The sequence below is a fragment of the Schistocerca americana genome, chromosome X (genome assembly GCF_021461395.2).
Source record: "Schistocerca americana isolate TAMUIC-IGC-003095 chromosome X, iqSchAmer2.1, whole genome shotgun sequence".
NCBI lineage: Eukaryota > Metazoa > Arthropoda > Insecta > Orthoptera > Acrididae > Schistocerca > Schistocerca americana.
In genome coordinates, this window is record NC_060130.1 from 287,099,362 (window position 1) to 287,243,540 (window position 144,179).

A 144,179-nucleotide genomic window follows, 5' to 3' on the forward strand; every position below is an offset into this window, starting at 1 on the left:
GAGTACACCCTGAAGTGTTTTGCAGTGACAGCGCCAACAGTGGTGTGGTTGGGGTTGGGGGGCGTAGGCGGAAGATTGTGAGATGGATGACAGACAAATGTGATCGATGTGGTCGACTATGATGTTTACTAGCCAGGATGGATCCACGCTGTGAAGAGGAGCAGTAGGAGGCAAGAAATAAATCGAGTGCTCGATCGAAATCATGACGTCGGTGCAACTTCGCCAGCTGAGCTGGTGACGACGAACCTCTCCGGACGTCCAGTGGAAGCAGGGTGGAACACTACTCTGTATATCAAAGCTATGTCATTCCCTTCACAAAATCTTAAAATTCTGCTGATGTGAAATGAGAGACTTTATCCACCCCAATGGTATTTCGGATCCCTTCAATTCAGAAGATGTGGAATAAGGCCTGGATGATTTTTGGTGATGACGCTGAGTGCATGCGTGAAACGTATGGGGAAACTACTGCCGGTATCTATCATGTTCAACCATGTGTCACCCAGAAAGAACCCTCCGAAATATAGATGAAAGCAAGACTATAGGGATGTCATATCAGGCCAAGGGAAATACTGAAGGGATGGTGTTGCCTGTTTGCTTTGAGATGTCGTGTATGCTGCAAACATGTGTTCAACACTATGGGATCAGAAGTATACGGACACACGCAAAAAACATAAAAACATATGTGGGGAATTTTGCTACCACGTACTGCCAGGAACTCCATATCAGCTACCTCAGTAGTCATTAGACATCGTGATAGAGCAGAATGGGGAGCCCCGAGGAACTCACAGACTTCGGACGTGGTCATGTGATCGGTTGCCACTTGTGTCATACGTCTGTACGCGAGATTTCCACACTCTTAAACATCCCTACGTCCACTGTTTCCGATGTGATAGTGAAGTGAAACCGTGAAGGGACACGTACAGCACAAAAGCGTACAGGGCGACCTCGTCTGTTGACTGGCAGAGACCGCCGACTGTTGAAGAGCCTCGTTATGTGTAATAGGTAGACATCTATCCAGACCATCACACAGGAATTCCATACTGCATCAGGATCCACTGCAAGTACAGGGTTATTACAAATGATTGAAGCGATTTCGCAGCTCTACAATAACTTTATTATTTGAGATATTTTCACAATGCTTTGCACACACATACAAAAACTCAAAATGTTTTTTTAGGCATTCACAAATGTTCGATATGTGCCCCTTTAGTGATTCGCCAGACATCAAGCCGATAATCAAGTTCCTCCCACACTCGGCGCAGCATGTCCCCATCAATGAGTTCGAAAGCATCGTTGATGTGAGCTCGCAGTTCTGGCACGTTTCTTGGTAGAGGAGGCTTAAACACTGAATCTTTCACATAACCCCATAGAAAGAAATCGCATGGGGTTAAGTCGGGAGAGCGTGGAGGCCATGACATGAATTGCTGATCATGATCTCCACCACGACCGATCCATCGGTTTTCCAGTCTCCTGTTTAAGAAATGTCGAACATCATGATGGAAGTGCGGTGGAGCACCATCCTGTTGAAAGATGAAGTCGGCGCTGTCGGTCTCCAGTTGTGGCATGAGCCAGTTTTCCTGCATGTCCGGATACACGTGTCCTGTAACGTTTTTTTCGCAGAAGAAAAAGGGGCCATAAACTTTAAACCATGAGATTGCACAAAACACGTTAACTTTTGGTGAATTGCGAATTTGCTGCACGAATGCGTGAGGATTCTCTACCACCCAGATTCGCACATTGTGTCTGTTCCCTTCACCATTAAGAAACAATGTTGCTTCATCACTGAAAACAAGTTTCGCACTGAACGCATCCTCTTACATGAGCAGTTGCAACCGCGCCGAAAATTCAAAGCGTTTGACTTTGTCATCGGGTGTGAGGGCTTGTAGCAATTGTAAACGGTAAGGCTTCTGCTTTAGCCTTTTCCGTAAGATTTTCCAGACCGTCGGTTGTGGTACGTTTAGCTCCCTGCTTGCTTTATTCGTCGACTTCCGCAGGCTACGGGTGAAACTTGCCCGCACGCGTTCAACCATTTCTTCGCTCACTGCAGGCCGACCCGTTGATTTCCCCTTACAGAGGCATGAAGCTTTAAACTGCGCATACCATCGCCGAATGGAGTTAGCAGTTGGTGGATCTTTGTTGAACTTCGTGCTGAAGTGTCGTTGCACTGTTATGACTGACTGATGTGAGTGCATATCAAGCACGACATAGGCTTTCTCGGCTCCTCTCGAGCGCTCTGGCTGCAGAAGCCTGAAGTGCGGCTTCAGCCGAACAAAACTTTATGAGTTTTTCTACGTATCTGTAGTGTGTCGTGAGCATATGTCAGTGAATGGAGCTACAGTGAATTTATGAAATCGCTCCAATCATTTGTAATTGCCCTGTACTATTGCAGTTAGGCGGGAGGTGAGATAACATGGATTTTATGGTCGAGCGGTGGCTCATAAGCCACACATCACACCGGTAAATGCCAAACGACGCCTCGCTTGCTGTAAGGATCGTAAACATTGGACAACTGGACAGTGGAAAAACGTTGAGTAGAGTGACGAATCACAGTACATAATGTAGCGATCCGATGGCAGGGTGTGGGTATGGCGATGCCTGGTGAACATCATCTGCCTGCGTGTGTAGTGCCAACAGTAAGATTCGAAGGCGGTGGTGTTATGGTGTGGTCGTGTTTTTCATGGAGGGGACTAGCTCCCCTTGTTGTTTTGTGTGGCACTATCACAGCACAGGCCTACATTAATGTTTGAAGCTCATTCTTGCCTCCCACTGTTGAAGAGCAATTCGGAGATGGCGATTGCATCTTTCAACACCATCGAGCACCTGTGCATAATGCACGGCCTGTGGCGGAGCGGTTACACGACATCCCTATAATGGACTGCACAGAGTCCTGACCTGAATCCTGTAGAACACCTCTGGAATCGCGCGACCGCTATGGTCGCAGATACGAATCCTGCCTTGGGCATGGATGTGTGTGATGTCCTTAGGTTAGTTAGGTTTAAGTAGTTCTAAGTTCTAGGGGACTGATGAACTCAGGATCTCAGACCCTTTTTTTGATGTTTTGGAATGCCAACTTCGAGTCAGGCCTCACCGATCAACATCGATACCTCTCCCCAGTGCAGCATTCCCTGAAGAATGGGCTACCATTCCCCAAGAAACCTTCCAGTACCTGACTGATCTTATGCCTGCGAGAGTGGAAGCTGTGATCATGGCTAAGATTGGGCCAACACCATACTGAATTCCAGCATTACCAATGGAGGTCGCCACGAACTTGTAAGCTATTTTCAGCCTGGTGTACGAATACTTTTGATCACATAGTGTATGTATTTATCGATGCTCCTCCGGAAGACATGTTGATGAGCCATCCGTTTGGTTACGACCATTCTCCAATGACCTTTGTGAAATCATGTCAAGATGCGGTGTTAGAGTGCTTGTGGAATGACCATGCAATATTGGCTGTATCTCCTTAGATCAAGAGGATCCTACTAATGTGGGTACCTCATGTCAGCGGCACCAACAGGCCCGAACATATGTATGTTGAAGTGTGTTGCAATATGCTGGCGAACCACTCTTCATCAAATGCATGACGTATGCATCAGTATGAAAGCAGATTTCAGAAGCTACTTTTGACTTTTAAAAGCTCGTATTATGGAAGAATGGGGAAGGAAATCGGCCGTGCGCTTTCAAAGGAACCTTCCCGGAATTCACCTGAAACGATTTAGGGAAATCACGGAAAAACTAAATCAGAATGGCCGGACGGGGGTTTTAAGTGTCGTCCTCCGGAATAGATGCTCAGTGGTATGGTAACAGATATCATGTGAGGAATGAATTTTTTGTAATTGTTCAATTGACTTAACAGGGATTTTAGTTGTCTGGCTTAGCTTGAGGCCAGTAGCTTTTTGTAATGCCACGAAATGATGCGAAGTGGGGCATATACTGATGCTTTGATAACACGTCCCAGATATTCCATTTGCAGGATGAAGAAATAGCATTTGTCCTTATTGGATTTCAGATGCCAAAATAATTTGACATCCTCCCAATTTCCTGTGTCAGACGTTCCAAATAGTGTTGGAGCACAGGCGGTTCACCGGCGATGCCGAAGGGCAGGTGATTATACCGAAGAAGAGCAAATTGTGTGTTAATGACCAGGGTGCTTTTGTAGACTTAGTCCAACGGGAGCTGCAAGTAAACGTCCTCTAGGTTCATTTTTGCAAAATATTTTCTTCCAGGAACATATGCCACTATATTTTCCACTTTAGGAATAGAATATAAGTCGATGATGGATTGGGAATTGATAACTGACTTAAAATCCCCACATATCCTCAATGATCCATTCGGATTTTCAGTGATCTCAGTAGGCGTAGCACGCTGATTGTTTGTAACAGGTGTCCGAATTCCTTCTTCCTGTAGGCACTGGAGCTAGAAAAGAAGGTTTTCTCTCAGAGAAAAACGAACATTCCGTGCATTAAAAACCTGGGCATCGCCGAAGACAGTAAAGGGATGTGTGTCTGGAAGTCAGTGACGCCGGATTATGGATGAGAGAAAATCGTGTCTTATTTTCAATAAAGATTCTGCAGAGAAGAATTTTGTACGACTAGTTGGATGTAATTCGTTGCATCGGCGACTTCTAAATCAAGGGTAATGAACAGAACCAAGTCAAAAATATTCGTGGCCCCTCTCAAGGCCATCATTAGCATACAGGCTGATAGGTACGCTGCTTGGTATTGAACCTGAGCACAGAACTGACCCTTTTCTGGCCGAACGGTTCTAGGCGCTACAGTCTGGAATCGCGTGACCACTACGGTCGCAGGTTCGAATCCTGCCTCGTGCATGGATGTGTGTTGTGTCCTTAGATTAGTTAGATTTAAGTAGTTCTAAGTTCTAGGGGACCGATGACCTCAGAAGTTAATTCCCATAGTGCTCAGAGCTATTTGAACCATTTTTTGACCCTTTTCCTCGATGTTGTCGTTACTGTAGATTTTCAACTGCTCGGAAAAAGTTGTAGTGTAGGAGAGGCCATGAGGTGATAAGTCACCCAATCGACAATAGTGATGACGATCATTATCAAATTTTAAAGACCTGGGATGGCGTTGTAGGCCATTTCCATTGTTAATATCCTATCGAAAATGGGGAGGATGGCCTGGATATGGAGGACATGTAGTCACCGCCGCATGAACGAGAATTCCTGGAGTCCAGTTTGGCTCAATCGACATGGGCAAAGGTAAATCTCAGGCTTGACTCCATTTTATTCCGCAGGCTGTGAATTTTCCGTACGACATTAACTCTATTGAAACTGATGTGTTTAAAAATAACTTCTGAATGAGGGAAATTTCTGGGAGTTCAGTCCATCTGCGCTGTCTGTTCTTGAGGAGGATTTGGCCAAAGAAGCATGTCAGTTTTAGGTATGGGGCTGAATCTGGGTCTGGAGACGTGGGCGGGCGCCAAACATCTCGATGGGTCCTGAAGAGCTGCCAAGGACTTCATGGACTGTCGAAAGCCCGGATGAGAGTCAGATATGTAGTTGAAGGGGTCAATGAGCCTGAAGAGGTCGTTCTAGAGTCCTTCATCTGCAGAGTGAACCAAGATTGCATTCCCAACCAGTAATTCCACGTAAGACTGTTTGCACTGAGGATTAGAAGATTGGAAACGTCAGTACCTAGAAAGGTCCATGAGACTTTTGGCGTAGACCATCTGTGGTGCATCACTGTTGCGCTGGAGAGCTATTAGTCCCGACATAGCATAATTCTTTCGATAAAATGGGTCAAATGGCTCTGAGCACTATGGGACTTAACTTCTGAGGTCATCAGTCCCCTAGAACTTAGAACTACTTAAACCTAACTAACTTAATACATCACACACATCCTTGCCCGAGGCAGGATTAGAACCTGCGACCGTAGCGGTCACGAGGTTCCAGACTGTAGCGCCTAGAACCGCTCGGCCACACTGGCCGGCGACACTGGGGACAGTGAAAAACAGTGGGGTGTACCACACTTGCCGATTGTGTCCCCACGTTACAGGAGCTTTTCTCCCTGCGCGTGAACAGGTGCGACGGCAGTAAGGTGCTCGTACGAGTTCATAATTTTTTGATGAAGAGGGCTGAATGATATGTAGAAGTAGCCACATTGAGGACGTCGTGTAGTGACAACAGATGGAGAGCTATATAGGACTGAATGGTCCATATGTCAACACGTCTTTGTTCGCTGACAAACTTTTATAAGACTTTTATAGTTTCACCAGTACCACCTCCTGTGAAAACATAGAGCACATTCTCCAACACCCTGCATGTTTTATCACTATCGGGGTTTAAAAAAATAGTCAACAGTCATTGTTGAGCAGAATGGCTAACCAGATCAGACTGTTTGAGTCGCCGTTGAGGAAAACATACTATCTTCACTCCAGTGTATTCTGGAGAATCTGATTAGTTAAACTTTCCTGATGTAGCGATGCACCCGTGGTCCCGATCACCTATCCAGATATTCCACAAAATTATTAAAGACGAGTGGTTTGACATGTGTGGGAAAGACTCTGCAAACCACCTACATAGAATACCGGAGACAGTACGTTCGCCTATGCCCCATGCTTTGCATGTGGTTGGTCGGTATCTTGTTCGTAACAGTGCTTCTACAACCTTTTATTGATGCTCTGTCTTCCTGCATATAACCCGCGAGAACGGACAATTTTTATTCCACATCCCTATATGTATTTGATCTAATACATGCAAGTTGGAGCTTCGCGTCATAAAGAAACCACAAAGTCAGTGAACACACATAACTTTTTAATGTTAATAATTTGTGTATTACTGTACATAATCAGTTGTTTACAGTTTACTGTAGACATTAGTAGCATGCGTATTTCTTGGTGTTGCTATTTTCATTGAAGTTAGTGTCAACCACGAGGGACACGGCATCAGCTTCTGTTTTTCGTACGGAACTCTGTCGCCGTGTCTGGCTCTAGTACATCAGGATTTCATGCGACACATTCACGGAAATAACCGTTGCGTAGCACTGGCAAGAAAGTTCTGAACATACAGTGGTTGGACAAAAATATGGAAACAGCCGGAAAATAGCATGCTAGAACACAGACATATGCAGATGCTAGCCAAGCCTGGAGTTAGCGACGTTTTGTTTGACCACGAACGGCTCCTGTTAAGTCTACACAGTATGAGGTCGGAAAACTGTTCTGCGTAGTCGTGCGTCCATTATGTCGGAGCTAAGTGAATTCGATAATGGGCAAATTCTTGGTGCTCGAATGGTGGCTGCTTCCATAACAAAGGTAGCAGAACTGTAGGATTTTCAAGAGGCGCCGTAACGAAGATTTATACCGCATACAGGGAGAGGAGAAACATACACTATGTGATGAAAAGTATCCGGACTACTGGCTGAAAATGACTTACAAATTCGTGGCGCCCTCCATCGGTAATGCTGGAATTCAATATGGCGTTGGCCCACCCTTAGCCTTCATGACAGCTTCCACTGTCGTAGGCATACGTTCAGTGCTAGAAGGTTTCTTGGGGGATAGCAGACGATTCTTCACGGAGTGCTGCACTAAGGAGCGATATCAACGTCGATCGGTGAGACGTGGCACGAAATCGGCGTTCCAAACCATCCCTAAGGGTGTTCTACAGGACTCAGGTCAGGACTCTATGCAGGCCAGTCCATTACAGGGATGTTATTGTCGTGTAACCACTGCGTCCACTGGGTCACAGACCGTGCATTGTGTTGAAAGATGCAGTCGCCATCCCCGAGTTGCTCTTCAACAGTGGGAAGTAAGATGGTACTTAAAACATCAATGTAGGCCTGTACTGTGATAGTGGCTAGCAAAACAACAAGGGGTGCTAGCCCCCTCCATGAAAAACACGACCACACCATAACACCACCGCTTTCGAATTTTACTGTCGGCACTACACACGCTGGCAGATGATGTTCACCGGGCATCGCCGTACTCGCACGCTGCCGCCGGATCGCTACATTATGTACCGTGATTCGTTACTCAATGTTTTTCCACTGTTCAGTTGTCCAATGTTTACGCTCCTTACACCAAGCGAGGCGTCGTTTGGCATTTACGGACGTGATGTGTGGCTTATGAGCAACCGGTCGACCATAAAATCCATGTTTTCTCACCTCCCGCCTAACTGCCATAGCAGATGCAGTGAATTCTGATGCAGTGTGGAATTCCTGTGTGATGGTCTCGACAGATGTCTGCCTTTTACGCATTACGAGCCTCTTCAACAGTTGGCGGTCTCTGTTAGTCAACAGATGAGTCGGCCTGTACGCTTTTGTGCTGTACGTGTCCCATCACGTGTCCACTTCACTATCGCATCGGAAACAGTGGACGTAGGGATGTTTAGGAATGTGGAAGTCTCGCGTACAGACGTATGATACAATGACACCCAATCACCTGACCACGTTCAAAGTCCGCGAGTGCCGTGGAGCACCCCATTCTTCTCTCTCACGATGTCTAATGACTACTGAGGTCGTTGATATGGAGTACCTGGCAGTAGGAGGCAGCACAATGCACCTAATATGAAAAATGTATGTTTTTGGGGGTGTCCGGGTACTTTTGGTCACATAGTGTACCATTCGCTAAACTACAACGTGGACGAAAGTGCGTGGTGAGTCATCGTGGCCAACAGCCGTTAAATAGGACTGTGTTGAAAAATAAAAGAACGACAGCTGCAAAAATCACTACAGAATTGAATGTCGCACTCGCAAATGCTGTAGAAAAAAATAAAAAAACAAAAAATATCGAAGGGATCTCCAGAAGCAGCTAATTGTAGGGAGAGTTGGAATTAAAAAAAAAAGAACATTCATTGGTGGTACAAATTCCCGTAACGAGGAAGCATCGTGTCGAAGCCATATAACCCGGAATAAGGACAGTGGAAGGAAGTAATTTGGTCGGGTGTGTATTGTATGACACTGTTTCCATCTTCTGGTCGAGTATGCGTCCCTACATTGAATCATGGTGTGGGTTCGGTTGTGATTGGGCAACCATAACGTGTATCGTATTCCACTGGCCGCATGGTCTGCAAGGTCGTATTATTGCTAAGGAGTGTGAGACCGTTTTGGATGATAAGGTCCATCCAGTTGTACGATGTTTGTTCCCCATCGGTGACGCTGTGTTCCAAGAGGACAGGGCCTCCGTTCACACAGCTCGCATCGTCCAGGACTGGTTTTGTGAGCATGAGGATGAATTTGTCATATTTCCCCTGACCACCACAGTCACCAGATCCCAATATTATTGAGCTCTTGTCGTCTGTTTTGGAGCGAAGGGTGAATCACCTCCATCTTCTTTACTTGAACTTGCCATTAAGTTATAGGAAGCGTGATACAAGATTTCGTGGAAAACTGTACAGGACCCATATTTGTTTATACTGATATGACTGGAAGCTGTTTCGATTGCCAACGGTTTTCCTACGTCGTATTAGGCATGGTAATGTGTAATGTTTGTAGTGTCTCCATATTTTTATCCATCCTCTGTATTTAATTAAAAATGACTTTCCGTTGCTTGTCGTTTGTGCTGAACGACGCACCAGCCGAAAATTACGCCACACTTAAAGTGCTTCGCCAATACTGGAAATACTGGGTACGTTGTCTGTCGGAGAGTGAGTGATAAATTGTTGAGCAACTGATAGTAGAATAGATTGTTGAAACGTATACAGATTTTTTAATAGCCGGCCGTTGTGGCCGAGCGGTTCTAGGCGCTTCAGTCTGGAACCGCGCGTCCGCTACGGTCTCAGGTTCGAATCCTGCCTCGGGCATGGATGTGTGTGATGTCCTTAGGTTAGTTAGGTTTAAGTAGTTCTAAGTTCTAGGGGGACTGATGACCTCAGATGTTGAGTCCCATAGTGCTCAGAGCCATTTTTTAATAATTTCTTCTAAGTACGTTGTTAAAAATATGGCTCCTCAGAAGAAAACCAACACATTTCTCCTCAGCAGAATTCGAACAAGTTAGTTGTATTTAAAGCGAGGCTCTCTGCCCTCCTGATGCCATCAGTGTGTGAAGTTGTTGGCTAAACTGTATAATCAGTTACCAGTACAGTAACCACAGTAATATACTCATTTAAGGTAGGACCCGTAGTATGGAGTTACGCTTCCATTTTCCATGTTCTTTGAAGACAAATTAGATCACATTACGAACAGCTAGTTGTGGTATTACGCAATAGGTGACGTTCACATGTTAGGATAATATGGTTGTTACATGAGGTACAGCTAAAGCCAACATCTACCTCAACAATATGGTAGGAAGTAATTGCAGGATGGGAAAGGCATTTGTTGCAGGAGAGTTTTCTATACCTGACCAACATTCGATATTCTGGTCACACATACACGAAAATTACAAGGGCAGGGTAAAATATTTTTACCTGTTGCAGAGACAGTTTCGATGTGAGTGACCTTTTGTTTTTTGGTAGATGTTGCGCACTTAACCTAATTCTTAACCTAATTCTAGTGTCAATTTGATCTACTGTGTTGTTGGACACTTTTAAAGACGTCGTGTTTGTGGTGGTTGTGAAACGGTTTTGAGTCTTCTCATTTACAGCGGTTAAAATTGAAACATAGCTCTACACTTTTTGCAGTAAAGCAACACAACCATCATTTAATACTGCAACCACGTATGAGAACAGTGACAAAGATCAAAATATGAATGAGCAACGCCATACTAAAGTCGGAATAAATGGAACAGAATCCATACAGTTTAACTTTAAGGGTTCCCTACACCGAAGTACCAAGAACAGTTTGATGACCACCACACTAAATAAAATCGCCCTTTTTTTGTAATATGGCTGGTAGCGTGTAATGAGGTGTCAAAAACTAAATGGGATATATTTTTAAGTTTTTTTATTTATTAATGGGACCCGAAGATTAAGGAATTTCCCGGCGCCAGATACATGATATATTTCAGTTTGTAATGGGCACAAAATCCTTTCGCAAATAATAGACATACCAAATGACACACACACACACACACACACACACACACACACGCACAGAGGAGTGCGTGCCTGCACACAAACACACACACATTCGAATCATATGATAGAGTTCTTAGCCGAACTCCACGAAATTCGGAAGTAAACAGACGCAAATGTTCGCTAAGCGATACAGCTTTTCCTGCAGCCGTACTTGCGGGCACAACCTCTTTATCCGAGCTGTATTAAAGATGTCCACGTTGGAACTAAGCATTCCTCTAGCAAGTCTGAGGAAAATATTCCTTTTCAGAAATGTATGATATCACGTCTTACAGTGTCGAAACGCTACTTGATAGTCGATTACTGAATCCACAGCTTCGCCGTTCTAGCGCCACCGGCGTTTCTTTCGCTAAGGAAAAAAGACGGCCGGCCGGAGTGGCCGTGCGGTTCTAGGCGCTACAGCCTGGAGCCGAGCGACTGCTACGGTCGCAGGTTCGAATCCTGCCTCGGGCATGGATGTGTGTGATGTCCTTAGGCTAGTTAGGTTTAATTAGTTCTAAGTTCTAGGCGACTGATGACCTCGCATAGTGCTCAGAGCCATTTGAACCATTTGAAAAAAGACGTTATTTTGTGTCACCTTGTTATTTCAGATGAGATACAGGTGCAGCACTTCACTCTAGAAACGAAGTTAGCAATCAGAGCAACTGAAGAGAGCCAGTTACCCAGCAGCAGAACGCCGAAGTTGATTTCATAATGGCCACCGTTTTCTGGTATACAAATAAACCATCTAAGTTCTTTAGACTAACTGGATGAAAATTATTTGAGAAATCATCTGTGATTCTAAAAGGAATAGGTCGGATTTAATCAGGGCAATTCATATTAAGTCAATGTATGTTTGAAAATAATGGGGGATTAGAAACAAAAATTTTTAGATATCCCGATTAAGCGCCTATCATGTACCTAAAAAATGTGCGCTTGGAAAACGTATTGGGGCCAAATTAAGGTATGAGGCATCCGGAGGTCATACTAAGCAAACTGACAATAAACTACACTTCGTCCATATATAAACGCATTTTTAAAGTAAAATCGACACTTGGGGTTGGATAGCGTGTGTCTTGTTTGTAGGAACGGCTTAGGGGTGCTGGAGCCGTTGGGTGAACGCTGCATATTGATTGAGCAGGAATCCGCGCTAGGCGTTAACAGCTCTCGTGTCTGGCGGGCACGACGCCACGGCGACCTGGCACACACCGTCGCCCACCCTCGCATACCTCTCACCACACAAAGGAGACAGTAGGGCTTTCATTGGGTGGGGGAGCGGAACCGACTAGCAGTCCGTGACTGGAATCTAAACTTGCTCTGTAATTCACGTGAACCAAATTCCATATGTGGTGTAACTGTTTCGCGTGCCCCTGTGTATCAACAGCTTCTGATTTAAGTGGCAAATTACTTCGAATAACATGGCACAAATCATTTTAAGCGTTAAAGAAAACATCAACGCCATGAAATGAAACTCAGTTATACAGCTATTAAAAAATGCAGGAAACCTGTTAGATTAACAGAGTTTGGTGCAGAGAGAGCCGGAAAGTTACGCTCAGCATAAATGAGATTAATTTTATGTGCGTAAACAAACGAAATGATTCAACGCCGTTTGGCTGCATGGTCTAGGATCATGCACTGACCTCAGTCAGATTGACACACATCAGAACGTACATAAGGAAGTGTGTGTTACTCACGAAGGATAAGAGAGTCTAGTTTGACCAGTTCCTGACCACTGATAAGTCACTAACTGTTCATCTTCTTACTTGCTTATGGAACACTAAGATAATCCATATATCAAGATATATAGTTAGTGATATATCAGGGGCCTGGAAGTGGTCCAGTTGTTCTTCTTATGTAAATACTCTGGTCACTTTTCACTTCCCATTACGTAAACAAACTGATCACGTAGCTAAGGCCGTTATATAAACAAAAAGACCACCAGATGCTTTTAGCCTTATGCAGACCAAACTGCACACTTCTTTTCTTAAGTTTATGTGAGTGTAAGTTATGATTGTTATGTAAACAAACTGGACACATAAGCTCTTAATTAATGTTTACATAAGTCTTATTTATGACCATATGCTCAAAGCCTAATGTTAATGATCACAACTTATGACCCGAACTTGCCTCCATTCCCTCTCCCCGCCGCTACTCTTCTAAGTTGAGTCGGTGATGTATTAATGATGTATTGGGCTGAATTATCTTAATATAATTTATGGCCCAAAAATTACGTCATGATGGCCCAAAAGCTTTGGAATTGCAGTGTATGTGAGGAAAGAAAAGGGGTGTTGTAGTACTGCCTGAATTACTATAACTAAACGATGTAATGGCAGCTCAAACATCTTGACATTTACACTCCAATGTATGTCCACAGTCCTTTGTTATTTACAGCTTTAGGTCAATCTCTTACAGTTTTTGGCCAATTTGTTAAAATTTTTGGTCGATTTTCTCCCATAACTTCAAATATCCCTTTGAAATGTTTTCAAGATCGCAAGAGTTTCATGTTGACGGCTGTTAGCCCATAGATATGGATATAAAGCAAGATTTTGCTAGGACGTTTAACAAAACGGAGATTTGTGACTATCTAACGTTGAACCACGACTTCTGTGTGCAAGAAGATTACCAGCGGAGTAGTAATGTTGTTGTGAACCACGATAACGCTATTTAATGTGGATGAGCTCCAACTGTAGAGGAAAGGTATATAAGAAATTTATATATTAAATCACAATCCCAAGAATGAACGAAGTTATACAGTTAGTAATCATGTTATCAGATTTTTTATGTTCCTTGCTGCTCGTCTAATAGGAACTTCTACACCTTCCTTGGCTAAGGGACATGGTTTGAAGCTACGAATTATAGCTATAAAATGGACTGTTCGTATATGATCCTGTGAAGGACAGTCTAAATGTATTAAATGCTTGCGATCCGAATGTGCCATTAAGCAGGAGAAACATATTTTTCGCAACCCAGAACATTATTCGCAACAATACAGTCAATACTATGAGTACAGCTTGTCAGCCTGGGACCCTTACATGGTTTAGGTAATAGAAGAGCCAACGAACAGTGGGACGCATGAGATGTACAGTCACAACGGGGTGATAAACAGGCTGTAGTGGCGGTCGCTACAAGAGAGGCATTGCTTATCACAGAAAGTTTTGCTGTTGACATCCCAAGGAGTATGTTGCGGGCAATATATTGCTTCCTCCCGTACACTTCCCTCGAAATGATCACAATAAGAAATAAAATTAGAGTTAATACATGGTTTATACCAACAATCATTCTTTACACGCGAAACGAGCATGTTCGTGGCTTAAATGTCAGACGTACTCACTACCACACACCGCAAGGTGATATTCGGGTGTTACGCATCTGTCATCTGTATTTCTATATAGACACTAGAATTCTCTTTTTATTTTATTTTCGCCTTTATCCCGTATTTACGTGGGGTCGGCATGATTATTATCGCACCTGGCATTGTTAAAGTTAGAGCTTGGCCGGATACCATTCCTGTCGCCACTCCATTACCCTACCAGGACGGAATTTGTACACCCCAAATGTTTGCGTGCAGCGTTATCTATGTGAGCCGTGAAAATGAGGCGGGAATGGGAACGAGCCCGATATTGATTTAGTCTTCATAATAGCTCCAGAAAGATTTCCACTTTTCATTATTTGTCTTTCTCAATCTGGAAATATTTTTACATCTACATTAAGCAGAATTTTACTAAATACTAAGTTGCTCAGTCATTCATTCAAGGGATATTACTGATATAAAGTGATATTCATAAATGACTTTTGAGGCATACAGTAAAAAATATTACAAAGGCCAAGAAAGATTGTCTCAGCCTGACAGAGGGAAAGAGTTTATTTTTTATACAAAATGGTACTGATTTTAAATTTACTCCCGTTCAGGGCAATTTGCAGAGTCTAATGTTCATTCAGTGAGTTCATTTCTTCCCTTAGATGTGTTTCTAGAAGTTCGGCTAAATAAGTATCAGCAACTGCGGTATCTGCTACACTGGATTCGAGACGTTTCCCAGCCACAAATGGTTTTAGCTGTTAGATTGTGGCTTTATATGTGGAAGTCAAAAGGTATCTTATCTGTTAAGTAGTGTGGGTGTTTGTACTCAAGATTTCTCAGTTTTAATGGACACAGTGCATTCGTAGCTGCATGAATTGCTTAGTAAAGAAAATAACTTCCTTTTCTGGAGTAGTCTAGGCTCCAATTATTCGTATTTTGTTGGAACTGCATTCACAGCAACAAGCCAGTGGCCATAAAGAGTTTATGCTATTTTTAAAAAGGTAAGGAATGCTTTTAAATTTGCTTTCACGTTGCTATGAACCCAGCATTCACCAAATGGTGCACCTCTCCGGTGCATAGCTTTCTCATAGTTAACTCGCATGGGTAAATGTACTGTGCTCGCTGATGTCTTATATGTAATTCGCCCTTCTTTGCTGCACGCCGAATACCATCTTTCTTCTGGTTTTCACAGTCTGTGCATTGGTTGGGGGGAGAACTCGTTCTCCTTTTTCCTTTCTTCCCCATTTCTCTTCATTTCAGAGTATGTTGTCAGTTTCAAATCTTGGTTTATCAGTTTTATATAATGAAATTTAGGTCGTTTCTTCGAAGGAATTTTTCATTGTGCTGATTTCACAATGAAGGGACATTGTCTCAACTCATCAGTCTCTGCGTTCCTTGATAGTGTTTCACAAAGATCTTTACTCTCCTATGTTGTTGAAGTTTTTTCTAATGAAGAAGTCATTGTGAACACACGATCGTTATGAAGCCCTATCAAGGAATACCTACAATATCCTAAGGACTCTTCTCCGACATCATACTTCAGAAGCATCTCATTTTTTTACGTTCTGTTTCTCCTATCTCTATCAGACCAACATATGGCAATGCTCCCAACAGTTTTTTTTTTTTTTACGTACTGTTTTCTAACGTTTATATTAATACTTATGGACGTTAGTATCTTCTACGTCTTGTAGAATGTTGTTATAGTTTTAGCAATATAGCATTACACCTTCTGGTCTGATTCACCATCCTCTGTTATTCCAGTACCCATGTTCTTAAAGCTGGTGACTTGCATCTGATTCTCCCAATTAAGAAGCAGAGTTGATGCAATTGAGACTTTACTAGATAAAAGTATTTCGGTTTCCTTCTTATTTATTATCATATTAATTTTTTGAAATTCCTTGATCATGCCTTCCATGGTTTTTGGGCTCTGCTTTAAGATTCGGCTGAAACTATTATGTCGTCTGCAAAAATCCACATATGATTACACCTTCCATAAATGTACCTTTATATTCGTTTATCACATGCTCAGTGTGTACGAGCATTTTGAAGAGCAATGGAGAAATGCTCTCCGGACACCTGTATTTACTCTTGCAAATTTTGCGCGAGTGCTCTTCATTTTGACAATTGCTGTCTGATTCCTGTAAAGCTGCTATATGGTTTTTCTGTCTCAGTTATACAAGTTAATCCTCATTAAAATTTGCACCATTTTAGACCATTTTACGTTGCCGAAAGCCATTCCCAAATTAATAACGCTTGCAAACAGTGACTTATTAATTTTGAGCTTATTTTTCATACGGAATTCTTGAGCTAATTATTTCTTCTGTAGTTCCTCTATTTTTCTTCGAATCCATATTGATCTGCAGCGAGGTTTTGATTAATGTTCTGCTGCTTATGACCTTTTTCGGTATCTTGGATGCATCAGCTAAGACACGTAGTGTGCAATAGTCTTCGCGCTTGTTTGATGTGGTTTTCTTAGGCGTTATTCAAAGGAGTCGTTCTGCAATCAGCTCCAAAAGCGGGTACTCTAAATTTTCTCGGTAATGTTTCGCGAAAAGATCATCTTCTTCCTTTCTGCGTTTCCCAAGTGACTTCACGACGTATCTCCACAATACTTGCGTGTTGATCGACCCTAACGGTAACAAATGTAGCAGCACGCCTCTGAATTGCTTCAGTATCTACATTGAATCCTACCTGCTGCGGATCCTAAACACGCAGCAATACTCAAGAATGGTTTGCACTAATGTTCTATAAGCGGGAAACTTAATAGATGAGCTTTACTTACCAAAAACTCTCCCGATGAAACGAAGTCGACCATTCGCCTTCCCCATCAGTTTCATTCATTGAGACTTCACATTGTTCCCATGTAAGTATGCAGTACTACGAGACAGTAGTTACATTGTATTGAGACATGAAACTTGGAATGCACTCACAAGGCCGTAGTAAATGTTTGGTCTATTTTGAATTTTTAATTATATTTTAGACTTGCTATGTTCTGTCATATTGTGAATGATATAAGACTGACATAAAATTAACAGCTAATACTGTCAGTTAGATTTTAATTGTGCATAATATTTGTCAGTATAAGGTTTTGAAATCGTAGAGAAATAACAATTAATTGAGAAGAAGCCCTCTTAATATCGTGCCCATGATTGCCACAATATCGAGAAACAACGTTTCAGTTTAGCGAGAATTACACTCTGTCGTAGATTCTACTCGATTCCCAGAAAAGCGCACACACAACGATAGAGTTAGTAATGACATTTGGAACTAGCAATGTTTTTTCTTTGATTTTTGTATATTAATATGCTACTTGTGCTAACGATAGAATCATTATCGAACTGACACATATTATAAGTAAAATTTGAGAAGTCAAGCAACTTTCAGAAAAGTGCACGTAGGTTCAAGAAATGAGATAAATTCGAGACTGGTAACTACAGAGGAATATTGTTAATACGGACATATGTAACATATTCCCAAAAATACTGCTGAACAAAGTGTAAAAGAAACTAAATCTAAAAGTTAATAAGTATCTAGGAGGCTTCAGAAACGGCAGATTATACGCAAAGCAAATCACTAATTTGAAAGAGATAGTCGCGTATTCAAAACAGAGAAGCAAGAATTTGTGCTCACATTCGTAAACTTCAAGAAAACCTATGATTCAATGAATAGACGAACACTGTTCCAAATTTTGAGGAAATGAATTTAGATAGAAAATCCAGTGACGTGATTAGGCAGACCTTAACAGAGGGAAGCTTTCACAGTTCTTGAAGCTCAGACCGGAGTCATTGAGACGGAGTCTTCCGGTTGCTCTTCAATTGTGTCCTTGATGATATGATCAGGAAATGGCGACAAGAAATGGAAAGAGTGGGTGAAATATCACTGGGATGCAAGTATAAAAGGAATACAGGTAGTTTGTCTGGTATTCACAGACAAACATTGTGGCATTGTCGGAAACATGAGAAGAGCCATCTAATCAAACCACCCAACTACAGAGACAAGCGGCTAAAGAAGGTTTACGAAACTACGTGGAGAAGACACGTCAAGTAATCTCCTAGATGGATGACACTGGGAGAAGGAAAATTCAGAAGTTAGAGAGATTTAAATATCCAGGAAAATGGATAGAAACTGATCTGACAGGAAACGAAGCTATAGGAGCACGAATAAAACAGATGAACACGCCACTCACATTGCCTATGCACATCTGCAAGCATCTTTCAATAAATGCGAAATTCAGATTTACCAAGCGGTGACCAGCCCTGAAGCCTAGTGCCTAGTGCGAAGTCTGACATTCGTAAGAACAGGATCTTAAACAGGATAGAACTTGTGGAAGGAAGGAATCTTATGAGGATATTGGGACTTCAAGAGCAGCAGAAAGTCAGTATAGAACACGCGTGAACAAAGAACTCTATGCCCAGATAGAGAAACTATCGGACATAGTCCGGGAAAAGGAGGACCATCGTCTTAGGAACCATAGTTATAATTGACGACAGGTGGTTGACACATCGTACAATACAGTTTTTTTCTGAACAAAAGGACTGAAGGAAGCTAGATCCAAGACGTATAACGGGAATTGAAAGAAATGGAAGCGCAGGAAACAGAGATTTACAATAAGCTGACTTTCAAATAAACACTTCAGTAACCAGAAGTTTTCAAGGCAGAATCAGGCCCAGGGCAAAATCATCACTGACAGATGTGCGAAGAATGTTGTAAAGTATGGGAAGTTAAAATATTGGAGAAGGATGAAAAACAAAAGTGAGAAAACATCATACGACTTAACGTGGTCCTCAGACGGCCAAAACGAAAAGGAGGAGAAATATTATTTACTTATTGAAGTCCATTAAATATTTATATCCCTCGTTTGCTTCTTGATTCTTTAACTAAATGACTGCATATACTTAAAAATGCAAGGTAGATAGCTACGTTTCTTCAAAATTACCCATCTAACGTATTTTTTCTCTTTTTCAGGTAAGTGTTCTGCGAGAAGCAAGCCAGTCTGCCACGCGTAAGTACCATTCCATGGATATTGCGCAGCACGAAACATCATTACCATGCGCTTCAGTACTCGATCTGCAAAGTTCACAACGGTATCTTACTCATTTCGCTGTTATAAAGACTAAGAGTTTCATTTCATTTATAATGGAGACAGTAACACACATTTTCTGAATATGCAGAACTGCAATCTCTATTTTAACTACGTCAGACCATTGTGAAGACTAACGAAGAATAGGGTGTTATAAAACGTGGATCATTTCTCAAAGTATTGCATATATGAAATGAAAATTAAGAGTTGTAATTATTTCTTCGGTTAATTTCGCAGTTAGACCACAAGCCTGCTCTTTGATATTAAAATTTAAGCCGTCTCATATTTAATAATATACCACGCCCGCTGCAAGGCTTAGCAGGCATCTATGATAGAAACTGGCCTCCTTGTCACTTATTTAACAGCCAGTGAGTGGTATTACTTCCGAACAGTGATTTACGCGCGAAATCATACTAGAAATAGCTGAAATCTAAAACATAGGTCGACGACTGTTCCAATTTTACACAACGTAAGATTTGACAAAGAAGTTGATTTTTATGAGTGGAATCAGCAGTATAACATCTTTTGAATATAACGGATTTAAAAATTAAAGACAGAGTAACGCATTGAGAAAGCTCCATGATTTATGATAAACGACAGTAGTACGAATCATATGTTTGAGCTTTCGTGTTTGTTATTGAATGCATTTTGAAATACTTTGTTCAAACTTATGTACAAGAACACTGATTTCATTTGGAGGCCACTGCTATAGTTCGTATTAGTGATGGTTACACGAGCTGCCAACCATAAGGTTTGTAAATAGTTCCCCATAATTAAAAAAATCGGTTGACTGATAATGAAACGTGGAAGTTCATTGCTCAAAATGATTTCCAATATCCGTTCAGGTAATTCTTAACGGAAACGTGTCTTCGTACGAAGATTAAAGATCCCGTATAAGAGCAGAGTCCATACGTGCTTCTAGTGGCTGGATATCTTTTTGAGAAAGCAGCCGTCACACTGCGTTCCGATTATAGTCGGTGGCTGAAAAAGGACTTGAGCCAGCGCCGTCGAGAATGCTTGTACCGGATACAGCCCATCGCTCAACTGGGTCCGGACACGCTTACCCAGTGCAGTACAGGACACTCAGCGCTTTGAATGAGTCATTCCCTGTCCCATGCCCTTCTTAGAGACAGAGGATATTGAAGAAGTCACATTCTTCGCAGGTAGATCAATTGGCCAGTAAAAATACTTTCACTTACACTACACAGCAACATTTAACGAACTTAATTGTTCTGCAAGTTTCACGGCGGCAGGAATGGCAGCACCATAATGCTAAGAAAAGTTGATTCCAAAATGCATTTTTTTTTGTGTGTAGAGTATACTCATATTGGCCTGATGAAATTCCCAAATTTTTAAGTTTTTGTACTTTTTTCGTAACAGTTTATTGACAAAGAAACTTCATTCTTTACTGTGTCACACATTTTCCAGGTTGCATCTGCATTAACAGAAATGTAATATAGAAACTAGCATTTCAATATTGAGCAACTGCTTCATTTAGGTATACGATTATACTTACCACAATATTTTCGTATCTCAATTATAAAGGGTTAAAGCAGTTCGCTCTGTTTTTTTCGAAGAATGAAATTTACTGTCTGAGCAAATAATTATTACTGCTTGCAACAGTTCATCATGAAAAACCCATTGACGCATGAACTTGAAAATCTCTACACATTGAAATATCTCAGGTTTCGAGATCAATTGTTATTTGGAATTACTAGCAAAATGTGATGAGTGGAAACTAGGACAAAAAACGGAACCGAGAATGTGTATGACTACGAAGACAGTGACTTAAAATCTCCTTTGATACTGACAGCATCTTCATACCACAATGGATAACATATATGTCTTTCTAGTCTGACTAACTGATGTTTTACACCACTGTACAGGTAGAAAATTTCCTTGGATTACATTAATCTTATCCTTGACTAGCAAAACTGGTCTGAACATAATAACCCTGCAACTACGACGAAGCGTAGATTGGAGCGCGAAGCTATAATTGCATTTTCCAGGTCGCTAAAGGTTGGCATGCAGAGCACGCGAAGCAGCCGCGCGATGAGATGAGTTCTCGTGCGTCGCAGCGCGTGTCAGCTGTTCAGGATCCATGTTCTCCCTTAGTTAAAATACCAATGCTACCCTGTTAAAAGAACAGCTACGTCAACATCTATACGAATGTTTTTTACTAACACTGAAATCCAGTTTCAGTCACAGGAACTGGTGGATTTTAAAACTGAACACTAAATACTCCCGACTATAAAGGCATTGTGCATCATCGCGTTCAAGTAAGGATGGAGGCTAACTGAAATAAGACGTTAGTTATTCATCAAAGAAAAGGGAACAAACTGGTAAACATCAGAAATTGACCAGAAATTGATGACTAATCAAATAAAACTGGACAGAAATTATATATATATATATATATATATATATATATATATATATATATATATATAAAATGATAATTTGCGAAACACCCGCTTCAGGACATAACAATTTCTTTAATTGTTTTTTCAATGTTTGTAAATAATGATAGTCACATAACTTCTCTCAAGGTGAACAGACATCGAATATTTATAAATTTCTTTATTAAGTTGCACAAATCAAAAAAAGTGTATCATTATTGTATCTTGGCCCTAGAGTATGATTTGAAGGGAAGTTTTTCTAATTTTAGAGCTTTTTCCCCTTCCAGTTTTTTTCTGTTCTAAGCATTGTTGTATTTTCCTTTCATACTAAGATTGAGTGGATGTTAATGTGTTGCAAGAAAACGGAAAAAACAATGGAAGAGACTCTCAGTAGCGTAACCGATGAAATTCGAAACTCTTGTGACGGGAAAAAATCTTTTATTTTGCTGACTTTATGTTTTTCTGTAACCTTTGACAGAAGTAAAATTACACACGCTTGGTGTCAGTTTGACGAGATTACACGGAGTAAACGCGTAGATAGTAAAATAATTATGTGCCTGTGGCAAATAACAAATCAATGAGCTAAAAATGTGGTTTTTAAATTATTTTGAGAGTTTTTTATCCGCACCAAATCGAGTGTTGATACTCAAATTCGGCTGTGCAAAACACTGAAGATGTCTTGCATGGCTAGTTGGGTTTAGTAAATAATACTGTCATATTTTGTTATATTGAGTTGTCAGTGTCACTGACTGGGTAACAATTCATACAGTGTATTAAGTTTGCAATATGATTAATACGAGCCGTAAATTATATTGTGAGACTTGAGCAACAAGCGACTGGTGATAGAATCCTGGTAAGACTTGTCAAACTTATCGAAAATAAAAGTAATTCATGTATGCGTTTACGAGAAAATGAATATTCTACAATGGAGACGCGAATTGTTATGCGATGGAAGTCCTTCCTGGCCACTGTAACAATGTGAGCTGTGTGGAAGAAATAGTAATGTTTAATCAGTTGTGTCGTAGAGGCAACTACATAAACTTCGATAACGTCATCAGTTGCCTTATAGGACACAGGAATCAAAAACATGTTTCACAGCTTTGCATGTTAATCATATTATTAACTAAATGATTAAATTAATTGATGATGTTAACCACGTTCAGTGATAAATAAGTGACTCATGTTTTCAAGATGGTGCTCAGTGCAGTGCGATCATTGTGTTAAGTAACTACTTTGTGTAGTTGTTCGTCAGAAGGAAAGGTACATGCTTTGAGAAGCGATAGTATTAGTGATTCTGAACAAAAAACTTCATGTGGACATATGCAATATTGCGAATGGTTTCCGAGATAGAACCTGTTTAATATCACTTTTGTTCGTTTTTCTTTAATAACTCTAAAACCGCACATTCCAACGAAATTAACACAATTACAGTAAATTAAATTTGCAACAAAAAAGTCCTGTTTATTTTTTGTCTGGGACTAACAGTTTGCGCGAAGAGATCACGAGGATATTGGAAACCTCGCGGGACGCGCGTGCGCTGTAGCTTAAGTACCTTTTGTAGGCCAGTTGAGGCACTTTTCCGACTTGATAGACTACAAGCGTTCTGTATCAAAATGTTCGTCTCAACTTCCTCTATACTACTGTGGTACGTTGTAATGAATGACAATGAATAACATAGAAAATAAATAGAAATGTACATTAAAAGTGTTCTATCTCCGAAACCATTCACAATAGGGCACATATCCATATCAAGTTTTTTGTTCAGAATCACTAATGCTATCACCTGTCAAAACACGTACCTTTCCTCCTGACTCACCCTGTATATGTACAAGGTTTGTCCAGAAAGTAAGTTCCGATCAGTCGCGAAATGAAAACAACATTGAAAATCAGAAATGTTTTATTTGCGACAGTTGGCTCCACCTTCCAGCTACTTCTCTACACAGTCGCCGCTCCAGCTTGGACATCTGTTGCACCGTTACACCAACTTTCCAGTACCCTTGTCATAGAAGGCAGCCGCCTGTGCTTCCCGCCAATTCTCTACGCTCATCTTTGGCTCGTTGTCTGTACGAAAATGTTGTCTTCATAGCCAGTAGTTAATGTGAGCAGAGATGAAACTCAGAGGGAGCCAATTATCGGCTGAAATGCGGGTGATCTAACAGTTCACATCAAAAACGCTGCAGGATCATTTTCATTGCCCCTGCAGATTGAAACCGAGAATTGTCACCAAGAAGGAACCGTATGACAGTTCTGTAATGTGAGCTGCACAACATCAGGCGAAATCTCTCACCAGGATCTCATACTTGGCGGGAGACACTATTTTCTAAGCAACTTTATGTGCTCACCATGCGCTCAGAAATGAAAAAAGCGAAGTGATGCAACCGACGGGGATACCAGAGACACTGTTGAACACATATGTTCAAAGCTTTATTAGATTTTCACAGTGGTTTCCACTGTTACTCTCCGAATATCCCTCGTAAAACAGGGTGAAAAACCTAATACATAGTAACCTAAATATTTCAGTTTTTCATACTGAATCTTCCGCTGTTTTTTACAACTGTAACGGAAGTTTCAGTAATGAACACTTTACATAAAAGCTTTGAATGTCCCATTAACATAAATTTATGGTAATATTTTAAAATCTTTTAATTGTAAATAAACGAGATTTTAGTCAAACAATAAAACGCGAAGGGGTGAATGTATTGTTACATAATATGCAGTCGAAATTATTTTATTTTTACATTTTGTTATGAGAATTTCATGTAGTCTACAGTTAATTTTTCAGTCTACAGTGGAGTGTTATAAAAATTCTCGAAATGGACTTTTGTTTTCTGTGCATTTGTCATACTGACTGAGCTATCTGGACTCTACATAGTTTTAAAGAAATTCGATAGTTCATGAAAGAGAGCTAGAATTATACAACATATGTTAAAAAAATAGCGAAACTATACGAAAATAAATAGGGAAATATACACTTCCGTACTGAATCTGCCGAGGGTCGCCAAAACATCCTTCTCACATTTTTTTCACTATGAGCATTAACGTATTCAACATCACTGTACTCATTTTTGTAACTCCTATCGAACTGGATTAAATTTTTTTTTTTTTTTTGTTCCAACTGCCAACTTCCTCTGACAAAATTTTATCTAAGAAACGTGCTATCACGCCAAGGAGATAATTACCTTTTCAATTGTTATGTTCGAGTGACATTTATATGCAAGATGTGATCAAACGCAGTTATTGAGTAAACGCTACTTATCCAGCTGGGATGGACTAATTAATTGTGAATGTTTTGTAGGAAGCAGAGCGCTAGGAAAGAAATTTGCAAACTGGAAAGATCGGCATTCCGGCAACTAACTGCTAACATGAGTGCAGCAAATGGGACATAACAAATTCCTGGAGATACCCAAGTTTTAGATACGTCACAGAGTGGTATCTACACTACGAAATAATATTTACAACTGATTAACTGTGGGACAGCACAGGGTCTGATAATAATCGCAAATCCATGATTTCATGACGGACAAAGTAAAAGCAGCAGAAGCTATTCAACATCATATGCGTACAAGTTAGTAAGAATAAATTTTATGGGGGCTGAAAAGCGTAGTGGCACTATGAAGGAGAAGCACACACATGCCAGTCCCTTCAGCAGGAAATAACAGTCGCTTTTCTGAACGCATAATGAGAGAAAAGAAAGATAAACACGTGCGTACCCAGAGTCAAAGGACTTAAGAGTGTTACCACACGAAAAGGAAGAAGTAGTTGTGGGATACCTGGAATCCAACGAATTATGTACGTACGTAGGAGAATCAGTATACAGACATATACTGGTACGTGACCTAAAATAGAGCGCGATTTCTCACAGCCTGTTTCGTGTTTCTAGCGTCCATAGCGCTTTTCGTTGCTTTGCATAATCAGCTATGAACATTCACAAACCACTAATGCAGCCATATTACGTCATAATTTACGTTCTTTGGTGTCCCGTAGGGAGAATATATTCAACTGAAAGGAAAGGTAAAGTTTATGGCGCAACCCTGTAACCGTTCTATTGACCTCCCTGGGATACTAGGAACGGGAGTATGATAGATCCATCTCCCCGGTCGCTTTTACTCCCCGGAAGCGCCCCCAGCACTCATTTTATGGCAGGCGGAGTGAACCTGGGGCCGTCCTGGAGAGACGAGTAAAAACGCGCAGCTCTATCTGGGATTGAACACAGGAGCCCCAGGATCCAAGCCTGGCCCTCTATTAGCTACACTACCGCGGACGGTACGTTATACTGAAAATGGCAAGAAATTAGTACGGCCAACCAAAGATTATTAGATGACTATCTCAAGTTATTAAATAGTAACAAAGCGCAGTACATACGGTTTACAACATGGAACTTACTTTAAAAGGTTGAAATGGCTCTGAGCACTTTGGGACTTAACATCTGAGGTCACCAGTCCCCTAGAACTTAGAACTACTTAAACCTAACAAACCTAAGGACATCACACACACATCCATGCCCGAGGCAGGATTCGAACCTGCGACCGTAGCGGTCGCGGGGTTCCAGACTGAACGGCCCAGAACCGCTCGGCCACTCGGGCCGGCGAACTTACTTTAAAGTGATGTATCATTATCCTAAGATGGTCAAAACAGCAGCTGAATGTGTAGATTCCAAATCATTAGGGCGGAGAATAGATGAAAGCTTTTCTTACAGAATCGCATTCAGAATATCGTCAGGAATTCACTGTTACTTTGTTCGCTGTAGAACTGATCTGCACAGTTACTATTAATGAAATTCTGAAGCTTATTTCCTTTGTTGACATCCCCTCGATTACGTCGTATGATATATTTTTGGTCAAGGCAATGAAATTAAAAAGGGTATGCATGTCATAGTAAATTGCGATTGAAACGATCTGCAGGCTGTTGGACAGGTGTCCTGGAATATATATATATATAAAATGAGTGCGCATTATACTGAAAAATAGGTTGCACTTGGACATCAGGCTCACAGTCATTTTACAGAACGGTGTTAGTATAATGCGTGTTGCATTTTCATTAAAATTCCAGCATATCCCAACAATGTGTTCAATAAACATCTGACTTCTACGTTGAAGTGATGCATTGTCCGACAATGTAACCGCACAAGGATATTCTTGAGGTACCGTAGAAATATCCCAACGGCTTCACGATCAACTAAATTCAACTATGGTCCTAAACTTCGTGAGCATCTACTTGTTTACGTGTTGGTGGTCCTTCAAATGTAACACAGCAGCTATTCCACATGACATGTTTTCGACAAGTTGTTGGTAGGTTACCAGAGGTATGTGGCGCCAAATGTGAAAGAGGACATCGAAAAGTTTCCGTTTGATGGCGTTGCTGCTGTGTATGTGCAGCATAGCTTGACTCCTATGCGGGTATACAAGTACCAACATGTAGGCAAGGGATCAGTGTGGAATTCGAGTCTTTCTGACGTTCGCGTAGTAGATGCAGAAACGGGAACTATGGTGACGTTATTACCAAATAGGTCCAAACAAGATCAACGTCCTGCTATTCGTTTCTTGCCTACCGAAGGACAAACACAGGTAGACATCCATTTGAGAATAAGGAGTGTGTATGAGACAACACGTCTGTCAAAAACCACCGCTCTGGAATGCTGCGCCAAATTCCGTACAGGTCGTGGTTCGACGCAAGACGCTGCTCGATCTGGGAAGGCTGACTCATCCATTACGGACCAGTGGAAGGCACAAGAGCACCCGTCGTATAGTCCTGATCCCCATGCGGTTATCACGCCTTCGGTCTCTTTAAAAAAGGCCTTGAAAGATCGACGACCCCAGTAGGACGAGGATGTGCAGCAGGCAGTTACGGACTTCTTTAACGCAGCAGGTCATAGTGTTTTACCAAACGCTTATCTTCAACCTGTTGCGTCGGTAGGATGATCGTATCAGTGCTCACGGTGATTTTACGTGATTGGCATACCCGATTCTGAACTGTTCGGTCGTCGAACGGAAAATTCTTGATCACACCTTATAAATGCACAATCGCCGCAATTTCCGTAATTACAGGCAATGGGTTATGACCACAGAGCTGGCGCCCGGTAGGTCCCAGTGTTTTCCATCGGATTCGCATAAGGCGAATTTTCTGGTGAAGACATTATACCTCTCAAACCGCTACATCAAGAGTTTAGTCTTGTGACACGGAAGATTATGAGTCATGAGCCGTCACCGTCAGGGAATGCATCAAGCACTGAGGGATGCACGTGGTGTGTAATAAAGTTCACATAATCCGGAGTTGCCATGGTGCCCATTGAAGCCCATTTGACGACCATCGAACTGGCGTTACAAGAAACATGATTAATCCAACTAGGAGACACAGTTTCACCTGATCCACGGTCCCGTCTTGATGGTTCCGCGCTCAGTGGAATTGTAGTTGATAGCGTCGGTGAATCAATATGGAACAAGTGAGCACTCGTGTTCCGTGGAGCCTCGTGCCCGACAGTGTGCGCTGAACAAAGTCCTCTGAAATACTTGTGCCTGCTGCAGCACTGGACTCTGCCTTCAGATGTTCCATAAGTCGCCGTCTATCCTGCCTTACAGAATCGTTCAAACGTTATGTGATGAGGCGAGGACGTCCAACACCTTATCGCCTGCTTGTGGTTTCACCGTCTTTCTACTACCTTGCATAGATATTCATGTCTGTAGGACGCCAACAGCTGACCAGATTTGCAGTTTCCGAGCTGCTCGCTCTCAGACGCGGGGCATAACAACCTTCCCGTTGTCAGAGTCCCTTACGCAGATGGATTTGTCTCATTTGCGCTCCTTGCCATCACCAGAATGATGTCCGTCTGCTTAGCTGGGTGGTAACGTGCTTGTCTCCCATGCCCTGGGATTGGGTTCCATTCCCGGCCGGGTCGGAGATTTTCTCCACTCGTGGACTGGGTGTTGTGTTGTCCACCTCCTCATTCCATCCTCATCATCGGCCGCAAGTCGCCCAATGTGGCGCCGAATGAAACGAGACTTGCCCTTGGCGGCCGAACTCGAATGGCACATCCCAGCCAACAATAGCAGCAGCAGCACTCCGTCTTCAGGCCACAAGTGGCCCACCGGGACCATCCGACCGCCTTGTCGTCCTGAGTTGAGGATGCGAATAGGAGGGGCGTGTGGTCAGCACACCGCTCTCCCGGTCGTTATGATGGTTTTCTTTGACCGGAGCCGCTACTATTCGGTCGAGTAGCTCCTCAATTGGCATCAAGAGGCTGAGTGCACCCCGAAAAATGGCAACAGCGCATGGAGGCTGGATGGTCACCCATCCAAGTGCCGGCCACGCCCGACAGCGCTTAACTTCAGTGATCTCACGGGAACCGGTGTATCCACTGCGGCAAGGCCGTTGCCCCAGCCAACAATGCCATACGATTATTTAATTTTTGTTTTCCAAAATGATAACCAGTTCGTGTCTACTCCGCTTATGTACTTTCCTTACCGTGTCATTTGCCAGTAACGCCGTCAGGCGGCATTCAATCTCGTGTCAGGCAGTCGCCATCAAGTTTTAGCTTATAAGTGCACATTTTATGTAGAAGGAGTAGATGTACAAGAAAACCACGTAATCCGTAAGATCCGATACTTCACACTGGATGTAGCCGTAGGATTGAAAATAGCACTCGTAAAAATTTTAATATAGAACGGCTAGTGTTACCGGAAGTAGCAAATAACCCACTATCAATGCCAGAGACAGTTGTGAAATCCTTAGAGAAGTTACACGTAGAGTAAAGGGATAAGAAAGTCAACGACAAATGGTCAGACGTACGAGCAGCTGTGGTAAGGGCAAGAGCAACAGAAATATTAAATGAAATGTCACTAGCAAAGAATAAATAGATGAAGCATGCTAGTAGACTGTGAAACGTAGATCCACTCTATTTCGGGTGTGAAGCCGCATAAATTCTGCTTCTTCTTCTAATGTTTCAGCTGCATATCCTTCAGCCGTACGAGCAGCTGTGGTAAGGGCAAGAGCAACAACAGAAATATTAGAAGAAATGTCACTGACAAAGAAAGACTGACGCTGCAGCCCTCGTCCCGATCTTTCAGTCTCGCGGAACGCGCCAGTGCGCATGCGGCCACAGATACATAAGCGCCATAGACACTGATTGGCGACAAAGAAGTTCAATATGCGTGAATTAGATCTGTGGCTGCACGATCGATTTACAGTGGGTTGCGGATGAATCATTGCGAGCTGCACTCTAGCGACATCTTTGTAAAGCTATTACCGAAAGCGCCGGATTCCATGACTTATCCAAACTGGAGGTTCCACTTTTAGAATCGGTCTCACTTATTGGCAAAAGTTTTGATAAAGGGATTTCAACTTTATTGAAATATGTTATGACCTCGGCATACTCTTTATTTAATACCGAATTTTTTGAATAGACAGACGGTGTCGACATGGGTAGTCCCTTGTCGCCCTTTATGGAGAACTTCGACGAAAATGCGGTGGAATGTGCTACTTTAAAGCCCTTAATATTTTGGAGACATGTTGACTATACGTTTGTAGTGTGGCCCATGGTGAAGACAAATTATAAGACCTTTGCACCACCTGAATTCCATCCATGGACAAATCCAGTTTACAGTGGAGGCAAAGAACAGGAGAGATGCCTTCCATTTTTTGATGTTTGATTCTGCATAAAGATTATGGCATCTTGGGACATGCAGTATATCGGAATACTACGAATAGGTACATGGAACGTAAAAGCATTGTACGCTGTAGGACAGACAAAGATACTTGATGAAGAACTAACAGAGTACAAGATGGATATTACAGCCGTGCAGGAGATAAGATGGCCTGGACAAGGTACACATAGAGGAAAAAAACTACACGATCATACACAGCGGAAACAAGCAAGGTCACCATATATTTGGGAGAGGATTTGCGGTTGATAATAAAATAATGGCCAATGTGATGACACTAGAAACTGTCAATGAAAGAATATACTATGTCAGAATCAAAGGCAAATTTAGAAATATCTCATAAATAAGTGTACGTGCCCGGAAAAACTGCCGGCCGGTGTGGCCGTGCGGTTAAAGGCGCTTCAGTCTGGAACCGCGTAACCGCTACGGTCGCAGGTTCGAATCCTGCCTCGGGCATGGATGTGTGTGATGTCCTTAGGTTAGTTAGGTTTAATTAGTTCTAAGTTCTAGGCGACTGATGACCTCAGAAGTTAAGTCGCATAGTGCTCAGAGCCATTTGAACCATTTGAACCGGAAAAACTGAGGACAAGGAGGAAGACATAAAATACGAATTCTATGACACCTTAGACCAGATGGATTCCAGATTACCACAATATGACATCAAAATTGTGCTGTTGGAATTAAATGTCAAAATAGGACAAGAACAGCAATGGCAACCATATATAGGCATGTTCAGCCTTCACACTGAATGAAATGATAATGGTATAAGACTTATCAACTTCGCCACAGCTATAAACACGAAAATAGCAATTACATAATTCCCCCATAAAGACATACATAAAGCAGCATTGACATCACTGGATGGATTAACTAGGAACCAAATAGACCATGTTTTGATAGAGAAAAAACATAAAAAATGCAATAACAGATGTTAGGACAATGAGAGTGGTTGAGATAGGATCCGACCATTCTGTTGTGCTAATAAAGATGAAACAGCCATTACCAAAACCATCTAGTAATAGCAGCAGTGGTAAAAGAACCCAAAGAGTAGATGTGAGTAGGCTAAAAGAGGAGGAGGTGACCAAACACTTTAAGATTAAGCTTAAAAATAGATGCGGTGAACTAGAGAATGACAACAATAGAAAAGAAGATGAAAATATCAACACAAAATGGAAGAAGATGACAACAATTATGAGGGAGACAGCGCATGAACTACTAGGAGGTAATAATAATAGCAATATAATACGCAAATCATGGCTCAGTGAAACATGTAGAAAGGCAGTACAGGACAGGAAGAGAGCCAGACAGGCAATGATGAACAGTAACAACCACGAAAACCAAAGAACTTACAGGAAAGCCATGAGAGAAATGAAGAGTATAATAAGGCGAGAGAAAAGAGCATTCATATATAAACAGATAGAGAAGGCTGAGGAGGACTATAACCAGAACAATAGTAAACAGTTTTACGGGACAATGAATAGCTATATAAAAGAGTACACAGCTAAGTCTGTGATAATAAAGGACGAGAAAGAAAACTGATCACTACGAATGAAGGAAATTTAGAGAACTGGAGGAAATACTTCAAAGAACTGCTGAACAACCCAGTAGGTACCTACAACAATGAAAACAAGGTAGAAAACAATCAAAATGTCAACCATTAGTCGGAGAATCAACTCTGATGCAGTTGAAGGAGGCAATAAAAAGACTAAAAAATGGGAAGGCCTCTGACATAGACGTGACATCAGCAGAGCTCATCAAAGAAGGGGGAGAGAAGATACATGAATGGTTAGCCGAACTGATAACAGAGGTATGGAGAAAAGAAGTAATGCCACATGAATGGAAAACTGCTGCTGTATGTCCCATACACAAGAAAGGAGACAAAATGCTGACAAAGAACTACAGAGGGATATCTCTCCTATGCACATGCTATAAAGTAATATCAAGAATTATACTGAACAGGCTCAACCCATACATTGAGGAAATATTAGACACGGCACAAGCAGGGTTCAGAAAAGGTAAATCAACAGTCAACCAAATATTCACTCTAAGACAAATACTAGATACGAACTGGGAGCACTATCATGTAACCTTTTGCCTGTTTATGGGTTTCAACAAAGAATATGGCAGCATAGTAAGAGATGAAATGTGGACGATAATGACAGAGTACCTGAGAAGCTGATAAAGCTAACTAAAATGTGTGTGATGGAATCTAAGTGTGGAGAGAAAGTACAGGAGGAGTTCTAAGAAGCATTTGAAGTAAAAACAGGAGTGACACAGGGAAATGTTATATCACCAACCCTGTTCACTTTGGCGCTCAACAACACCCTGAGGAGAGCAACATTTGAAAGTGCACGAGTCACCATAGGAAAAAAGATAAATGTCCTGGCTTTTGCTGATCATATTGTGCTGATAGGAAAGAACATGGAAGACCTGAAGAAATTGGGGACTTTGCTAAGAAAGTAGGCCTAAGTGTAAATGAAAGTGAAACAAAGTTCATGGTAGTAGGAAGAAGAGTTCACTTACAACCAAACCATCTAAAAATCGGAAATTTAGCTATACAGAAGACAGACACATTCACGTACCTCGGTGTCAACATCAACCAGCAACCACATCGTAAGATCGAAGTTACTATCTAGGAAGGCTAAAATAAGAAAATATCAGAGCATCATCAAGCCAATAGTGAGACATGGACCCTGACAAAGAAAACAGAGAAAAAACTCATCTCCTTTGAAAATAAAGCACTGAGAAAATATATGGGCCAGTGAAAAAAATTAACAGTGGAGAATAAGGAAAAACAGAGAACTCAGACGATTATATAGACTGCCTGATGTCGTAGCGAGTGTGAAAATTAAGAGACTAAGATGGTACGGACATGTTAGGAGGAGAGGGGAGAACACGATAACAAAGGGTGTAATGGATGGAGAAACTGCAGGAGAGAGACCACTGGGACGGCCGAGAATGAGATGGAAGAATAATATCATGGGAGACATGTAGGTACTGGGTGTGGGAGATGAAGATGCAGATGACAGGAAAGTGTGGAAAGCTGGACTGAGTGAGACCAAGGACCGGGAAAGTAAGCAGTATATCGGGAACATTTACGTACAAATAGCTGTCACCATCCTTCGCAGACGATGTCCTCAGAACTTTGGTTCACAGAACACACAGCGTTGCTGATTAGAGTAGTCTTTAGGACGAGATTATACGTTGAAAAAGTGTTTGAAGTCAACGGGTTATCTTCACGGCCAATATCTAAGGCGCTACGAATGAAACTGAAGTGGCCATAAGGAAAGAAGAAGGCACAGAAAGATCTGAATCCATAGCTTTCTCGCCATAATTGGGTTTCCTATCATCAAAAATAGGACGAATCCACAGCAGACACAAAGTAAAAGTGATTTTTTTTATGGTCTGTAGTACAATTTACACTAGCCCCTCTCCTCACGTTCGGTCTGTGGAATCTATTCGTCAGTATTTGATGTGGTTTACGAAGTATATCCAGCGGTAATGTTAGGTGACTCACCCTGTACATCATCGATATTTTAGCCTTATTTCATCTTCGTGAGACCCAGTGGTGAAAGAGACAATTTAAATTCCCTTCGCGACGAATTTAATTAATAGTTACAGCGGCTTCAGTCTGGATAAGACATGGAATCCGCCTCTTTCGGCAATAAACTTCAAAGACATCGCCACAGTGCTGCTCGCAGTGATACACGGAAATCCCAGCGCTCCCACAGATCTAATTATGCACGTGTGCTCTTCTTTACTGCCGATCAACGTCTCTGGTGCTTGTGTTTAGTTTGCTCATAACTATGCAAACAAATATATCCGCCTTCAGAATTTCGGAGTTTGTTCAGAGTATCTGAGTATATTCGTATAATGGAAGAGAGGTCTCCTACGGATCGTTATAGGGTGACTGAATTTCGTTTTATTTCTATCCGCACTTATCTTTGTTTATCCGTATAGCTCTGAAAATATCTGCGCAACAGGTCAAATATCGACAGCATACACCGTGCGTCTCGTTTGGGAATAGACCTCTTTATTGATTCATGCTGTTGAAAACAACAATGACCATTTCACTCTTCGCCCTAAAGAAGCTGGAATTCAGTACTTTCGTGTCGGGTTTGTTTTTCCGGCAGCTTTAGTTGTATGTTAACTGTTACACACAACAGTGTGTGCCAGTTTCCTAATGAAGGTTTTAATTATTTATTTTATTTATGTTACTCCTTCCCTTAAACCTAATTTTTTGAAACTTTATATTAGAAATAAGTTTACGACGGACAAATATCTATCTGACAAATCTGGGTATCTTGCTGGCCATGAGAGAGGCGCAACATCACGCAGTGCATAGAGCACGTGCCATGTGGGTACGAGCATTGCGGTGTTGAAAACCGATACCATTATAATGTCGCATGAGAAGTAACACATGAGGTCGCAGGCTGTTCGTAGTGTACTTCTCTGCCGCCCGAGTTCCCTCGATCACTAATAGCCGGAACGTGAAGTCATAGTTGATGACTCCACACACGTTGACGCCATGAGTATCATTGCTGTGCCTCTCCAAAACATTGAAAGAATGAGACCTCTAACCGGATCGCCGCCATACTCGCCGACGAGAATCATCTGTGTGAGTGCAGAATCGCCATTCAATTGCTGAATGCAGTACACGGTTCATCGGGGCAGCCCATGTTTCCCGGTCAAGGCACAGCTTGAAACTCAGCCGTTTGTGTTGTGGTGTTAATGGTATTCTACACATGGGACGGTAAATCCATAGTCCGGCTACTGATTGCCGCCAACGAATGTCCAGGATGGCACAGGATATTGTAAGGACACATTTACTTGTTCTCGGATGGCAAGTATAAGTGTAAAGGGGTTACGATGTGCTTGGTACATAATACTACGATCTTCTCATTTAGTAGTCAGACGTGGTTGACAGGAACCATTATGACTAGTATACCTGCCTTCACGTTCCCATGCTGTCGAAGACCAGACCAGTGTCACATCGATATGCCCGACAGACCTGCATACTGCACGATTCGACCAGCTGGCCAAGTAGAGACTCACAACGAGAACACTTTTAAACTCTCTCGGATGCTGATAACATTTTCTCCCACAAGTGCACAGCATCTTCGCGTCTCTCACAGTGTTTACTCAACATCTGACGCTGCTCACGCCTCTTACATACTCTACCAGGCTTGGTAACAATAGTAAACACGAACAACACTAATTCAGACTCATGGTCGTTCTACCCGTCTCAGAACTGCAACTTTAATCATTTACATAGCCAGTAATAGTGTGTACGTGTAGGAAGTTACATTGAAACACCCTATCATGTCCTGTGGGTGCTATACAAACATTGTTAAGAGAACATTTGCATATTTATTGGTTAAAGGTAGAGAAAATGAAAGTTTAAAAAGAAGAATAAATACTCGACAGCCAATATGTAATAAGAAGGGCTGGCTTACGCTAGGTTATAATTAAGAGGGATGTGGGCAGAGGAAAAAAGACTGAATACTGTCTCCATACACACGGTCCAGTCACATTAATGTGGCCATCGCCTATGTTCGACGTCAGTGTGAAATAACCACTCACAGACGGTAGGTGGCGACGCTATAGTTCAAATCTTTTATCTTGGCGGTTCGCGCATGCCCTCCCAGACGTGGGAGATTGCTGCATTGCCAGTTGTACGCGCCAAGAGAAGCAGCGCCATAGCATAGTATAATTCGCAAAGTTACGTTTAGGGGAGAGCGCGCAGTTTATGAAGTAAAGCCATCACGGCCGCATTAACCCTTTCGCTGCTACAGAGGCGTGCTCCCCGCATTCCGCGCTGTGCGCGATTTTGTCATCACTGCGCTGCTCGCCTGTGCAGACGCATGGTGTTTCCACTGCTTTGGCACACTTTATCATTCGATTTCACAAATACTATTAGGCCTAAAAATTTTATTTTTTACACATCTTCTTGACTGATACCTTCCCCCCCCCCCCCCCCATAAATGACTTAATTTTGTTTCGATGTTCAACGCAGTTATTGTGCAGCATTAAATGTAGTAAACCATTGCACGAAATTTTGAAGAGTTTGCAGAGGTAGAAGTCCACAACGTATACTTTCCGTATGGTCAATTTCAGTTGCCACTAGAAATTTCAAAAAATTACATTCAAACGAATAAAATTCATGATGTAAGACACTTCGATATTGTTTTTAAATAAAGAAAATATTAAGCACCGAACAAGATTTGAACTCATAACCTTTTACATAGCAGCCATACACGTTAACCATTACGCTAACGCAACCCGTTATTAAATAGCTCTCCCGGTGGAGGCCTTTAAATTATCACACAAAATCCCGACAAACACTGTTGGTATGACTATGAATTACTCACGTTTCATCGAAGTACAATAGGAAATAAACAATTACCGCTGTTCTTTATTGCGAAAAAGCGGTTAGTGAGAATGATACAACCACCTTTCCTTGCTATCGCCTGAATTAGGAGGCTTATTGATTGTTTGGTTTGATTAATTATTAGGATATGAAGCAATTGCTATGAAGAATGCTTTTTGCAAACTTTCTGTTATAGAAAGTCTGCTATCAAGACATTGCTTTTGTTCAATTACTTTATTTATGACCAAGGGCGTACCCAGGATCTGAACTAGGGGGCGGCAGGTCATACTAGTCTCAGGAAACAAGGACTTGAGACAACATAGAGCACTTTTTATTAAATAAAACAGTAAACTAGTGAAAAACTTCTTTTCATAAACATTTTAAATACAAAAATGCACTTGTACAATCCGAGAAAACATGCAGCATTTCTTATTAAATAAAACAGTAAACTAGTGAAAAAACTGTGAATATCTTCTAGAGGGGGGGGGGGGGCAGCTGCATCGCCTTCCCCCCCCCCCCCCCCTGCCCCTCGCTGGGTATGCCCATGTTTATGACTGAAAGTTTCTAGAACTGAACACACTCGTCCGTGCTCTGCACTGCAGTCGAGCTCTGGCAACGTCGTTCTCTGTTCATTGGCTGACTGTGTTTTGTGACGTCAGATGCGCAGAACGAACCTAAACTCGGCCGCTGTCGTAAATGACGCGCACTTTAGCAGTGGAGGATAAATAAAGCGTGTTGAAGGAACGCACAAACAGCGCAGTCTTTGTCGTGATGGGGAAACAGAGCGATTAATCTGACGTCCAAAATGGCTTTCGTGCCAAAGGTGGAAGTTATCCAAAACGGCTAAGTTTGTAAATTGTTTGAGTGCTGTCGTGGTTAAAGTGTACCGTGCATGGCAATACCACTATCCAAAACTGACGACGAGGCATCTGTGGGGCACAGCGGGCCATGCATGAAAGGGGTAAAAGATGTCTGCAGAGATGTGTACTGGAGAATAGACGTGCAACTATCGAGCACCTGACTGTTGTGCGAATGTTCCTGCGTATGGCCCTCTGTAGTAGACGCCATGTTCATGCATCATGCTAACTGCCGTTCATCGGTGACGAACGCTGGAATCTGAAAGCCAAAACCGCAACTGGACATCCACCGAGTGGCAACAGGTGGTCATTTCAGAAAAATCACGTTTCGTGCTCCAACCGACAGATGGCTGTTTGATTGTTGGGAGGGTCTAGGCCTGAGGAGGGAGCATTATGGTCTGAGGAATGTTTTTGTGGCATTTCCTGCATTATATCGTCATTCTTGAAGGCACAATGGATCAACACAAGTATACATCTGTCCTAGGGGGCCATGTCCATCCGTACATGCCGTTTGTTTGTCCTCGGCACGATGGCATCTACTAGCAAGACAATGCAACGTGTCGCAGTTCGCAGAGTATGTGCGTGGTTCGAAGAGCTCTAGGATGAGTTAACTGTACTCCCCTGGCCACCAGACTCCCACAGTTTAAACCTAACACAGAATCGGTGGCACTACCTCTATCGCCCTGTTCGCGCCATGTATCCTCAGCAGAGAAACCTAGCCTAGCTGGCCACAGCACTGGAGTCAGCATGGCTCCGCATCCCTGTTGGTACGTTCTAGAATCTTATTAACATTCTTCCTACCCGTCCGCGCTGTAAAAGGAGGCTATTCAGGCTTCTGACAGGTGGTCACATTAACGTGACTGGACAATGTAGAAATGTTAGTGCAACTATATATAAATATGTACATACCCAAGAATGCAGTCAGAGAGTGATACCATTCTCTCTCTGCTGTAACAATCTCCTGTTTTGTGCGCGTGTGTGTTTTAAAGGAGCCTCGGAAACATCTGAACTGTTTACGTCACTGTAATGCCCTTCACGTGCTACATGTGCTATGCAGCTCCCTCTGACATGCAGCTCTTCGTCACCATTGCCGAGGTGGAACAGGACGCGGTGCCGACATAGGGATGACGTGATACTGCGGTTTCTGTCTCGTGTGCCTCTGTGATGTTGGTTGCGTACGCATTCGTATTCACATCTTCCGCAACACTAGATGCAAACGTTATTCTCATTCACGCTTCTGTGGTGATGCTGTGTGTTATGGGAGGGATTTTGTTAGTGCCATACCCTGACAAATTTGTATTTTTCGTGCCGAGGAATGGTGTTAGCGTTATTATCTATTATTATCCGTTATTCGTAATTTCTTGTGTGTAGGTGGTTAGTCTGCGTTTGTTTGCCGGCCCGAGTGGCCGAGCGGTTCTAGGCACTACAGTCTGGAACCGTGTTCCCGTATGATCGCACTGACAGACGACATTATTTTTCCTCGTGAACCTATTCAATTAAACTGGACGTGGGCTGCGTCCCGTTAGGTAATGTGCCATACACTTACTAGGGTTTACATGGCCAAGGGCTAGCCACTCGCGAATGAATGGAAAAAGTTGATGGACTCTGCGCCCTGTTTCACCGTTGTCCCTGGCATTCTGCCGTATGCTCACTTTCCAATTAGAAGGGTCAGTCTTGATTGTTATCCTTCGGTCCTGATTTAGCAGGAAAATGGCATCATGACATGTCTTCAGTGTTCGCAGCGGTAGCTTGTAGTTAGCTGTTGAAGCTGGGGCAGTTTGTGCCTAATGTTACTTCCTTTTTGGATGACTGTCAGAAAGTGTTTACTAAAGTTATGCTCGTCTGCCAATTGGAATGTAGTATATCATGTTACTATTTGCCTGGTAATGGAGATCAATCAGTTTGGACTTTTATTTGTTGAGAACCTTGGACCTTTCCCTTTTTCAGTTTCAATATGGTTAAGGCTACTGTTAATTAGTGGTCTACGCACCGTCGCTGAATCCGGGAGAGAACCTCATTGACTCAGCTCTTCAGTTCCCCTACCTCACAGCCAAGACATCGTCGACATACGCCACCACACCATCGACTTGCTCATCTTTTTCGAACTGGCACAAGAGCGGTTCATTTGACAAATTCCAAAATACTGACCGTAAATCGGCCGCTAGGGGCACCATTTAAGTAGTTATCTCTGTTACTTGCGTGCCGGCTGAGCATTCCACAAATCTATCCCTACGGTAGTCGAAGAAGGTGTAATATAGACATCTGTATCATAAATTTTCAAATGCATCTGCGATGTGAATTAGTATTGCGGTTGTGTGTATTTTCTTATACGTGTTTATTATTCGCTCGCCATGTTAAAAGTATCTTAAATTTAGTTCCATTTTTTAAAACCAAACTGGCACTGATTAAGTCCGTAAAGCTCCACGTGAGACTGTAACCTGTCACAAAGGAGCCTTTCTTGAATCTTTTCAGGTGTATTTATCAAACATATTACCCAGTTATTCGAAATAATTCAGTAGTCTCGTTAGGAATGAATCAGTTAGGACTTTTATTTGTTGAGAACTTTGCCATGAATATTATCCAACCTTGGACCTTTCCAGTTTTTCAGTTTTAATATGGTTAAGGCTAGTTAAGTCTACTTCTCCTTCAGCGAATGGTGTAGTTTTCAGTATACTGATGTATTCATTGTGTAGCGCGTAACTAAGTTGGCTGTGAAACTAGTTATCGCCTTGATCGTTGTCCGGGAGATGTTTCCCAAGTAGGTGTTTTCCTGAATATCTCCATCCACTGTTCATTGATCTTTCTTCAGTTTTCGTTGTGTATAGAACGAATGGAGGTTTGATTTACAATAATAGTATATTGCAAGGTTCATCCTGCGCAAGCACGTCTCATTAATTTTGCATGTGGTGACTGTTGTATTATTCTATATTTGCGTTGTACGTTTTTGCGATTGCATGTACAGACTTTTTCACTCCTGTGAAGATGTTTTCACTGAAACAAAAGTAACTGTGGTAACAAACCTAATACATCATAATTAAATTATTGCTGTGTAAGGAACCAACGGGGACGATCGACCCCTCATGCTGCGATATACGGACTTAAACAATATTCCAGATCAACTTCGGAAATACTGTCCACAGAGTTCGGGTTCACCCTGTGTATGCAAGATAATGACTTTGACAGTAAAACGAAAAGCACTGAAGAATCAATAGGAGCAGAAGTAAATGATTTTACACAATACGAAGAAGCAGTTCTCGTAGGATGGAAATAAAAATAAGAAGAAAGAACTAGAACGAGAACACATACAGTTTTGGGATGATGATGATAAAGAATGGGTACAGGAGTGACCCGCTTATGAGAAGCAGTCGAGACGGACAGATGCTCCCACTTAAACGGAAGACATTGGACAGGTTGTGTATTTTCAGCAATTACTGAATGAAATGGGCCCACATAACAGTTCTCAGATTTGGAGCATGAAAAGGAGATGGAAGATGAAGTCACTGAATCCGATGAAACAGATATTGGAAAATTATTATTACTATTTTTGTTATTACTACCGGATTAATTAATGAAAGACCAAGTAATTGCAGTATTTTGCTGTATTTTATTATCTTCTACTAGGTCTCTATTCACGGCATCTTCCTTGCATACACCGCGATGCTCCCTTATTTCGTTCATGTGGTCTGCCAAGAACGTCGCAGTGTCCATTCAGAAATTTCCTTTGGCCACCGATGATTTAGATTTCTCAACAAATATCTGTACAACTTTAATTATTTTCTCTCATTGTTTCATATGCTCTCCTCTTAGATCTTACTTCATCAATAGCTTGTTTCACCATTCTTGATATTCTGGCATCCCGGAGCAAATAATGCATCTCGACCGCTATTAGTCTTCTTCTGAGGTCATAATTTCACCATTTAAAACCTGTAGTTCTAATCCACAACATAGAACAGATTTAACAATTTCACATAGTCAGGAATAGAACAGTGATGCAGAAAGTTTAGGGTAAATTTATTTTATTTACTTCTTCAGTCACAAAATTGTTTGGTCCTTAGACTACTGGTTTCAGTTATCGATGATCGTCTTTAAATTTGCAGCAAAGCATGGAAAATACCAAATACAACTAGTGGACAATATACATTTTAAAACAATAAAGTAGACCGTAATGAAAAGTATAACTGCCATGCATATGGAAACATGCGCTTAAAATATGACGAGGCATACCTATTTGAGACATTTCCTAATATAATGAAGGCATTGTGGCATTGTCAAAAAAATATACATAAAATCAGCTTAGCATAGTCATACATATTTAAAATGTATTAGGCCACACTGCCAGCGGTGTCATACTGTCAATAGCGCTGCAGTTCATAACAAACTGTGGTTAGTGGCCACAAAATATGTTTGTGTCATAATCTTATCAAATATCACTACTGTAAATCGACACATATTCGTCACGTATAAAACTGTACAGAATGCACGCTGTATCTCTTTAAGAAATTTAAATTTAATGTTATTAATTTTTTAATTTATTACATTTTATCACTGTAATAACTTACACTCGTGGAAAACCCGCTATAGACATTACGTATTGTATTCTTCATTTTATTGCATTCTGTAAAATTTTATAATTGATGAATATCTGGAGACTTACTGTAGTGACGTCTAACGAGCTTATGACACAAACATATTTTGTGGTCACTGTACCGCAGTTCACACTGAGGTGATATAAATCATGGGATGCCTCCTAATATAGTGTCGGCGATGTAGTGCAGCAACTTGATGTGGCATGGACTCAAGCAATGGAAGTCCCCGGCGGAAATACTTAGCCAGGCTGCCCATATAGCCGTCCATAAATGAGAAAGTGTTGCCGGTGAAGGATTTTGTGCACGAACTGACCTCACCATTATGTCCCATAAAAGTTCGAAAAGTTCGATGGGATTCATGTTGGGCGATCCGGGTGGCCAACCTATTCTCTCGAATTTACCAGAATGTTCTTCCAACCAATCTCGAACAGTTGTGGCCCAGTGACATGGGGCATCGTTGTTTGGGAACATGAAATCCATGAATGTCTACAAATGGTCTCCAAGTAGCACAAATAGCCATTTCCAGTCAAGTATCGGTTCAGTTGCGCGAAAGGACCCAGTCCATTCCATGTAAACACAGCCCACACCATTATGGAGCCACCATCAACTTGCACAGTGCCTTATTGACAACTTGGCTCCAGCGCTTAGTGGCATCTGCGCCGCACTCGAACCCCACCATCAGCTCTTAGAACTGAAATCGGAACTCATCTAACAGTCACGGTTTTCCATCCGTGTGGGGTTCAACCGATATGCTCACAACCCCAGGACAGGTGCTGCAAGCGATGTAGTTGCTGTTAGCAAAGGCACTTGCGATGCAAGGTGTTAAACGAACTCCAGTGGTAGACGCTACAGGAAAGGCACCGTGCTTCAAGGGGTAGTCTACTGTTACAAGAATCGGTGCAAGCATGTTGCAGGCATTATATTACTTTTTAGATATGGTATGTGGTTTAGCTGGAAGACACACCCAATATTAATGTCCACCAGTAGAGATCTTGATACTGTTGATCATAAAGAGGATGCACTGTTAATGTAACTGCAGAAATCTGTGTTACGCACTCTATCTCATTTGGTACTTAACTGACATGAATAGATTATTGGTGTGCTACGATTTGCTCTGCTCGATTATTGACTATTCTTGGTGTATTTAATGCCCTGCTAATACATACTGATTAAACGAATATCGCACTAGACTAATGGTGGGCCTGCATTTTCGAAGTATTGCGGCAATAAAATGCAGCCTTTGTCCCACCTTACCACGTGATGAAAACGCCCCTGTAAACACACTATTTCACCTCTTTTTGTGTATCTGGAGATATTGTTCAGAAGGCAAACACAATAACCGACATCGAAAGATTACTGTAGCAGCTTACATCATATACAGTGGCGTAATGCTAAGTAAAACGAAATGTTACTAACACTTAAGTTTTAACGGCAAAATACGCAGCGCCACAAAACTGAAGGATCACTTCTTCAAAATCGCGTTATTTTCTGCCATTACTATGGAAAAGATCGCAATTTGTCTCAAAGGTGCCCACAACCTTCCCCAGTAACGGTGCAAAAGCTTGGCGCCTGCGACATCAGCTTTGTGCTCGGAGACCCTTCAAACAGCAAGGTGTCGACGCATTCAAAAGAAAGGCCATAGCGCAGAAGTGCATGTGTACTGTAAGGTGGATTAATGATGTCACATAGGCACCAAATTTCATCAAAGTCCTGGCCAGAGCCACCGTGGACGTGTCACACAATGGGAAGGTCGTTACAGCCCCCCCCCTTACCCACATTTCACCCCTTTTTTTGGTGCCTCTGCGATGGAGGTCATAATCGCAACATGCAGAGTTTAAAACACGCGGTTTCGTTACGGGTAGCTGAAGAAAACATTTCAGACGCGCCGCCGCACAGAATCTAAACGAAAAGGCCTCAGGGGATTACATAAAGGGAGTCACTGATTGATTCCCACATATTTCTCGGTCAAAAACGACAGTTCAGATTGCGGTGGCAACATGCCGACGTTCTTGACCACCCTTCGACAATACTGCTACCATCTGGGCGTTGAGTTTTAACCCTACTCTATGAATATCGCGTGGCGGCAACTCCAATGCACGTATTCTGACCTCTTTGGAGTGTACTCAGACCAAACGTTTTGCTGCGGTATATAGCGTGGAAGCACAAGGGACCGTTAAAAACCTGTAGGCGAAATATGAATGTGATCCGAAGCAGTAAAGGGTGCTTGCGCTTGTTGTGCCCTACTGTTTCGCGTTCTCCTATTGCGTGATCGCTGCGAGGGGGGCGGGATGGAAAATGTTCGTGAATAAAACGGTGAAGGGTCGCTCTAAGCCCCCCCTCCCTCCCCCCTCTCCAGTTCGGCAACTCCTTCGGTGCGACTCCCGCATCTTCGTTGGGCACGTTACTAATGTACCTGTCAGGAACTTCGACACACATTCAGCTTCACGACTGCTCTTGCGCCTGAGGGCAGGCAAAACACACGTAAGGGCTGACGAAGAGGCTGCCTAATTCCAAGGCGCTAGAGCAGCAGAGAGGCTGGATGTGTGTCGCAATTTCTCACATCTGTAACGTTCTCTTCAAAGGTGCTTCGGTGACACCAAGGGTGTTATAGAAGCCGGGAAGGAGGAAGGTGGGGGTGGAGAGGGGAGTTTTTGGGAAGACCTTTTGCCATTTTATTCACACACTTGTTAATGTTGCTTCCCCTTCCCCTCCCCGTGATCACGCTGCAGTGGGGCTGAAACAAAGCATGAACTTCCTTTGCTACTTGTAATCACGTTCAGATTACGTCGAATGGTTTTGAACGGACCGTAATGGTTCCACCCTGTATACCGGAGCAAAAATTACGATCACCCGATAGTACAAAGGGGTCCTGTCGCGTAATGTGGTCCTCGGAGTAGGGTTGACACATCCAAGGGGTGTCAGCAGTGTCGAACATACTGAAGAACGTTGTCCTGCGCTCGCCGCACTGTCAACTGTCCTTTCGATCGCGCAGTGTGTGAGAATCAACGCCCTAAGACGAGGAGTAGTTTCATTGACTTCCTTTATGCCACCTCAGAGGCTTTTTCGCGTCGATTCTGAGCGGCGGTGGGTCTGAAATGTTTTCCTCGGCCACCAATAGGAAAACCACGTGATTCCAACGCTTGGTGTCGCGATTATGACCTCCATCACAGAGGTGTGAAAAGGAAGGGTGGAATGTGGGTAAGACGGGCTGTGACGACCTTCCAATGTGTAACACGTCCATCCATGGTGGCGTTGGGCATAACTGTGGTAAAATTGGTGTGAATGTGATATCATTAACCCATCTCACACGTTACATAAATTTCTGAGATGTGGCGGTTTTTTATTTTTATTTTGCTTAATTATTATTACTTTTTTGCTTGTGTTGACACGTTGCTGTCCGAGGTGTCGCCGAGCCCGAATGTGACGTGGTAGGGCGCCTCGCTCTTGCCCATTTATAACCACCCTTGAGTGAAATTTCAAACTTATGATTTGGAAGAGGAGAGAATTACGGTGTTTCAAAAAAGTGATTCTTCAATTTTGTTCCGCAGTTCACTTCACCGTCGTTCCCCGCTGTGGAAGTCCGCTTCCGTATTATCGTTGTATAGTATGTTTCAATTATAACCACACATTCAGTTTTATCGCACCTGTTCTCTGAACCATAGTCCTAGGAGGGGTATTATCGCCTAACTTTGCGAGAGCAAATGGGACAAGCGCTCGCATGCAGCAATGCTTCAAGAGGCAACTGACGGGTGTAATGTAGGTGATCTCTTCGCTACTTCTTCTTCTAAGTGTTTATCAGTCTCTGGTTGGCCCTTTTTGACGATCTAAGTTGAAGAGGTGTAGGGGATGATCACGACATTTCGTTGGATCTGTCTGATTCCTAGAGGACTTTAATCTGCAATATCCCCAAACAGAATACTTACAAAGCACAAGAACTCTCGCGCGCATGTTTCAGCTTTTCCAGTCAAGAATTTCTTTCTAAATACGGCATGCGTTTCGAGATGTATACACATTTCATGTTAATGACACCTTGTATGTGTCCAAATTATTTTAGTCAAATAATGTATGCTGAGTGCACATCGCAGATTCACAGAGATTTAGTAATTAAATGCGGTTTTGGTAAGTATTTGATATATATTGTTCTCTCTGAGTATTAGCGTTAGTTTTACAGTACTGCCTCGGGCTACGAGTGTGGGTTCTGGAACGAGACGTATCTGTTTCCCGCGAGCGCTGCCAGTGGACTCGTGCGTAAATACTACGCGCCAAACCGTCCCTCCCCGCACACCACCTAACCGCGGTATTAAAATAATCTCAGAGGCGGTGGCTGCTTCCGCAGATACTATGGTGGTGGAAGTGGTAGTGGCAGACTGACACTGTAGGAAGTGGTGGCTATATGGTAGGCGCGGAAGCCTTCGGCTGCTGAACCCCAACAGGGCGCAATCTGGAGGGTTGCAGACGCCTTCCCTCTTCTTTCTTGTTTTAAATAAAGAGCGTAGCTTTACCATTTCAATCATATCCCCAGTTGTGGTGATAGTAGCAACGCAAGTGGGGATACTTAATGTTATTTAGTAATACCACCCTGTGTGTGTGTGTGTGTGTGTGTGTGTGTGGGTGTATGTGTGTGTGTGTGTGTGTGTGTGTGTGTGTGTGTGTGTGTGTGTGTGCGTGTGTGTGGAAACGCCCCTGATTGCATTTCCCGTCGTTATTTACCAGCCCAAGGAAATGTCGTCCTCTTAGGCGATCTGATTGTTTCAAGACACCCGATAAAACAATCGCGAATTCCGTGCAGTGAAATGTAGACTTGGTTCGTAACAGGAGCGTATTTGTTGCACTTTGCTAATTGTTTAATGTGGGATATCAGCGTTTTTGCTAAAATATCACGCTGAGGAAATTCTATAACGTTTAAAGTCTTGTCTTTATATGTGTTTTAAGATGATAATCCTAAAAAGTGGGAGGAAATCGATAAAGTAGCGACAGTTTTCCCCAAAATGTAACTTACGTTAACGAGCTTGCAAAAAATATCATTGGGCACGAGACTCTTTTGCAAATTGCACGGTCTAAGGCGCTGCAGTCATGGACTGTGCGGCTGATCCCGGCGGAGGTTCGAGTCCTGCCTCGGGCATGGGTGTGTGTGTTTGTCCCTAGGATAATTTAGGTTAACTAGTGTGTAAGCTTAGGAACTGATAACCTTGGCAGTTAAGTCCCATAAGATTTCACACACATTTGAACATTTTTTGCAAATTGCAAAACTGAATTTGCGAATATCATCTGAATATGCTGCTGCAGACGCTTCCTGATGTTGATCGACCTACCGATAGAACACGACAAAATGTTTGGGCCGTAACTTCTAACGCTCTCTGCGGAGGAAATTACTGTATCTTTCTCCCTGAAGTTCCCTGAAGTGCTACAATAAGTGTTGGAGAATATCTCGCTACTATTGAGGCAACATCTCACGGTGTTGGATTCCCGAAGAGTGGTGGTCTTGAGGTGTCGGGTCAAGAGCCACAAAGAGTCTCACGCTACAGCTATGGTAAGAAGTCGGCACTTGGATGGGTGACCATCCAGGCCGCCATGCACTGTTGCCATTTTTCGGGATGCACTCAGCCTCGTGATGCCACTTGAGGAGCTACTCGACCGAACAGTAGCTGCTTCGGTCAAGAATACCATCATAACGACCGGGAGAGCGGTGTGCTGACCCCATGCCCCTCCTATCCGCATCCTCCACTAAGGATGACACGGCGGTCGGATGGTCCCGGTAGGCCACTCGTGCCCTGACGACGAAGTGCTTTTTTATTTGGCCAGTAATTAGATTCTAAATAAACTTTACTCAGAGCTTATGTAACCGGTTTGTTTCCATTGGGGTCAGAAATTAAACTTTCTTTACATTAGAATGCTATGCTAAGTTGCCTGTCTGTTTACAGATGGAGAACAATGGCCCCATTGTACCAGAATGTAACCTGTACCTCCTTCCCCCCCCCCCCCCCCCCGCACTACTCATTTCCAAAAAAAATTAGATAGCCATAAATTAGAAAATTAAAAAGCAAGTATGTCTAGAGGAGCAATAGAAAGTAGTACATCCTTGGATGAGACTAGGATATATAGATTATAGGTACAGAAAAATTAAAGAATTCTTTGGAGAAATTAAAAGCAGCAGTAAGAACATAAAGAGCTTAGATGCCAAGCCAGTACTGAGCAAAGAAGCGAAGGCTGAAAGATGAAAGAACTATATCGATGGGCTGTACAGAGTGATAAAAAATATTTGTACAAAGAAATACTTTTTATGTGACAAAAACGCCACAGATCCACTGTTTCCCCCTAAGAGACCACAAAGGTTTCGAAGTTAGTGCTGTTCTGAGACGGTGTTCAATCTACCGTGTGATGAACAGTGTTTTAGAGATGTTGCTGAAAATGTCATCCGTTTACTGCTATGCGCAACTAACGTGCTGATTATTATCTAACACGCTCAAAACCTCCAGGCCTTTAACGAATAGTGCCTGCAGCGTCAGCCAAACAGGCAGTCAGATATTCTGGAGATTCCATCAGTGCGTACACCAAACGCATCATCTAACCCTCAATATAAGAAATTCATAGACATCAGGTAGGGAGAACGTGGTAGCCACGTTAGTAGTCCAACCCTCCAATCCAACAGTCGAGGAAAACATTGTCTAAAAGTTCTCTGACATCACCGGTAACGTACGGAGCGGCTCCGTCACTATGGAATCATAATTGTTGGCTGAATAGCCCGCCGGGGTGACCGAGCGGTTCTAGGCGCTACAGTCTAGAACGGCGCGACCGCTACGGTCGCAGGTTCGAATCCTGCCTTGGGCATGGGTGTGTGTGATGTCCTTAGGTTAGTTAGGTTTAAGTAGTTCTAAGTTCTAGGGGACTGATGACCTCAGAAGTTAAGTCCCATAGTGCTCAGAGCCATTTTTTGTTGGCTGAATACTAGAACACTTACGGTGATACTTCACGGAGTAAGATACAGTAGTTTCTTCGACAGAGAGCGTTATATTGATGTTACAGCCCAGTCAGATGGTCGTGAACAATACTAACCCACATACTAACCGTAAATATCTGTTGATAGTGGAACACTAGAGTTGACACGATTTTGTAACTCCCAGACGTGGCTATTGTGGGTACTGAATATTCCTGCCTTTGTGAAGGCAGCCTCGTCAGTTAACAAAACACAAGTTTGGAAGTCAGAGTAGTTGACAATTTGGTGAATATGCCACTGTCGTAATTCCTCACGCTAGGGAAAGTTATCAGCTGATAAGTCTTGTACCTTCCGATACTTCAGTGGATGCATCCACGTCTCGCTCAGAACATTCCGCACATTGACGTTCGAGGTATTTAGATTACTGGATGTGGATCGTTTGTAGGTGCTAGTGTTATCCCCCATTAGCTGTAAGACAGCTTTCTCAAACTGAACAGTTCGCACAGTGTGAGTTCTGCCAGTGTCCCATCGGTGTGGCAGCACAGATTATTTATAGAAGTCAGGAATGACTGACAGAAAACGAAGATAAACTTGGGTTCAAGAGAAGTGTAGAACACGCGATTCTGTACAGATTTTACACTTACCTCAGATATTACGTTACAGAAAGACTTTCCCACGTTTGTAGCATTGCATATTTAGGAAAACCTTTTGTCAAATTTGAGTGAAATAGACTTCTGCAATTTTAAAATTATCAGGGATAAAGTACAGGAATTTTTACAGAAACCCGAATTTGATTTTACGAATCGCAAGACATGAAAGGGAAACAGTAGTTGTGGAGGAAGTGAGGTAGGGTTGTTGCATCCCCGGCGTTGCTCAATCTGTGTAAAGAGCAAACAGTAAGAGAATCTGTGAGAAGTTAGGAAACGTATTAAATTTCAGGAAGAAGAAACAAAATGTTTTTCCGATTATATTGTACGTATTCCAGGTGACACAGAATAACGTGAATGTTTGAAATTAGTTGTGGCAGCACTGCGGGTTGGTGACAGTTAGCAAGTAAACAGTACTCCATTTCAGTAATCATTGATCAGTGGGACGGACAGCAGTGTGCGTTAGCCATAAAAATGTTTTATAAAAACAATGATAGTTTGGCAGCGGTGCAGAGGGATTTTCGAGGTTTTTATAGTTTAGGACGTCATGATGCCGTTCCGTAGAAACACTCGATAAAATATTGGATTAATAACTTTGAAGAGGAAGAAATCAACAGGACGACCAAGAAGTGAGCGTTCTCCAGCGAACATTGATGTTGTACGCGAGTCTGTCTTACGAAGCCCACGGAGTTCAATTCGTAAGCAAGCAGCAGTGGTTGGAATGTCCAGGGAGAGTGTTCGCAGAATTCATCTTGATTTAAAATTTCATCCGCACAAACTACAGATGGTGCAACAATTGGAGGACAACGATTACCGGTTACTATTAGGATTCTGTCCACAAATGATAACACAAATAAACAATGACGATGAATTTCTAAATAAGCTGTTTTACATTACCTGTGTTTTACGTTAACCTGTTTTTGCACGGGCCCTGAAGACCTTGCCATCGAGTGCCCATACAAACCTCCCCATCCATCCATCCATCTGAACAAGTTTTGGACGTCAGATGACGCACATTTTCATCTCACAGGTTATGCGAAGAAATAGAACTACCGTTACTGGGCAAACACAAATCCTAATGACGTTCATGAGCGCACTTTACACGCTAGTAAAGTGACGGTATGGAGTGGTGTTTCATCACATGGGATTATCGGACGGTATTTTTTCGCAAATGAACAGGGAAACACAATAACTGTCAATGCCGATCGTTACGTGGAGATGTTACGAACTTTCGTTACACCTGCATTGGACAACTTTCCAAACGTTCAAGAAGCCTGGTTTCAACAGAACAGAGCGACATCATACACTGCACGGCAATTAATGGCATATGTACGAGAACTCTTTGGCAGCCGTGTGATCTGACGATTCGGTAACATCCTCTGGCCCACTTCATCGCCAGGTTTATCCGCTTGCGATTTTTTCTTGTGGGGCTACCTTAAGAGCAAAGTCTACACGACTCGTCCACGAACCCTGGATGAGCTACAACAGAGAATTTGGTATGCAGTTCACAGTATCCCAGCTGAGATGTTGCAGTGGTCAATGAGGAATCTCAACAGCAGATTCCATGAATGGACGCTATCTAAAGGACGTAAATTTTTTTTAAAAAAAAAAGATAAATGCCATCAGTGTTTCGTAAATGGCAAAGTTGTAAGGTTTCAATTATTATGAATGCAATTTCTTTCCTTCATCACTAACAGGATTATGGAAACGTTCCCGTTTTTCTGTGTCACTGTGTTCCACATGTCCTACTAAACCACTGTGCCGATTTCAATCGCACATGGTGCACCTGTCACTTACTGTCAGATAATAATCGTCGTGGGGGTAAGACCCACCTAGCTATCATACATGATGATATGACGTCATAAAAATGAGATGGGTGAAAAATTACCGCATCATACACGATGTTTAAATGTATTACTTCTGTACTGCTAACTATATTCTCAATAAATATCGCAGGCAGTACCCACATACGTCGTTAAATGCACCTACAGAAATATATCACAATATCACACATAGTTTAGCGGATATGACGTCATAATAACTACGTAAAATACCCACGCATTGTGCATGACGTTTAAATTTATTACTTTCTTTCTACTAATTCTATTCGCAACACATTTTGCCCAGTGTATCAGCATACGCCGCCGAATTTACATACAAAATTATATCATTGTGTGACACCTAGATCAGCAGATGCGACGTCATGAACAATGAGATACGTTAAAAACTGCCTCATCGCGCAATTCGTTTAGATTTATTACCTCGTTACTTCTTGTTCTGTTTACAACATATTTCGCAGACAGTATCCACGTATGCCGGTGAATATAACTACACAAATATATCTTTTTACGACACTTAATTCAAGAGATATGACGTCATAAAGACTGAGATGCGTTAAGAAATTAATTTATAATACATTTGTTCTTTACTGCTAAGACTCTCCTCAACTTAAAGAAATTCCTCACACCCGGTCGCGCTTTTGACAGCTATCAACGGCAAAGCGCAAACGGCTATAGGCGATAACAATAGCCATCTCTACAGCTTTGAAGGGGCGCTGCCACAGAGATGTTTACAAAGTCGCGTTGTAGACAGCGAAGGAGCTGCGTCCACTGCACAGAAACTGTCTTGGATCGTGTCACACCGAGTCTACTGCAGGAGTACATATGTGGTTTTGTCTGTAATAGAAAATTGGCAAAATGAATACCGAGACAATGCTGGATTTGTCAGGCAATAAGATATAAATGCTGGCTGACTATAGGAAGAAAAGCGTTTTTGAAAACGGAAAATTTGTCAACATCAGTTTTCATTCAATAAGTAATACCCCACTTTTGTTTCTCAGAATATATTTATTGTGAAGTGTCAGAATTTGGTGACAATATAAATCAACATGTTTTGTCCATGTCCTATTTTTCTACGTAGTCTCCAATTCATTCTATGGCCGTACGCCAACGTTGTGGAAGAGCATGTATTCCCTGCTGGTAGAACCTCTTGACATGTGGGCGTAGCCATGTTTTCACTGCATGACTGACACTCTCGTCTTCCTCAAAGTGTGTTCCCCGCAGAGAATCTTAAGCGGCCCAAAGAGATGGAAATCCGAGGTTGCCAGGTCTGTACTGTAGAGTGGATGAGGCAATAATGTCCAGTCCAATTTGGCGATGTGTTCCCGGGTTTCCAGACTTGTGGTGTGGGCGTGCATTATAATGTTGGGGCAAGATATCTGCTGGATTCTTGTCCGATTGAACACGTCGGAAACGGCTCAAGAGTTTATTCAGAGTCTTCACGTATGCCTCTGAATTGATGGCTGACCCTCTTGGCATCATATCCACTAGAATGACGCCACCACAATCCCAGAAGACTGCCACCATGACTTTTCCGCGGCAGAGGAAGTTCTTTTGTAGTGAATGAGGATGATGCCACTCCGTGGACTGACTTAATGTTTCCGGCGCAAAGTGGTGCACCCAGCTTTCGTTCCCCATAACGATCGGTGACAGAAAGGCCTCTCCGTCGGTCTCAAAACGCTCCAACATTTCAGATGAAATGGCTTTTCTTTCAAACTTGTGGCCCACTGTGAGCATTCGTGGAACCCATCGTGAGCAACTCATTGAATATCCGAGAGTCTCCATCATTGCAGACTCACTTCCAATGCTGACCGACAACTGCTGAGCCAATTGTCGAGCTGTGATGCGACGGTCGGCACGAATAATAACATCCGCACGATTCAGCATATCTGGAGCAGTGGCTGTGACAGGACGAATCGAGCGGGGCGGATTATGGAGCTCTGTTTCTGCATTTTCTGAGGGTGTAACTTTCTTTACCCCTCATCCAACTGTACTCCTGTCAACTGCAGCATCGCCATACACTGTACACAAACGTTTGTGGATGTTCACTACAGTTTCTTTCTCTTCACACAATAATTCAATAACAGCCCGTTGCTTGTAACGTGAGTCGTATGTAGACGCTATTTTGACGCTCTACTACGGCTCTGCCATCTGCCAGAACGGTTCGAAACTTCACCGGCGCACAAAACAAACATCAAATATGAAGCACCAACAAGTACATTTGTCTATGTACATTAATGGCTTTTTAAAAAATATGGGGCATTACTTATCGAACGACCCTCGTATCCGTCCGAGCTCTGATTTCCCCTTATTTTATTATGATGATCGTCTCTCCCTATGTAGGTCGGTGGGATAAGAAGTATCTTCGCATTTGGAGAAGAGAGTTGGTGACTGAAATATCATGAGACGATTCCCCCGCAACAAAAAACGCCTTTGTTTTAGTGATGCCCTCACTAAATCCTGTATCGTTTCAGTGACACTGTCTCCCCTATTTTGCGATAGTACAAAACGTGCTGCCTTTCTTTGAACTTTCCCGATGCACTCCGTTAATCCTGTTTGGTAAGGATCTCACACCGCGCAACAGTACTCTAAAAGACGACGGACGAACGCGGTGTACGCAGTATTTTTAGCACATCAGTTACTTTTTCTAAGTGTCCTGCCAACAAACCACAGTCTTCGGTTTGTCTTCCCCACAACATTTTCGATGTGTTCTTTCCAATTTAAGTTGTTCGTAACTGTAATTCCTAGGTACTTATTTTAATTTACGGCCTTTAGATTTGACCGTGTAACCGAAGTTTAACAGGTCCCTTTTAGTACTCATGTGGAAGACCTCACGGTGTTCGTTATTTAGGGTCAATTGCCATTTTTGCACCATACAGGTATCTTTTCTAACTCTTTTTGAAATTTTTTTTGATCTCCTGATGAATTTACTTGACGAAAACGACAGCATAATCTGAAAACAATCAAAGACGGTTTCTCACATTGTCTCCTAAATCGTTCATATATATATATATATATGAGGAGCAGCAGAGGGCCTATAACACTACCTTGTGGAACACCAGAAATCACTTCTATTTTACGCAATGACTTGCCGTCAGTTACTACGAGCTGTGATTTCTCTGACAGGAAATCACTAACCCAGTCATATAACTGAGACGATATTCCATAAGCAGGTAATTTGATCACAATTCGCTTGTAAGGTACAGTTTCAAAAGCCTTCTGGGAATTTAGAAACGCAGAATAAATTTTAAGTCCCGTGTCAATACCACTCAACACTTCGTATCAGTAAAGAACTAGTTGTGCTTCAGAAGAACGATGTTTTCTAAACCCATGTTGAATGTGTGTCAACAGACCGTGCTCTTCCAGATAATTCATAATGTTCGAACACAATATATGTTCCAAAATCCTACTGCATATTGACAGTAATGATAAGGGCTTGTAATTTAGCGGATTACTCCCATTACCTTTCTTGAATATTGGTATGACTTGTGCAGTTTTCCAGTCTTTGGGAATGGATCTTTCGTCGAGCGAGCGGTTGTGTATGATAGTTAAGTGTGGAGCCGTTGTATCAGCGTACTCTGAAAGAAACCTAATTGGTATACAGTCTGGAGCGGAAGACTTGCTTTTATTAAGCGATTTAAATTGCTACGAGGATATCAACTTCTCAGTTACTCCTGTTGGCAGTTGTTCTTGATTCGAAATCTGGAATATTTACTTCGTCGTCTTTGTGAAGGAATTTCGGAAGGCTGTGTTTAGTAACTCTGCTTCGGCAGCACTGTCGTCGATAGTATTTCCATTGCTATCACGCAGAGGGAGCATTGATTGTGTCTTATCGACCATCTAATGGGACAACGTCGATAAAATAAAGCACAAGTAAGCTTACATATTGAGTGAAGCACTAAAGAGCCGCCACCACAGGAGATTTATGGAGCCCGCACAGGTGAAAAGAAGTAATTAGGCGAAAGTCGATACGTTTTGCACTATGGTGAATCTTTCAATGAGTATAATCAGTGTAATATCTCTTTATATTCTACTAATTACCCCTGCACAATTCAGTGAGTGAACTACGTTTCCTACTTGACCATCTATATTCTCGCAGAATCGATGGCGCCGAGCAGTACAGTACTATTAGTATTCCATGAGCGCATAATTACTCTTTCTAATATTCTCTCTGGTGTGTGAAGAGGACTTCTAGGATCTTCTCCGCGCCGCATAGCCGCATTGAATAATTGTAATTTTGCTATCGAGATTACTGGAACAAAGAGATTGAAAATATATTGTATGCTACTCAAGAAAACATATACTGAGCATTTACATCAGAAGTGTGTAAAGAATTTCATTATATATATATATATATATATATATATATATATATATATATATATATGTTCTGTAATTGGAAATTTGCACGGAGGTGTCGTTTCGATGGTAATCAGAAGGGAACTTCCGATGAATTGGAAACGAACCTGCAATTATTAGATCCAAGAGCTCCATTATTTCATCGGATAATTAAACTCTATGAAAGCAAACTTTCCGCTTGATCTGAGGTTTCCCGACTGACTACGCAACGCAAGAAAACCAAGACATTTTATTTACACAGGATTGCAGATCGCTTCGAATCATCGAGACTGCGGGCAAGGAGAGTCATCGTCCGATTCTGATTAAACAAGTAAAGCTTAATTATAACTTTCTTCCGCGACTTTGATGACTGTGATATGGCTGCTTATGAATGAGATCATTAATAAAATACTAATAACTAACTTTCCTCCTCACCAGCAACCGGTATAAACACAATATTAATTAAAATTATATCAGCAAGGCATTTATGTCCCCAGTAAAGCGGATTTCATATTAAAATAAAATGAAATACTCCACAACCATTATTTATTTCCTGTTTGAACTGGTATTTCTTTGCGAAATTGAGAAAAAATTTGCTTTTAGATTAAAATGTTCACATTCTTCGGCGTAGCACCTGTTGGTTGCTGCACTGTGTCAATGTTTCTCTAGTCACAATTACATCCTTGACGTGCGATTCTCGAAAGTCCACGTCCGTAGATCGTGGACTAGTGGCTAGCGTTGCTACCTCTGGATCTCGGGACCCCGGTTTCGATGCCCGGCCGGTTTGGGGACTTTCTCTGCCCGCGGACTGAATGTTTGTGTTGTCCTTACCATTCCATCATCATTCCTGAAAGCAGCTAGATCGGACTATGTACAGATTGGGAATTTGTACTGGCGCTGATAATCGCGCAGTTGAGCGCCCAACAAACCAATCATCATCATCATCATCATCATCGAAAGTCCTCCAAATATTCATCTTCGGATGCCATAAGCTGTTTATCAGAAACATCTCTCAGCTATAAATATCCTTAGATATAAGAATAGATGTTACCGCACATGCTGACAAACATCGATGCTCCAAAAATTCGTACATAAAATCTCTCTTTTTTTTCCACACTACGAAAGCATCTTTCTCAGAAGTACATTTTGCCGACTCAATTTTCTTTCCTTGAGAATCCAGCGTCTTCCATTTTAGTTTATCTTGTTACACATGACGTCTTGCGTAATATTCGGCATTTTTTCTGCTAACCTTTGCAATGTAATCAGAAGAGTAAGTATTTTTACAACATAGAAATCAGTTGCTGTAAATTCTCCGCAAGTGGAAAAAATTCACCTTCTGGCGCAAATATTCAGGCACTACTTTCATCGCTGTTTCATATGTGCGGCGAAGTTGTGCATTCACTACTTATCTACGGCAATAAACCGGTGATTGGTTCAAATGGCTCTCAGCACTATGCGACTTAACTTCTGAGGTCATCAGTCGCCTAGAACTTAGAACTAATTAAACCTAACTAACCTAAGGACATCACACACATCCATGCCCGAGGCAGGATTCGAACCTGCGACCGTAGCGGTCGCTCGGCTCCAGACTGCAGCACCTAGAACCGCACGGCCACTCCGGCCGGGAATAAACCGGTGAAAACAGACCCATGCAATCTTTGTTGAACAGTCATAATGTAGCCAAGAAAACTAGTTTTTCTTGGTCTTTTGTCATCATTGAAGTAACACACTATCTATATAGGACAAAATTTTTGCATAGTCAATTTTCCACGTAAAATGGCCATACTTTTTCCCCTCACTGCCTAAGGTGTTCAGCTGTGTGATACAGTTTTATCTAGTTTCGTTAGAGAAATCTCTTTATATTTTCATCTTAAGTTGATGATTTGGGACGTCCGTCACGTAAACTGACTTTAAGAGACGTACTGTTGTAGTCTGTTCCAATCTCACATTTCTTTACCGTTCAAAACGATGGATCAAACCCCTTGATAAAATTGACCAACTTTTCATTATCTTCGTTCTCGGTAAACGGTCAAACCGAAGGAATCTGTGTTAGTACAGTATTCCAGTTAACCCATGCTCCGAGTCACATATGACATACCTACTTTTATAAATCGTAGAAATTATTTTAAAGCACTCTGTGTGCGCAGTTTGGGTCCGTGCTGTAGATATTCCGTGAAAACGTCGAGATAAAACTATGACAGGTGTTTGATATTAATGTGTAGTTTACGCTCAATCTTTTCAATACTTTTTTTGCACGGAGTAGTATAATTGTTACAGAACAGATAAAGCACAAATTTGTATTGAACACTCCCATATCTCCAATGTTTTCGGTATATAGAACAAAAACAAACTGCAGATGAAAACCCGTGTCTAAAACCGTCATCCACCAAGGCAACAGAGCATTGCATTCAGAGGAGAGAAGACGCGTCTGTGTTGCATCTTCTCCACTGGCGATCTTGGCAGTCAGCCACAACCTCTGAGTAGTAAACAACACTGCGAGACGTTCAGCCTGCGGTCCGTCATCGTACAACGTCACGTTTGGACTGGTGGCAGATGCCGGTGCCTATAACTTCGACGCTCTGTAGCATCTTTCGATGACGTTTACGGACATAGGTTCCTACCCTCGATTTGTTCCTCAAACTAGCATCTACAAACCCTCGACGTTTGTCGCAACGTTTCTGGGAAAACCCGTACAAGTATTTTGATGTTTGTGCTCGCTGTTTCGTACTTGTATACGTGTCCGTCCAGTTGCAGATTTAATCACTGATAGGATTTCCGCCATCTCTTGAAAACAACGGAATTCGAAAGTTCTGAAATTATGTTTAGAATAGTGACGTACGGCACTAAGGTATTCTGTAGAGAGTAAGCAGTAACATTACAATGGCTGCACTTTATACAATACATAATGTGTCATACATGTTTTTTAAAAAAAAAAATCAAACAGAACTCCATTAATTACTTATTGCAGATGAAATAGATGACGAAGTGCATGAATATGAAAAGAGAAACATGAATATAAGTATCACAGTGAGTCTAAATGAAATGAGCCTGAAATAGTTGAGGAAGATCACAGAGAGATGGAACCGGTATGGTGCCAAAGAACAGACAAACCACTGGCAAAAGAATGCATATATTTGGATTACTGCGTTTTACTTATCGTTCCAGTTTATGTCACGCTTACATACTAATCGAATAATGTCTCTTTTTTAGTCATTTAGTTCTTGGGCACCGTGTTTGTAATCAAAAAATGTAAATGGCCTAGAGAAAAAGACGGACACATTCGGCATACGTACAAGAATATAAATGTACTGCATGGACTAGGGTCAGGGAACGCTGTATTCTTATTTTCTATAACTCTTCGTAACAGCTTTACCATGGTAAACATACAAATACATAAAATTCTCTCATACACGAAATATGAAAAATTCTCTGTTCTATTATTTGTAACTACATCATCTCGTCATCACTCCTTAATCGTCTTCCATTACGCCGCAAAGAAATTTGGCTCAAAGATGCTTATAGCATTCGTCTATAATGGTGCAAAAGTGTGGCACCCTGTGACGTCACACTTGAGATCGACGACGCTTCAAATACCAAAGTGTTGATATATGTCAGAAAAAGTCCAGTGCCCAGAAGTTTATGTGACGTGCAAGGCGGGTTAATAATGTCGTATAAGCACCAGATATCACAACAACCCTGACAGACACCACAGTGGCGCGTCACACGACCATACAGTGAAAACAGCGTTTCTTACGCACATTTAACCCCTTCTTTTGACGCCTCTGCGATTGTGGTCAGAAACGCGACGCCCAGAAAAGAAATTACACGATTTTATTACGGATTGCTGAGGAAAAGTTTTCAGACACACCACCACTCAGAATTGACACGAAAGAGCCTCAGGGAGTGTCGTAAAGGGCGTCAATGAAACCACACCTTTCCTTTGGGCTTTGATTCCCTAACACTTCGCGCTCGGAAACAACGGCTCGTAGTGCGATGAAACACAGGACGCCCTTTGTCACCGCTAACTCCTCTGGATGTTTCAACGCTTCTCTAAGAACATTATGGGGCTGCATGCTCGTCAATCGGGATTGCACACCCTTGGATTGTAGCGCAACCACGATTTTTGCTCTTGTATTCAGGTTGGAACAACTAGAGACCTTATAAAACCACAAGAAAAAATATGAACGTGATCTGAAGCAGCAAATGTACTTAAGCCTTTTCAACCTTCCTGTTTCACGTCCACCTTCGACGTGATCAACGATCAACAGCGGCTGCGACATTGACAGATGCGTGAATAAATCAGCAGAGGGTCCCTCTCAGTCCCTCCCCTCTCCCATTCGGCAAAACTCTTGGTGGCACCCATCCATCATTGTTGAGAATTTTAAAAATGAACCTGTACAGGGACAACCTAAACGGAGTCGTAGTCGCCTGCAGGTAGGCAACCTCATGACACCCCTCTGATTCCAATTGCCTAGCTGCAGGCGACTAGGACTTCTTTACAGGTTCTCTCTGTAGAGGTTCCTTTTTAAAATTCTCAGTGGAGATGGATGGGTGTCAGCAAGGGTTTTGCCAAACTGCGAGGGGTTAGGTGGGGAAGGGGGTCTTGGAGGGATCCTTCGCCGTTATATTCATGCATGCATCAATGTTGCATTCCCCCACAATCACACCACAGGAAGACGCGAAACAGGAGAGCTGAAAAAGCATTAGCACCCATTGCTGCTTTAGATCACGTTCAAATTTCGTCTAATGGTTTTGAATGGTCCCTAGTGGTTTCATCCAGTGTACTGGAACAAAAATTACTGTGCTCCTACACTCCAAAGGGGTCAGATCACACCCTACATGGTCCTTTGAGTAGTGTTGAAACGTCCAGAGGGTGGCAGCAGCGTCGAACGATGTCAGAACGTTGTCCCGTTGCTCATCGGGCTGCGAACTGTCATTCCCGGCCACGAAATGTGTGGGACTTACCACCCCCAGAAAAGGGTTGGCTTCATTGATGTCTTTTATGACAACCCGTGAGGCCTTTTCATGTCCATTCTGAACGGCGCTGTGTCTGAAATATTTTTCTCGGCCACACGTAAGGAAACAGCGTGATTTGTAGGCTGAGCTTCACGGTTCTGACCTCCATCGGAGAGGCGTCAAAAAAAGGGGTTAAATGTGAAAACCATCCAATCGTGTGATACGTTCATGGTGGCGTTGGACAGACTTTTGGTAAAACTCGGCGTCATTGTGACATCATTAACCCACCTTACACGTCACATGAACTTCTGATCCGTGGCCCGTTTTCTGCGTATGTGAACACTTTGCTGAAGAGTCGCCGAGCCCGAGGGTAACGTCAAAGGAAGCCACGTTTTTGTATCTGTATAGAGGAAGGCTTTAGTAAACCTCGAGCAGAATTCCACATTTCTGTGTAGCAATGGGCGACGGTTTTGGGGTTTGGGAAACGATCTCCTTTAACTCTGTTCGACCGTGTCTACCACTGATTGTAAAAATACGCAACAGTTCATTTAAATAGTCTCTACTCCCTAAAAGTGAACTAACACGTTTGCGCGTTGCCCCTAATCCCTGTGTGCCTGCAGGTGCCTAGCTAGCGAAAAGAGCCTACGTGCAGATGCCCTTTCTTTTTGTCAAAGTGTGTGTGTGTGTGTGTGTGTGTGTGTGTGTGTGAGAGAGAGAGAGAGATCGAGAGAGAGAGAGAGAGAGAGAGAGATAGGGTACGATTCGAAGCACACCTAGGGAGAAGCAAGCACACTGCTTCAAGATGTCTGGTTTACCATCTGCACGTACATCCACATGTACATCTACGTCTACCTTACGGTGTGTAGTGGAGGGTATTTTGTGTACCACTGTCATGTCCCCTTTCCTGTCCCATTCGGGAATGGTTCGCGGGAAGAACAATGGCTGGTACCACAGTCGGTATTATCGTGACAGGCAGACAAAGACGTAGAAAGAAATGCAAGTGCAGAGTTAACAACTATGTTTTGTATCCTAATGCATGTATGAATATCAGAGGAAGAGTTAAACGTGGCATGAAGTTTACTGTTCATAAATTGCCCTCATGTGTTAGTAAATGCTCTGGAACTAATGCTCCATCTTCTTGGGCCATTACTATTAACGGAAATGATGAAATACGATATTGTATTGACGATAAGGGTAGCTCTTATACTTCGCCGCCGGGGATAATTAACCAAGTTAAATGTTGCAGTTCCTGACATCCACTGTATAGATATCTAATATGATCCCGGAAGTTTTTCAGGTTCCATTCAAGTCCCTGACAAGCTAAATTAGGACAAACTGTTGTAAATTTAACGTTTCCTGCTCTGGCGAACGAACTAGATGGTTGATGCATGACGTGTACAGTGATTAGTCCAAGAATGTGTGAGTATTTGCTTTTATTTGAGGTGTAGAGAATGAAGGAGTAACACATTTTCATTTACATGTAGGTCAGTCGAGTGTCAGTGTTAGACAAGAATTGGTGGAAGAACCGAGTTAGAACAATATCTGATGGCTTTGGAAGGCTAACATTTATATATGCTATACCTTTCTGTCCAACATAATTCGAACGTTTTGTCCGCCAGACCTTATCCCTTCCTCAACTATGATGAAAGAAAGCTGCACGTAGAACATCTAGAGCGGCTTCGGCGCAACAAGGCCACCAGAAATAATACTCTTTTACGACATGTATTTGTTGTGTTCTTGTCGGAGATATTGAAGGCTCAGTATTTTGTCGAGGGCTGCGTGTCTTGTTTCCAGATTCTGCTTATCTGTGAGGAACTGTAAATACGTATTTCATTAAAGTCTTCCTTTGCAGTCTGCGGAATTGACAAAGGAAAAGGAAGGAGATGCACGATACTCTTACACAAATATAAAGTGTTTTTCATTTAATCACACGACCACAGTCCTTACGCAAAGGCAAATTTGAATGTTGGCAAAAAACTGAATTACTCAATATTCTGCTGTAGTAAAAGGAAGCAAAAAATGAACAGAAATGTGGACGGGTGCACTACTGCAGCATATGTCTCACCGAATGGATTCTGACGCCTGGCCCGTGCGCACAAATTAGATCGATTTTGACCAGTCCCATGCCCTCCCATGCATCTTCGTGAGAGATATGGGAATTAGCGACCAGTTAAAACCGATATCGGTATTTTAATAACCATTACTTTCCGGTATTTGTTTGGTCTCGGTTATAACGGGTATTTTTCTTTTTTAAAAAATAACCAGGGAAAAAACCGAAATATCAGTTAGGCATAGTACAGTGCTAAAATTTTTGGTTCCTGAATAAACCTGTTTTAAAAAAACGAGTAATTTTTATTTATAAAATTCCCATTGCTTTGAAATATTGCGTTATTATATAAGTAGCTAATGGGAAAAGCAATTACTGCTATTTTAATAACAGTGCCGACAGAAACGAGCAACACATACACGGTACAAGAATTGGTACAGTATTTCTGAAACAGTTATTTACCTGTTACGACGGGGCGTGGGCTTTTGGGTGGTACCCGTGCAAGACTTGCCTCATCTGGTCTTCGCTTTCGTCGTCGGACATCAGTTGTATTACAGAAGGGCACCATACCTAGTATGGAAGTATTTTCCGAAGTGCGATATCACTGAAGTACAGTGCTCCATTTGCTTTAAGAGATCACGAACGGGAGGATCCACAATAAACTTCCCACATCATAAGGAGAAAACTTAAGGCTTAACAATTAATTCATAGTTTACAACAAAAATTGAAAGTAACTGATCTCTTGCCTTTGTCTCCATAGTATGCCTTTATCTGCCTGTAGCCGTTCAAAACGGACAAATGAACACTAAAAACAGTTCTTCAGCATAAGATTTGACCCTTTGGCACTGACTGTTCTTAATGTTCAAATAACAGTATGATCCTCGATTACTGTGTGATTTTTGAGTAGAGTTTCAAAAAATTAGAATCACTAAGGGAATATTGATGTTCTTTTGTAGTACTCAACCACTGACCACTTTTCGAGGAAAGCAACGAACAGTGGGTGGACTAAGTTTTCTTTCATTTGCCTATTTAATTTAATGATTTGATTCTATGTATCTTAAAACTGAGGGAGTCAAACGTTTCTTAATGTCTATCAGGTTCCAGCGTTTATTACAGAAAACAATAGGAATAAAAAATGGAAAATCGGTTATTTCAGAAACCGGTTATTTTGAGCGGTTTTAACATTCATGCTTAACTCGGTTGTTTCAGCGACAGCCGCCATCCCTACTTCGTGAAACAGCCACATGCACTAAGGGCACACAGAAAGGTGCATTTACAGCTGTGTGCCTTGAGCTTAGTTGCCATGCACCTGCTCTTGTCTCATTCGAAAAAAGAAGCACGCCTGTAGGTTTCTGCCTACGCCTCAACATGTGCGCATACGTAATTCTATTCACATCAAAATAGAATCATCCGATATAAACTGGATTCCTGTATTAGCCCGTGATTTCGGTGCAGTACTCAATATCGTTGGGATATTGAAAGAGGAGAAGAATACAATACACAGAGACGATATTCTAGCGGTAACAAGGTTATCTCATCTCCGGTAGCAAAGAATCGATGCGTCAGTCACCCCAGTTTTATTTTCCAGTTCGGTGTATCTATCTCATAACTGTAAAACATCATATTAGAAGTTTGTCAGACCATGGTGAGCTCTCTGGAAACCTGCATTAAGATAAAATGATGAAACTTAACGATTCATTTTCTGGAATACAAATACTTGGTGCTGCTTAAAGTGAATATATGGATTTTTGTGCGTAAAGTCGTCTAGATCACTAAGTACAGTTTCTTATTAATAACGACGTTTCGGCTTCTGCCATCATCAGATCTGATTTAAAAATCACATAAGAATGAGAGGTGTTCGTTGTTCATTACCAGGTGACAAAATATCTTTGCCCACTAGAATGTTTGAGATATGTCTGTTAGGTGCTCTGTGTAACATTTCCATGCTTTCGCTTATCTAAGACAACGTGTGTTTCCCATTTTTTTAGGATTGTCAGTGCTGTAACGCTCTCATCTTACGCTACTTTTTGTATCTTACCATGAACTTTCCCCCAAATTGTCCTACATAAATTTTGTCACAATCGTAGTACTTTTTCTGTATAATTTTACAGCTGAAAACATTGTCTGTTATGGGCTGCATAATTTTTAGTTTTATTTGCAAATAAAAATGAAAGCTATGCAGCCCATAACAGACAAGGTTTTGATTCGAAATATATATTTATTGTTCATTTATTTATTGTTCAGCTAATTCAATCTTTACAAGGTATAAACGAAGAAATACCATTTCAGTACTCGTTTTCCTGCCTCTCTATCTCCTGCTGTCTTCTGCCAATTGAATTCTGCAAATGTCTTTAATTCCTTATCACAACGGTCGGGTGGCCTGCCCCATGGTCTTCGTCTTTCTATGATAATCGGCTCTAGTACTGCCTTTGTCCACCTTCTGCAGTTCCTTCGTGCGATACGTTCTCCCTTTCCATAATATCCTGAAAACTTGTTATTACTATTGTGTACTCATATTTTTCCGATCTGCCTTATTGAGACCTAGTAGCGACATTTCCATAATTCTCTGAGTTGGTTGTAGTTTCCTTTGAAAAAAAAAATCGTTTAAAATCCAACTCTAACAGGCCTAAGTTAGTACGGTAAGAACACACTGTTAGAGAAAATTATTTTTTCAAGTATGATGGCATATTAGATTTAAAAACTGTTGCATTTCTTCCTCAAGCTCTTCAGCCTACCTTGATTCGTCGGAAAAGATCAGGTTTTAAGTCTCCTTGAATATCAGTTAACTGTTCCAAATGAACTATTCGTTAACATTTGTAGACGGTTGTTGTTAAATATTGTTTGTCTTTTAGTTACCCTCTTTTTGTGCATAGTATTTGGTTTCGAAAGATTTTACTTGAAGTCCACTTTTTCACAACTGTCTTATAAATCCTTTATGGAGGATTGCAGTTCTGTCATATTGTTGGCACGGACTACTACATCGTCTGCAAATCTCAAGTTAGTAAACCTTTTCCCATTTATTCTAATTCCTCTTTCTTTCCAAATACTTTGGACATGGCCATTTTACGATCTGCTATAAATAGTTTCGGGCACTTAGGGTCACTCTGTTTTACCCCTCCCCAACGGAAAACTCGTTGATGTGTTTTCGTATGCTGACAGAAGCCATCGAGATATCACAGATGTTACATAATATGCTTATGTACTTCGTTTCCGCGCCTTATTCGGTCAGTATCTGTACAGCTGCAAAGTGGCTGACAGAATAAAAAGCCAGAATGAGGTTTTCACTCTGCAGCGGAGTCTACACTGATACGAAACTTCCTGACAGATTTAAACTGCCTCTTCATTGTCTATTAAAGCTATGCATAGAAGCATTTCATATTCATTGCTCGACGGATTGTTAGGGGTTGTCAAATGAAAGCTAGACAGATGGAAAAAAGGAAGTAAAAAGTTTATTATTTGAAAAGTAATCACCATAACTGTTAATACATTTATCTCGCGGTGATACAAGACGGAAAGTGCCTTCATGGAAAACTGTTTGCAGTTGTCTAGGTAACTATGATTGTACCCAGCGTCCATCTTTTCGTCCGAAGCAAATTGACGACCACGAATATCTTTCTTCAGGGCTCAAAAAATGTTGCCAAGCTTGTTTCGAGTACAAAGCAGAAGTTTGGCTGGGAAGCCGTTACATATCCTCCATTCAGTCCCCATCTCCCCCAGTGCGATTTCCGTATTTTTGAAGCCCTGAAGAAAGACATTCACAGCCATCGACTTGCTTCGTACAAAGAGGTGCACGCATATACACAATCATGGTCCCGTAGGCCACCGTAAACATTTTTCCATGAAGGTACTGACCGTCTTGTCTCATAGCTGGATAAATTTATTAACCGATGTGGCGATTACTCCTGATACACGAGGGCTATTCGGAAAGTAAGGAAGAGCAGGTCGCGAAATGAAAATCAAAACTGTTTTATTTGCAACAATTAGCTACAACTTTCAACTACGTATCTCCATAGTTGCTGATCCGACGTAGACGTTTGTCATAGCGTTGTACCAACTTTCCAATACCCTCGTTATAGAAGGCAGCCGCCAGTGCTTTCCGCCAATTCTCTACGCTGGTCTACAGCTCGTTGTCTGTGCCAAAATGTTGTCTTCATAGCGAGAGGTTCATGTGAGCAGAGATGAAACTCAGAAGGAGATAATTACGGGCTGTATTGTGGGTAATCAAACATTCCCAATTGAAAACGATGCAGGAGCATCTTCATTGCCCCTGCATAATGCGGCTGAGAATTGTCTGGAAGAAGAAAACGCACTACAGTTATGTAATGTTGGCTGCATAACTTCAGGCGAAATTTCTCACCAGGCCCTTGAACTTGGCGGGAGATCCTATTGTTCTAGAAATCTTTATCTGCTCCCTGTGTGCTCAGAACTAAAAAGAACGACGCAACGCTATCTACGGGCATACTAGAGACACTGCCCAACACACCTGCGCAAAACTTAATCGGATTTTCACTGTGGTTTCCATTTCGCGACCATCGTTCCTTACATTCCGAATAACCCTCGTACTAAACCGTTTATTTACTTATTTTCCATCTGTCTCGTTTTCATTTTACTGTGCCTTACACTTCACAGTGGGTGTGAATATGGCCAAGTGTGGTATAAACCACTGCGGAATCCAAGTTGTTCTATGGGTTGTGCGTTTTCCACAAAGGCACTGATGCGATTGGTCAGGACTTCAGTGAAATCTTTGAAATATACAGGGTGAGTCAGGAGGAAAGGTACATGCTTTGAGGGGTGATAGTATTAATGATTCTGAAAAAAAACTTCATATGGACGTATGCCCTATTCCGAATGGTTTCCGAGATAGAACACATTTAGTATCACTTTTGTACCTTTTTCTTGATTAACTCGAAAACCGCACCCTCCAGCGGAAACGTGTCTCAGTACAGAATTGAACTATATTAAATTTACTACAAAAAGGTCCTATTCATTTTTGCTCTAAAACTAATGGTTTGTGCGAAGAGAGCGCGAGAATGTTGAAAAACTCGCCCGGCACGCATGCGCTGTAGCTTACGTAGTTTTGTAGGCCATTTTGGGTAGTTCCCCGACTTGATAGACCAGAAGTGTCCCGCATCAAACTATTCGTCTCAGTTTGCTACCTCAATATGCTACCTCAAATTGGCCTCCAAAAACTACGTAAGCTGCAGTGCATGCGCGTCGAGCGAGTTTTTCAACATTCTCGCGCTCTCTTCGCCCAAACCATTAGTTCTACAGCAAAAATGAACAGGACCTTTTGTAGTAATAATATAGTTTAATTCTATACTGCGACACGTTTTCGCTGGAGAGTGCGGTTTTCGAGTTATTATGTGTTCTATCCCGGAAACCATTCGGAATAGGGCATACGTCCATATGAAGTTTCTTGTTCAGAATCACTAATACTATCACCCCTCAAAACATGTACCTTTCCTCCACTCTGTATGTGTGTATATACACACATCTGGAGACAGTGAACAATAATGCAGGTAACTCATGACTCACTGTTTTTGTCGCGTTTTCTCCCATTTTCTTACATAACCTATTTCTCTGGCTATCTCTGGTTTGAAAGCCTATGTTGTATTCGCTTTCAATTCTGAATAAGCGTCGTTATATGTTAACTCTACGTATCTCCTGTTATCCTTTTGCATTTTCAATCGAGTATTATTTCTATCCTGAGTGTTGTCATTCATCTTCATTATGTCACTTTTTTTTATTCATTTTCACGCAACAGCATTCGTTTTCAGCTCAGAGATATATACATATAATTGTAAAGCAGCTATAATGAACACTTGTTATATATGTATGAACTCTGCACGTACATATTGTTGGCATGTGAAAAGCTAAAACCCGAAAGATTGTCTGTCATTTCCTACGAATATCACCTGAAAAACAAAGGCAACGTATCCCCCACCAGCTCTGCCTCTCGGATAGCATTTGTTTCTCTGATAAATTTTGAGTAGTATTCCTAGTCAATAGACACTTCGATTAGGCATAGTTTTTATTGAAACTGACACGTAGCGTTCATTTGCACGTTATAAATTTTGGTGAGAAATTTTTTAAACTTTGTAACATTTTAATTTTTCATTTGTGTTGCCTACTACGAACACGTCTCGTTATAATGTTCTTTTAGTCTTAATTGCATATCTGAACATGGCATAAAGCGAAATGTCCTTGTAAGTAAGGAAATATACGAGAGTGTGCTGAAAAGTAATGCCTCCGAGTTTATATGTAAAATCTCTTAAAACTCTTCAAATAAAACAAACTTTACTAACCTTCTACATTTTATTCTTCATTTCTAAATATTTATTTCTTCGCGTAGTCCCCCTAACGACGGGCACAGTTCTTCTAATGAGAGATCAGTTTGTTGATACTATCACTATAGAATGTTTGACTTCGTTGACGGAGCCTCAGTCTCACCTCTGTTTCACTGCTTCATCACTACGAAAGTGAAATCATCGAAGATGTTCTTACGTTCTGGAAACAGATAAAAATCGTATGGGGTCAAGTCGAGACTGTATGGAGGATAATCGCTGGCAGTGAACCCAAGCCGTCATTGTCATACCGCAGGAATGGGTGCTTCACGTGTGGAAGGACTCCTCGAATTCGAAATTCTATTACAACACGCTGCTTCTCACGCACTGACATAATTGCGTTACATCCCGTCATGTTATACGCTACAATTCCGAGCCCTCTGTCGGTAATGGGCTGCAGATAAGTCAAATGAGTAAGAAAGATGCAGACTGTTTTATTTAAAAAGTTTTAAGAGTTCTCACATAAAAAACTCGGAGCATTATTTTTCAGCACGTCCTCGTATATTGCGATCTACAGGACTTCAATCACAAATATCTGAAGTGGTGGGAAAATATCGCATTTTAACTTACATATAGATCAGTCAAATTTCACATGGCATTGATTTGTGTGTGTGTGTGTGTGTGTGTGTGTGTGTGGAATGTTATAGGGGAGTAGCTTCGGATGACAAACATGTTCCGCTGCGATGCCGAAAACTTACCTTCCTGTCCGATGATATTATGAAAGTTTTTCTCCCGGCCCCGTTTCTTCCTCAACCAGAAAGAAGGGAAGCAGTGGCATTGGCGTATCAATCTTTTCGGCACCAGTCTTCTTTTACATGTATTTACGGTGTACACGTCCCAGCTACGGACGAAGGCTCTTTGTCCAGGGTTGTGTTTCTTGTTTAGAGGTTGCACTTGCAAGCGACGAACTCTGGAAAATCATTGTATTTTACTCAGTCTCTGTAGCCAACGGAATCAACCAACAACAAACAAGGAACTGAACGATAATCCCGAACAGATCCACGTGTTTCTCATTCGGTCATTCGACTATAGTGCTAACGCAAATTTTAATGCTTATGGGAAACCGAATTTTTCCATGATCAGCGATAGTAAGACAAAGCGATAAACGAACAGAACAACGGAACAGGAGTAAGATCTTTGCCCGTGGCTCTTAGGACAGAAAAGGAGGACCCCGTTGTCTGTGTACGGTTGCCCAAGTTCACAAATTAGATTCATGTTAGAATCTGCATAGCTGCAAGTACTTCTTTACATCTTCGTGCTACAGCCGTATGCGGATAGTACGCACAGAACTTTGCACGGGTGTAAGTGCACCTGTGAGGCAATTAAGTGAGTCGTATGCCAATAAAAACAATGACTTAAGTCGCATATCAACTTTACGCAAGGTGAAATGAAGCATAAAACACAGATGGGGAACATAATAAGAATAACTTACACAGATGTGACTAAGGGGAATTTTTTAACATTGTATGTAAAAAAAAGGTAAAATGTGTGTTTAATTGGCTCCTTTAGCAAGTTCTATAGACACACAACACAAGTTCGAATTAAGGAAGGGCGGGAAAGGAAATCGGCCGTGCCCTTTCAAAGGTAAGGATAGATACGCCAGAGAACTACCGCACAATCAGTTTTACGTTTCGAGCATCCAAGTTGCTGAAAGAATAATATATACAGGAAAGGAAAAGAAAGTCGAGGAGCTGTTGGATGACGAACAGTTTGGCTTTAGGAAAGGCACCAGAGATGTATATCTAACGTTGCGCTTGATAATGTAAGCAAGACTCCATAAAAGTCAAGGCGCATTCAATGGATTGTTGTCCTAGAAAAAGCATTGTAGAATGTCAAATAATTAAAAATCTTCGAAATTCTGAGAAAATAGAAGGTTCAAATGGCTCTGAGCACTATGGGACTCAACTGCTGAGGTTATTAGTCCCCTAGAACTTAGAACTAGTTAAACCTAACTAACCTAAGGACATCACACACATCCATGCCCGAGGCAGGATTCGAACCTGCGACCGTAGCGGTCTCGCGGTTCCAGACTGCAGCGCCAGAAAATAGAAGGTTTAAGTAAAGACGGTAATATGTAGTATGTACAGGAACCGTGAGGAATCGATTAGAATGGAAAAAAGAGACGAAGTTCTCGGGTTAAAACAATGACGGATATAAAAGATTGGCTAATGACACTGCTAACCCAAGTGAAAGTAAAGAAAAATTACAGGACCCGTTGAATGGACAGAACAAAGTACTGAGTACAGAAAATGGATTGCGAGCAAACCGAAGAAAGGCGAAACTATCAAGATGTAACAGAAATGAACTTGCCCACAAACTTAACATCGTAATTAGGGAGCATGAAGTAGAGGAAGTTAGGAATTCAGCTACCTTGGAAACAACACATGACGGATGAAGCAAGGAGGACGTAAAAAAACAACTATCACACGCAGAGGGAGCATTCCTGGCCAAACCAAGTCTTCTAGCAGGAGAAATAGACCGTAATTTGAGGAAGAAAATCATTAGAATGTACATTTGGAGCTCAGCATTAAATGGTACTAAGTAATTGACGGTGGGAACACCGGAAACGGAGAGAATCGAAGCGTTTCAGGTATGGGGATGTTGAAAATTAGGTGGACCGATGTGATAAGGAATGAGGAGATTCTTCGCAGAATCGTTGAAAAAAGGAGCGTGTACAAAACATTGACCAGAAAACAGGACAGGAGTGAATGGGAATTGGGATCGAAGAGTGAGGCCTGTTAAGGTAGTACGTGCAGTTATGCAATCCAACTGTACCAGGGTGGCATACTGGGTAGCACATCAGCTTAGTGAACAGGGACCTGGGTTCGGATCCCAGCACTGGTACAAATTTTAATTTGTCGTTTCAGTCTGCATATATACATCAACTAGATGCACCATTCAAAGAAACACACTTCAATTGCCACATGGGAATGTAATATTTGGTAATAGCTTACCACGTTTGCGTTCCAGATTATAAACGCTCAATGTCACGACCATTTGCATCCATGATAGCCTGGGGCCACATCAGATATACCATTTCACAGCTGTTCGCGGGGCTTTTCGAAAGATTGACGATTGAAGGTTCAGCTGCCGTGACTCAACTTGTGAAGATTGCACACTGCGTCCAGCATCCGCAGTCATGGGAATAGTAACTTCTTCAGTCTGTAGCCAGTTGGTTGTCGGCCTCTCCTTGGAGCAATTCCGAAATCGCCAGTTAATTCGAACTTCGGAAACATGTTCTTCAAGCCCGGTGCAAGAGGAAGTCCTCTCCGTACTATTCTAATGCGTCGATACTCACGAATAGCAACAGCACTATAACGGTTGTGTTGATAAAACAGCTTTACGAATAAAGCCCAGCTTCCTTCGTCCAGAAACATGTTGACAGTCTGCAGCTGTAATGCACACTGAAGCTTGTGTTGCAACTCTACGTCGCCTTACCAGTGCCGGCGCCTCACAGCGTGTCGTGACACTAAGGCTATTAACAACGCAAATCCTACACTGCACAGTCTGGACATCAGTCCTATAAAGTTGGGTAAATTCGGTAAATTGTATTTCTTGTATATTGGTTCAAGTAACAGAAGTTTATTTATAACCACCCTGTGTCTTGATTAAAGTATTTGCTGCTCGAATCACATCTTCTCAGGTACGTCGTCGACTAGTTACAGGTCCACCTGATTACCTTCACGTTGATGATTGCCTGACTTCTCCTTTTATGTTAGTAGAACTGAATAGGATAATCCATTTGACCAAGGACGCAGCTTCAGGCATCAATAATATCCACTACATTATGATACGTAATATGCTGTCCAGTATTTTACTAATCTCTTTTCACACATACAATCGATTTTGGGTTGTAGAGATGTCATCGAAGATCAGAGAACACACTCAATTGTCCCAGTCCTGTAAAGAGGAAAGATAGTTGCCTGTCAACTACTTACTGACTCATTGCTCTTTCCTCTTGTTTTGGGAAAACGCTGGAATCGTTTGTTAAACAGCGACTAGAGTCGAACAATTACTGGAGACGTGGCTTGAATTTCACAGCCTCTCAGTTTGGCTTCTTCCCAGTTTGAGTCCAGAAGCGGGAAAGGCCCAACTGACTAAGTCACTCTTTTGTCAATAAATAACTTGAGAGACATTTCGAAGAACGGAAAGACTACAGCTATGTTCATGAATATCAAAGGAGCATATCACAATGTAAACACAAATCTTTTGCTATACAACTTGTAGCTCTAGCTGTCACGGGAAAAATCGTTCATGGACTTGGAGATATGTTTACGAGAAGGAAATTTTTTGTCAAGTTGCAGGATAAAGTGATATGCGCTCGTATCGCATCAACTGGAATCTCACAAGGGGCAATTCTCAGTCTTGTACTACATGCTGCACACACCATAGATCTGGAAACAGCTCTTTCCACAGCGACTAAAAACTTCAGCACGCGGACGATGTCTGTCAGCAGACTCACTCGAGTTCATTTGTAGAATGTGAGGCCGACCACTCCTCTGCATTATCCCCTCCGAAAAGCTGGCTCCGAGCACACGACATCGAAGCTGCCACTGATACGTCACATATCGTATTTCTCAAGTGTTCCTATCCACGGATTCACTACAAAATGAACTTAAATTCCGAATGTTATCCTGTGTCTTCACAGGCTCGATTCTTAGGAGTCGGATTTGACACTCGCTTCTCATGGGTCCCTCCCCTCCGTGGCTGCGAAAAAGCATTAAATATTTTTCCGAATAGTCTCTCGAGTTTGGTGGGGAATCACTCCACTCATTTATTGATGTTGTACAAATCCTTGATTCGATCTAGACTTGACTACGAAGTGTGCCGTTCCATGCTTAAGAAACCCACAAAAGTTCGCTACAAGTTAAAGCCAACTACTGGCTGACAAATTTCTATTTCATTTTCAAATCATCTTTCGCATTCCAAACTAGAGGCCTTCGACTTAATATACTGGAACGCTACTCATAGCACCTCCTGCCTTGCACTGGTGGTTAGCTGTACAACGTGAGGTCAACTTCCAACAAAAATGAATAATTACTCGTCCTCCCCCAAAAAGTGCGTATACCTTGCACTGGTGGTTAGCTGTACAATGTGAGGTCAACTTTCAACAAAAATGAATAATTACTCGTCTTCCCCCAAAAAGTGCGTATAAACCTACACGGTACATCATTAACGGAAAATACATTCGTCTATCGTGATATAATGTGCCAAATATACCAGAAATGGTCGGACTTATTGTATGATTATACCAATGGCTCTAAATGAAAGAAATAAAAAAGTGTAGGATGTATCAAAAACGTTTCAACTATCGAAAGAAACTTAGGTTCCTTCTGTGCTGCCGAACCTATAGCTATGCTAGAACACATGAAATTTATTCGCAGTTGCGATTACGAACAACCGTCAGCTGTATACGAGAATGACGACAACGAAAATTTGTGCCGGTCTGTGGCTCGAACCCGCAATTCTCGCTTTACACGAGCGTTCCCTTAAGCCTATCCATACACGACTCATGGGCAGACTCAAACTTCCATAGGCTACATAGCCATTCCTGCGCCACATTATGTGCTCTTACACACATTACGTCATTCCCGTACAGGGAAGGACATTTTAATTGAATGTCACTGCCCGGTATCGGCGGATAAACACGATATTACGGTGCATGTGTTAGTAAGAATAACCATGCAATGTTCCTTCGGACATGCATGCATATCCGGAGGAACATTGCAAAGTTCTCCTTAACAATACAGGCGCAGCAATATCGTAGCTATGCTGGAGGCCTTAAAGATATTGAGCTCCCTGCATATTTACAAGGTCCCCGTTCTTTCCTATTGTTTTTCAGTCTTACGGTCTCTAAGAGAAAGAAGTGGAATTATAAAACAGGCAACATTACCTTGGCAATCGTTACGAGTGCATCCAGTGTGAAATCCGAAATTAGACGACATAAATCCTGTGGGTTAAATCGTACTGCGGCATCACTGACAATGAAGAATTCAATATTCATGCTAAAGAAGTCACAAAATCCGGAAATGTAACCGACCACAAACGTTCGCCTTCTGAATTGTACCTCCTGGCCACACATAATGCATATCAGCAACGGAAGGAAGAATGGTTTCAGTTCCAGAGTCAAATATAATATGCCTGTGTTCAGCCTGTTAATCCACGTAGACTCTGGTTTCAAGATATTTTCCCACTCAGATGGCTGATATACACGGTCTGATGTAGGAGATTCAATCACGGGTGTCTTCCGGGAGTTGCACAGGCAATCGTTTTTTGAAAAAAATTACGTCTGAAAGTAGTTTCCTTCAAGTGCCACCAATATATTTTCTTTGAGTAATCCTGACTAATTATTGACACAGTCGCCAAATAAGAAGTGGGGAAATATCTCGTTGCCACGCTGGGAGTAATGAAGCACTTGAAACTGACGTTTATCGACAATACTGCGCATTAAGAAAGGTTGTCGACAGCTGCGATTTCAGCCACTTGTTGCCGCAACTGCAGAAGTTCACCAGTCCGACCGCTTGCAGAACTGGTGTATGCTGAAACTCCCTGGCAGATTAAAACTGTGTGCCGGACCGAGAGTCGAACTCGGGACCTTTGCCTTTCGCGGGCAAGTGCTCTACGAACTGAGCTACCCAAGCACGACTCACGCCCCGTCCTCACAGCTTTAATTCCGCCAGTGCCTCGTCTCCTACCTTCCAAACATCAGAGAAGCTCCCCTGGAACCTTGCAGAACTAGCACTCCTGGAAGAAAGGATATTGAGGAGACATGGCTTAGCCACAGCCTGGGGGATGTTTCTAGAATGAAATTTTCACTCTACAGCGGAGTGTGCGCTGATATGAAACTTGCTGGCAGATTAAAACTGTGTGCCGGACCGAGACTCGAACTCGGGACCGAGTTCAAGTCTCGGTCCGACACACAGTTTTAATCTGCCAGGAAGTTTCATATCAGCGCACACTCTGCTGTAGAGTGAAAATTTCATTCTGCTGTTTCAGCGTCGTGTCCGCACTGTAGACCGCAATTAGGGAGAAGTCAAGTAAGAAGCTACGTGTCATTCTGCCAGAGAACTGAGTTTGTCAGTGCTTTGTGTGCCGCTGATATCAATGTAGACGAGAGACTAGAGTTGAGAGAACACGCTCTCTGACGTGCTTCCACAGTGTCATGTTGCCACGCCAGCTTCTCCAGCATTGGGCTAGCTTCGTGCTGCAGCTCTGCCACAATTTTAGGCGGCTGTTTGGAAACGCCACAAAGGCGAGTCTCGGTGGCGGACCTCAAAGAGCTAGCCTCGGCGAGACCGCTGTACCACGGCAGGTCGCCTTCCTTTGATCGCATCAGTTCCAGGGACTTCCTTTGTCCTTTGTCACTTCCTTAGTACATCTTGCACAATTCGTCACAAACAAATAACTGACGAGCTCCTAGACTGTCTCTGTCACGTAACATTATTACATCCAGATTCATATTTCTCGTTACAACTAGAAATAATTGATTTCGTAAAAAGATGTAGTTTGCTTCTGTTTAGTTTCAGTTGTAGTAAAATAAAGTAATTAATTCTTTCTTATTACATACGCGTAATAAGCCAGCAGCTGGGATGTTGAGGTCTCATTCTGTACGATGTTTCGAACACATTAGATTTCCTTTCATACGGGCAAAAATTTGGTTCATACTTACTGAACAGTATTGTTTTAGGCCATAACCTTCGAACTCGATTAAATCCAACTTAAATAGTGTTCATGTTTGGTAACATACACCTTGGCACGCGAACTGTTTCAGATAGAACAGTAATAACTGTATGAGACGTAACATTTAAAGCGTGAAACATATGACAAACATTAAGGGCTTAAGTTGTCTTTTGTAATTTTGGAATTTGATGCGAGATGTTACCGAGCGGGGTGGTTTGGAAGGAGAGCGATTCAGATTCTGGCGTATCGTAAATCACTTAAGGCAAATACCTGGGTGATTCCTTTGAAAAGGCCATGGCCGTTATCCTATATTATCGACGGGATGTTAAACGCTAATCACCCCTTAACATGAAATATTACTGAGGGTATTGGGTTCAGAAAGCTACAGAACACTGCGGCACGCATAATTAGTTACCATGGAAAAACTAGGTTTCTGTTATCTGTAAGTACCATGACAGACACCCATTACAAATCCCTACGAAAATATCCAAATAAGCACTGTTTAAATCTGTAAGATTCTTCTTGACAAACCATTCATTCATTCATTGTTATTCCCTACTAAGAATCGCGTTCGTCAATAACATTGCATCGGCTACACAAATCGTAAAAATCGTTTAGGCCTAATAAATAAGAAACAGGTAGAAAGAATTGTCTATCCTCCATCATAACTGCTGTTTGCCGAAGTCTTTCTACTGGGAAAGACTTCTGCAAATTATTTCATTGTTTTGTGCATATTTCATTTGCTTTTCTGAATAAGACGGATAACTTTACGGGATGAGCTGGCGCAGTCGTACCCATATTGGGTACATATTCAGGAGGAGCAAGGTTCAAACCCCCAACCGGCCTCCCTGATTCATATTTAATATACCGATGGAGAAAGAATTCACACTACCAAATCACATCACTACGAAGGGTCTGCTCGACGTAAACGAAAGTTGTAGGCATTTTCCAATATTTGAAGGATCATGATTATTCAGATCTCACGGATTGGTTTAAATACACGCTGTAACGGTCATGAACGTTAGTTACCTTTGAGATTTGACGTGGTGAATTGATTTTAGTCAAGAATGCCTGTAAGGCGACAAAGATACTATTATCAGCACCTCACTGAGTTTGGACGGAGTTGTGTAATAGGGCTACGAAAAGTAGGATGCTCGTTCTGTGATGTTGCGGAAACACTTGGCAGGCATGTCTCCACTATTCATGATGGCTGGCAGCGGTATTCACAAGAAAGCGCGGTCGCAAGAAGACTGGACTCCGGACGGACACGTGGCACTACCGAGTGGGAAGACCATCGTGTTTCAAAAAAATGGCTCTGAGCACTATGGGATTTAACATCTATGGTCATCAGTCCCTTACAACTTAGAACTACTTAAACCTAACTAACCTAAGGACATCACACAACACCCAGCCATCACGAGGCAGAGAAAATCCCTGACCCCGCCGGGAATCGAACCCGGGAACCCGGGCGTGGGAAGCGAGAACGCTACCGCACGACCACGAGATGCGGGCTCATCGTGTTTCAGGTACGTATAATTTGAGCAGCAGTTGGGACCACAATGACACAACGAACTGTTACAAATCGGTATCTTCAAGGACAGCTCCGAGCCAGACGTCCTACAGCGCGCACTCAACTGACCCGAAACCACCGCCATTTCTCGACTTCAGTAGTGTCAAGAAAGAGCTCATTGGAGGACACGGTGGAAGCCTGCTGCATTTTCTGATGAAAGCTTGTTCTCCCTCGGTGCCAGTGATGGTTGTGCGTTGATTAGAAGGAGGAGAGTTGAGGGCCTGAAACCAACCTGTCTACGTGCTAGACACATTGTACCTACACCTTAAGTTGTGGTCTGAAGTGCGATTTCTTATGACAGCAAGAGTACTCGCGTGGTTATCCCACGCACCTCGACTGGAAAACCGTGAATTAGTCTGGTGACTGGACCTGTTGGGTTGCATTCATGAACAGCATTCCAGGGGGTGTTTCCTAACAGGATAACTCTCGCGCACATACCGCCGTTGTAACCGAATATGATCCGCAGAGTGTCGACAGGTCGCCTTGGCCTGGTTGATCACCAGATCTGTCTCCAATAGAGCACATATGCGACATCATCGGACGACAACTCCAGCGTCATTCCCAAACAGCATTAACCGTTCTTGAACTGACCGACCATGAGAAAGAGGCATGGAATTCCATCTCACAAGCTGACACCCGGCACCTGTACAACACAGTGCATGCACGTTTGCATTCTTGCATTCAACATTATGGTGGCTACACTGGTTATTAATGTACCAGCATCTCACATTATTAATGACTTCTATTCACTTATATTAATGTGTGATCTTGCAATGTGTCTCACTTAATTATGCTACTTAGAAAAATGTATTCCCGAAGTTTCATTTCTATACATTAATGTTTTATGGATATTCGATTTTCCCCCGTCAATGTAGTTTCTCTATATCACATAAGGCCAGAACTGGGATGAATCTTTTGTTGAGGACACCGCCTTCCCCATCCTACTCGTGTCCGAGCTTGTGCCTCATGTGTAGTGTCGTTGTCGACTGGATGTTAAACTATGACCTTTCTTGATTTCGTTGGTTTAAAATTCTCTATGCGGATAGTACTTAAATATTAAGACACAAAAATGACCATTTGTAGAACATTATCAATATTTTATCTAAGAATGTAATGAGATTAAAGAATCGTGTTTTCTTTTACATTTCCATATTTGTAGACGTTCCTTCTATTTTATTACAGCGATTCATCTATGTAGTACATTTAGTGTCACCTAGACGCGCGGAGTGGCCGCGCGGTTTGAGGCGACATGAAATGGGTTGCGCGGCCCCTTCCGCCGGAGGTTGGAGTTCTCCCTCGGGCATTGGTGTGTGAGTTGTTCTATAGCATAAGTTACTTTAAGTAGTGTGTAAGTCTAGGGACTGATGACCTCAGCAGTTGGTCCCTTATGAAATCACCACACACACACACACACACACACACACACACACACACACACACATTCTTTACTGTCACCTTATCACACATACTTGGTCGAGCGCGTAGACATTATGGCATTTCTTTCAGAATTATTCCCCAATTCCGATACTCCTGCTCCTTTACTTAGATAGCGAATAGTTTCTACGCCCGATTTAGTAGCGAATGATTCTCGATTGTACGTCGTAATGATGAATTTGTTGTTTGTCACGAAGGAACTGAATTGGTGAAGCATGTTAAGTGCTATGGAATAAATATCAATAAATATAGCGGATGATTATTAAGTCTATTTCTTGTCCTCAGTCATACAGAATTAGTTCCCGTTAATTCTTATGCTGAGAGATCAGCGTGATATTATCATCACATGTACTGTATGATGGCGTATTTTAATTCAGATACACTATGTGAACAGAAGTATTCGGACGCTTGGCTGAAAATTACTTACAAGTTCGTGGCGCCCTCCATCGGTATGCTGGAATTGAGTATGGTGTTGGCGCACTTTAGCCTTGATGACAGCTTCTACTACCGCAGGCATACGTTCAATCAGGTACTGGAAGGTTTCTTGGAGAATGGCAGACCATTCTTCACGGAGTGCTGCACTGAGGGGAGGTATAGATGTCGGCCGGTGAGGCATGGCACGAAGTCGGCGTTCCAAATCATCTCAAAAGTGTTCCGTGGGATTCAGGTCAGGACTCTCTGCAGGCCAGTCCATTACAGGGATGTTACTGTCGTGTAACCAGTTCGCCACAAGTCGTGCATTATGAACAGTTGCTCGATCCTGTTGAAAGGTTCAATCGCCATCCCCGAATTGCTCTTCAACAGTGGGAAGCAAGAAGGTGCTCAAACCTTCAATGAAGGCCTGTGCTGTGATAGTGCCATCCAAAACAACAACGGGTGCAAGGAGCCTCCACGAAAAACACGACCATACCATAACAGCACCACCTCCGAATTTTACTGTTGGTTGGCACTACACACGCTGGAAGATGACGTTCACCGGGCATTCGCTATACCAACACTCTGCCATCGTATCGCCACATTGTTTGCCGTGATTCGTCACACCGCATAACGTTTTTCCGCTGTTCAATCGTGCAATGCTTACGCTCATTACACCAAGCGAGGCATTGTTTGGCATTTACCGGCGTGATGTGCGGCCTATGAGCGGCCGCTGAGCTATGAAATCCAAGTTTTCTCACCTCCCGCCTAACTGTCATAGTACTTGCAGTGGATCCTGGTGCAGTTTGGAATTCCTGTGTGATGGTCTGCATAGATGTCTGCCTATTACGCATTGCGAACCTCTTCAACTCTCGGCGATCTCTGTCAGTCAACAGACGAATCGACCTCCACGCTTTTGTGTTGTACGTGTCCCTTCACGTGTCCACTTCACTATCACATGGGAAACAGTGGACCTAGGGATGTTTAGGAGTGTGGAAATCTCGGGTACAGACGTATGAGGTAAGTGACACCCAATCGCCTGACCACTTTCGAAGTCCATGAGTTCCGCGGGGCGCCCCATTCTGCTCTCTCACGATGTCTAATGACTGTTTAGGTCTCTGATATGGAGTACCTGGCACTAAGTGGCAGCACAATGCATTAATATGATAAACGTATCTTTTTGGGGATGCCCAGATACTTTTGATCACATAGTGTATATTGTCAAAAGGCCTACCATTGACGGTCGTCAGTTCATAATGTGTCACTTTGTTATACAGCACTTTGTTCCAGTCTGTTCAAATTTTTGTTTTCAGGTAGTAATAAATTTTAATTTTTGGTAACAAGACCAAGTTTTTTAGTTCGAGTCTATAGAAGAACGCAATAGACCAAGCAATATTGAAAACGATATGAATATCATAAAAATCAGTAAATTTTCGAGAAAATTACCACATACAAAAACCGTTAACACAGAATAAATAGTTGCTCCATGACCAGATAAATTTTGGAAACCGGACTCTTTATAGAATAATTGATGAAATTACATGAAAAAGAAAAGAGCCTTCTCCATTCTTCACCACCTCCCACTCTCCCACAATTCCCCCCTCCCCCTCCCCTCCCCAAATCACAGTTTCATTTCACTTCTTTCTCCTCACCGTCTCGTCTAACTCACAATCCATCACACTGCTAAATACTTATGTCACTCATCATAGTTTCCCCCTCCCCTTAGAAAGAAACCCTCATTCGATATTCCTTCTCTACTCTTACACAGTACATAAATAACACAGAAAAATAGTTAAACAGAATTAAACACACGCAATAATCTAATTTTAAAAAAATGTTGCAGGTGAAAAACAATGTTGGCAACTCTACAAAACACAAGCAACAACACGTACTTGAAGTACAAAAACAAACAGAATACAGTGGTGTGCATAAAATTGTGATGTGAAAAACATAAGTGGTGGAAGGTCGTAACTCGTGGATATAGGTCAACGTGATTTGGTTTACGAAACACATTGTGAGACAAGGAACCGTCTTCTTTTCTGCGGACCAAGACATCAATGAACGGGGGTCTCCATTTTTATCCGCTTCCATGGTGAAGTAAAAGCTTGACTTGGGGGAGTTAAAGGTGTTCCAGAAACGCAGGAAGCGCTGCTGCCCCACGTGACCATACCACAAAGGTGTCGTCCACATACCTCCAGAAACATTTAGGTTGTAACAGCGCTGGCTGATGCGCTTCTTCGTCTAAGTCTTCCATAAAAAGGTTAGCCACTGTGGGAGACAAGGGCTACCCAAAGCAACACCGTCAGTTTGTTCAAAATATTGTTCGTTAAATAAAAAGTAAGAGGTAAACACATGTTTGAATAGATGTAAGATGTCCTCCTCCAACTTAAGTTGTAACGAATCCGCCAGAGGTACTCGTGTGGGCAAAGAGACCACATCGAAACTCACTAACACGTCAGTTAGCTCGAGACGCAAAGCCTTCAGTTGCTGTAGAAAATCTTCCGAGTTTTTGAATGTGATGTTCACATCTGGATTCTCTTCTGAGTCTTTTGGTACGAAAAATTTGAAACTTAGAAGATTTCATACAGCGACTGGAATTTGCGACTCGAACCAGCTGACGTCTTAGTGAGTAAATATCATGGGAAGTGATGGAAAATTTGACGAAATGATAGGTCATTAAAAAACAATTACCAAAAAAGTGTTACAAAACTTGAAAATTTTTAAAATATTTGAAAATGTGATGAAAATAGTCGAAAAAATTATGGAAATATGGTGAAAATTAATGAAAAGGAGCCTATTTTTATTTTACCATTTCGGTTGTGACTTTCTGATGTTAACGGAAAACAGGGGAAAACGTGGTTTTCGTCATAATTTCGATCTTTTCCATGATATTTAATTGAAATTTCATGATTTTTTTCCGTTTTCTTGGAGGCTGAGTCAGCATGTACAAAGTACATCTACTCGTAAGACATGACAATAAAGTGATGTGTATGTGCAAGTCGGCTGTATGAAATCGACATGGACATGTGACAGAATCCCAGAAGGGAGTTATCGTGTATGGACGTTCCATTATCACACTGTGAATGAAGGTGCCCTGTTTGTTTGTAAATTAATGCTAACTCTTCAACGCATCTAGAAGTCACGGTGTATCGTCCATATCTATGTAACTCGGCGTAAAAACAATGATCGTGACCGGCAGGAACGGGGCAAGAGGAAAAAATTGCTCTGAGCACTGTGGGACTTAACATCTGTGGTCATCAGTCCCCTAGAACTTAGAACTACTTAAACCTAACTAACCTAAGGACATCACACACATCCATGCCCGAGTCAGGATTCGAACCTGTGACTGTAGTGGTCACGCGGTTCCAGACTGAAGCGCCTAGAACTGCACGGTCACACCGGTCGGCCAAAAACGGGTCAAGAGTATCGTGCCTTGTCAGTGACAACTGGCTTAAACCAGACAATGAATTGCTACCGTCAGTGAATGTAGATCAATCTCAAACGGTTTACGAGCAAATTCTTTTGAAAATAACTGCATGCAATGGGACTGTGTACTGTGGACTGTGTACGAGGGGAGTTCATTAAGTTATACAACACTTTTTTCTGACAGCAGGTTGGTTTTATACAGGATTTAAATACACCATATTATTCCCCACTCTTTTGGCTACAAAATCCTATTTTTCAACATAATCACCGATTAATGCGGCGGTCTTATGCCAGCTTACCGGGAGGGCCTGTATGCCTGTATGGTACCACTCTACTGGTTGACATCGGATCCAAAATCTTGCTGCGTTGGTAGTCTCCACATCTTCCAAATACTGCTTCCCTCTGAGTGCTTCCTTCTTAGGGCAAACGGATAGAAGTCGGAAAGTGCGAGATCCAGGTTGTAGAGTGGATAGGAAAAACACAATTTTGAGTACCCAAACTGGTGTGTCAGCACTGTCAACAGGAGGAGGAGGAGATTAGTGTTTAACGTCCCATCGACAACGAGGTCATTAGAGACGGAGCACAAGCTCGGGTTAGGGAAGGATGGGGAAGGAAATCGGCCGTGCCCTTTCAAAGGAACCATCCCGGCATTTGCCTGAAGTGATATAGGGAAATCACGGAAAACCTAAATCAGGATGGCCGGACGCGGGATTGAACCGTCGTTCTTCCGAATGCGAGTCCAGTGTGCTAACCACTGCGCCACCTCGCTCGGTACTATCAACAGAGACGTCCAGTTGACCAACGAGGTGTTTCAGTCGATCTCCCCGAATGAGAGTGTCCCCACGTTCCAAAATTGCAGGAGTCACAGAGATAAGACAGGTCTGCACGACCTTGTTGCGATGACGACACACACCTTGCTAAACGACTCACCGTCCGCAGCTCGTGGTCGTGCGGAAGCGTTCTCACTTCCCGCGCCCGGGTTCCCGGGTTCGATTCCCGGCGGGGTCAGGGATTTTCTCTGCCTTGTGATGACTGGGTGTTGTGTGATGTCCTTAGGTTAGTTAGGTTTAAGTAGTTCTAAGTTGTCCCATAGTGCTCAGAGCCATAAACGACTCACCGTGCTTTTGTTCACTGCTAGGTCTCCGTAGCTACTCTGCAAACGCCTATGGATATCTGCCGATGCTCTGGTTTTCCGCCAAGAGAACCTTAGTGACAGCTCTCTGCTTCCGACGCACCTCCGTTACCTTTTTGAAGGCTACGTACAACGCCGCTACCTATCGGAACTTCATGAAGCCATAGGGGCTGAAGCGGGAATATTCCACCATGTCGCATAACAAATTCCGCATTCGAAACTGGCCGAGAAAAGAATGTGTTGCATTACTTAAAACCCTCACAGTTCAGCATGGATGGTGTTCTTTGATGTTTAGAGAGTGTGTTGCGTATCATGACGCGAGAATTCTCACTCACGTTACCATGAAGAGAAACCAGGGTGATTATTTTCACATTTTCGGTGATCGTTATCCTTTTTTCTACCTCTTTATCATGATTATGCTGTGGGCAGTACCGTCTTCCGTGATACAACAGCCGTGTCCAAGGGGCTGCTCAAATATATTCTTGGTTTGAACACGCAGGCACCTTAACTTAATTCGACTGGCCTCTTAAATCAGCCTGTGTTAATCCCATAAAAATGGTATGGAACAATTTGGAACAGCAGGTCAAACGTAGCCTTCAACATCACTGCGATTTGATAGCTCTACGTAATCTAATCGTCAATGAATTTCTGGAGCTACACACGTCATACCTGAAGAATTTATGGGGTGTGGCCAGAGGTGAAGCTACATGGTATTAGCGTGTTGTCTTCTGAGGGAAGTGGGTTTGACTAATTTTATTTCATCCACTGTGCTTACAGTGCGGTTACTTTAGTCATGTTACAGTTTTCCTGATCCGTGCAGGTAATATTGTATGCTTCCTTTTTATACGATACTCTGACATGCGTAGCTAGATAATATACAGGATGATTCAGTTGTCCCAACCAGTCCACAACATCTTCAAATGCCACACGCATGATTTTCATACTCTTTCGCTCACTACACGGAAAGTATTAGTTCTACAGAAAAAATGAAAATGAACTTTTTGTAGGAAATTTAATGCAGTTTAATTTAGTGGTGGGATACGCTTTCGTTAGAGTCTGTAGTTTTCGAATTATTTAACAAAAACTTACAAAAGAGACCTTCAAACACGTTTGTCTTGAATAACTCGAAAACAGTGGCCTTCAGCGAAAAGTACCCCCGTACAAAATTTAACTACGTTAAATTGCCTACAAAAAAGACTTGTTCATTTTTTCTGTATGACTAACAGTTCACATGTGTTGAGCCTTTTTTACGCCCACATTAACTTTAGAACAAGTACAGGGTGTTTCAAAAATGACCGGTATATTTGAAACGGCAATAAAAACTAAACGAGCAGCGATAGAAATACACCGTTTGTTGCAATGTGCTTGGGACAACAGTACATTTTCAGGCAGACAAACTTTCGAAATTACAGTAGTTACAATTTTCAACAACAGATGGCGCTGCAAGTGATGTGAAAGATATAGAAGACAACGCAGTCTGTGGGTGCGCCATTCTGTACGTCGTCTTTCTGCTGTAAGCGTGTGCTGTTCACAACGTGCAAGTGTGCTGTAGACAACATGGTTTATTCCTTAGAACAGAGGATTTTTCTGGTGTTGGAATTCCACCGCCTAGAACACAGTGTTGTTGCAACAAGACGAAGTTTTCAACGGAGGTTTAATGTAACCAAAGGACCGAAAAGCGATACAATAAAGGATCTGTTTGAAAAATTTCAACGGACTGGGAACGTGACGGATGAACGTGCTGGAAAGGTAGGGCGACCGCGTACGGCAACCACAGAGGGCAACGCGCAGCTAGTGTAGCAGGTGATCCAACAGCGGCCTCGGGTTTCCGTTCGCCGTGTTGCAGCTCCGGTCCAAATGACGCCAACGTCCACGTATCGTCTCATACGCCAGAGTTTACACCTCTATCCATACAAAATTCAAACGCGGCAACCCCTCAGCGCCGCTACCATTGCTGCACGAGAGACATTCGCTAACGATATAGTGCACAGGATTGATGACGGCGATATGCATGTGGGCAGCATTTGGTTTACTGACGAAGCTTATTTTTACCTGGACGGCTTCGTCAATAAACAGAACTGGCGCATATGGGGAACCGAAAAGCCCCATGTTGCAGTCCCATCGTCCCTGCATCCTCAAAAAGTACTGGTCTGGGCCGCCATTTCTTCCAAAAGGATCATTGGCCCATTTTTCAGATCCGAAACGATTACTGCATCACGCTATCTGGACATTCTTCGTGAATTTGTGGCGGTACAAACTGCCTTAGACGACACTGCGAACACCTCGTGGTTTATGCAAGATGGTGCCCGGCCACATCGCACGGCCGACGCCTTTAATTTCCTGAATGAATATTTCGATGATCGTGTGATTGCTTTGGGCTATCCGAAACATACAGGAGGCGGCGTGGATTGGCCTCCCTATTCGCCAGACATGAACCCCTGTGACTTCTTTCTGTGGGGACACTTGAAAGACCAGGTGTACCGCCAGAATCCGGAAACAATTGAACAGCTGAAGCAGTACATCTCATCTGCATGTGAAGCCATTCCGCCAGACACGTTGTCAAAGGTTTCGGGTAATTTCATTCAGAGACTACGCCATATTATTGCTACGCATGGTGGATATGTGGAAAATATCGTACTGTAGAGTTTCCCAGACCGCAGCGCCATCTGTTGTTGAAAATTGTAACTACTGTAATTTCGGAAGTTTGTCTGCCTGAAAATGTACTGTTGTCCAAAGCATATTGCAACAAACGGTGTATTTCCATCGCTGCTCGTTTAGCTTTTATTGCCGTTTCAAATATACCGGTCATTTTTGAAACACCCTGTATGTATGATTACGACTGCTCTTTTAGCCTACAATTTTTGTCTTTTCATTTAGACAGATGTAGTGAACTTGCGACTTGTTACTGACACCATGTACACTGATTTTACAGGAAACAGCTTGAAAACGTTTATGTGAATTAAATTAGTTGCATATATTATGTGACCAAATAGAGATTTTATAAAAATGTCGCCTTCATTCAACAAGTAGATGAATAAGATTAATTTCGATTGATGTGGCAGTATGTAGATTTAGACGGATGAACGATAATGTGGTATAGATCACTCAAACCCTTGCTTTGCCTATAACGAAGAATTTGCTTTGCTGCAAATCTGTCATTAACGAGTTCGTTATATGCCTGATATTATCATTATATTTTTCATTAATTATATGACTACCATGATTCAAAACCACAAATAACTGGAATAAAAGGAAACACAACAACACTTTAGAGCCAACACATTCCTTAGCAGACTTCACGATCCGTCGGCAGGCCGGGCAGTATGCTGCCTGTGGAATTCTGTGCCATGGCTGGAATAATGCAGACTGCAGAGGCGATATACCTGTAGAGCAAGCCAGCAGCCCGGCGCAGTAGCGAGTAAGTTTACCACATGGCGCCCCCTGACTCTGTGCCTCGGTCCGTATGTGACAAGAGGCGTGACCCAGTCACAAGCCAGGGAGAATTTTCTATAAATACTCACTGCCCCGGCGGACCAGTACCTCTCTGTCTTTGACTGCTAGCTACAGCGAGAGCTACTTCACGCCAGACGCCAACCGAGTGTGGGTCTCCCAGCCTTGACTCCTAGCGAAACTTCCGCAGCGTAGTCAACGTTGTTTCGAGATTCAGAAATATCACTGGGAAGCCCATACGTATCCTCTACACCAGGCACGTTCAGGAGGCGGCTAGGGGAGCACGAGAGCACACGCTCGCTCATCGCCTGATTAGTGAACGCTCGCGATAAAATACGGCTGTCAGACGTCATTATTTAACGCAGTGGAAGTGCAAACTGTACATTGTCTTCAGAGGAATAATAATATGTTAACTTCGCCGTAACTTTAAACGCAAGCGTATATTCTTAGAGGCGCAGTTAATAAAATGGAGAGTAACTCTTTTAAAATCGATAAAAAGCCGCATTTTATCTGGGTTAGGAACTTAAAAGCGAAAGTCAGACACATCAGTATGAATTTATAATACGTCAGTGCAGGATATCTAGTTACAGTTAGAACATACATATCTGTAGTGTGACAGGCATTGCGTGAAAAATTTCGTAGTAAAGTAAATCTTTTAACTTCGTATAAATTTTTCTTTAACATGGATTTCCAGAACTTCAAAAGTTTGCAACTACGATTACCTTACTGTTTGGACCTACATATTTGTGCGAGCACCTTTTGGCCACAATGAAGAAAATGAACTCTACCCGCAGAATACTTCAGTCTGAAAGCTTGTCGCCGGCCGAAGTGGCCGTGTGGTTAAAGGCGCTGCAGTCTGGAACCGCAAGACCGCTACGGTCGCAGGTTCGAATCCTGCCTCGGGCATGGATGTTTGTAATGTCCTTAGGTTAGTTAGGTTTAACTAGTTCTAAGTTCTAGGGGACTAATGACCTCAGCAGTTGAGTCCCATAGTGCTCAGAGCCATTTGAACCATTTTTTTGAAAGCTTGTCTTCGGCTTAGCAGTGTTCAGAAAGTGGTACACAGACACTGATGTTTTAGTGGAAAGCAAAGTAATTAGTCGACATGCAGAGTTCCTATGTTTAACGTCTGAATAAAACTGTTACAAAACGTAAGTCAATGTCAATTGAAACTTTTTCTGAAAACGATATTCATTCTAAGGCAGCATAAATGGCAGCAAATATGATATTTCGTACTTAGCTACCATGTTCTTCGCCTCATCAATTAAAAGAAATGTAAGTTTCATTTAATTCTCATTTTTATCAAAGCAACGGTTTTCGGAAATAAATTTACCACGAAAGACTTTAATTACCCACCGTCAAGCGATATAATCTCCGTAGAACTATTAGCGTCCGTGGAATAGACTCGTTGACAACAGTTTCTCGCGCGGAGCTGCCTTGTTCCGATTCCTTCTCTCCTCCCCTCCTCTACCTCTTCCATTACTCCCCATGAGCCGCCCGGTTACCCACTACTGAAACTCGCAAGAGTGGATTGGTGAATAGGCCTGCCCTATACAGTCCCGATCTCTCTCTATGCGTTTTACATATTATTGGAGCCACGAATAAAGACATTCATGACCTACGATTTGTGGACGAATAGATGCAAATCTGGGTACAGTCATGGTTCCGCATGCAATCGCAAACATGTTTCCATTTAAAACCAAAATATAAACACTTTTAAACATTTAGTAAGATGACTATCAACAGCCGTCAAATAATGTATAAAATGCATGTTTGACCATCAGCTGCTTTCATTCTAAACCCAAATATCAACCGGTTTCAGTCATGGACCATCTTCACGGATAAGGGTTAAAATGGTTTAACCCACCATATTACATATGTCATTACTTAAATAACGTGTAGAGCTTGTCATGAATATCAATATACGACACAGGGCTTTTAGAAGCAAACATACTAAGTGTATACCGAGCAGTGCTGAAGAGAAAATCAGGACGCTAATTACAGCGAGCAATTACAAGCAACCCATAATGTATTTGAGCACGAAATATATATTCAAAAAAACTGTTTCTATTAACTACTCCATGATAAATTACGTTTCAATCTGCCACTGTTAATTTACTGTGCTTTTGCGTTGCCAATACTGACCTCTTCTTTTTTCCTTTTCAGTTTATTGCCTTTCTGTTCGTACCCATACTGTCATATCAATAGCAGAAAGACGATTCGACAGTGTGTTTGAGGCGATTTTCGTGTCAGGTAAGATCAACGTAACACCCAGTCCACGTAACACCCAGTCCCCGAGCGGAAAACATCTTCGATCTCGTCGGGAATCGAACTCGAGGCTTTCCGTCAGCAACCTGCTGCACTGACGCTGCAGCTACCAAGGCCGACGGCATACTGTATCGAAAAACATCAGGAAATATGTTGTATCTTTCTCATTCATTTTGGCATCACAGTGCATAGAAGGTAAAAGGTAAAGTCTGTGGCGCTCAATGTGTGAACGACCATCTGGCCTGACTGTACACTATATGTACATTGATGAGTCAAAACATTATGACCACTCCGCACCGCGAGGTTGAATGCCTGAATGACGAATGGGCAATCAGTATAGCGAAGATATGGGCCGAAAACGCGGAAACCCACTGATATAAGCGGTTTTAACAAAGGGCACATTTTTATTGCACTGAGGCTGGAAACGGGAATCTCTGAAACGGCGAAGATGGTCGCCTATTGGTGTATTAATGTCGTGATCGCCTATGGACAGTGGTTGAAGGATGGTGAACTAAAAAATACGCCGTGTGATATTGTACATCCTCGTCTCATCACACATCGTAGAGGTCGGAGGCTCCCCCACTTTGTAATCCAGGATAGGCAGCGATCTGTGGCAGATCTGACGAGAGTACAGTGCAAGTGCAGGAACAAGTGTTTCGGAGCACACTGATCAAAAGCCAATGTTGAACAAGGAGCTCCACATCACACACCCATACTTGTTCCTGTGGTGACTCAACGATGTCGTCAGTTATGACTGCAGCAGACATAGCATCACTGAGTTTCTAGCGTGGATCTATAGTAATGTGTCGCCTGCCGAATGAATCAAATTTCTTTTGTTACACCACGTCGATAGTTGAGTCCTTACACGCCGTCATCCAGGAGAATGGCTGCACGAAACATGCACCGTGCTACAGATGCAGGCCGGTGAGGGCAGGATTATGCTGTGGGTTACACTGAGTTGGGCTTCCATGGGATCTGTTGTGGTAATCGAAGGCGTCATGAGAGCAGTGAACTATTTGAACATTGCTTCATGCTTGAAGTCTCCCTCTACGGAGATGACATCTTCTAGCAGGATAACTGTCCATGTTGCTAGGTCAGAATCGTGCTACAGTTATTTGCGAGCCATGAAAGTGAACTCACGTTGATGTCTTCGCCAGCAAATGTGTCTGATCTGTACCCAATGGAACGCATATCGGGCGCCAGCTGCGTGCCCGTAAATCGCCATCCCATAATTTGTGGGAAGTGCTTGACCTGTGCCTAGACATCTGGTGCTATATACCTCTGAAACACTGTCAAGGACTTTTAGAATCCATGCCAAGCAGAATCTCTATCGTACTATGTTTGGAAAGTGGAACAACAAACTATGAGACAGGTGGTCATAATATTTTGGCTCATCGGTGTATATGTCTTTCCACCTTCATTTAAACTGTCATCATCTTAATGAGACTTTTCCAAAAAACAATTTACAGCATTCTTAAGGGCTTGGAAAATACCCGATCCTGTTGTTTAGTTCATATATGTGTGGGTTAGTTGTTTTGCAAATCTATTTTTCTGTAATGCATTAATTCTAAAGACATTATGCTGACAACCGTTTTCGTTGTCGATTCTGCAATCGTATCTCGTAATTTATTCAGAATTCTACTTTGAATACTTTGCTGGAAACGACGGGTAGCTCGCACATTGTATGGATACCACCAAGGGTGTGTCAAAGACGTCCCTTTCAAAGGCAGGAACCCGACTAAAAGAATGTAATTCTCCCACTGCTCACAATGTAAAGGTACCAATAGTAACAAAGTTTCGTTGTGTCACATGCACGTGACCGAGCGAGGTGGCGCAGTGGTTAGACACTGGACTCGCATTCGGGAGGACAACGGTTCAATCCCGCGTGCGGCCATCCTGATTTACGTTTTCCGTAATTTCCCTAAATCTCTCCAGGCACATGCCGGGATGGTTCCTCTGAAAGGGCACGGTCGACTTCCTTCCCCATCCTTCCCTAATCCGATGAGACCGATGACCTCGCTGTCTTGTCTCCTTCCCCAAAAACAACCCAACAACAAAGAACTGAAATGTGTGTTCATATGCACGTGAGACATCCAGCAGTGTTTTCAGTAGACGCTAGCCAAGGAACCCGCAAGCAGTAAGTTCTGATTAATATCATTTTTCTTACCTGATAACAAAAATTTGATGTGGTAGTGAGATATGACTAAATGTAAGATATACACTCCTGGAAATGGAAAAAAGAACACACTGACACCGGTGTGTCAGACCCACCATACTTGCTCCGGACACTGCGAGAGGGCTGTACAAGCAATGATCACACGCACGGCACAGCGGACACACCAGGAACCGCGGTGTTGGCCGTCGAATGGCGCTAGCTGCGCAGCATTTGTGCACCGCCGCCGTCAGTGTCAGCCAGTTTGCCGTGGCATACGGAGCTCCATCGCAGTCTTTAACACTGGTAGCATGCCGCGACAGCGTGGACGTGAACCGTATGTGCAGTTGACGGACTTTGAGCGAGGGCGTATAGTGGGCATGCGGGAGGCCGGGTGGACGTACCGCCGAATTGCTCAACACGTGGGGCGTGAGGTCTCCACAGTACATCGATGTTGTCGCCAGTGGTCGGCGGAAGGTGCACGTGCCCGTCGACCTGGGACCGTACCGCAGCGACGCACGGATGCACGCCAAGACCGTAGGATCCTACGCAGTGCCGTAGGGGACCGCACCGCCACTTCCCAGCAAATTAGGGACACTGTTGTTCCTGGGGTATCGGCGAGGACCATTCGCAACCGTCTCCATGAAGCTGGGCTATGGTCCCGCACACCGTTAGGCCGTCTTCCGCTCACGCCCCAACATCGTGCAGCCCGCCTCCAGTGGTGTCGCGACAGGCGTGAATGGAGGGACGAATGGAGACGTGTCGTCTTCAGCGATGAGAGTCGCTTCTGCCTTGGTGCCAATGATGGTCGTATGCGTGTTTGGCGCCGTGCAGGTGAGCGCCACAATCAGGACTGCATACGACCGAGGCACACAGGGCCAACACCCGGCATCATGGTGTGGGGAGCGATCTCCTACACTGGCCGTACACCACTGGTGATCGTCGAGGGGACACTGAATAGTGCACGGTACATCCAAACCGTCATCGAACCCATCGTTCTACCATTCCTAGACCGGCAAGGGAACTTGCTGTTCCAACAGGACAATGCACGTCCGCATGTATCACGTGCCACCCAACGTGCTCTAGAAGGTGTAAGTCAACTACCCTGGCCAGCAAGATCTCCGGATCTGTCCCCCATTGAGCATGTTTGGGACTGGATGAAGCGTCGTCTCACGCGGTCTGCACGTCCAGCACGAACGCTGGTCCAACTGAGGCGCCAGGTGGAAATGGCATGGCAAGCCGTTCCACAGGACTACATCCAGCATCTCTACGATCGTCTCCATGGGAGAATAGCAGCCTGCATTGCTGCGAAAGGTGGATATACACTGTACTAGTGCCGACATTGTGCATGCTCTGTTGCCTGTGTCTATGTGCCAGTGGTTCTGTCAGTGTGATCATGTGATGTATCTGACCCCAGGAATGTGTCAATAAAGTTTCCCCTTCCTGGGACAATGAATTCACGGTGTTCTTATTTCAATTTCCAGGAGTGTAGATTCGTAACGGATAACTAATACGATTGCTTTACCTAAAGATAAACTACACATTTATGCAATACACGTCTATGTGAAAACTTGTTTCATTTAGCCAGTGAGAGTGTTTCATCTGTGGTTACCCTAATTCTCCACAATTACTGTGTCTCATCTCTGTACACTGTAAATTCCTTGCATCTTTAGGGCCGATTTAAGGAAAAATTTTAAGATACTATATATCACTGAATTATTTCGTAGATTATATGATGAACTAAAGGTCAACTGCAAATATTCTGGAACTTTTCTACATTGAAGATATTATTTCTGACTAAATACGAAAGTAGGTTCCTACTCATTTACTTTCATTGGCATTTTAGGCGTATAAGATACAATTAACGTCTTGTCTACCCAGATATCAATTCCTGTAAATTCTTCCTCGCAGCCTGAAGCCGAAAATTTGCTACTTCTTCATTAGAACGAAGTTCACTTTCGTAACTAGGTAACCAAATGAGCTGGATCGAAGGTATTTTAATTTTATTGCTACCTAAATCCTATATTTTAGTGACAGAGAGCTACGAGAACCACAATTAATTTTTTTAGTAATTAACACGAACCATGATATTAGACAAAGTTATAACAAAATTACCACAGAATTTGTCTCTCCAATCCCAAATATTTATTTCACTATTTCTTTCGACCACATGACAATTCAGTGCATGCTGGGAATGCAAGGCTTATTCTGTCTATTTTACTGTGCGACCTGGCTCTGTAGCATAAACCCTGAAGTTATGGGTAACACAGAAACGAAGCAGGTCGCGTGTGGAAACTTACACAAAGGAACTGTTTGAGGACAGACCGAAAAAGAATCACACACAGGAATCTCATATAAAGAATTCAAAAATCGGATTTCAGCAAATGAGAAGTCCACAACGCAGTTAGTAAGCGGCAGTTGCAAATGGAACATATTGTTGAAATTTTTCTCGATTTTCGACAAGCTTCATTTCCGAAAGGTCAGAGGATACAAAAATACTGTTATTGTTAGTTAATTCTGGCAATATCTCAGCATAGTTTTTAATGAACACTTGAGTTTTCTCTCTCGTTAACTTGATCCGGCTACCCTCAATTCACAGTAGTGGCTTCGTTACGACGATCATAACTTTCAAAAAGATTTCTTTTCACGTGATTTCCTTCATCATGACAGGAACAGACAGCGTGCGCAAACTGAACGCAAATATTAACATTTGGTCATATGTTTTTGCCCAGATACTCTCTACGTATATCACAAACGAATATTTATTTTCAGTTTGTTGCTTATATCATAACATTTGGCTGGTTTTCTCAGTTTATTAAGTTTCCGTAGAAGCAGCTATATTTACGCGTATTTATAGCATTATTAATATGAGTTTCTTTGCACGAAATGGTCTCCATTCACATGTAAACGTTAGTATATCATGTCTGTGTTTTCAGAGAGAACGTTCAGAAAAATATTTCCTCTGTTTTTAAACAATCACTTCAATTGGTTACATCGTTTTAGAATTTCTTAGGATGCCAAAATCATACGGCGTGTTGAGAAATAGTATAATTTTGGCAACAGTTGTTCAGCGTAATTCACATTCAGCGTTTACAGCTGTAATCAAGATAACGATAAAGTCAACGAGAATCAGCGTAAAGAAAAAGAAGTCTAAGCGATTCTGCTTTTCTTAGTGCAGTGCGTTTAGTGGGTATGTATGTCATATGGGTGACTGTGATGAATGGTAAGGCAAGTATAACGCAGAATGTCTCCGGTCAGACAGAAAAACAGCGTCGATAGCAACGTAGTTTGGCTTGCAGATTCTTCAAACCATGTACGTCGAATATAAGCTCAATTTATAGAATATTTCATTTATAATGCTTTATAAAGTAATGATGTAACGTTTTTATTATTCAAATTGATACTGAACTCGTGACATACGCCTCAAGGCTGCAATAGTAGATGAGACATCGAAAACACTACAACGCGATCACCATTTGAAACTGTAAGTAAGAGCTGAAGCCATAGGTAGATAAACTTATCAGTTTGTTAAGTGGTTGTTTAAGAAAGAAAATAAAAATGAAGTTCTCAGTCATGACTGGCTGGGTACAAAAGCAATTGTGACTGATTTTATCTGTAGGATTGTTACTGCCTACTTTGTATGGTTCATCGATCAAATCAAGAAAGCAACAGCAATCTAAGTAATGGTTAGAAAAGAGGATTTGGGCAAGGGTTTTCAGGGATACAAAACATTTTGTCCTAAGAAACACAGGACGATATTTGTTCATTCCGTTTCAGACTATAATGTTAACGATGATAAGGATTTTTACAGAACTGAAACGTACTTAACGGTGCCCTCGGCAGACATTTGTCACCAAGTATAGCTAGCTGCCTCTCTCTACTGGGTGTTACAGAAAGGTACGGCCAAACTTTCAGAAAACATTCCTCACACACAAAGAAAGAAAATATGTTATGTGGACATGTGTCCGGAAACGCTTACTTTCCATGCTAGAGTTCATTTTATTACTTCTTTTCAAATCACATTAATCATGGAATGGAAACACACAGAAACAGAACGTACCAGCGTGACTTCAAACACTTTGTTACAGGAAATGTTCAAAATGTCCTCCGTTAGCGATAATACATGAATCCACCCTCCGTCGCATGATGGAATCCCTGATGCGCTGATGCAGCCCTGGAGAATGGCGTATTGTATCACATCCGTCCACAATACGAGCCATAAGAGTCTCTACATTTGGCACCGGGGTTGCGTGAACAAGAGCTTTCAAATGCCCCCATAAATGAAAGTCAAGAGGATTGAGGTCAGGAGAGCGTGGAGGACATGGAATTGGTCCGCCTCTGCCAACCCATCGGTCACCGAATCTGTTGTTGATAAGCGTACGAACACTTCGACTGAAATGTGCAGGAGCTCCATCGTTTATGAACCACATGTTGTGTCGTACTTGTAAAGGCACATGTTCTAGCAGCACAGGTAGAGTATCCCGTATGAAATCGTGATAACGTGCTCCATTGAGCGTAGGTGGACGAAACTAAAATGAGCTCTAACATGGAAATTAAGTGTTTCCGGAAACATGTCCACATAACATATTTTCTTTATTTGTGTGTGAGGAATGTTTCCTGAAAGTTTGGCCGTACCTTTTTGTAACACCCTGTATATGTGCGTACCTTTATTATCAAGAACGCAAATCCTAATACTTTCAATAAAATAAAGAAGTACTTTGTAGAAATTTAATTTTATTTCAGAGGGTAATTGACTTACCTTTGGTTGAAACGAGAGAAGGGCCGCTATGAATTGATGTATTCCTGTGATGTGCCAGCGGACAATTGGAAGAACTGAGATTTTCCAGTTGGAAGCGGAGTGCATAATGGAAGCAACGGCGCGTGGAGCGGCGATTAAGAGCTACACGCGGCATAAAAAGCTGCGTCTGGTGGTTGCTATCGATTTTTAGCTGGGTGCGGCCGCTCTCTGAGGGACCGCTGAACTAATTGAATACGGCCAGCGACCAAACAAAGGCTCACGCCAATTCATAGACCAAACACTACAGCAAAGGTTTTAAAATGCAGATACGCACAGCTAATATACGACCGCATCGCAAATGCTGCACACAGTTGTCACGATCCTAAAGACTTCTACGATATATGTGTAATCAGGAAAGTACTTGATGCTGCATGGTGGTGGAACCTCGTCTGTCACGAGGATTTGCATCTTCTATTCCACCCAAGAATGATTCCTCTAGGTATCTTCTTTGATCGTGCGTATGTTTTAATACTAAATATCTCAGAGACACGTAATGCCTCCTTTGCAACGTCTACCGAAGGTGGATGAGTCTCTACCTGCCTCTTTCACGATAACCATACAAAATCATGGCTTAATGCGCATCTTATCTTTGAATCGTCCGTGTTTCCCTTCTCATTGACATACTTTCGTAGTGATCCGCGAGGTGGATCCAGATGAGGCTCCCCTATTGGAATCTGAGTACACGATTTTTGTTAACTACAGAATTCTGTCTAGTGTATAACAACGATGCTACATCTCCATCTACAGCTCTACTCCGCAAGCCACTGTGAAGTGCATGGCAGGGGGCACGTTCCATTGTAACAGTTATTAAGGTGTTTTGCCTTTCCATGCGTACTTGGAACGAGGGAAGAATGATTATATAAAAGTTTCCTTGCGTGCTGTAGTTAATCTGATCTTGTCCTCCCAGCGTGTAGGACGTTGCAGTATATTACTAAAATTCATCATATAAAGCTGGGTCATGCAACTTTGTATGTAGGCTTTCTGGGGATAGTTTCCCTCTATCCTCAAGTTCAAAAATGTTGAAGTGTGTGTGAATTCCTAAGTGACCAAACTCCTGGAGTCATCGATTCCTACACTTACACACTATTTAAACTAACTTATGCTAAGAACAACACACACACCCGTGCCCGAGGGTAGACTCGAACCTACCGCGGGAGGAGCCGCACAATCCGTGACATGGCGCCTCAAACCGCGCGGCCACTCCGCGGTGCTACCTTCAAGTGTCTGTCACTTTAGTTTCTTCAGTGTCTCTCTGATACTTTGTCACCGGTTCAGTAAATCTGTGACCATTCCTACAGTCATTTTCTATATATTCAATATCCTCGTGTTTGCCCCATATGGTACGTGTCACGCACACTTGATTAATATTCTAGAATGGGTCGCAAGAGTAATTTGTAAGTAATTTCCTTTGTAGAATGATTACATTTCAGCAGTATTCCACTTATAATCCGAAGTCTGCCACTTAGTTTACCCACGACTGAGCCTATGTGCTCATTCCATTTCATACCCCTACAAGACGTGTTACAACTTGGTATTTGTTTGAGTTAAGCAATTCCAACAGTGAATCGTCGACATTATAGTCATTCGTTTTCTGAAGTGCACAGTTTTACATTTTTGAATATTTAAATCAAGCTGTCAATCTTTGCACTACTTCGAAATCTTATCAAGATCTGACTCGATGTTTATACAGCGTCGTTCAGATTGTACTTCATTGTAAGTAACTGCATCGTCTGAGAAAAGTCTGAGGTTACTATTAATATTGTCCGTAAAGTCATTACTGTACAAAATTGACAGTGATGGATCCAACGTACTTTCCTGGAGCACACAAGAAGCTACTTCTACACCTGTTGATGACTCTCCATGGAAGATAACTTGTTGCCTTCTCCCTGCCAAAAATCCAGTCACAGGTTTCGCTTGGTACTTGATAAGATCGTACTTTTGATAATAAACGTAGATTTGGAAATGAAGAAACAGTGCACCTGCCTGACTGCCTCAGTCCTAAACTTTTAGTGTGCCATGGGAGAAAAGTGCGAGTTGTGTTTCACAAGACCGACATTAACGGAATCCATGTTGGTTAGGATGGAGGAGGTGATTCTGTTCGATATACCTGTTCATGCCTGAGTTCAAAATATGTTCTAAGACTATACAGCCGATCGAGCTCAAGGATACTGGTTGGTAGTTCTGTGGATCACTTCTGCTACCCTTACCGTAAGTGGGCGTGACCAGTGGTTACTTCCAACAACTGGACGCTGTTTTTTGTTAGAGGGATCTACGATAGATTATAGTTAACAGAGAGACTAAATCACCCGCAAAATTCAGTATATAATCTGATAGGGGCTTCATCGGACACTGGAGCTCTGTTCGATTTTAATAATCTTGGCTATTTCTTGACGCCCACTCATTTTTTCACTGGTACGTGGATTAAGCTGGTGCAATACACTGGGTTTTCCTTTGTAAAGCACATGTCTGGAGTTAGGAATCCCTATTTTTGATTTGGTATCCTCAATTTCAGTTCCTGTCTCATCCATGATTGACCGGATGCCAACATTTGTACCACTAAAAGTTTTTAAATACGATTAGTATTTCTTCGTGTTATGTGGGACATCATTTGGCATTATTCTGTTACGGTAGTCACTGAAGGCTTCATAAACGCGTTTCATTTAGCACCTGTCTATCCATAGCATTTACACCTATTATGTTGTAGTTTGTGTTCCTTTAGAAGTTCGCTTACAGTATGTACGATGGAGGGTACCTCTTATTATGAATTCTTTTACTGGGTACATAACTGTCCAGAGCATGGTCCATTGTTCTTTTAAACTTCAGCCATAGTTCGTCTACATGCCCCTGTCCTCTCCTAAGAGTTTAAAGCTCCTCGCTGAGATATGACACTACTGATTTTTTATCTATTTTGTAGAATATACGCATCTTACTACTTGTTTTAGTTAGCCCTTTATACTTTGGTAATCAGTGTTGTCACAACTACTTCGTGGTCACCGATACTACTTTCGATGTAGACATCCCCGAAGAGGTTAGTTCTTCAGGTCAATTTTTTCATTAAATCTAATATATTTCCGTAATGAGTGCGGATCCGAAACATTTATTCTCAGTAGTTTTCAGAGATGGCATTTAGTAATTTTGTCTGTTGATTGTTAAATGATTAAAGTCTCCTCTGATGATTGCTGTATGATTGGGGAACTTATGTACGAGCTAAATGAGGTTTTCTCTAAAGTTTTTCGTTAGAATAAATGTCGTGTGACTAGGGTCTCCCGTCGGATGGACCGTTCGCCGGGTGCAAGACTTTCGATTTGACGCCACTTCGGTGACTTGCGCGTCGATGGCGATGGGAATGAAATAATAATGATGAGGACAACACAACACCCAGTCCCTGAGCGGAGAAAATCTTCGACCCAGCTGGGAATCGAACCCGGGCACTTAGGATTGACCTTCTCCCACGCAGACCACTCAGCTACCGGGGGCGGACAGTTTTCCGTTAGATCAAGAGGTGAGTATGGTGTTCGATAGAAGTATCCAATTAAAATCTTACGCTCAACGTTGATACTGAATATTGCCCAAACAATCTCGCATTCTGCTTCAATTTATATGTCCGTGGATTTGAGTTTCTTGTCTGCTGTGACAAATACACCACCTCCGTTTTCTATTAGCCTGTCCTTTCGATATACACTTACATTTTCCTGAAAAAAAAATTGACAGCCATTAACTTCAGCTTTTAACCGGCTCTCTGTCTCTAGTATTAGGTAGCTGGGTAGCATCTTCTAAAGCGTAGCGCTCACCTGACCCATTTAAGGGGACACACCAGTTCTCAACCCTATAGCGCAAGTTGAGCAAGTCACAGCCTAGCTTGTCATAGAACCTTTGAAGTCTCTAGTTCAGTCTTTACACTAGACTTAGAACCAGGAGCCACCATAAGTTCTAAGGACAATGGCGCAAATTACAAGCTTCTTTGAGTCTCTGTGCGCAAAGCTGGTTTCCTCAACCTTCTCTGCCAGTGGTTGGGATGATCCAAGTATGATTATCTACGACTCTGCTAAACTTCAATTTTAACTTTGCCGTTCGTGATGTGAAATACTGTGACTTCAGCTATCACCGTTGCGGATGCTAACAATAACTATTTAGAATGTTATTACAGTGGTGTAGGGGAAGTGGAGACGAGACTAACAGTTTCATACGGAACACGTGCGGTCTATGAACTGCTTCAAACCACCTAAGATCCAGTGTGTGCGTGCCTCGCGAGATATTCAATATTCTCTCGCTATCTTAGGCCACCAGCTTTGTTTGCTATATCACTAACCTTATTAATTTAAATACTGTCGTGAGGGTAATGAAAGGAAAAGGAGTTCGTAAACATTATGCAAGAACTAATTTCGTTTACAATTAGATCTAAACTTGTTCGCAGCTAATGGTCTAGTGACTAGCGTTGCCGCCTCCGGAGCACGGGGTCCCGGGTTCGATTCCCGGCCGGGTTGGGGATTTTTCTCTGCCCAGGGACAGGGCCTTTGTGTAGTCCTTCTCACTTCATCATCATCATCATTCGTGACAGTGGCTACATTGGGCTGTGTAAAACATTGGACCGAGAAAAAATTGGGACTTTGTACAGGCGCTGATGAGCGCGCAGTTGAACGCCCCACAAACCAAATATCATCAGATCTAAACTTATCCCATAAAAGCAGATAAGTTTCGTAGTAATAAGGCCGGACAAACAACTGATTTAGTTGTTAATTTTATGTTCTTAAAATTCAAGCAAACGCCAGTTTTTCAATTTGTACGTGCGCGAACAAGAACTTTTTAGTAGTCAAGAACGATTTTATCCAATCATTCCCTTAAATGACACAAAATGCATATATTATATCTATAGATTTATTTATTCCAATTCAAGAATTCATCTATGGTATGGAAGGAGTTGTCAAGGGGATATGTTTTCAATTTATCTTACAAGCTGTTACTGCTGTCTGTCAGACAGATTATTTCATCTCGTAATTTATCGAAAAGTTTTACAGCAGCGTATTTTACCCTTTTCTGTGCTAAAGGTGAGTTAAGTAGAGTATAGTTAAGCCTTCCTTTCTTCTGGTATTATAATCGTGAATGTCACTGTTGTTTTTAAACTGGTCCTTGTTTTTGCGAGCAAATTTCATTACTGAATAAATGATTGTGAGGCTGTTGTAAGAATTCCTAACCTTTTAAACAGATGCCCCAAAATGTGCCTATGAGCTCCACACATTATTCTAACCACTGTCTTTTGAGCTGTGAATACTTTTTGCCCAATTGTTGAGTTACCCCAAAATATTATTCCGTATGACATGGGAAGTGAAAGTATGCTAAGTATCTTTGCTTACTATTTTCTACATCCCCAAAATTGGAAATTATTCTGATTGCAAAAGTTGCTGAACCTAGTCGCTTTATAAGTTCCAAAATATGAATTTTCCTGTTAAGATTCTCATCTATATGTACACCAAAAACTTGGTATGCTCTCCCCTGGCTACTGACTTCTCCTGTGTTTTTTTCAAAGTTCAGAGCAAGCCCATTCGCAGAAAACTAATCAATAACTTTTCCAAAGACATTATTTGTATCATTTTCTGTTGGAGTTTCTTCTACCGTATTAATAATGATGCTCGTATCAGCAGCAAATAGTGTAAGTTTAGTTTCTTGTTTCAGATAAAAAGAGAGATATTTTACATATAACAAGAACAGAAGAAGACCCCTGATCGAACCCTGTAGAACACCTAATGTATAATTTCACTCCAGTTAGATGAAGTGGGAAACTTCCTTAAATCACAAAAAGAAACTTTTTTGCTTCCTGTTCTGTAGATATGACTTAAACCACTAATATGCTGTTCCATTTACAGCATAGAATTGTAATTTCTGTAACATACTGTCAATATATACTGTTGCGTTTGACGTATAGCCCAATGGCTACTAATATATTTTAGGTAACTGGTGTATTTTATTTAACTGATGACGGAATATGCAGTGGGGTAACTTCACATGTTAGATGTATTACATAGTTCTGCCACCTGGTGACAATAGCTACAACTTAAGGATTAAATGATCTGCGGCAGTTCCCTCAGCGGGACAGCATTAACTGTCTCCCGTGCCATGCAGGATGACGTGTTGTATTGTCCATGCTTATTATCTCAGAAGGTGTAAGCTCATCATACACATGGGATTTTGATAAATTTTTTCCACTGTGTGAGAGTGCTTAACACTCTGTACAAAGTATAAAATGTTGCAGGTTCTGTGATTATGGGTAGGTAATGTGCATATGGTACAATAGTGTAATGGTAATGATGACCTCGAATCAGTTCCGTAAATTATTATTTTTTACGTATTGTGCACAAACATGCGATTCGTTACTTAACAGCGCTGATATTACCGTATTGGTTATATACTCTATTGATTTTATTACAACATTTTTGGTTTGGATAAGATGTATTGTCCGGTATTTCATTGTAAACCTTTACAAATTTGAAGATGGTCACTGAACTGACTAAAACTGGTTATCTGTGTAACAAAACATCCCATGTAGTGAGTAAAGTGTTTTAAAAGGATACTACACTCTCAGGTATAGAAAACCGCCTCCTGCTTCCACTGACGATGTCAGGTAATCACAACTTTGTAACAACAATAATTTCATTATACTTTTCGAGATTAGGTTCTGTAATACTTTAACTAAATGCTTAAAGGAATAAATAATGTATGACCTCAAAAAAGGCAAGTCACAAAACTGATTCCAGATCCTCTACATATACATTCTGCTTGTATGAGTTTCGGTATTAGTAGTCAGACACACCTGATGCCAAATACCTCGATACCGTGAGGGAAAACGCCAGTCAGTGTAGAGAGGGTTGGAGGTGTACAGACCTGAAGGCAGCAGCGGCAGGGCACGTCGCGGTCGGCACTCAGCCGACGCGTCCGCTGAATATCAATGCCGCGAGCCGCCGCCTCGGCTGCAAATATTTCATTTCTGTCCTCTGCACCAGCAACCACCTGACATTACCGCCATTAGTAAAAATGATGTGCACATCGCCATGTGCACAGTTGCGCTACAGAGTTACGGAATGAGATGTGGGAACAAAAATTGTCTACTATACGCCTACCGTGCAGTGGATGCAAGATTAGGGCATAATAGCAAAGTTGTTTGACAGTTCAGAAAGTCATGTTGGCGTAGTATAGGAAAACAGTGTCCATTTAACACGAGCTTATAAGTTTGAAGTTCAGCTGTCTATTTAACAAATGGAGGCCATCAATTTCTTATACGTGTGGAAGCATCTGTTACCACTTACGATGCGCTGGTTTTTTTTCAGTTGACATGGAATTTGTTCTATAAATATTAGATCCTATATAGTCCAAGTTCAGCACATTTCCAAAATTGAAACCAGCTGCTAATAGTTTATCCGCATTATTATTTGCGTGCTGGTGAAATTCTTGTATTTCAGTTCAAATGGTTCAAATGGCTCTGAGCACTATGGGACTTAACTTCTAAGGTCATCAGTCCCCTAGAACTTAGAACAACTTAAACCTAACCAACCTAAGGACATCACATACATCCATGCCCGAGGCAGGATTCGAACCTGCGACCGTAGGGGTCGCGCGGTTCCAGACTGTAGCGCCTAGAACCGCTCGGCCACCACGGCCGGCTATTTCAGTAGCTTTGAGGCAGCTTTCATGATATTGTATCAGAACGGCTTTCAAGTACCTTTTCATACATTTGTTTCTCAACACAGATACGTATTCTAATATGAAGGAATCTCTATACGTTACCGTCCTGCAAAAGCCCTCTCCTAATTCTGCTGCGCACTTAAGCATGATCTGGTGTCCTATTAGACTAACTCCCAGTTCAGATTAGCGTTATCTCATTGTTATTATTATGTAATGATGCTGAGTTTCAGGGTAAAATCATTAGCTTCGGACTTCCACATGCATGCTCAAAAACGGATCTTACCTTAAGATACAGTATGTGATCAAAAGTATTCGGACACCTCCAAAAACTTACGTTTCTCATATTAGGTGCATTGTGCTGCCACCTACTGCCCGGTACTCCATATCAGCGACCTTAATAATCATTAGACATCTTGAGAGAACAGAATGGGGCGCTCCGCGGAACTCACGGACTTCCAACGTGATCAGGTGATTGGATGCCACTTGTGTCATCCGTTTGTGTGCGAGATTTCCACAGTCCTAAACATCTCTAGGTCCATTGCTTCCGATGTGATAGTGAGGTGGAAACGTGAAGGGTCACGTACAGAACAAAAGCGTAAAGGCTGATCACGTCTGTTGACTGACAGAGACCGCCGACAGTTGAAGAGGGTCGTAATGTGTAATACGCAGACATCTATCCAGACAATCACACAGGAATTCCAAACTGTAGCAGTATCCACTGCAAGCACTATGACAGCTAGGCGGGAAGTGAGAAAACTTGGATTTCATTATCGAGCGGCTGCTGATAAGCCACACATCTCACCGGTAAATGCTAAATGACGCCTTGCTTTGTGTAAGGAGCGTAATCATTGGACGACTGAACAGTGGAAAAACATTGTGTAGAGTGACGAATCACGGTACACAATGGCTAGGTGTGGGTATATTGAATGTCTGCTGAACGTCATCTGCCATCATGTGTAGTGCCAACGGTAAAACTCGGAGGCGTAGATGTTTCGATATGGTCGTGTTTTTCATGGAGGGGTCTTGCACCCCTTGTTGTTTTGCATTGCACTATCACAGCACAGGCCTACACTGATGTTTTAAGCACCTTCTTGCCTCCCACTGTTGAACAGCAGTTTGGGGATGGCGATTGCATCTTTCAACACGATCGAGCACCTGTTCATATTCCACTGTCTGTGGCGGAGTGGTTACAAGAGGATAACATCCCCGTAATAGACTGGCCTGCACAGAGTCCTGACTTGAATATTACAGAACACCTTTGGGATGTTTTGGTACCCCGTATTGAATCCCACGCATTACCGATGGAGGGCGCTACGAACTTGTAAGTCATTTTCAGCCAGGTGTCTGGATACTTTGATCACATAGTGTATGTACAGTTACCAGTTGCAACTGGCCAAGAAACAATTTGTTTTATCTTCTGATCTTCGTCTTCGTTATTTTTAGATAAAGTATCATGGGAAAGCCTTTTTACGTATGCCTTACTTCATCTGAAATTTAATCTGTGCTCTTGCGATGATTATGGCTCTGGGCACTATGGGACTTAACATCTATGGTCATCAGTCCCCTAGAACTTAGAACTACTTAAACCTAACTAACCTAAGGACATCACACAACACCCAGTCATCACGAGGCAGAGAAAATCCCTGACCCCGCCGGGAATCGAACCCGGGAACCCGGGCGCGGGAAGCGAGAACGCTACCGCACGACCACGAGCTGCGGACGCGATGATTACATTGCAAGTTTGGGCTGGTGAGAAACTGTTCACCTACTGTTTACCTGTCCTTAATAGTTTTCTCCTATAAGGTATTTGTGTCGAACAGAGATTTTTTATTCGCCTTGATGTTCTTACAGCGTCTTATAACCAGTGACATCTGCACAGCATTTGTGCCTGTGTTATATTAAATGAGGATCTAAATCCTCCTGAGGTACCCATGAAATGAGCGGGCTGAATCACTTTTATTAAATCAAACTCCCTAAAGTGTAGGTTAAACCACGAAATTCAAACAGAGGGAGAATAGAGAAAACACGGATGTTCAAACAGTGCCTGAGTGATCGGAACAATTAACTTCAAAGAACTCATGAAAATGTTTGTAAACGCCATTAAGAAAAACTACAGGGTGAGTCACTAACTATTGCCACCTAGAATAACTCCGAAAGTATGATAGTAACTGAAAAGTTTGTAGGAAAAATGTTGCATGGGACAACGGGGATCATAACATGACGTTGGCTTTTGTTGCTAGGTGGGGTCGCGTCAGAGATGTGAAGGTCAGCATTGTGTGTGGGTGGCGGGGGACAACTTTGAAATCTGTTTGTCTGAAGCATTTTCTTCGTTTCACAACAAATGGCGCTGTAATGGGAGGAATAGAAATAGGAACACAATCGTTCAAATGATTCTAATGGCTCTGAGCTCTATGGGACTTAACATCTGAGTTCACCAGTTCCCTGGAACCTAGAGCTACTTAAACCTAACTAACCTAAGGACATCACACACATCCATGCCCGAGGCAGGATTCGAACCTGCGACCGTAGCGGTCGCGCGGTTTCAGACTGAAGCACCTAGAACCTCTCGGCCACAAAAGCTGGCAACATAATCGTAATTTACGACATGCTACTCAATGACCCTCGAATATTCAGTGGTTCATGGGACCTCACCTCCATTATGAGACGGTAGGACAGACCAGTGTTTCATTCGCAATGGTGTATTCCACTGACACATCAAACATTGTATCCGTAGCTCGACGCGAACGCTACCCTACGTTTCCAATCAGCGTAAATGTTGAAACGTAGAACCACCAACTTTGATACCCTTAGTGATCCACTTCTCAAATGACTGTACACAGGACAGAAGTAGATCTGCGGGAATGTCGGCACAGGTGTTTCTGATGCGGTCGAACATGTCTTCAAGGCCTGTTTGCCCTTGCTGGTACACCTTATATTTTAAATATCCGCACAACAATATATCCAGCGACGTTAAATCCGGCGACATAGCGGGCCAATTAACAGGGCCACCTCTGTCGATACACGGACCAATCTAAATACAGTATAATGCCTCCTGTATTTCAACCACGTAATGCGCTGGGCAATCGTCATGCTGAAAACACATACGTTGTTGAAAGTTCAGAACAACATCCTGCAGTAGTACCGGTAGTTTCCGCTCCAAAATCGTGCGATATTCGCGTCAATTCATCATGCCGTCGATATAATACAGAACAATGGGTTTGTTCCTCATGATGCAACACCATACGTTAACCGACCAAGGACGGTGATGAGCATCTTGCCGTAACGAATGGGGACTGTCTACACTCCAGTAATGCATGTTAATCCGGTTAACGCTACCATGGTTGGTGAATTTAGACTCATCGGAAAATAATACCTTGTCAAAGCACGTGGAGGTGGTTTGCATTTGTTGACGTGCTCATACACAAAATACCACATGGTTATGGAAATCGACGCCATGATGCAGTGACACCTGGTATGGGTGATACTTATGATGATTTAGTGTTCTGACAATACTACTAAAGGACATACAGTAATAGCGGTGTAATTGCGGGGCGCGTATCTGTGTGTTGTGGTGGACTGACACTAGTACAGCTGTTTCATTAGCTTCTCCTGTAACACGTACGCTACGTTTTCTTTTGCCGGTCTGTGCGCTGGCCTCAGACGTAAAGGCGTTCACAATCTTGTAAAAATACTGATGAGAGCGAGCTTTCTCTGGAAAACGTCCGGCATGCAAGGCAACAGCAGCCTCAGTATTTCTCCTAGAATCTCAGTAAATAAGGATCATTTCAAATTTTTCTTCTGTGATTGCAAAATTCATCGTCCACTTGCATGTTTGTTCTTCAAATGATAGGTAACTGTGAAGGCAGTAAACACTGCGCAAGTGTTGTCTTGTTTAGGGTCGCTGTTTGTTCAATTTCTGCACGATAGGTAATCTTCGGTAGCAGTGTACTACCTGTTATGATACGTTGTAGTTCGCTACACGATCACAGTGGCGTATCGAGTAGTCCTCTGTTCGGTTTGTCGGAGGACTACAACGCTGCGAATGGGATTTCCAATTAGAAGTTATGAAATACTGGCCAGTCCTACCCTCGCAGCATGGAGATGGGGTCCCACGTGTCCTTGGATATTCAAGGACCATTGAGCAGCATTTCGTATATTACGATTGTGTACCCATTTCTATTTCTCCGATTACAGTGCCATCTGTGGTGAAACGAAGAAAATGCTTCACACAAAACGTATGTAAATTTTGCCGTAGAATCGTAATCTGCAATAAAAAACGGGGGTTCCCTTTGAAAATTTCAAACTTACCTGCCGCCACCCACGCGTGGGGTGGAATGTGCGGTCGACTGTGTTATCGTTAGATGTTCTCCTCCAAGATAACTAAACTGGAATAAAACTGTTTCTGATCCGATATGTAGTTTTCGAGATATTTCAATGTCTTCAGTAAAAATGGACAACTGTCTAATGGAAGGTGAGAGTTATCAGAACATTCTCCTTTTAAACTGTGTTAATGGACTATAAAGAAAAATATACCGTTTCTTCCTTAGATGATCACTCTATTATTGCTAACGATGTTAAAGTTAGAACATCAGTCTTACGTTTGACTTCCATATATAATCGTCAAGCCCATTACTATAGAAAATTTACAGCGGAAATATGTCTCATCTCCTTCACCTATACTTTCCTTCTAAAAAAGTGTGCATTGAACGTTTCAAAGTTACAAAATATCAAAGATAAAATATTCTGACTGAAACCATAGTGATGAGGAAGATTTAACATACATTATTAATTCAGATGATAACTGTTGAGATGTACGTTATTCAGTGTCACTATAAAAATACGACCTTAGAAAGACCACCGTGAATAGTTCAGCACTGCCACGTCGAGTGCTGTATTGCGTTTCTGGCACTATGTACATGTTTACTGAACTTAACGAACTAGTCACGATTATCCTAATTATTTACATGGCGTTGAAAACTGTGTCACTAATTTACTAACGTAACTGAAAATGTTTATTCAAAAAACCTTTTTCCAGTAACTCATTCAATTTAGAGCTATATGTTTCTTGTCAGTCTTTGCGTTTGAGCTTCATAATATCTGTGTCGCTTCCAATTGATTTTTCAGACTGAGTGTGTGTTTTCATATTAAATTACTGTTTCCTAAATATGTTCATGTTCTGCGTGCGAATAAATAACTTCACCAAATTAATAACTTGATAAAACATTCTGTATATGAATTTGTCCAACCGATATATCTGCCAGCACAGTTCTGATCTGCTATGCAGAAACTGAGATATTTATAACTGAAAACACATTCGTGATATTGACAATTACTGAGAGCTCCGAGAGAAAAATGAAAAACTCTTAGCTGCTTTGTGGCATATGACATATCAATTTTAAATTTTATAACTTGACAAAAAGTATGAAACCTGAGATAAGAAATTCCATCCACGTGCGAAAGAAACTGCTTTCAGCGAACGGTTTTCCGCTACACTAATTCAATGTACATTATTCCAATCACAAAGTGTTAAGAATATCACTTATCTTAGTTGTATATACAGGGTGGCCACAGACTCCCTTTACACCTGCAATGAAAATATCGTAGCTTTAATAAATCTTACAATTTGTGCCAAATTTCGATATGTACACTACCATGGTGATGCTTGCAACATTGAACCTAAAGGAAAAGGATCTATCTTCTGGACAATACCCCAGATCCGACATGGGATGGATCTATACTAAAAGTTATCTGTGAATTATTATGCATATGAATCCACCCAACGTATTAATCCAGGACTTACCCGAAGGCTGACCTGCCAACATTATGCGTTCAGAAATATTTATTGAGACAGATCCACTCGCATATACTCTGGGGTAACGGTTTTTTTCTGACATGTGAAAAGATAGCGTGAATTACGCTGTTCTGTATTGATATCTCATGCGTCCGAACTGTATGTATTGCAAGACTTTTGCAGACACTAATTCTGAACACACTCAAACTATTCCAATTTATCCGTCAAACTGAAAGAAATCGATTATATCTGTTCTCGTGGAACCATGACTGCTTTATCATCATAGCGATTATGTTTTTCTGATAGCTCATCGTTTATAAGAGGTAAGTTGACGTTAGATACAACTGTTCTACTCGAAATTTCCATTATGAAGCAGCTAATAACATAAATATTTCTGCAGCTTGAATATTTTTGTAATTTGAAGTCCTCACTTTTACTCAGATGGATTTCTGAAATAACAAGGACATTCTGTAGTGATGGGTCGTTTTCACGTATAAATAGGGAAAGTTTTCGATGTGTTATCGCTTTTAAATGTGTTAGAAATGTGCAGTTTTTTCTTTATTGTTATTTCATCCCTCCTCCCCCATATCGCACATTGGTGGGGTGGCGGGCTGTCAGTGGTACAATACTTCGCTCTTCAGCCAAGAGTACTAATAATAAGATAAAAGAAAGGGCCAGAAAAATAAAATTCTGATAAATCTTTACATTTTAAGTTACGAAGATTTATGACGAACAGCTAAAAGGATGAAGAATGTATACAATTTAAAAACACAGTTGCAATGAGGTGAAATTCTGCTATGAAAAAAAACACAGGAACACTGCACTTCCACTTAACATATGAAGTTGGGGTGGGGTGGGGGGTGGATAAGGAGATAGGGGTCCACTAGATGGGGAACCTGTGGAGATGATAGGTAGAAGATGAAGCAGATAGTGGAAGTACAAACATTGGGACAGACAGACGGTGAGGAGACGTAATGGTGTGTGTGCGCGGGGGAAGGGGGGGGGGGGGTAGTGGCCCAAGAAGAAAGGGATACAGGTGTGTGTAGAGGAAAAGCAGAGAGGTGCCATGATGTGGAGTGGGATCGGTGGGGAAAGTTTGTTGTTGGTAGGAGGGATAAATATCAGGGCAACTCTCGTTGACCGGGAGAGGGAGTTGGCTTAAGTTGCGTTAAAGGATATGTAAGGGTAGGCGTGAAGGGACGTGTTTGTGAAGGCACAGAAACATACCACGGTTGTTGGTCAATGGGGAGACAATGGGGTTATTGGAAACTAATTTATGGACAATACAGGAAATGCACATATGTTCATTGTGGGTTAGGAGGGGTGGGAATTTGATGAGATGATAGAGGATCAAGATGGGGAAATGTTAACGAATGCGGAAAGAGAGTCAAAACGCATGGAATTCGAGAATTTCGAGGGATTTATAGAACTTTGGTGAGGTGGGGATAAGTGCAACATTTGCATAACTAAAGATGGGTCAGATTAGCGTTTTGTGGGTGTGGAGAATAGTGGAGGGGTGTAATCCCCAAATTTGGCCTGTTAGTAGTTTTAGTCTATTGTAAGCTCTCTGTTGGATGGTTGGTATTTGGGATTCTGTGTTAGTTGCCAGTTGAGAGTTAGTCCAAGATATTTGAGTGTGTTGGTTAGCTGGATAAAACAGTTGTAAATGGTAAGGTAGAAGCCATGGAGGACGAAGGTGAGGGTGGTTCGCCCAATAAATATCGCCTGGGTTTTGGAGATGATCTTGGGGAGCCATTGGTTACACCAGGATGTAAGGTGATTGAGGAGAATTTGGAGGGATCGTTTGGGATATCTGGAGTGTAGGCTAGAGGATGAGGAAAGTGGTGTCATCAGCATACTGAACGAGGTGGACTGGTGTGGATGGTTTGGGCATATGAGCAGTGTCGAGAGGATAAAGGAGGGGAGAGAGCACAGAGCCTTGGGACACTCCTGCAGTGCGATGGACGGTATGGGAATTGGTACTGTTAACAGTGACAAAAAATGGGCAATCAGACAGGAAGATACAATAAGGCAGACATAAGGAACTGCATGTGTCTGGAGTTTGAAAAGGACACAAGAATGCCATACTTGGTTGTCGGCTTTATCTAAGTCGCGGAAGACAAAAACAGTGGATTTATGGAGTTCAGTTGGTGGGATACGAGATTAGTGAGATGCAGGAGCTGGTCATAGAAGAAGAAATTCGGACGGAAGCCAGACTGGTTAATGGGAAGAAGGTGATGTTGGTTCAAGTATTGATGGATGCGCCAGGGGGGGGATGGATTCGACAACCTTTCTAAACAGTGAGGCGAGGCAAATGGGGCATAGAAGGAGGTATCAGTAGGAAGTTTCTGGGGTTTGAGGAATAGTAGGATTTTGGATGTTTTCCATTGTTGAGGATAGTAACCTGTTGAGAGGGTAGTGGTATAAAAGGTTGCAAGAGTGATGAAAAAGGAGAGGGGGCATTCTTTGAGGTGTCCGTAAGTAATGCACTCATGGCCAGGGGAAGTGTTACGTTTTTTCTGGTTTACTTGTTTTATGCCACTTGTTGTAATTGGTGTATTTAATTATGTGCATGGTATGTTGCCCAATACTGGAAGTTGGAAGCCAGGGGTGGGACAGCGGTATTTCTTCGTACATGGACGATAAGGAAAAGAGAGTAATCAGAATGTCAGTCATCAGAGATGGAGAAGATGTTAGACCGATAGGATGCAAAATGGTTAGCGTTGCTCAGGTTGTCAGGTAGGGTATGGTTATCGTTGAGAAGCAGTTGGTAAGGTATGGGGTTATAGCCAGTGATTCGTCGGAATGTTTTCCAGTGCTTGGAAGAGTTAATGGGAGTGTAGCATTTAGTTTGGTGCATGTCTGGCACCAGTCCTGGCGTGTCCTTGCATTTCATAAGTTCCTGATACATCCGTGTATTTGCTGGTGGTGTCTGAGTGCATCCTGGTCACAAGTCTGCAAAAGGGAGTAGTACATACAGGGAGATTCTCAGAGGAGTAGTAGGGCTTGTAGGGGGAGCGAGGGGTGGTGGCGATATAAGAATGTTAGCGGATATTGTATCTGAAAAGGTCTGCTGCATGAAGGATGTGGCATGAGGGATATCATCAGGTTTCTGGAAGGACAGGGAGTGGCTTCCAATCGGTTTCTATGGACTCCCGACAGGCATTCCAGTTGGTACAGGAGCAGTCTTGGATAACTCTTGGATGGAAATTTGGACGGGGGGGGGGGGGGGGGAATGGGGATGAGGTTGTGTGGAAGAGATTGTGAGGTGTACAGGTAGGTGGCAGGAAAGATGTGTTGTGGAAGGGGAACAATGTCACCTTGCAGGGAATTAGTAAACTGATGCAACTGCTGGAATCCTGAGGGTTATCTTCTATGGATGTTGATGTCTGTAGCAATACTATAGGAGGAAAAAGTATGATCTATGTGAGTGAGGAAGTCGTATGGAATGAGGTGATAAGGTCAGATGTAGATGGTGGCACAGGTATTGGTTAGTATTTGGATAAAATTGTGTGGATAAGGTGTTCACTGGGAGTATTGTATAAGATTTGTGGCCGAAAAGGGGTGTTCTTGTTGTGGCCAGTTGCATCTCCACCTGTGGGCAGGGGAAGAGGATTATCTGTGTTGTGGAGGATAAAGAGATAGGTGCAGATGGTGTGATAGGGTTGGAAGAAATGGACGGTGTGCTGAGATTGGGTATACATTAAAAGGTGTTTATTGGTGATAAGGGAGCGGATATTGTGGTACGACATGCGCATGAGATGTGTGATAGGTTGACACCAGTATCGGATATACAGTATCGTTCTAGGGCTAAGGCCTTACTTGCAGGTTTCGATGTCCTGCAATACTATGAGTTCATGGTTTAATGCCTTATTGATTCGGTGTTTTCCGCACGTGAGGCGACCTATTGTCATTTAGAAATCCTGTGGAGGAAGTTAATCTTAAATTTGTAATATTACGAGGCCACCGCTATCTCACGATCGCTGTACAAGACTAGTAGTTCGTCACACTGTTGGTAGATGGTGCTGCCCTCTCAACAATTGTCTTACAGACTGCTACACGGCTCTGCATGTAAGTTTACATGTTAAACATATCTGTGAATTTGGTGAATTATGTTATTACCACCATGTGTTCCACACAGAATTAATTTCTGTGGAAAATTTCATATGAAAAGCATCTGAACATATAACTTGTTGGAATTATTTTTTGGGTTACAGAGCTTGTACCCAAGTGGTCTCTGTCACAGGAAATGAATGTGTACCTTATTGTTCTCATCCTCAAGCTCGTCCTCCAGTTGCACCTTACCTGTCCACTTGGGCTACTGGGTGGACTTGTTGGGGTAAATCTCCAGTGCTTCCCAGTACCAGCATTTTGCTTTATCCTCCTCCTCATATTAGGTAATACATGTCAATTTGGGTTATTAGGTAGACTTTCTGGGGAAATATCCAGTGCTTCCCATTACCAGTGTTCCTCTCTCACACCCACTGCTGTTACCTCTCACCTGTCATTTGGGTTAAGACACAAAGTTTCCAATCATGTGAATCCCTGTCAAGCTTGGTGTTAGTAGACTGGGTTGGAACAGCACAAACATTCTTCCTGAGCATATACTCACGAATTTTAATTAAGGTATAAATAAATAAATAAATAGTATACTTCTCGAATTTCCCACTGATTTCGTATCATGAGATCCTTCCAATCAAGCAGCTCAACAGAGGCTTGGTCTTTTCGCATTGCCGAATCACAAGTGCAATTTGAGGGCAGCTGTAGGCCAGTTTCCCACCAAATTCGAGTTGTATTGTGGACGAGGGCACACAGTAAAGTGATCATATACAAACACACAACCAGCAAAAGTGGGGGCAGAGGCAGTGAATGGCAGAAAGTGGGGATGGGTGGTCGCTGTAGGATAGTTTCAAGCACCCCCTTGTGGCAGTATGATGCACTAGGGCAATCGTCCTTCAAACTTCAACGCAAAAATACACATGCATGACCGGAAAAAGTGGTGATGGGGAGCGGCGAAGTGTGGAGGACAATCCACCAGCAACACATTTCTTGCCAAGATGAATAAATACCTTACAATGTTCCTCTTTTGCAACTCAGCAAAGACTGAGTCTTCCCCCGTGAGTTCACAAGTGGGTGAGGGGAGATGAAGTGGGGGGAGGGAGGGGCAGTGGAGGAGGGTATCAGTGAGAGTGGTGATGTCATCAGCGTGATGTTGCCAATCTATCCCACAGCGAGAGGAGGTGGGGGAAGGGCTGCCATATTGAAAAAAATGCAGAGTGGCCTAGGATGAATTTCACCCCATTACTTGGGGTAAAGCTTCCTTTTCTGAAGTGATCGAAGTCTGATGACATCGTGACTCTTCACTGAACCTTTCAAGAAACTTAAACACTGATGAGTCAGAGAAACTGGTAGACCTGCCTAATATCGTGTAGGGTCCTCACGAGCACACAGAAGTGCCACAACACGACGTGCCATGGACTCAACTAATCTGTGAAGTGGCGCTGGAGGGAATTGACTCCATGGATCCTGTAGGGATGTCCATGGATCCGTAAGAGTAAGAGGGGGTGCAGATCTCTTCTGAACAACATGTTGCAAGGCATCCCAGATACACTCAATAATGTTCATGGCTGCGGGGATTGGTGGCCAGCGGAAGAGTTTAAACTCAGAAGAGTGTTCCTGGAGCCACTCTCTGTAGCAATTCTGGATGTGTGGGGTGTCGAATGGTCCTGCTGGAATTGCGAAAGTCCGTCTGAATGTAGAATAGACGTAAATGGATGCAGGTAATCAGACAGAATGCTTACTTATGTGCCACCTGTCAGTCGTATTTAGACATATCAGGAGTCCAATATCATTCCAGCTGCACATGCGTCACACCATTACAGAGCCTCCACGACTTGAGCAGTCTCCTTCTGACATGTGGGGTCCACGGATTCATGAGGTTGTCTTCATACCCATACACATCCATCTGCTCAATACAATTTGAGACGAGACTCGTCCGACCTGGCAAAATGTTTCCTGCCATCAACAGTCCAATGTCGATGTTGAGGGTCCCAGGTGAGGCGTAAAGCTTTGTGTCGTGCAGTCATCAAGGTACACGAGTGGGCCTTCGGCTCCGAAAGCTCAGATCGATGATTCTTCGTTGAATGGTTTGCACACTGACGCTTGTTGATGGACCAGCATTGAAATTTGCTATAGTTTGCGGAAGGGTTGCGCTTCTGTCACATTGAACAATTCTCTTCAGTCATCTTTGGTCCTGCTCTTGTAGGATCTTTTTCAGGCCGCAGTGATGTCGGAGATTTAATGTTTTACCGAATTCCTGATATTCACGGTACACTCGTGAAATGGTCGTACGGGAATATCCCCATTTCATCACTAACTCGGAAACGCTGTTGCAGAATCCCGGCCACTCGTCTAATATAGGGTTTCTAGGAAGTTGTTTTCTCGGATCGCTAGACAACAATTCAAGCAAATCATATTAATGGAGTTTTTTTGCAGTAAGTGAAATTGAAAGTACTTGATTTTGCGTATTCACAAAGGTGTGTCGCAAGCAAATGGCGACATGCTAATAATCAATGTCCTTTGGTATATACAATTTAAATGCAAGCCAAACACAACAGTTCATAAGCCACTGCTATAGCGTTTGTATGACGGGTCGTCTTCCACTGCGCCGCAGCTAGGCGGCGTGGCGCTTGTACTCTCTTCGTGTAGGTGTAGCTCCAGTCGTCGTGTCGTCGTAGTCAGCGTACTATTGTCTAACGTTGTCTCACAGTCCTCTCCGCTGAGCCGCTAAGCCATGTCTCCGCTATATCCTTTCTTTCAGGAGTGCTAGTTCTGCAAGGTTCGCAGGAGAGCTTCTGTAAGGTTTGGAAGGTAGGAGACGAGGTACTGGCAGAAGTAAAGCTGTGAGTACCGGGCGTGAGTCGTGCTTCGGTAGCTCAGATGGTAGAGCACTTGCCCGCGAGAGGCAAAGGTCCCGAGTTCGAGTCTCGGTCGGGCACACAGTTTTAATCTGCCAGGAAGTTTCTCTTGCTGTATTCTTTGCCGAATGTTTTCGTCATCAGAATCGCATTACTGTGTATACGTGGTCCAAGTACGAAACTCTATTTTAACAAATGACGCAGCTATTTCAGTATTCGCTGTACTATATTGTAATGACATTACAACAACCACACACGTGTTTTAACCATATGCTAAGGACAGTCATGTAATCGTATCACCAGTGCCGCTAGGGAGTGGCAGCTACCTTGTTTTTACAATACGAGTCTTCTGTCTGTCACACAGGACTTTGGCATGTACATCTGGCTGGATACAACGTGTCCCAAGTAACACACGTCAATGTGCTGTGTTATACTCTATATATCCGGTAGTATTTTTAAAGCAATGTAATTGTTTTCTAATCTTCTGTTTTCACATTTTGGACAGAATCTGCTCATGACAATAACTCAAACTAATTATTGCGATTTTTATGGAAAACTGTAAAAAACGTGCAAAAAATGATCGAGGACTCTTACTCATATGTTATGTCTTCTCTTGACAATATCGGTTTACTGTGTAATAAGCTGTATCACTTAATACGAAAAAGGTCGTACTTCTCTACTGAAGTATTTAATACCCGCATGAATTACACAGAATCACAGCTGTTACCTTTTATGTTTCAGTGTACAATAGTACTCTTGAAATAGACCCTGAGCGAAGTGTGAAGGACTATTCCACGAATATTGTTTAAATTTCACCAACAAGTGAGCGTACATGAGGCAAAAAAATCACTTAGAAATGAATAACTCTTCTGTTTAATCCGTATGAAACGATATTACAGTAAGTGCAACATTAAAATTAGAGCCATTCGAGCAGCTACAGAAAGGTGTCTGTTGGTGAAAGCTATATGTTAATGACTCATTTCGGAAGACGAGCGTTCTCCTAATTTCAGAAATATGGTACTCTGCTCTACATATAGTCCATGTTGTAACTTCGCCCATTACAGTTTGTAGAGCATTTATGTGACACACTCACGCTATGAAAAAAAAAACCCGTGACGTGCTGCGCAACTCTCATTTGAAACTGTTGTATCTCTTCGATCAGTCCGACATGGTAAAGTTTCCATCCAGAAGAGCAGTGCTGAGTCCGCAGCTCGTGGTCGTGCGGTAGCGTTCTCGCTTCCCGCGCCCGGGTTCCCGGGTTCGATTCCCGGCGGGGTCAGGGATTTTCTCTGCCTCGTGATGACTGGGTGTTGTGTGATGTCCTTAGGTTAGTTAGGTTTAAGTAGTTCTAACAAGGGAACCTCCCCATCGCATCCCCCTCAGATTTAGTTATAAGTTTGCACAGTGGATAGGCCTTGAAAAACTGAACACAGGTCAATCGAGAAAACAGGAAGAAATCGTGTGGAACTATGAAAAAAATAAGCAAAAGATACAAACTGAGTAGTCCATGGCAAGATAGGCCACATCAAGGACTGTGTGAGCTCAGGAGCGCCGTGGTCCCGTGGTTAGCCTGAGCAGCTGCGGAACGAGAGGTCCTTGGCTCAAGTCTTCCCTCGAGTGAAAAGTTTAATTTTTTATTTTCAGACAATTATTATCTGAGAAACTCTTATGTTTTCATCACTTTTTTGGGAGTGATTGTCACATCCACAAGTAAACCTAAAACGGGCAAACTAGAAGAATCTTTTTACCCATTCGCCAAGTGTACAAGTTAGGTGGGTCGACAACATATTCCTGTCATTTGACGCACATTCCGTCACCGGTGTCGTATAGAATATATCAGACGTGTTTTCCTGTGCAGGAATCGGTTGACCTATGACCTTGCGATCAAATGTTTTCGGTTCCCATTGGAGAGCCACTCCTTTCGACTACTAATCGCACGGTTTTGCTGTGCGGTCGCAAAACACAGATACTAAACTTATTACAGTGAACAGAGATGTCAATGAACGAACGGACAGATCATAACTTCGCGAAAATAAAAAAAAAATAGAGTTTTCACTCGAGGGAAGACTTGAACCAAGGACCTCGCGATCCGCAGCTGCTCACGCTAACCACAGGACCACGGCGCTCCTGAGCTCACACTATTCTCGATGTTGCCTATGTTGCGCATGGACTACTCAGTTTGTATATTTTGCTTATTTTTTTCATATTTACACACGATTTGGTTCAAAATGGTTCAAATGGCTCTGAGCACGATGGGACTCAACTGCTGTGGTCTTTAGTCCCCTAGAACTTAGAACTACTTAAACCTAACTAACCTAAGGACATCACACACATCCATGCCCGAGGCAGGATTCGAACCTGCGACCGTAGCATTCCCACGGTTCCGGACTGCGCGCCTAGAACCGCGAGACCACCGCGGCCGGCTTACACACGATTTCTTCCTGTTTTCTCGATTGATCTGTGTTCAGTTTTTCAAGGCCTATCCACTGTGCCAACTTATAACTAAATCTGAGGGGAATACGATGGGGAGGTTCCCTTGTACGTTCTAGGGGACTGATGACCATAGATGTTAAGTCCCATAGTGCTCAGAGCCATTTTGAATAATGCTGAACAGTTATTCGAACGACGCAGTTTTTTGTTTTTTATTTATTTTTTATTCCTCCAAGCGGCCTCTTTCATGTGTTAATTCACTTCCTTAACATTCTTCAAAGGTATATGAGTCTGGCATCTGTCTTTCTCACAGCGAGATATATGTGTTTGTCCCATTCAAAACTGGTCCAGACAGAAACTGATTCCAGTGACTGATCGCCAGTCGCGTAGTCAAACGATAACGGATCTTACCGTCAACTTCCGGACATAACAATATATTTCTTTACGTGTACAGACACTTTCCAACGTTTACACTAAGTGCTTATCACTTGCATTTCGTAACTTTTCATCGATGTCAGCTCCCTTTTCACAGCTGTGCCTTCCGCAGACAGCGTCACAGAACCACAGCAGATACCGCCTTAAAGCAGCACTGTCCGTGCCGGCGGAGAGGTTTGCGTGTTCACACGACACTAAGGCCGTTATTAGCCGAAAGCAACTAGTGGCGCCACTCGTGACGTCACCAGTGGCGCCTTTAGTTGACAGCGGGTTCATGAGACTGTCACGTAGTGGCGCATGTTTAGAATATTTGCGCACTCCTCATGGGGGAAGCCTCATTTAAAAGATGGGAATTCTAAGAATAAGTTTTCCTCCTTCCATTTCTATTAAAAGAGAAGACCTTAAAGAGTTATTTTATACGCTGTTAATAAAATAGGTGCAGATTAAAGTAATTTCTTCAATCATCTTCGAATTTCAAAACCATCATTTTATGAGGTGATCGGCTACACAAAAGAAAATATAATAGGATTGTACACAGATTCAGATTCAAACAAATGTTTTTCATCTGAAGAAAAAGTAGTCCTCATATTTATGTAATTTATAGTATAGTCGCTACAGTATTTCCAGAAAATATCTTCGGCAGTTACCTGCAGTTTTCCACACATTAATGATTCACAACAACTCTAATATGTACGTCCAGGGCAACAGTGTCCCGCATTTTATGGCAGAACTTGAGGTGCTCAAACAGTGTTCAGAACGGGTACCACATCAGTTAACAGAGGTGCAGAACTGGACGCGATACGAGACCAGCCTTATCAACCCGGAGCGATTTGAGCGGGAAGGGAATGGCAAGCTCAAGCGCAGTATTGGGACTGATGAAACTTGGGCAACAGTATATGACCCAGAATTGAAAATTCAGTCAGAAGAATGGCGTAATTCATCTTCACCACGACGACCCAAGGTGCGACACAACCCATCAGCTACGAAAGTCATGCTGATTACGGCGTACGACAGCTACGTTATTCTGGAGTGTCACTCTGTTAGGGATGGTCACACCGACAATGGCCAACAATGCTGCAGCTTTTTGCTGTACCAGACGAACATCTCGGCGGAAACGCCCGGTATTGCTAGATAATAAGTCATATTCTATGATAACGCTAGAGCCCACATTGCAGACATGGGCCGCGCGGGATTAGCGGAGCAGTCTAAGGCGCTGCAGTCATGGACTGTGCGGCTGGTCCCGGCGGAGGTTCGAGTCCTCCCTCGGGCATGGGTGTGTGTGTGTTTGTCATTAGGATAATTTAGGTTAAGTAGTGTGTAAGCTTAGGGACTGATGACCTCAGCAGTTAAGTCCCATAAGATTTCACACACATCTGAACATTTTGCAAACATGGTCAAGATTTGTGTACAACTGTGGGGGCGGGATATCCTCCCCCACCTACCCTACTCACCAGACCTAAGTCTTTATGGCTTCCACCTCAAGTGAACAAACCATTGCTTGGGAGGCACTACGCAAGCAGGTCTGATGTCCTCACGGCATTTCGGTGGCAGGTGACACACACTGAAGTCAGTCCCACACACTGAAGTCATACCCATTGTCGACAACTCTGCGTGGATGCACTGTGGGACTATTTTAAAGTACAATAGTTGACTCTGATTCATTTTTGTTCCACTAGTACTCGTTCACAATAAATGTACACAGAGTTCCAGTGGATGTGCTTCATTTCACCCTTCGCCGTGACCTCCTGTACCGGCAACCTATTTTATGCCGACATTCAGGTACACATTGCCTCACTGGCTCAGTGCTTATCGTGGAATTCCCAGTTTTTCGCACTGTCGCAAGCTATACCATAACTGCTACAACTTATGGAGTGACCCTCGTAGTTGCGTATATAAACAAAACTTAAATAAGCTCGTAGTTCTGTGAACTACTGGCATTTCCAACTTTCTCGATGCATTTCTAAGCCCATCGATGCACAGCATAAACTGTAGAGTTGAGCTATGGTTTCCTCCGATGGGTGGAGAGTTTGGCGAGCTAACTCTAACAGATTACTCCACAATGTCTCATAGAATCGGTGGACATATGGCTGCCACCTTATTCGACATTATAGCCAATGCTGTATTGTATAGCTGCTGGTATACGTTAGATTTTTAAGAGTCTGATCCTATAGATTTATGCATTTTCTGTTGTTAAATATTTTAACTATTCCTTGGAAGTGCTTTGCAGAGATTTTATGATCACCCAGTATCACCAGCGGAGAGTGAACTTTCCTATGGAACAAGGCTGAAATCTTCATAGTCACACCATGCATTCACGGACATTACTACTTCGATGTTACTAGTTTGACGGTTTCAAATACCACCACCGGGTAGAACACCTGATTCGATATCATATCAACACTGACATTCTTACTGCCACTGCTTTTTAAACTGTAGGTTTGATTAAACAACTATTTTCCACGTCAGGTGGCTAGTCCTGTAGTGACTTTACCTCGCCTGAAAGAAAAGAATTATTATTTACACATACTCTGTTGGTTTGGTCTGAAGTCCTATTCACCACCATTAATGCTAATACCTACATTCCCTCACGGCGTTGTGTGTTGATACGAGGGCTGTTCGGAGAGTAAGGTCCGATTGGTCGCGAAATGAAAACCATTGTGAAAAATCCGATGAAACTTTGGAACTACGCGTTGAGCACTGTCTGTAGTATGCCCGTCGATCGCGTCACGTCCCTCTTTTCAGTTCTGAGTGCACAGTGAGCACGTAAAGATGCCTAGAAAATAATGTCTCCCGCCAAGTATGAGGACCTGGTGAGAGATTTCGTATGATGTCATGCAGCCCACATAACGTAACAGTTATGTGTTCCCTTCCTCATGACAATTCTCCGCCGCACTCTTCAGGGCAACGAAGATGCTCCTGCAGCGTTTTCGATGGGAAGTGTTGGATGACCCACAATACAGCCTGTAATTGGCTCCACCTGAGTTTCATCGCTGCTCTCATGAACAGAATGCCGTGAGAACATTTTGGCGCAGACAACGACCTTTAGACCAGCGTAGAGAATCGACGAAATGGCAGAAAGCAGAGGAGGCTGGCTTCTATGACGAGGGTACAGGCAAGTTGTAAAACGCTTTGACAAAGTGTAAGTCGGAGCGGCGATTATGTAGAGAAGTAGGTGGAAGGTGTAGCTAAGTGCTACAAATAAAACACTGTTGATTTTCACAGTGGTTTCCATTTCGAAACCGATCGGACCTTACTTTCCGAATAGCTCTCGTATATGCATCGAGATCTTTACCGTTTCACAATTGTATCACCAGTGGGTGAACTAATTATCGAAATATATGCTACTTGCGACTTGAAAAAAGGAATACGCTGTTCTCTACTGCTAGTTCATCGCGATCGAAATGGAGAAGGTTGTTATTTATCTTCGATACTAAATGCAGAGCGATGCTACGCATTGCCAACTTAAATACTTTTTAATACGGTCATTAATTCCCGACATTGACATTCTGGAGCTAATTACCCATGCACACGTTGCGAAATCATGTCTGTGCACAAGTGGTTAACACATTTTTTTAAAGACAGGAACATATTTTAGGCGGCTCGAGTGTGCTGTTAAGCGTCATGCTCAAGTCGCAGCTGCATTTTTATGTTACCGAGGAGTGATGACGCGCTCTGAGTATGAGTATCACGCCACGTGCATGACAAGCGCTCGGCAACAGCCACAGACTCTTAGAATCAAAGTCAACGCATTCACACAGTCTTCAGTGCACGCTGTCTGCTTGGCGCCACGTTGGTATGACATTTTAAGTTACTCTTATTATTATTACATCATCACAAGTATGGCTCTGTACGTCTACCATTAGTCACCTCTATAGTGAACACACTCTTTACTAACGTGCTGTACTACAGTCATCAGCAAGACCCTCTCCTCCTTAGAGACAGTTCAACTGTTGGCACTTTCTAAAGTGTAGTTGTGTGTGCTGTTATTGACTGAGTAGAAAGAAACATTTTGGTGGGATATTTTTATTTAAGTAGCAATAGTTTTACAAAATTACTCTTGACTGCTATTCACCGTTGAGGAATGTTGCTGCCTTGTTGTGTGGAACACCTCCGTACTCTGCTCCACTGCAAATTGTTGCCGCTATTGTGACGAGTAGAACACCTCCATATCCTGATCTAGTTGTAGCACTGTATGCGCTGCAATTGTAGTAATACTCTGGGTATATCATCATACACACACTAATAATAATAATAAATAATTATTGATACATGTTCAATTACCCGAAAGTTCCTAAATGCATTGTAACATATACCGTACAGTTAAAAGGAAGTCACGCTTGATCAAGGTCCGCGTCACTTTCCATTTGTAACTACACAAAAGTCTGGCAAAGGAAAGATATAATAATAATAATGTATTATTATTATTATTATTATATATGTGTATGTCGATGTACTTAAAGCACTATTCTTATTGTTCTTATTATTATTATTATTATTATAGGAGTAGATGGATGAATACGTCTGATAAGTCCCTACAGAAGAGGTAGAGATAGAGATAGAGAAGATCCAACGGAGAGCAGCGCGCTTCGTTACAGGATCATTTAGTAATCGCGAAAGCGTTACGGAGATGATAAACTCCAGTGGAAGACTCTGCAGGAGAGACGCTCAGTAGCTCGGTACGGGCTTTTGTTGAAGTTTCAAGAACATACCTTCATCGAGGAGTCAAGCAGTATATTACTCCCACCTACGTATATCTTTCGAAGAGACCATGAGGATAAAATCAGAGAGATTAGTGCCCACACAGAGGCATACCGACAATCCTTCTTTCCACGAACAATATGAGACTGGAATAGAAGGGAGAACCGGTAGAGGTACTGAAGGTACCCTCCGCCACACACCGTTAGGTGGCTTGCGGAGTATGGATGTAGATGTAGATGTAGATGTAAATACAGCAGTTTCAGCAAAGGTCCACCCAGGTAAAGCGCTCCTATTATTATTTTGTCGCTACCACTTCTTGTGTGTTGGGAGACTAGATATATATTTTAAAAAGGTTATACAATTCCAGCATATGCAATTCATTGTGTTGGTGAAAACAATACGTTAATGCATGTTCTTGCCATTCTGTTGCCTTACCATTACTCGCTGAACAATATTCCTCATGTCTGCACGCATTTGATCCCTCGTCATCACGCCTTTCCCTTCTTGACGCAGAACGTGTGAGTAAATTCCCCTGATAGATGGTTAAAACAAATAGAGTTGTTGAAGTGTTCTTTGGTCACCGAAAGAGTGTCATCAAAATGAGACCTAGACAAATGTACAGGCAGCCAAGGAATAACGGTTCTCTTACCAGCATTATACGTTTACAAATGTCATACATATTAAACTATTCTTGTGACATCACATTTCCTCTACAATACAACGGCGACGCGTTAAAACTGCACCGCATGCAAATTATTTCCGCGACGAGCAGCGGTGCTTGGAGTGCAGGGTGGAGGTAGGAGGGCGGAGGGTGGATGTAGCGGTGGCTTCCACGGCGGGGCAGTGACACAATGACGTCAGGATTTCTGCGGCAATGATGTCAAGTCCTCGATGCAAGTGTCCGGATACAACGATATCAGAATTCCAGAAATGCTACTGCTGATATCAGAACCTTATGGACCCATATCCCCACTGATTCGCTATTCCTCATCTTCTACCTTCCAAAGAACACCAAGGTTCTCCTGCGAAATTTGTGGGACTGGCGCTGCTGGAAGAATTGATATTGCGGTGACGTGTTTAGCCACAGCCAGGGGTATGTTTCCAGAATGAATTTCCACTCTGCGTCGGAGTGTGCACTGATACTAAACTTCCTGGCAGGTTGTATATGTGTGCCAGACTGAGACTCGGAGTCGGGACTTCTGCCCTTCTCCGGAAAGTACTGCAACGACTGAGCTACCCAAGGACGACTCACGACCCGTTCTCATAGCTTTACTTCCTCAGTACCTCGCTTCCTATCTTGGGTAGCTCAGTCGTTAGAGCACTTCCCCGCGATAGGCAGACGTCCCGAACGGTTTTCTCGGTACGGCACACACTTTTAATCAGTTAGGAAGTTTCATATCAGAGCACTCTTCACTACTGAGTGAAAATTCCTTGCTTATACACTGAGATTCTTCGCATGTTCCGTGACAAAGTAGGTGTAATACTTCTCTCCAATAACAGACAAAGAGAACAATTTGATATAGTTACATGTGGCAAACAGGAACACGCAGTCATTCCCGTCTTATTCTCATATGCCATCATTCAACTTGTGAAACCCAAAATACCAACACAGTCTAAAAACAGAGTACAGTAAGTACGGAAGATTGCTCAGGCTCAAAAGGTTATCGACAAGTAATAAAGAATTTAATGTTTGGACTCGTTCCACATCCATGCATTACCACGCAAAAATAAATCTGTGGACTATGTATTGCCATAAACAGAATAATAAAAAGGAGAGAGTTATTTTAACCTAGCGTTGTTGGTGTTCAGTACAGTAATGATAATATTGTTTCGGCCATGACGGAAGTTGGCCTATATTCTATTTTAATTGCTATAATGACGCATATGAAAGAAATGTCCTGAATTTCAAAACCAGAAAGAATCATATCGTACATTAACATTTTTATATTGCCCAAAAAGTGCCTCATTTCATCAATATTAATTAGAAAATTGAGAATAGCATAGAATATTTCGAATATTTTACCTATCGTAACAGTCATCTAGCGACAAGTGTCAACATTTATGTTGAAATCCAACATCACCTCAAATGTGCCAGAACAGCTTTAAGTGAATCTGAGGCAGGACGCTAACGCTAACATTAAAACGACCACAGTTCAATCAAAAAGTCAAAGAAAAAGCTAAAACAATTCCTGCGTGACATTTAATATCTGAAAATAAGCAGACTGATGAAAAGCCACACAGACGAACACTACAAAAAATAAAAATGTGCTGACAGTCGGTCCGTTGTGCCCCAGGCCTGGGACAGAATTCTATGAATTTACAGTGTTTCGCCACACGTATGAGCCAAAGAAACTGGTACACCTACCTAATATCGTGTAGGGCCCTCGCAAGCTCACAGAAGTGCCGCAACACGATGCGGCATGGACTCGACTAATGTCTGAAGTAGTGCTGGAGGGAACTGACACCATGAATCCTGCAGGGCTGTCCATAAATCCTTAAGTGTACGAGGGGGTGGTGATCCCTTCTGAACAACATGTTACAAGGCATTCCAGATGAGCTCAATAACTTTCATGTCTGCGGTGTTTGGCGGCCAGCGGAAGTGTTTAACCTTCTGGAATGTTCCAAGTTCGTTATGCACAATGGACATGAATAGACGCAGATGATCAACCATAATGCTCATGTACATGTCACCTGTCAGAGTCGTATCTAGACGTATCTGGGGTCCAATATCACGCCAACTACACACGCCCCACACCATTACAGAGCCTCCACCAGCTTGAACCATCCCCAGCTGATATACAGGATCGCCGACCGAAGTGGCCGTGCGGTTAAAGGCGCTGCAGTCTGGAACCGCAGGACCGCTACGGTCGCAGGTTCGAATCCTGCCTCGGGCATGGATGTTTGTGATGTCCTTAGGTTAGTTAGGTTTAACTAGTTCTAAATTCTAGGGGACTAATGACCTCAGCAGTTGAGTCCCATAGTGCTCAGAGCCATTTTTTTGATATACAGGATCCACTGATTCGTGAAGTTGTTTCCAAACCCGTACACGTCCATCCGCTCGATACAAATTGAAACTAGACTCGCCCGATCAGCAATATGTTTCCATTTATCAACAGTCCAATGTCGGTGTTGACGGGCCCAGACGAGGCGTAATGCCTTGTGTTGTGCAGTCATCAAAGGTACACGAGTGGGCCTTCGGCTCCGAAAGCCCATATCGATGATGTTTCGTTGAATGATTCGCACGCTGACACTTGTTGACGGCACAGCATTGAAATCTCCAGCAATCTGCGGAAGGTTTGCATTTCTGTCACGTTGAACGATTCTCTTCGATTGTCGCTGACCCCTTTCTTGCAGGATTTTTTGCCGGCAGCATCGATGTCGGAAATTTGATGTTTTACCGGATTTCTTATATTCACGGTGCACTCGTGAAACGGTCGCACGGGAAACCGCACACCATCGCTACCTCGGAGATGCTGCCCCCCCTCCCCCCCTCCCATCATCCTCCTCGCGTGAACCGACTATAACACCACGTTCCAACTCATTTAACCTTGAAATCTTGATAACCTGCCATTGTAGCAGCAGCGACCGATCTAACAACTGCGCCAGACACTTGTTGTCTTATACAGGCGTTGTCGACAGCAGCGCCGTATTCTGCGTGTTAAGATATCTCTGTATTTGAATACGCATGCTTATACCAGCTGCTTTGGCGCTTCAATGTAGGTTCACCCTGTGAAAGTGTGTGTGTGTATACTAATATATCTGCATGCCTCTATATACTACCACCTTGTGCTGAAACTATGGCAGGATATCCACATCTCAGGACCCATATATTGCCAGTATTTATATCGACAACAGGCTAAAGTAGTTGAGAATCTCGATTACCAGGACGTATGAACCATATTAAGGTGGCACGGATCCCTGAATGCTCGAGCCCTACTCGCATTTATCCAAATTTTATTTTAAAGCCGCATGCATACACAATAGCACAGAGTCTTTAAAATTAGAAATTCTGTAAGTTAAATTTCAATCCTTGGTGTAAGTGGGTACGATTTTACAACGATGAAATCAAGATTTCAGATGGCAACAATAAGTGCATGCGTACTTTATCTAAATATAACCACAGGTATTCATTGTATTTTCTCTGCAGTAATATATGCATCAGTTCCGTGAAACCTTATTTTATATTATACCGTGCTGCTGTTATTAGTTCTCATGTGAATCGGATTTCTAGTAGAAGCTAAAAAAAAAGGTGATATTTAATCTGAGGACCCAGCCGTCTACACACTATTTCCGAGAGACGTCATATCTTAGCTGAAGTCGTGTACTTCTGTTAAAATTCATTCAGTGTTTGCACTTTTTATTCTCTGGCACGGGTGCCTTTGCGGCGTCGGCTATAAGCACGGTAACTGAGCAGGCGGCGAGTCTTTGGGCTGGCGGCCTTTGTCGGCGCTTCTGTTTTCTCGCGCGCCACCGCCGGGTCCCACAAATTAGTTCCGACTCCGTCGCATAGACACAGAAGCGTCGCTCACAGGCCAGCTGCCTTCGAAAGCGCAAAGGCCAAGGGCTACCTCAAACTTTCTACCAACTGCATACATTGTTTGCATTCCTACTACCGCTGCCGTAAGGCCCGACCGGGAGATGGCTGGATCCTTATCTTATCCTTATCGTGTATCATAGTTCTGACACAGTCTTGCCTTAAAATTTTTCTTGCGTATGATAATGTTCATCTTGGAGGAGAAATTAATTAGCAAGGTATCAATACAATGAGGTGACCCCAAGTATTGGAACAGCGATATGCACATATACAAATGGCAGTAGTATCGCATACACAAGGTATAAAATGGCAGTGCTTTGGCCGGGCTGTACTTTTTACTCAGCTGATTTACGTGGAAACGTTTCCGACGTGATAATGGACGTACGACGGGAATTAACAGGCTTTGAACGCGGAATGGTAGTTGGAGCCAGACACATGGGACACTCCATTTCAGAAATCGTTAGGAAATTCAATGTTTCAAGGTCCACAGTTTCTAGAGTGTGCCGAGAATACCAAATTTCAGGCATTACCCGTCACCACAGACGAAGCAGTGACCAACGGACTTCGCTTAGCGACCAAAAGTAGAGGCGTTTGGGTGGAGTTGTCAGTGCTAACAGAAAAGCAGCATTGCGTGAAATGCCCGCAGAAATCATTTGGGACGTAAGACGAACGTATCTTTTCGGATAGCGTAGCGAAATCTGGTATTGATGGGCTATCGCAGCAGACGTCCGACGCTAGTGCCTTTGCTAACAGCACGGTATCGCTTGTTGCAACTCTCCTCGACTGGTGAGCATATCGGTTGGACGCTAAATGATTGTAAAATCGTGATCTGGGCAGATGAGTCCCGATTTCAGTTCATAAGAGCTGATGGTAGGATCCTAGTACGGCGCAGACCTCACGAAGCCACGGACGCAGGTTAGAAAGGCACTGTACAAGCTGATGGTGGCTTCATAATGGTGTGGGCTGTGTTTACATGGAACTGACTGGATTCTCTCGTCCACCTGAACCGATCATTGACCGTGTGCGGTATTTTTCGGCTATTTGGACATTTTCAGCTATTCATGTATTTCATGTTCCCATACAAGTTGCAGATTTAATGGATGACAATGCGACATGTCACCGGGCGATAATTGTTCGCGATTGGTTTTAAGAACATTCTGGACAATTCGAGCGAATGATTTGGCCAACCAGTTCGCTCGACGACAAGGTCATGATAAACAGATATATTAGGACTACCGTGCAGAACCGAAATTCACCTAAACAGACTTAAATTAACCATGAGAAACGGGAATCATTGTGAAGGGACGCAAATGTGCACCCGGCACTCCGGAATCAGAATTCAGTGCCTTGCCGATTACGCACCTCGTTTGGTAAAAATATTTGAATCCATATTTTAAAATACACTCCTGGAAATTGAAATAAGAACACCGTGAATTCATTGTCCCAGGAAGGGGAAACTTTATTGACACATTCCTGGGGTCAGATACATCACATGATCACACTGACAGAACCACAGGCACATAGACACAGGCAACAGAGCATGCACAATGTCGGCACTAGTACAGTGTATATCCACCTTTCGCAGCAATGCAGTCTGCTATTCTCCCATGGAGACGATCGTAGAGATGCTGGATGTAGTCCTGTGGAACTGCTTGCCATGCCATTTCCACCTGGCGCCTCAGTTGGACCAGCGTTCGTGCTGGACGTGCAGACCGCGTGAGACGACGCTTCATCCAGTCCCAAACATGCTCAATGGGGGACAGATCCGGAGATCTTGCTGGCCAGGGTAGTTGACTTACACCTTCTAGAGCACGTTGGGTGGCACGGGATACATGCGGACGTGCATTGTCCTGTTGGAACATCAAGTTCCCTTGCCGGTCTAGGAATGGTAGAACGATGGGTTCGATGACGGTTTGGATGTACCGTGCACTATTCAGTGTCCCCTCGACGATCACCAGTGGTGTACGGCCAGTGTAGGAGATCGCTCCCCACACCATGATGCCGGGTGTTGGCCCTGTGTGCCTCGGTCGTATGCAGTCCTGATTGTGGCGCTCACCTGCACGGCGCCAAACACGCATACGACCATCATTGGCACCAAGGCAGAAGCGACTCTCATCGCTGAAGACGACACGTCTCCATTCGTCCCTCCATTCACGCCTGTCGCGACACCACTGGAGGCGGGCTGCACGATGTTGGGGCGTGAGCGGAAGACGGCCTAACGGTGTGCGGGACCGTAGCCCAGCTTCATGGAGACGGTTGCGAATGGTCCTCGCCGATACCCCAGGAGCAACAGTGTCCCTAATTTGCTGGGAAGTGGCGGTGCGGTCCCCTACGGCACTGCGTAGGATCCTACGCTCTTGGCGTGCATCCATGCGTCGCTGCGGTCCGGTCCCAGGTCGACGAGAACGTGCACCTTCCGCCGACCACTGGCGACAACATCGATGTACTGTGGAGACCTCACGCCCCACGTGTTGAGCAATTTGGCGGTACGTCCACCCGGCCTCCCGCATGCCCACTATACGCCCTCGCTCAAAGTCCGTCAACTGCACATACGGTTCACGTCCACGCTGTCGCGGCATGCTACCAGTGTTAAAGACTGCGATGGAGCTCCGTATGCCACGGCAAACTGGCTGACACTGACGGCGGCGGTGCACAAATGCTGCGCAGCTAGCGCCATTCGACGGCCAACAACGCGGTTCCTGGTGTGTCCGCTGTGCCGTGCGTGTGATCATTGCTTGTACAGCCCTCTCGCAGTGTCCGGAGCAAGTATGGTGGGTCTGACACACCGGTGTCAATGTGTTCTTTTATCCATTTCCAGGAGTGTAGTTTGGAATCTTATTTGATGGACTCCTGTTAAATGAAATGCGTACAAGAGTCAAATGAATCTGATCTCATCAAAAGTATCTGGACATCCGTTATTGGAAATTAATTTCTGGTGCGCCCACTTGTAAAGGGTCCGTAGGCCCTTACTATAACTTTGCACTCGGCACAGGTCGATAGGGCGAACAACCGAATGTGACGTGTTGCGAGAGCGAGTGTCGAGATGCGCCAGAGTGGCTGGCGGGAATGGCGTGCGTGTGGAGGCCATTATTGAAATACAGGGTTTTTAACCGAGAAGGGTGTCACCATCACCGTGGTTAGACCCCTAAATAATAAATAAATACCGGAAAAGTGATGAAGTATCTTTATAAAAGTGATCAGTGACGTAGTGCCGATATTTAGTTTCGCGTCTACCTCGTCAGCCTAACCTTGGATTGCAGTGATGGATTAGCGTGTGACAATAATGGCAAATGAAAAAATCCTGTGCTCAGATTAGCCGTAATTAGATATGTATGACGAAGGCAGTGGATGTCTCCTTTTTGTGTTTTGAGAAGAATATAAGTTCATAATTAGTAAAACTGTGTTGGTGTTCCTTATTACCATACATTCAGTATTACAGTATTGAACAGGACGAGCTGGAAAGTAACAACTTCCGTAGCAGTCAATTCCGATTACCAGCCCCATTAGGTTCACGGTCATGTTAATAATAAATATTGGGCTGCTATTCGATCAGATCAGGTCGGGATAAAAACGGAGGAGTTACACACTCTTCGCCTTTACGTCGGCTTAAAATCTCCCGCGGATACTTTCAGTGAGGTGTCTGAATGTTTGTGGAAGAATGGCAGTCCGTCTTCTACAAGGGCCGAAACCTCTGAAGGAAGTGATGCTGAGAGATAGGGTCTCGACCAAAGTCGACGTTATAGCTCATCCTGTAGGTGTTCCACTGGGTTCATGTCGGAACTCTCGGCTGGCCATTCCGTTTAAGGAACATTATTGTAGAAAACCCACTGCCTTACAGATGCTGCTGCATGCCATGGTGCATCGTCATGCTGACACGAACCATCATGGCCACTGAACTGTTCCTCAGCTCTACGCAGCACACAATGGGGCGAGATGTGTTCGTATGCTTTCGCATTTAGCGTTTCTTAAGCGCAATAAGGTGATCATACCCTAGCAACGAAAAACACCTCACTACGTAAACACCACTTCCTCCAAGCTTGACTGTTGGTAGCATACATGACGGCTGGCAACCATCTCGAGACATTCGCTGAACGCAATGCTTCCATCGGATTGCCACAGGCACTCTAAATCACTCGTTTCCAGTCATCCACTGTCCACTAACATCGCTGTTTAATGCTGGTGGTTACTTGGAAGGTCAGTAACACTTTGAAACACGTATCTGTTCTGTACTAGCCGAAAATAAATAGTTGCCACTATTAAAGTTCCAGCCCTCGTACTTTCCGATGAGTCTACATTCACGAACCATGGTAGCATGAACCGGCATAACCTGCATTACTGGAGTGTAGACAATCCCCATTCGTCACGGCAAGTTGTCCATCAACGTCCTTGGTCGGTTAACGTGTGGTGTTGCATCATGGGGAACAAACACATTGGTCCGAATTTTATCGACAACCCGTTGAATGGACGCGAATATTGAATGTTTTTGGAACTGGAACTACCGCGACTACTGTAGAGTGTTGCCCTGGACGTTCGACAAAGTATGTGGTTTCAGCATGACGGTTGCCTAGTGCATTACGCAATTGAAGCACAGGAGGTATTAGCGCGTGTTTACACCAGTCTGTGGATCGGCAAAGGTGGCCCTATGAACTGGCCCGCTAGGTCGGATCCCTTTCTGTGGGGATATTCAAAATATAAGGTGTACCAGCAAGTGCCAACAGGCCGTGAAGACATGGTCGACGGCATCGGAAGCACCTGTGCTGACATTTCCGTAGTTATGCATCTGTGCTGGGTACGGTCATTTGAAAAGTGAATCACTAAGTGTATTGAAGTTGGCGGTACTGCTTATCAAAACTTACTCTAAACGGGAAAGTAGAGAAGCTTTCGCCTCCAGCCACGGCCACAGCAGCGCGTCGAGGAGTCCCCTGTTCGACATCTCGGAAGAATACAACATTGCGAATGGGGTTTCCAATGAGGAGTTCTGAAATACTGTGCTGTCCTACCCTCGTAACATGGAGGTGGGGTCCCACGTGCCGTTAGATATTCAAGGGCCATTGGGTAGCATGTAGCAAATTACATTTGTGTAACCATTTCGGTTCCTCCGACTACAGCGGCATCTGTGGCAAAACGAAGAAAATTCTTCTTACAAAATGTATGTTGATGTTGCCAGAGAATTATGTTCTGCAATAAGAAACAGGGGTTCCCAGTGAAGATTTCAAAGCTACCACCCACGCAAGAGGGAGGGTGGAGCGTTGAGTGTGGTATCGTTGGCTGTCCCGTTCCGAGACAAACAAATTGGAATTATAGCTTTTCGTGATCCAATTTGTAGTTTTGGAGATATTTCAGTGTCTTCATTTAAAATGGTTCAAATGGCTCTGAGCACTATGGGACTTAACTTCTAAGGTCATCAGTCCCCTAGAACTTAGAACTACTTAAACCTAACTAACTTAAGGACATCACACACATCCATGCCCGAGACAGGATTCGAACCTGCGACCGTAGCGGTCGCGTAATTTCCAGACTGAAGTGCCTAGAACCGCACGACCATCATTTAAAATGAACACCCTTTAATTTCGTTTTGCATTTTTTCTTTTTTTTACCTTCTTGTTGAGTAAACTGTATTTTCTAGCGGTATACAATAAATCTGTATCGTTTTATTTATTTTTGCTACAACATCTCTCTGTTCCACGTTATAAATCAACCATTTTCAAATAAAACTTGACTTAAAACAGTGACAGGTTCACTTTTGCAATAAATAATGTCTACTTTTAAGCAACAATCATGAGGATAACTACGTAGAAGGGAAATGTTTCAGAGATTATAGTCATTTACTTATCCTCACTCAGTCTCTAGACGGTTAACCTCTTCCGATTTTTAGAGGAATATAGTAATACACTTATCGCATACGTAAAGAAAGCGATCTTTATGAGGTAGCGAGTGATAGGTATGCTACACACCTAATGTACTGGAACACAGCTATGACCTTAACTGACCAAAGCTACTAGGAAAACTATTGTAGTTTACGGGAGCCTACAGCAGTTATAGCGCTCTCGCTGTGTCACTATTCCCTAACAACCGACAGTTTTTGTCCTGTCACAGGAAAGGCACATGTAACATTCCAACGTATATCACTCTAACGTGCCGTGAAACACGCTGATGTTACCCTCTGAGAGGATTTTGAAGACTGACCGCGCGTGTGTCTAATAGACAAAGGTATCGGACTATAATTTCGAATTTGGTGAAATTAATAGAAAAACCTAACGGACTTTAACCTTAGGAGTGGTAAAATCATAAATGGGTGAAAAAATGAACGGTCGCCAGCCCAATTAGGCACATTAATTTGGAAATATGTATTTGAGAAAATTGGATATTCGTTATTGAAGTTACTTTTGTTGAGGTCTCCCTTATAAATAGCAAACAGGATACAAATTGACACAGTGCACTCTGTACTGTGTGTAGCAGCACTTACCAATAGCACACACACCAGTAAATTATGGGGAGTAGATTTGCACCAAGCTCATACTAACGACAGCCACACTCAAGAGCATTTCTTAGTAAAATACTGAACTATCACTGCATGAAGTACAGAACTAAATTTAGACATGAGGGACTTCTATCTTGACTGCCATGAAAAATACACAAAACATAAAGATGAATAACCTCATAAATACACTGTTTAAGCTCCTCCACATATAGCAGTTTTCCTTAGTAACAGTAATAGTTCAATTTTTTCCTGATAGGTGTAAAATATAGTGGGGACCCATAAACTGCTATAGTTCCACTAGTCAACGCTCTTTGATTTTACAGTAATAAAGACGTGCAGACTCTTAGACAAATATAAAATACTGTAAAACTGAAGTGATATCAGGTGTTCCCCAGGGAAGCGTCCTGGGACCTCTGCTGTTCCTGATCTATATAAATGACCTGGGTGACAATCTGAGCAGTTCTCTTAGGTTGTTCGCAGATGATGCTGTAATTTACCGTCTAGTAAGGTCATCCGAAGACCAGTATCAGCTGCAAAGCGATTTAGAAAAGATTGCTGTATGGTGTGGCAGGTGGCAGTTGACGCTAAATAACGATAAGTGTGAGGTGATCCGCATGAGTTCGAAAAGAAATCCGTTGGAATTCGATTACTCGATAAATAGTACAATTCTCAAGGCTGTCAATTCAACTAAGTACCTGGGTGTAAAAATTACGAACAACTTCAGTTGGAAAGACCACATAGATAATATTGTGGGGAAGGCGAGCCAAAGGTTGCGTTTCATTGGCAGGACACTTAGAAGATGCAACAAGTCCACTAAAGAGACGGCTTACACTACACTCGTTCGTCCTCTGTTAGAATATTGCTGCGCGGCGTGGTATCCTTACCAGGTGGGATTGACCGAGGACATCGAATGGGTGCAAAAAAGGGCAGCTCGTTTAGTATTATCGCGTAATAGGGGAGAGAGTGTGGCAGATATGATACGCGAGTTGGGCTGGAAGTCATTCAAGCAAAGACGTTTTTCATCGCGGCGAGATCTATTTACGAAATTTCAGTCACCAACTTTCTCTTCCGAATGCGAAAACATTTTTTTGAGCCCAACCTACATAGGTAGGAATGATCATCAAAATAAAATAAGAGAAATCAGAGCTCGAACAGAAAGGTTTAGGTGTACGTTTTTCCCACGCGCTGTTCGGGAGTGGTATGGTAGGGAGATAGTATGATTGTGGTTCGATGAACCCTCTGCCAAGCATTTAAATGTGAATTGCAGAGTAATCATGTAGATGTAGATGTGATCAAAAGTATCTGGACACCCCAAAAACATACGTTTTAAATATTAGGTACACTGTGCTGCCACCTACTGCCAGGTACTCCATATCGTCGACCTCAGTAGTCATTAGACATCGTGAGGGAGCAGAATGGGGCGCTCCGCGGAATTCAAGGACTTCGAACGTGGTCAGGTGATTGGGTGTCACTTGTGTCATACGTCAGTACGCGAGACTTCCATACTCCTAAACATCCCTAGGTCGAGTGTTTCCGATGTGATAGTGAAGTGGCAACGTGAAGGGACACATTCAGCACAAAAGCGTACAGGCCGACTCGTTTGTTGACTGACAGAGAGACAGAGACCGCCGACAGTTGAAGAGGGTCGTAATGTGTAACAGGCAGACATCTAACCAGACCATCACACAGGAATGCCAAACTGCATCAGGATCCATTGCAAGTACTATGAGACTAAGGCGGGATGTGAGAAAACCTGGATTTCATGGTCGAGCGGCTGCTCATGAACCACATATCAGGCCGGTAAATGCCAAACGACGCCTCACTTGGTGTAAGGTGCGTAACCTTTGGACGAGTTAACAGTGGAAAAACGTTGTGCGGAGTGACGAATCACGGTACACAATGTGGCGATCTGATGGCAGGGCGTGGGTATAGCGAATGCCCAATGAACGTTATCTGCCACCATGAGTAGGGCCAACAGTAAAATTCGGAGGCGGTGGTATTATGGTGTGGTCGTGTTTTTCATGGAGGGACCTTGCACACGTTGTTGTTTTGCGTGCCGCTAAGCACAGGCCTGCATTGATGTTTTAAGCAAATTATTGCTTCCTACTGTTGAAGAGTAGTTTGGGGATGGCGATTGCATCTTTCACCACGATTGAGCACCCTTTCGTTATGCACGGCCTGTGGCGGAGTGGTAACACGACAGTAACATCCCTGTGTTAGACTGGCCTGCACAAAGTCCTGACCTGAATCCTACAGAACATCTTTGGGATGTTTTGGAAAGACGACTTCGTTCCAGGCCTCACCGACCGTCATCGATACCTCTCCTCAATGCAGCACTCCGTGAAGAAGAGGCTGCCATTCCCCAAGAAACCTTCCAGCACCTGATTGAACGTATTCCTGCGAAAGTGGAAGGTGTCTTCAAGGCTAATTGTGGGCCAACTCCATATGGAAATCCAGCATTACCGTTGGAGGGCGCCACGATCTTGTAAGTCATTTTCAGCCATGTATCCGGATACTTTTGATCACATGGCGTATTTGCCTTTTAATCACCTGTGAAGCAGGTATTCTAGACAATAATATTTACTCAATCTTGCACTGTAATCCTACAAAACTATATTTTATAATAAACTAAGGATACTTCAGCACCTAAGGATACTTTAGACAAAAAAATCACCTTTAAACACATGAACGCATGAATTGTTCATTTAAATCAGGATACTCGGTTTTTTGTAGCACTTACGTGAGGACCCTGCGTAGGTTTGTGACCAGGATTGAAAATATGTTTCCAGACACGAATTTAGGTTTTGTATGGTTATTATTTAAACAACACACAAATTAACTGGTCCATGTCCATATAAATTACTTAACTAAGTGTATGAAGTTTGCGAAGCAGTGCCGAAGATTGGTGGCAGGCGACATTACGACTAACTGTACTCACGGCTCTTGATGTACGAATGCTCTATAAAATGTCTCCTTGGCGTCGGATTTTCAACATATTAGAGTCATTCCCTCATGTTGTCAATACCAAACAATAGCCAGATCCACATCCGAGGAAAATCCTTTATAGTACAGCTCCGAATTGCCTCTCTTAGCACCGTCGAAGTGTACCCCGGTAAAGATTGCCATGTTCACACAAAGGAGCCGTCAGTTCGACCGCCAAACCCACCTTTTACATCATGCCATGCCACTTCCCTTACGGAGGGACTTTCCTTGCAGCTTTTACATGTTACAAATACAGTTGCCCTAAGCATGAACTAGCTTTTAACAACCTTTTTCTTTTTATAAATATATTCACATTATAATAATTTACCACTTCAACATATTCTTTTGCTTTTTGTATGTATACATTACAAAACTCTAAAATTCTTGCCATGGATGAAGGAGCTGAAACCACACAGAATACACACTTCATAAATTGCAGGGGCACGGTTACATAATATAAACCTACTTCTAATCGACATAACTGTTACATAGTTTCACAACTCTAGTAAAAACTGACCAATATATTGTTTCAGAAGAGTACAGCATTAACACCGTAGAAGGTATTTGAGAAAGTTTTGCTTTCATTACTGATTAATCCTGGGGTACTATATTGTTACTATTTGATGCTAAGATTGGTGTTAGATGAGATGTGTTTGAGACATGAGGTGAAGACCAGATGCAAGTGACCATTGAGAAACCATTGAAATAGATACAGAATGTGGTGGCACAAGCAAAAGTGGTAGGTCTCAAATGTTCATTAAGCTAACTGCGTAGAAAAGAGAGAAGTAAGAATTATGTGACCTTTTTTGGTAGAGGCAATGTGGGTAAGTGCCATGCTAACGTAATATGAAATGGCTTTATAAAACCACCGGCTTTTAGTTCAGATATTTCCTCGAAGCATCAATAGCTTCTGTGGTGAGCAGGTGTGAAGCCAGAAAGTGGAGTGAGTCGCCTAGGAGAAAACACAAGTCTGCGATGAGGACGGAGCACTGCACTGCAGGTAAAGACGGACGCTTTGGCGAGTGGCGCCCGAGAGCCGTCGCGTTACCTGCCGAGTGCCGGCCCAATTAGCAGCAACGAGCGACGCCTAATGAAGTAGGGCGCGCTCCGCAGCCTCTGCTGCAGTTAGCGGACGCACACCAACACTATCGCTCAACCTTGAAACAGAGTCTTATTCCTTTCCCATAAAACACCTATCCCCTTATCAGTCATTCGAAGAGGTTGTTATCAAGGTGGTTAAAGTTATTGGCGCAGTGATACGACAGTCTGACCATTCATCTTTCCCCAACATCTTCCCATTTATTCCCAACGGCCAGCTTTTCGGTAATCCTAGTGGTGTACATATGAATCCTTACATTTGTACTCAGCATGCCACCGCAAGCCTTACATTATCTGCATCAGTACTCCGCAAGCCATCTGAAAATTCAAAAAATGGTTCAAATGATTCTGAGCAGTCTGAGGTCATCAGTCCCCTAGATCTTAGAACTACTTAAACCTAACTAACCTAGGGACATCACACACATCCATGCCCGAGGGAGGATTCGAACCTGCGACCGTAGCGGTCGCGCGGTTCCAGACTGTAGCGCCCAGAACCGCTCGGCCACACCCGCCGGCGCCATCTGAAGTACGTGGTGGAGAGTGGTTCTGGAACCAGTAACTGAGCCCTCCCTTCCTTGTTCCATTCGCGCATGGCGAGTGGGAAGAATAATAGTCGGTAAGCCTCTGTATTAGATCTAATTTCTCGAAGGTTTCATCGTGTTCCTTTCCCGAGATGTATGTGGGAGGAAGTAATATGTTGCCCGACTCTTTCGGAAAAAGTACTCGCTCGAAATTTCAACAGCAAACGTCTCCGTGATGCCAATGCCACTGCGGTAGAGTCTGCAACTGGAGTACATTGAGCACCTCCGTAACGGTCTAGCGCTCTCTACACGATCCTGTGACGAAACGCGCCTCTCTTTGTTGGATCTTCTCTGTCTCTTTTATCAGTCCTACCAGGTAAGGGTTCCGGACTGATTAACTATATTCAAGAATCTGTCGAACAAGCGCCTTATAAGCTATTTCTTTCGTGGGTGAGTTAAATTCCTTAAGATTCTTCATATGAACCCCAGTCTGGCGTCTGCTTTAGCTACTATTTGTTTTATGTTGTCTTTCCACTTTAGGTTGCTCTGAATAGTTATTCGTAGATGTTTTACCCAAAAAAACGCCGACTAAGCTTTGAGACGGGTCCGTTATATAGAAACAAGTAAAAAAGGTCCGGTAAACACGGGCTCTAAAATGCGTACTTTAAGAGATATGAACACTTGTTCATTTTCGATACTGTGAAACAGACGTCTTCTACTGCACGGTCTTTACTTTCCGTATTTTGGAGAAGGGAGTATTGACCGAAACAATAAAAATACACTCCTGGAAATGAAAAAAAGAACACATTGACACCGGTGTGTCAGACCCACCATACTTGCTCCGGACACTGCGAGAGGGCTGTACAAGCAATGATCACACGCACGGCACAGCGGACACACCAGGAACCGCGGTGTTGGCCTTCGAATGGCGCTAGCTGCGCAGCATTTGTGCACCGCCGCCGTCAGTGTCAGCCAGTTTGCCGTGGCATACGGAGCTCTATCGCAGTCTTTAACACTGGTAGCATGCCGCGACAGCGTGGACGTGAACCGTATGTGCAGTTGACGGACTTTGAGCGAGGGCGTATAGTGGGAATGCGGGAGGCCGGGTGAACGTACCGCTGAATTGCTCAACACGTGGGGCGTGAGGTCTCCACAGTACATCGATGTTGTCGCCAGTGGTCGGCGGAAGGTGTACGTGCCCGTCGACCTGGGACCGGACCGCAGCGACGCACAGATGCACGCCAAGACCGTAGGATCCTACGCAGTGCCGTAGGGGACCGCACCGCCACTTCCCAGCAAATTAGGGACACTGTTGTTCCTGGGGTATCGGCGAGGACCATTCGCAACCGTCTCCATGAAGCTGGGCTACGGTCCCGCACACCGTTAGGCCGTCTTCCGCTCACGCCCCAACATCGTGCAGCCCGCCGCCAGTGGTGTCGCGACAGGCGTGAATGGAGGGACGAATGGAGACGTGTCGTCTTCAGCGATGAGAGTCGCTTCTGCCTTGGTACCAATGATGGTCGTATGAGTGTTTGGCGCCGTGCAGGTGAGCGCCACAATCAGGACTGCATACGACCGAGGCACACAGGGCCAACACCCGGCATCATGGTGTGGGGAGCGATCTCCTACACTGGCCGTACACCACTGGTGATCGTCGAGGGGACACTGAATAGTGCACGGTACATCCAAACCGTCATCGAACCCATCGTTCTACCATTCCTAGACCGGCAAGGGAACTTGCTGTTCCAACAGGACAATGCACGTCCGCATGTATCCCGTGCCACCCAACGTGCTCTAGAAGGTGTAAGTCAACTACCCTGGCCAGCAAGATCTCCGGATCTGTCCCCCATTGAGCATGTTTGGGACTGGATGAAGCGTCGTCTCACGCGGTCTGCACGTCCAGCACGAACGCTGGTCCAACTGAGGCGCCAGGTGGAAATGGCATGACAAGCCATTCCACAGGACTACATCCAGCATCTCTACGATCGTCTTCATGGGAGAATAGCAGCCTGCATTGCTGCGAAAGGTGGATATACACTGTACTAGTGCCGACATTGTGCATGCTCTGTTGCCAGAGTCTATGTGCCTGTGGTTCTGTCAGTGTGATCATGTGATGTATCTGACCCCAGGAATGTGTCAATAAAGTTTCCCCTTCCTGGGACAATGAATTCACGGTGTTCTTATTTCAATTTCCAGGAGTGTATGTCTAGTACAGATAGAGTCTAAAATGCATACTTAGAACTATGAGCCCTCGTTCATCTTCGCTTGGTTTAGTTCTTACTACCTCTTCCCAAATTATGAAAAGCAAAGAATTTGCAGTAGAAGAGACGATTCATAGTATCGATGATGAACGAACGCTCATTCATCAACCCTCAGTAAGTCATTTTGCAAGTTGATACTGTGTTCGGCGTTGTTACTTTCTTAAAGACAACAGCATCATCTGCGAACAGTCATAAAGAGCTTCCGGCTCTTTCCACTAGATGATTTATATACACTGTAAACAATAACGTTCCTATCACACTTCCTTGGAAATACATTTATCTCTGTCGATTTTGTTCCGCTAAGACCGACGTGTTCAGTTTATCTGCAAGGAAACCCTGAATCCAGTCACAAATCTTGTCCGATACTCGGTAAACTTGTATGGTTTCCACTAGACGGCAGTGTAGGATAGTGTCGGATACCTTCAAGTCAACGAATATTGCGTCAAGCTCAGCGCCGTTGTCTACAGCGCTATGGATCTCATGGAAAAACGGAGCGAGCTGAGGTTGTCAAGACCTCTGTTTGCGGAATCCATTTTGATTTTTATCCGGGAGATTATCGTTTACCAAAAACGTCGTAATTCTTGGGCATAAAACGTGTCCCTTAATTCTACAACAGTGTCACGTCAACGATAAGGGCCTATAGTTATCCATTTGTTTACTGCAATAAATATACAGCCACCAATGGCGACTAAACAATCCTTGCGAAAAGTGTTCCAACCTGAACTTAGAATTTCGTTGCTCCT